We start from the raw sequence: 143218 nt of genomic DNA on the forward strand, positions 1-143218 counted from the left end.
AGAAAAAGTAACCCATAATGGACCTACCGTGAATAGATTATGCAATTTGACAAAAAAAAAATTTGAAAATAGAATTTTACATTTCAAAAATTAATTAATAAAATTACTGATACTCTGCAAATAGTTTTCCAAAATTAAATTTTTATAATTTTAAAAATTGATTTCTAAAAGTATCTTAATGTTAATTTTTGAGTGTAAAATTATAATTTTAAGATTTTATTTTAAAAAATAATTAATTAAATTAAAAATTAAATTTTGAAAGTATAAAAAATTTATTATAAAATATTATTTAAAATATTTTAAATTTTAAATCTTAATTTTTCAAAATTTATTTAATAAGAATGCAAAACTTTTTTAATAACGATGTGAAATAAAAGAGTGACCCAAAATGGATCATGACATGTTTCTAGGGTTCATTTTAAGTGATTTGAACAGGTTATCCAAATTGACCAAAAAAGGTAATTTTTGAAAATAAAATTTTAAGTTTTAAAAATTAATTTATGAAATTAGTTATATTTCTAAAAATAAGTTTTCAAAAATTAAATTTTACACTTTCAAAAATTAATTTCTAAAAGTGTAAAATCTTAATTTAAATTTTTTAAGGGTAAAATCATAATTTTAAAAATATTAGATATATTTTAAAAGTAATTTTGAAAGTATAAAAACTTATTTAAAAAAATTAAGTCGAGAATCTTAATATTTGTAAATTTAAAATAAGAATGCAATCTTTTTAAAAAAATGTTAACAGGAAAAAAAAAAGTAACGCAAAATTGGATCGTGACGTGTTTCTAGGGTGCATTTTAAGTTATTTGAACAAGTTATCCAAATTGACCAAAAGAATTAATTTCTGAAAATAAAATTTTACATTTTTAAAAATTGATTTATGAAATTAATGATACTTTTAAAAATAATTTTCCAAAAATAAAAAATTTACAATTTTAAAAATTAATTTCTAAAAATATAAAATTTTAATTTTCAAGACTTATTTTAAAAGTGTAAAATTCTAATTTTAAAATAATTAATAAATTTAATATTTAACTTTTGAAAGTACAAAAACTTAATTATAGCAACTTATTTGAGAAAAAAGGTTTAAGTTTAGAATCTTAATTTTTGAAAATTTATCTAATAAGAATGCACGTTTTTTTTAATAAGGATGTGAACAGAAAAAGATATAAATGGGCTAAAAAGCATTCGAAAATGGATAATAACGTTTTTCAAGGGTCCATTTTAAGTGATTTGAACAGGTTATCCATATTGAAAAAGGAAAAAAAAAAAACAAGTTATCCAAATTGAAATCGAAGATTTTGAAAAAAAAAAAAAAAAAGGAGTGAACCGCGACGAAAAAATCATTCGAAGACCAGCTAACTAATAACCGCTTTTATTTTTATATTTACTCGAATATATCAAATTTTATTTTTAATTAGTTTTTTAGTTTATTTTGAATTCATTTTAATATTTTTTATATTATTTAATTATTTATTACACATTGTTAAGTTAAGTTAATTTTTTAAAATACTAATTATTGAAAATTAATATTTTTACTAATATAATTAATAAATACTCAATCAGGGACATACCAAATTTTTATGTTAAGATTGAATCAAACAAAATCTTATATACAACGTTAATATTGAATATCATAAAATTAATCTACTTTATATATCAAATTAAAGTTCAGTTTTTTAGAATAGTTAAAATTTTAACTTAGCCCTATCTCAAAGAACGACACGTATTATTCTTGACTTGTTTTTAAATTTTAAATTTGAATTCATTTAAATTAACAACGTTTTTAAACGTTTTACATTTTTCAAATTTTAATCTAGAATTTTGTAATTTAACTTAAATGAATCATAAACATTTTCTATATTTTAAAATATTTTATACTGTAATAGCAAAAAATAAATATTTTATACTGTAATTTATACTTTACATTTTATTTGATTTTAATAATATTTCTATATTGCATGAGATAGATACTCGTTAATAATTGTAAATTAATGGTAAAAATATATTTAACAGGGATTATTATTTTCAAATAATATCTAAATTAGTAAGTATTTTAAATATAAGTATTGAACTAAACTGATTCAAGCAGCTCCAAGAAAATAAAATTTATTTAATATTTGGATTTTGATAAAGTAAAGGTATTATAAGAATTTAATATATATATTTATTAGAATTGCATAAAAATTACACTAGGAGTGTGTTTATAACAAATTTTTATAATTTATTTAAAATTGTTAACTGATGTCTATTGTCATTCTATTTAAACAAAATAACACTCATCCTGTCTTAAGTTTAAAATTTTTTACTTGGTATTTTTCTTTTTCTTAATTTTACACAAATTTCCCTTAATTTGTATAATAATATAATACTAAATACATTTTTCTAATTCATAATTTGTCAAATACGAATTAAGAAAGAAAAAAGTAAAATATTAAATAAAATTTTGTTAAACCGTAAACGGTATAAATGTAATTATTCCTTTTTTATAAAGATCATTCTTACCATAATATTTAATAGTTACTTTTCTTTTCTTTTTTTTTTAATCATTGATATTTCATGCGAGTAAAGTTAAAAAGATTGTTATTTATTTTTATTATTTTTGAAAGCAAGGTGCATAGAAAAATAAATTTATTATGTAGTACAGTTCCAGGATCATGTATGCTCTAATATCTTGACAATGAACTATAGACAATTACACAATTAAATGCTAATGATTTTGTAAATAGTTAGTGTTTGGTGCTAAAGAAAAGGTTTTGGTTTACAATTTGAATTAAATGTTATGGTCATCATACATAGGTACATCATGGAATTCAGAAAAACAATAATCTAGAACAATCAGGGGACAAAGTTCTTGGACTTGCCACGTAATCAACTGGAGTCTGGAAAATTCTGGTATGTGGTAAATGATAAATATACAAATTAAAAAATTATAAATTATGTTTAATGTATTTTTTAAACCTATTATCAATTAAAATATATATGCATTTTTGGCTTTGGATAATACCATGATCTCCTTTTAAAGAAAATCTATCGATCCTAAAAACACAAGTAGTATTTGTTTATGTATATTTATTTTATTAATTTTTTTACTTGAAAAAGAGATAACTTTCATCAGAAATAATCTTATTTAAGTAAAATAAAATGACCACAAGAGTCGTGCAAATCGATACAAACAGTGGTAATATTTTATTAAATTAATATAATTATTTAATTGTTGAATAAAATTTAAATTAATTTAGTATAGATATGAAAAAAATGCACCGAAAGTGTTAAGTATTAGGTGGTTTCTGGGAGGGTCTAGAACAGGAGGAGCTCTGTATTAGTTAGCGTCTGTGTTGTGCATCGGTATCGCGTTTTGTGTTGCTCTATTCGCTTTGCTTCATTTCTATTCTTCTGCTCTCTTCTACATTGTGCTGCGCCTTTCAGGTTTGTCTTCTTTACTTTCATCTCTCTCCCTCTTGTATCATGTGAAGGTAATTACTGTTAATTGATACTCGAGGAATAGAATCGCCACCATGATGCATTCGTACTCACATTCACACTACACGCACAGTTTCACTTTAACGTGTACTTCGTCGTAATTGAGGAATGTATTTAATGAAAATCTGTTCCCTTGATGCTACTTAAGCCCGCTGCAAGACCTATCAATTAGTCGATTTAGGATGGAAAAAATGCAATTGTAGAAATATATTGTTGGTCAGTTCATGTATTAATGGGATTAATCTGCAGCATTGAAATATATGTGTAACAGTGTGATTATTAGTAACTTAGTTTGTCTGATTTGTTGGATGATACTTACGAAGGATAATGCATGGTTAGTTCTGTGATGAGTTTTGCTGCAGTTTGATTTTACTTTAGTGAAGTTATCTTGTAGTGTAGGTGTTTGTAAGAAGACTTGCGTGGAATGTGTTTTTGTGCTTTTTCACACCTGGATTTTGGGTCTATAATTGATGCCAAATATGGTGACTTATTGCTGTGAGATATCCATTGCTCTCTTGAAGGGATTGGAATGCTATCTTTATTTGTTGTCAAACGACATCAGAATGTTTCAAATTCAATTCTATTTTGCGCTGTTGTTTGGGAAGATTGGGAAGATTATGTATATGTATGATTTGTGGTCTGATAGTTACATTTACACTTGCGATGAAAATTTACTATTACCAATGTTATCTACCGGGTTCTAGAGAATAGTTAAGTTTAACAACTGCAGAATGGATGAGAGTCGTGAATGATCAATCATCATTTGATGAAATGATGCTGCTAACAGTATGCCTTTGTGCTTTTTCTTCACTTCTGCAATGATCATGTGGTTTTTGGACTGAAGAGTACTTAACGTTAGCCAAAATGACAATTTAAAACTAAGTGACGATAACTGAACACGCTGTTACTTATCGGAGTTGTGAGTTCAGAGTGTTCTTTTGGACATGTTATAATGTTTTGATGAAAACTCTCTTAACTTTCCTCTGTCTGTTAAACGCAGGATGGTGGAACCTGCATATACTGTGGCATCTGACAGTGAAACCTCTGGAGAAGAAAAGTCATCTACTTTTCCTGAAATAGCGATTGGAATTGACATTGGTACATCACAGTGTAGTGTTGCTCTATGGAATGGTTCCCAAGTGGAGCTTTTGAGGAACACAAGGAATCAAAAGATTATGAAGTCATATGTAACCTTCAAAGACACCATCCCTTCTTGTGGAGTTAGTAGTCAACTCTCCCATGATCAGGAGATGCTGTCTGGAGCCACAGTTTTCAACATGAAACGCTTGATTGGCAGAGTTGATACTGACCCGGTTGTCCATGCAAGTAAAAACCTCCCATTTCTTGTACAGACCTTGGACATTGGCGTTCGCCCATTTGTTGCTGCATTAGTGAACAATATGTGGAGATCTACGACTCCAGAAGAAGTCCTGGCAATATTTCTGGTGGAATTAAGAGCAATGGTCGAAACTCAGTTGAAACGACCAATAAGAAATGTAGTTCTTACAGTTCCAGTTGCATTCAGTCGATTTCAGCTAACCCGGATAGAGCGTGCTTGTGCCATGGCTGGCCTTCATGTTCTCAGATTAATGCCTGAACCAACAGCTGTGGCTTTGTTATATGGACAGCAACAACAGCAGGCTTCTCAAGAAAATTTGGGCAGCGGAAGTGAGAAAATTGGTCTCATTTTCAATATGGGTGCTGGTTATTGCGATGTTGCTGTCACTGCTACTGCTGGAGGAGTATCGCAGATAAAAGCCTTGGCAGGAAGTACCATTGGTGGTGAAGACTTGCTTCAGAATATGATGCTTCATCTGTATCCAGATTCTCAAGATCTGTTTAAGAACCGTGGGGTCAAAGAAATTAAATGGATGGGCCTGCTTCGAGTTGCAACCCAGGATGCCGTTCACCGGCTTTCCTCTCAGACCAGTGTTCAGGTTGATGTGGACTTGGGAGATGGTTTGAAGATAAGCAAGGTTGTTGACCGGGAGGAGTTTGAGGAGGTAAACAGAACGGTGTTTGAGAAATGTGAAAGCCTTATCATCCAGTGTTTGCAAGATGCCAAGGTAGAAGCTGAGGACGTAAATGATGTAATAATTGTAGGTGGATGCTCTTATATCCCAAGGGTGAAGAATCTTGTTACTAACATATGTAAAGGAAAGGAACTTTACAAAGGCATGAATCCTTTGGAAGCTGCTGTTTGCGGTGCAGCAGTGGAAGGAGCTGTTGCTTCTGGCATCAATGATCCCTTTGGGAACTTGGACTTGTTAACTATCCAAGCCACACCTCTTGCCGTTGGGATTCGAGCTGATGGGAACAACTTTGTCCCTGTAATTCCGAGGAATACCACAATGCCAGCGCGGAAGGAGCTAGTTTTCACAACTGTTCATGATAATCAAAACGAGGCATTGATCCTTGTCTATGAAGGTGAGGGTAAAAAGGCAGAAGAAAACCACTTGTTGGGATATTCCAAGATAGTGGGAATACCTGAGGCGCCTAAAGGAGTCCCAGAAATCAACGTGTGCATGGACATAGACGCTGCGAACGTGCTAAGAGTTTTAATTGGTGTCGTGATGCCTGGTTCTCGCCAACCTGCAATTCCTGTTATGGAAGTAAGGATGCCAACGGTAGATGATGGGCATGGTTGGTGCGCTGAGGCGCTAAATAGAACCTATGGTGCTAACCTAGATTTGGTTACCCTCCACAACAAAGCATAAAGTGATACACAACATCTTTGTACTTTTTTTTTTTTTCTAGTGTTGTTTTCTTGTGGTTGTTTCCGCAATACAAGTTGATGTACATGACATGTCAGATGTTTGTAATGTTTATCTCAAATAATGAAAATAGTATATGCCTAAAGACTATAGTTCAAAATGCTGATTTCAATGGAATTTTTAATCCACGGCGGTGAGGATCAACCAGTTGAGAAAACCTTCATTATAAGTTGAGAATTTGATTTTAAAACTGAAGTCATGCAGCAATTACAAACCGTAATCTGGAAATGCTCTGTACGAGTGAAAAACAATTAGTTTAATAAATTAAAATTTGAAAAATTATTAAAAATATTATAAACACATGTTATTATAAATATTTATTAACATTTTGAATTATTACTCTTTAAATATCCTTACAAGAGTCAAATTTATAACAAACACTTGAATTACTGAGTTTTGCCACTGTAAGAGTTCCGTTTCGAACATGCTCCATTCTTCCCATGCAGCAGACATTACAAAACTGTACAGAAATAAAAACAAAAACCATCGCCTGCCGTGGCTGCTAAATACGTCAAGTCGTTTAATTTGGTTCTCTTTCATGATGTGACAAGCGACATCGAGCTCATGGGGACACACTTGAAATTGAGGGAGAACAATGAGTGAATCATCGGCCCATAAGTTAATCCATTCTGTTTCAAAGCCCATTAAAAACATGTAAACGCAAATTTAATACAGAAATTATTACTAGCTTCGAAACACACTCAATTGAAATACACCACACACCACTGCTAGGAGTACTCTATGTACTTTGATCTCATGGGGAAGGAAAAAAGATAGAAAAGAAAAGAAAAGAAAAAGGGGTGTGTTGTGAGATTCAGAAACGTTGAGAAAGTGAAAGGTGGTGTCGTCTAACTGTAACGTGAGATGATACGAGTCCACCCAGTGGGGGCCGCATCTTTGACCTATAGAGCGTTTCATCGTACGGTCTTCTGTAAAACTTGAAAAACGGAATCAACGATTCCCGAGAGGTCTCTCTCTCTGCTCTGCCTCTCCGCAACCACGGCGATTGCAGGAAGGAAGGGCGCGGTGTCCGTTGTGTGGGACCCACCAGGGATGCTGACGTGTCTGAGAGGCTGAGATACCAAGGCTTGAATGAGTGAACGTGGTGGGAGACTGTGAAGGCAAAGCGGGAAGAGGAGCATGACCCAATCTTCGCCTTCTCCTTCGCTTTCATTTCCTCTGATTCCTCCAAATCCACCGATGACACCACTGTCGTCACTCCTGATAGCTCCACCACTGCGCCCACACCCTGCACCCTCAACACACACAATCATCTCCTTTTCATCTTTTTAGTTACTAACATTTTTCTTCTATCAAAGCTATGCAAACCTCTGACTGTTCCAAGAACATGCATGCACAAACACGTTATTGAACCTAACCAAACTTTTCATAATGTCAAAATATTATTGAAAAACATGTGGTACACACCCACATGCATGATGTGATATCAAACAGAAAATAATGTTAAAAAAATTAATATTATATAAATAAAAAGTGGAATGATATAGGAGTTTAACTGGCACTGGTTAAGACTAGATTGCCAAAATTGAGCATTATGAATTTTGATTTTCTCCTCTTTTGTTTTTACCTTCCATAAGTAAACGAACAGCGAGGGAGGGTCTATGATAAACGCTTTATGAAGGCGGCCCGGGTAGTACTCCCCCGTTATTTTCAGTGCTGCCAGCAGTAAGTTCATAAGAGCAGATGCAGACCTGTAAAAGCCTGCAAACAAACACGACCCTCCTAAATCAATTCTCCCAATTATGTAATTTTTATTTATTTATTTAACCTTTGTATAATACATAGCAAGGTCAATTTGTTAGATCACGGTAATTTTAGTGTAAAGAGGGTGATCAAGATTTATAGAATTTTTGGTTCAGTTTAACAAAGCAAAGAGCAGAAAATAATCAGCGGTCTCACAATTTTTTTTTTCTATACTTACTTTTCTTTTTATTTTTTTATCACATCATCTATTTTATTTTTCTTTAGCCTAATTCAATTAATCTCTTTTAAACATTCATTTCTCCATGCAAGTGTTTGAAGGTCTAAGAATAGAATCTTATTAAATTAATAAATATTTTTTATTATTCAACATTAGGTTAACACTTTCCATAAGAATATCATTCATCGAAAATCATTGGTTAATGGCAAAAGGTAAAGGGTAGTATGATAGGTATTTCTGTGCCACTAATTGGAGTGTAGACCGTGACACTTGCTGTGCAGTCTCAGACAATTTCTGAGAGTGCCTCAGATCTGTGGTTGGGATCCGGAACAATGATTCAGTTTACATGGCTTTTTACGCTTTTTATTTTATTTATTTTAATGAGGGTAGTGTTGTTTTGTGAAACGGCATGACGGGAATTGTGGGTGGAAGTACTTACTTGCATCGAAAAGCATGACAAATTGTTGTACGTTCTTTGGCATGGTCGAAACAGCCACCTCCATTGTGAACGCCAACAGACGAGTAAGCCTTTGGAATAAAACAAGAGAAAAACCAACCACACTTTAGCTCTATCTGCACAAATGAAAATTAACAACACAAGGGTGATAATGTTAGGTTTCTAATTCTCTTATGTTTGGGAACTTACTTTTTCTGGGAGTGAAGCTTCTGGTAGTCTTGCTTCATCCGGAAAATCTGTTATGGCGTTACCCCAATTCAGGTCATTAACATAAATATAAAGCTAGTGTTCACACACCCAAATGAAGAACCAACAATAAAATTACCATCACAGGTCTGGATTCATCGTCATGGCCAGCCACATAAGCCAACCCATCAGCCAGTTCAGCTGAGAATTCATCTGCCACCAAATGCTCTGTGTAACAAAATAATAGACAAATTAAAACTAGTAATAATCATATTGAAGAAGATAACAAAAAAGTAAACACTTTCTTGTTTGAGGCTTTAATCATTGGTAAGGAGGCTTTAAGGCTTCATATCAAATAAAGGGAAAAGCAAGACCCTTTGCCTATAGGTTGCACTTTTCACGATATATAATTGTGATAATATAATATATATATATATATATATAGTTATTTACCAGTGCCTATACTCTCTCTCCAAGAAAGGCAGGCCCTGAGTTGCTTCGCAGCTCTTTTTACATTATCCCCTTTCGCTTTCAGAAATCGTTCCACACAAGCGTAGTTGCAAAACTTCTCCTACACAAAAACGTATTATGAACAGAACCACACAAAGCATATATAGGGAGAGCTATGATGTACTTTTTAATTCTAAACAGTGAAGCAGAAGAAGAAGGAACAGAAGAAACAGAAGAAACAAAGTTGAGACTATTTACTCAGCATATTTTTGTTCATATATGTATAATTGCATGATCAAGGAAGAGAATGTGATGTGAAGCAAAGATAATTAATAGAACCTGTTTAACAGTGAGCGGGGTTTGTTTCCTGATGAGCGCAAGAACAGCTTCAACTCTTGCCGTATCTCTCTGCTCCTTCTTAGCCATTTCGAGAAACACGAACTTCAAAAAGCGATGCGAATGATCAAAATCCCCAACAACAAGAGAACACAAAAACAGCTAAGAGATTGCTGAAAAGGATAGAGGGACTTGGTGGCCGTTTATATAGCGAAACGACGGCTCATAACGCCGTTACACAGGAAGCACGCTTGCGCATGCAAAATCAGTAATATGAGAGAAAAAAACGGCAAAAAGTCTTTGAAAACGCAAGGGTGCAGTGTTTTTTTCGTCAATGCCATGAGATGGGTCACCACAGCAATGATGTGTCCGACACTCATTCATAACAGAAAACGACTGCTTAATAAAAGAAACCTTAAAATTTATTAAGAATTATAAAAAATATAAGAAAAAATAATAATATTTATAATTTTCAATAAAAATGTTATTAGAAATTTTTTTACCACAAGCTGTATTGATTTGTTTTATATTCTTGTCTATGTGAAAAGATGCGGATTTAGTATTCATATAATATAAATATAGAATGGTGCGAGAAAAATATTGTTTATGGAAAAGTTTTTTAAAATTTCTATTAATTCTAATAGAGTTATATATAAATCAAATTCTACGTTATGTTGTTAGACATTGTTGAGAGACTAGATTTACAGAACACTACAAAATAAACACAGTGAAATGTGATATCTAACACAATGATAAGTAAGAACTTTGGTTTAATGAAATTTTTAATTAAATAATAATTATTTTTTATGTCAAAATTTGATGTTTTCTAATTCTTTGATTTGGTGTCTTGAAAACTATAATCACTTTTTATTTTAGACTTATTATTATTTTCTAATGGATCTAAACTCATTTTTCACTTATTAAATCTATATTACTTTATATCAGTCGTTTAAAATTTACTTAAATTAAATTGTTTATATTAAATTCATATAAATAAAAGTAACTTATATAAATATAAATAATATGTATCTCATATTATAAATATAACATTTTCAACAAAAGGTGGAACATATATTCCTCACTACTAGCATTGAGTTTTCATGGTGACAGAACAGTTCCATTGTTTGATGTATGAATAAGGAGAATTTGTGCAGATGCAAAAGGTACATGTGACTTGGGTAAAGATTTGCGACGGTAACTAGTCATTACAGGAACAAGTAAAGGGTATTCTGGAAATGAAAGAATGGTGAGTGAGTAATCAAAAGCCAAAACCAAGCCTCGACCATATGAACGGATATGGCGGGATGAGTCGTCCACGTGTTTGTTTATGTCACGAGATCCTTTCACAGTAATATTTTTAATAATAAGAAGAAATTTTTATACATTAATATAACTTTAAAAAATTTTATATTTAATCTAATCTTTTTATTTAATTTATATTTAACAATAAATAAAATAATAAGTTATAATTTAATAAATATAAATTAAATAAAAATTCATCTCAAATATAAAAGGTTTTAAACTTACACTGAAGTAAAGTAAAAAGATTTTATTTTTTTTAATAATGTTATAACTTTTTTAATTTAATTTGCTCAATAATTTTTATTTTCTTCCACGAATAAACGTACATTCAAATTGTTTAAAAAATTACTCAGTTTCATTTTTAATTATATTAAAAATATAAATATTTTTTAATTTTAAAGAGATTAAAAATATTATAACCTACAATATAAAAAAATATAAAGTATCCTTTTAAATTTAGAAATACGATAACAAACACTAAAAAATATTAGTGAGTTTAATATTTAAAAATTTTTGAAAAAAAAGTATAGTTCTAGGTATGTTTTTACTCAAATATGATTAATTTCTGTGGAAGATATATATAGTTTAGAAAAAAAAATAGTTAATATTTATAATTTAAAAAAATAAAATACAATTTTTTAGATAAAAATGTTAAATTTTTTTCATAAATTAATTTAAATGTTTACTTTTAGTTTATATTAAAATAATATAATATTCTTAAAATAGTTAAGAATATAGAGTCTGTTAAAGGACAGATAATGACACGTCATATTTGAATGGAGTGATGGCTTCTAAAAGGAGAGGGTTTTGTTTGTAACATTTGTGTGGAAACTGGTTGGGAGTGGGAAGAACATGCAGCGTGTTTCCCTATCTATTTATTTATCTCACAATCTACGTGCCACTGTCGCTGATGAATTGTGATCTTTGCGTCTGAAAGAACCGAAAATAGTGTTTTTGGGTTAGAAATGGAAAACTGCGAAATCCACTTTTTGGTTTCATATTGTTCTTCTTGCTTAAAATGTTTGAGGGAATGTTCTTTATCATGTTCAGTCCATTTCAAAGGAGATTCTGCGACCCTTTTCTGGAAGCACCTTAAGAATTCTTCATTTTTACCCCATTTTTCTGCATTTTACTCTAATAAATACTTGGGTGAAAACTGATAATTAATTAATACCCAAGTTATTGTTTAATGAATCTAAATTTTTGTTTTCTTCTTATTTGTAATTAATACCCAAGTTATTGTTAGATTTCTTTTTATATTACGTCTGATGCAAACAACAGCAGTCAAAAAGAAAAATATACAAGTGAGGTTAGATTTATATTTAGCTAGATTCTTTCAATTCGTCTACTCTTAAACTACTATGTACATTTGAAACGTGTGTTTGTTTAGATCAATTTACTTTTAATTTAGTATTTTGAGGATTTTTTTTTTTTGGATTTATTAATATTAACCCCCTCCCTCTCATTAAATTACATAAAATTTTGTTATATAAACCTTTATTTACATAACCTAAGAGAAATAATGTTAGATTCGAATGATAGATATTCCATAGCTTAATTATAAGGCAAATTTAGATAAACATGTAGGTAAATATGTGTTTGGAACCTAATAGAATATTAGGAATAAAATTGGAAATGGAAATGAATTAATTGAAGAGCAAGGAAGTGAGCCGAGAACAAAAAACTATGAATATAAAAAGAGAAAATGACTAAAAATAAGAAGCTTCTTTTCTCTCAAGTTTAAGGAACCTCTTCTTTTTTCTCTTACATTTTTGTTACTTCAAAGTAGTAAAAGTAAGGAAGAAAAACAAAGAAACTTCATAGAATACTTACTTTAAAGAGGTCTTTTAACAAGTGTGCTTTCTAACAGAACTTACAAAGACGAGTATTTAGACGAAGTGAACATTTCTTAATATGCTTGAGTAAATGAATAATGTTTAAGAACATTCTGGCAAACAAAAACTTATAAATGATATTTAAAGTGTAGAATTTTCAATCATAATTTTATTCTAGTAAGGGTATTTTTCACCTCGAAAAAGATAGATAGCAATTGTCCTTAAGCATAGCCTACATCTTGAGACATTAAACAACTTCTCACAAAAATGAAACATGTTAAGAGATAGAGTTAAATTCATTTTCTCATAAAAGCATTTGTTTGATTCACTCCTTACAAGTTAAGAATTTATAAACTCATTTATTTTTGTGTACTTCATAGATTTATAAACTTATTCTTGTAACATTTTTGGTCTTATGCAAAAGAAAAAATAAAATAAAAATAAATAATTTTTTATAAATGTAAAATAATTTATCTTTTCAAATTATATAAAAAATAAATAAGAACAAGTTCTAAAAAAAAGTATAAATTTGATTTTAATTTATAAGAATAGTTTGATTGATATTACAACTTAATTTTTTTTTTCTTTTATAAATATTTATTAAAAAGTTTATTTAAACTGAATTTTTGTATTTTTTTTATAAGTTCAAAATAGTTTAGAGATTACGAGATATTTCATTTCTTTCCATTTTTTTTTTCATTTCATGTATTATAACTTATAGCCAAGAATCTGTCATGTTGCATTAGTTTAAGAAAATGAAAACATGTTAAAACATCTATTTATAATGGATAAAAACAAATCCAACTTCAATTTGCTTATAATATTTAAAAAGCTTTTAATTAATATAACATGTAGCATATATAAACTAGAAGAAAGAAACATCATACATCATTTTCTTGATTTCTGATTTTTTAAATGACAAATCAATGCATAAAAGCATCAATAAATTAAAATTAAGATTTAAGATATATATATATATATATATTGACTCATTCACGATATAGGGAAATTTTATGCTATTAATTAACAAGTCAAGACCATATTAATAACAAAAAGTGCTGATCGACGGATTAGTGGCAGTGGCTTATAAGCGTACAGAAGAATAATGATGGGGCAGTGAAAATGGATCTTGGCAGCAGAGTATCAATGGGAAATATATAATTTTGCAGATTCAATTCATCACAATTTTTGGACTTAACTATTTGACCCATATGCTGAATTCTGATCCTTCTTGGCCCATCCATTGATGGGCTTTCAGCCCAATCCATACTCCCTGACACAGTCTCCACAGACACCATTTTGAGTAAATATATATCCACCACATTGAATTTAAACAAAATAATAAAAATAATAATTATATGTCTTTATATTTATCCCAAAGCACATTCGCAAAATCCCTTCTTTTTAATATCAATTATAAGTTAAAACTCATCTTTCATCTTCCGGTCAAGTCGTTATTGAGGACTTCACAATGTGTTTAATTACAACTTTTACTTGTTTAACTTATTTTAATTATAGATTATTCGGTTATAAATTCGGATCTAATTTATTATACAAAAAAAAATTATTGAATAGAAGACTTGATATTAATAGAATGATTTTTAATACTTTCAAACTGAATAAATATATAATTTCATCCCAAAAATCTAGCTTAGTCCATTTAATTCGTCAACATCATGATAAATCTGTCCTTTATTTATCAACTTAGTCATTCAATTTCATAATATTTTAGTCCTTTCATGACAAATATATACCCAAATTTAGTCAACTTCATGTTAGATGAACTGGTTTGTCACGAAATTATCTAATTTAGGGACTACATTATATAAATAGAAACTTTTTGTACTGGGAAAGGAATCAACTCGGTTCCACCATCAGCAAAAAGAAACCGAATACCTACTCGGCATACTAGGCCGGTACCCCTAGTCAGGATTAAAAGATAAATAATCCAAATTAAAGATAATCAAAAATACTATGGGCCTCAAATATAAAAATTGACTCAGGCCCATTAGCCCAAAAGAATGTCTATAAAAAGAAGATAAGAAATACAGGTTAGTGGTTGACTTCAGATCATTAAATAACATTTATTACTCAGAACCGAATCCTGACTTTATCATCGGAGTACCTTTTGCAGGTATTCTCCTTATCATCAAATCAGCAGCAGGACGCCTGATCGGAGATTAGAAGACAGCTAAGGGAGGAACACTTTCAAAGACCAAATCAACACATGTTGTCATTTTTTGGAATGAAATTGTATATTTACTTCTTTCTAAAGTGAAAATAAATTGTTTTAAGATAACTTTGAATTGGCTTTTATAAAAGCTTCGTTTAATAATTCATTAAAAAAAAGGATAAACAGTTAAAAACAAAAGCTATGGATATTTTTAAAAAAATAGAAAAGGGAATGTTAAGGTAAAAAAGGTAGATAATAATATTTAATTTGAAAGATATACAACTCTTAAGCAGAAAAATGTAAAATAGATTAATCTACTCTCAAGCATAAAAATGTTGTAAAAAATTGAACCTTGAAATGTAGAAACAAGTGGCATGATAATCAATAATCCTGAGTTCGTATCATCATTTTAAAAATAAGATTAAACATTTAAACCGATCAGTTTGCATATTGGTTGGACGGTGAATTGACCCATTGGTTCCTCTTAAAAAATTGAGTTGGGATAAAACTGCTGTGTATATTAAGCAAACTATTTTTGAAAAGGAAAGAAAGAGTTGAACAGGATTAACATGGGAAAATATATTAGCTTTTCTATTATTTTACCTTGTTTCAATATATAATATAATATAATATAAAAAATTGCCCTTTTTTATTTTTCTACTGTTCTAGCAGTTCAACTGTGAATTGGTAGGCTTTTAATATATTTTCTCCCAAATTTTTGAACTTTTTTCAATACTAAGATGTTGGGTAATTTGGGAAGTTTGGTACCTACCAACCATTTATCATTCATTCATGTTTGGGTTCAAGACCAAAAGTCTGATGCAAAATAAAAAAAGAAAGAGGGGAGGAAAATAAAGCAACTCTAATGGAATCTGAGGTAAAGTCAAATCATCCATGGGAGTGACGTGTTGAAGCTGAGTCAGCAAGGCAATGGCATTCATCAGTAATATTGTGTTGGGTCTTAACTCTTGTAAGGCACCCTAGTGGTACAGGTGGATTAACATGAAACAAAGGCTTGTTGGAGACTCATAAAAAGGAAGATTGTACTTGCTTGAAATGCAAGAGGAGGGCCTATGTGTCAAAATAGGAAACCTTCCCAATGTGTGCCTTTTAACACCAATAATAATGATGGTGAAAATAAGCAAGTGTATCTTCATGCATAAGCCACGCACTCTTTAGGGAAAGCGAAAATGGATACTCAGAGGCTTCTTTTTTTTCTTTTTTTGGTGGTGGAAGTGTGAGATGCAAAGTTGATTGGTTGAGTGTTTTCTTTTTCTTCTGTAAGGGATAAGAGGCTTGAAAGGGACAATGTACCAACAACAAATGTGAATTTCATGATTGGCCTGTAAGGGAATGTAAAAATGTCCCAAAAACATGAAAAGCGACCGAGCAAAATCTTCACCCTTGTTTAAGCAAACCTTATAGAGGTTGTTTCCTCTTTATGTCTCTTACCCTCTTCTTATTATTTCCCTTCAGTTTGCATGAGCCACACCCACTTCACCAAATGGGGTGGCTGCAATCCCTCTTCTCTCCTCTCAAGAAGATTTGGTTCCGGTTGCATTCTACTCAAAAGAAGAGTACGTTCGGTTCCATCACACTTTCCATAGCTGCATTATCAATGTTTTCTCTTATTCATGCTAGCTAGTTGTCACACAAATGCTTGTGTCCTTTCCTCTTCTTCACACTGTTTTTACTACAAAGTCTAATACAAAGCTTCTTCTATTCTTCGAACACTCTCAACTTCTCCCTCTCTTGCTAGGTGTGGGCATCTTTTATTATCTTCTTTCTTCACACTCATATAAATGTTTTTCACAATTTTGCCTAAACATTTCAGGAAGAGGGATATACATTCTGTATGAAGATGTCAAATCTTGCCCCTATGAAGACGTGCACGTCCTGTGGTCAATACTAGTGGAATCACATTCACCTTCTTTGCCATCCAAAAGATGAGGGTTATGCACAAAACAGAATCCATAAGAGGCCCGTAATGTACATAAAATATTTATGATGTTCATACACAGGGTGGTTTTTTTTTTTTTCTTTTTAATTTTCCTTTTATTTTTTCCTTTAAACTTTTGTAGCATCGACACATAGAATGATTCTCATCCTTTGATTTTTTGGTGTCTTATAAAACATCCATTAAGAGCTTCTTATTAAATATCCATCGTTTATTTTGGTCCTTAAATGCTTTTAATATGTACATGCTTTCAAAACCAGTAGGGGGAAGGAACCAGCGTAGTATAAGAGTAATTATCCTTAAAAAGCAAATTAAAGAAGTCCTCAATAAGGGTTTTAATCGGTAAGGTGTCTATTTTGAGCAGTTGAGATGGTAGTTTGTTCCCTTATCTTCCTTATTGATGTTGACGCGTGAAAGCTATTTGGAATGGATAGCACAACTTACATATCATGTATAATGCAAGAGAATCGAGTTCGAGTGTGTGATACGCTTGCACAACTACTGTTTTGTCAATACACTCTCATTTGTCTTTTTCTTTTAGAAAAAGTATATAAACATAAATTTTAAATTTGTTGAAATACATGTATAGCTTGTTAAAATACACTTAAAAATCAAGTGAGAATATATTATTAGCATTTGTGGATAATAATATACTCTCATATTTTAAATACATGTAAGGAGTAATGGAGTACATTATTATATATATTAGAATTAGAATGTGACAAAGTTAGTTTCTTTAAAAACTTGTTTACTAAATTAGTGTTCCAATATCAAAATCATTATATTAATCCTTGCAAGATTTTTGTTCACTACATTAGCCTTTCATGCATATGAAATCACCTCTAAATCTGTCCTTTTGTATCATCGTCCCAGTCTTTCTAAATGGTAATAATATCATATCCGTCAACATTGATTTGGTGAAAAATCTCTTAAATAAAAATAACGTTATGATATTTTAATTTTTGTTCTGATGAGAACTTATTTTCTGTACAAGGAGACCTACAATGATAGGACCAAACTCCCCTAGTAGATTGCCATGATGTATGAACAAAAGCAGCAGCCAATTTAATTCACAATGTAGTCAAATTTCATTTCATTTTTAAAATTTGTTTAAAAATTAGCCTATTGGGAAACTGATATACTTGATACACCTATGAGGCTGAAACTCGTTTAACATTCTAAGCAAGAATACTTTCTAATGTTTGGATTTCCGAAGCCAGTGCAGAAGAATGTAAGGTTATCAGCGAAGCTAATCTTCAGGTAAACAATTTTTTTTTTTAAAAATTCTTATAATTGTTACAGGATTTGCAAATTTAGTTCCCCAAATACTATATCAGGCTTAGGGGCAATAAGTACAACGTATTCAAACCCTTTCCCGATGCTTTACCCCTGGATTCTCTCCTCGTTGCAAAGTGCAGCGGGGAGAGAATTCGCATCCCATGCTTCACGGATTTCAAACATGTAGATATTAGAAAACTGTGAATAGTTCAGCCATGAAAGGCCGTCATCTAAAATTTCAAGTACAAAATAGAATTTGCCACTACTTTTCATCCAACTTTATGATAACTACAAGTGGTCCTTATCAGCGATGTCTTTTAAATTAAGCTACAAGAAAATATTGGAAAAAAGAGGCACCTTTTAAAACCAGTGACAAGGATCCATGGGAAACACATTAGGGTAGTAAATTTCATTGAAGAAATATTCATCATGAGTTAAATCTACAGCGATCATAGGCAACAAATAAAATTATCTTCATTGGTCAGGGTGCTTAGCAACTCCATGTCGTCGGAAAACATGAACAATACATCTATGTAAATAAAAAAGGCAATATGAATTTCATCAGATTGATATAGAGTAATTTTTTATTTAGTCAAGCAATAACTTGAGCAGCTCGTGTGGATGAAAATGAAAAGAGAAGAATCGATACCATATCAATCGAAAAATGAGTGATGTGTTATTTATTAGCTCCCAGAAAATAATCTTTCTCATTCAATTATATAACAAACTGTGCTGAAATGTCTTCATTGCCCTAAGAAAATAACGGAGCAATGACATGCATAGCGGAGCAAACAAATGCTCAGGATCTAAATAATTGATTTAGCAGCAGGTTGAGTTGACATCACTTCCAGTGAACCAGAGTAACTGCAAAGAAAAGGTTTCACAAGTCACGACCCCTGAAAAAAGGTAGGTGATGTGATGTTATAATTGATCGCATGACAAATGATGCTAAACTGGGAGTCACGAAAGCCAACTAATATGAGCTACACAGGGTACAAAATTTGACTTTTGCATTGAAACTGATATGTACGGGCAGAATGTACACGTCTAAATGCTTGATAATGCAAGCGCAATAATAATTTGGATTTGACTCATTTAAAGTGTACTCTTTTTTTAGGAAAAGCTAGGGTTAAGTAATCGTAGATAAGAAAACCATTGGTTGATATTGCGTACACATACATAGCAAATCATGGATTTATATAAATCTTAGTACAGTTGAGATTCCTTATTTTTCTCTTTGAAGTGAAATAACTTTAGAAGAGCCAAATTCTAAGAATTTGAACATTGTCCCTCCTTATTTAAAGGCCAAAAGTATTCACCATAACATTTGAAGCCACCCCCACAAAATGTTCAACGGGTGATGACGTATCAATACGCTGCTATTCGATAATTTTTGTACTTAGATAAAAGAAAACTGACATATTCTTGTCCTGCTTCTGATCACATTTTTTATTACTTGCATATCCGTTCTGCCAAGAATATTATCATTATTTTTATCCACATGAAGAAAAGTAGCAATGCCTTATATTATGCATATCGTCACAAATTGGGTTCCTGCACAATGGCTGCATCAAGACTAAGATTGTAATATTGGCACACAAGGAATCACATTCACAAGAGGAAGTATGCACGTTCCTCTCTTGAGGTTGTATCTTAATAGACAAGTGTTCAACTTATACATTGACTTGCTTGATTATACTCCCGAGTTTGCCTGTTGACAAGAAAAGTTGCCATTGATGATGCAAATTTAGGGTCAATGCCCTTAATAAAGTTGCATGAAAAAACCCATTCAAATATTTTCACTCCTAGGGATATCAAACGGACTCTTGGTAGTAATTGAATTGACATGGAATGACATAAAAGCCATGAATCAATAACTGTCACTCAAGTACCTATAATATATGACTGTCCCTCAAGTACATAGGCATTGCATGCATCTCAGATGAATAATCATTCTTAACTAGCAAGTGCGCCAAAAATGTAAATGCAGCTATTGCTAGCAATATATAGCAATCAAAGCTGTTATATAAAATACAGATACATGATTGGTCTTACAACATTATAAAGCTGATGAAGAGGGGAGTTCAGGGACAGTTTGTAGCCAATTCTTAAAATAGGCCTGACAATCTACATCCGCGTTAGAGAGAGCTGCTAGAGGAGTGACAGTAATCTAGAAAAAATGACATCGCTTAGTATGTGTCTATTCAATTAGTTTAAATTTTTTTCCATATCCCTAAATACTCACATATCCTTCCTGCAAAGATCTGTGGTCCGTATCATCATGATCAAGCACAGAACTTCTTACCTGAAAAAGTTAAAAGATCACTATATCAATTTCCTCAGGGAACAGAGGAGGGAAGGATTAGGGAATGTCCATCCATCCAAGTAAGATTGTGCAGTGTTCCATATATTTTTACAAATCTACTTAAAAAGTCGACAAAACTGAATGTTTACCATCTCCACTCTGTTGTTTAGAATCAGGCTAATAAGAGCATATTTCAAGACAAGACTAAGATGAATAGGATTTAGAACAATGGGAGTATTTTGAGCAAATAAAAAAATAGAATCAAGGAAATTAATCCACCTCTCTCACAAATAAAAGATGTTCTGGCGATTCAGATGATGAGTCCAAATTTTTTGGTGTTTCTGTATCTGTATTATTGGTCATATCAGATGACATTTTCCGTCCTTCTATCTCAGAGGTGACTTGCCTCCATCCCATCTTGACGATGCTTTTACCCTGCTTGGTCAGCTTGTAACCCTTTTTTAGAGGCACATAAGACAACCAATAAACGGTTATAATTGGTTGCATGACAAAGCAATATATTCTTACAGTAAGGTTAGTGAGGGAAGCAATTCTTTGAATTTATTCAATTTTTAACTTATACTAGGATGGAAATTTTTGAAATCTTGGTTTTTGACCAAAACCTAATGGCGTCGTATATAACTATGAGAGGTTTTTGGTATCATTCTAGCAATAGTAGCAAATAAACAAAATTTTAATACACAAACTCTAGAGCTACCTAAAAACAAGGAAAATACTAGGAACAATATTTAAAACAACAACTAAGACTTTTCCCAAGCATGTCCAGCTACATGAATTATTCAGCACTATAATATTTTATAGTAAATTATGTCTGCACAAAACTTTTGACCTCTAAATCTACTTGGAACAATATTAATGGGAAAAAAAATATGTTCCTCACTTTAAACTATGCTAGCAAGAAAGCAATCTTTTTTGACTTGTCTAATCCAAACTGCATCCAAATAAAACTCCAATTCTACAATTATTATTGCAAAACTACTGAAAATTAAAATAAAAAATTTTAAAATAATTCCTGAGAAATTAAAACAAAGTAATAAAAACAACATATCATTTTCATGTACCCCCTTTATCCTAAATCATATTCATTTCATCTTAGCATAAATTTGATGATTAATCTACAAAACAAGTCTATTTGGCTATATCATATTAATCATTTAACCCAAGGTAAGCATACAGATTGCAAAAATAATTACAAAATACCTTATGGCTAGCAACATTGTTTGGCACATCTATATTCAAAAAACATCTGTTAGGGTAGCTTTGATTCTTTATCTCAACAAGTACAGCACTTATGATAGGTATGCATACTTGTGCAGCAAGGGTGAAGTCATGTATGTCACTCTTTCCTTTAACCCTGGACAGAAAGTAACCTCCAAATGGTCAAACAGGTAAATGGAAAGCTGTTGCTATAGTAGGATAAAAATGAAAGCTTGTTGGAACAAAAAAGCCACATTATTCAAGGCGTTCATTCAGTTATCAGTCACAATTATTAGCTAACAAAATGGTTTAAAAATTCATTAAGAACAAATATCCAAGACAAATCCAGCAATATACCATACCAGAAGCACATTGCGAATATACCATACCAGTCATATGAAATGGAGATAGAAGGTATATCATTGAAGAAGGCCTCTCGAGCTCCAGCTACAGTGCCTGAGTATACACTGCAAGGGAACCTACTCAGTACATGGAGTAATAAATACTGAAGCTAATATAGTGGAAGAAATATCATGTCAACCATAATTGAGTGCATCTCAAATTTCAAGGAACAGGAATCATCACTATCTTTTCAAAGCTTAGAACGATAATGCCAACAGCCATTTGGAGTCAATGGAACAGGAATCATCGATAGTTAGAAAAATATGCTACATACATGTGATAACCGCAGTTGCTACCCTTGTTTATGCCACTGACTACCTGTGAAAATGGGTCTAACGCGCATCAGCAACCAGTTGGATTTTATTTATTTATTTAGCATAGCTCAATCAAATAGATAATATATGCAGATGACTTTCTCTATAGAAATGAATAAATAAAAGCTTCCAAAATCCGATAACTTAGAATCCAAAACTAAAATGGAAAAGGAGGTACCAGATCAGGCACCGTAGGAAAGAGTGCTTTGGAAATTCCGAGAGAAGTGCAATCGGCGGGAGTGCCTGCAAAGAAAACGTAACAGTGATTTGTAAAGTGAAACAGTGTTTTTGTGAAAAGCATGAAATGGAACATAAACTTACCAGAAACGGCAAAGGCGATTGTGCCTTCGATGTTTACTTGCTTGGCAGCGATTGGATGGAGCCAGGTGATGCTGTGACTAACTGCTGACTTCTCACTGCGAATGCTCCAAACACAAGCAATTGAATTGAATTGAATGGAAATGGAAAGGTTGCGATCGAAGGATATCATTACCTAATACCTACCTATCGGGAGCGCAAACTAGAACGTTGAAGAGATTAGTGTTCACCAGCGAATGAACCAAAGCTCTTAAGCCAGGGGCATCGATTCCGTCGTCGTTGGTTATCAGAATCGCCCCTCGTTTCCCTCCTTCCATCTCGTCAATTTTTCTTCACGCATGTATCAACCCTGTCATGTCCGTTCCTCCTACTGTTATATATATTTCTTTAAAATTTATTCAACAAATTATTCTCTCCCATAACAAGTCTCGGACATAACTTTTTAAAATTATCTCAATAATCTCCTAAATTGCAGTCCTACCAATTAGGTACTCAAATGTTAATAAACTTATCGAAGAGACCTATAAAAATTAAATACACATTCGCAGCGGACATGAGAGAGAAAGGATCTGCTACAAAATCAAATTTTATAACTCGATTGATTATTTTTTAATATTATGAGACCTTAATCATATTCCTCTTATGTATAAGTAGAAATACAATAAAATAAAATATAGTAAACTTACGAAGAATGCTTTCAACCGCTGATACATTTTTTAATATTTAACTATTTGTTAATATTCGATAGCAACTCTAAATAATTTATAACATTAGCATTAATTTATGTGCAGCGTAAGATTTTGTATGGTTGACTTTTATTTTTATTTTTTCTAATAAATATCTATTACTTAATATAAAAGTTTTATTTTAAGGTAGAAAATATACTAGGCATTAGGAATGAAAATAAATTAGGTTGAGGTAAGCTGGATGGACCTGACTTATTACATAAAATTAGAGCTTAAATCTAAGTCTATAACTTGATATAAGCCAAATTTTTAGGCTTGACTTAAACTTTTTTATAATCCTGACATTCAATAGCTTATTTAATAATAAGGCTTTAGAATAACACTAATAATTTAAATTTAATGGGTTAATAGGTTAATAAACTAATAACTAACGGACTAGCAAACCAAAAAGCTTATTATTAATAAAATAGAAAACATATTATAAATAATTATATTTAAATATTATGTTTAGCAACAAAAAAAAAATACATAAATGACTTGAAAAATGCATATATGACGACATCACCACAGACAATCATAAGTTACAATAAAGATAAAGGGAAGGAAAGTGACACACAAAACTTTTGTTTTTAATTTATATAGTCATGACTTTTAAGAATTATATTAGAGTTAAGAAGTTGAAAAATATTGAAATTAAAAAGACTAGAATAATAATTAGGAAAGAATAAATTTTAATAATAAATTGAGATATTTTAGAAATCAGACAAAGATTTAATTAATAGGTTTTTTTAACAATAAATTTTAATTTTGGCACTCTAATTGTATAATTATAATAATTATATTATTATAGATTACATACTAAATTATGTTATGTATATTAATATGTATAAAATTCTAATTAATATTTTTTTGTACGGTACATCACATATATATATATAATATCATTTTTTAGACAATTATATTTATATTAAATTGTTATAAATAAATATAAATTATAAAATAGTATAATTATTTAATTGGGCCTGCCTAATAGGCTTAAAAGGATTTTTTTAAAGCTTAAGCCTGACTTCTTTATTTAAATAGGCTTTTTTGAAAATCTAAGTCTGAACCTTTTAATAAATGAGCCGAGCCGGATTAAGCCTTAAATAGGCTAGGCCATAGGCCCCCGATAGACAGTCTAGTCCATTCTCATCCCTACTGGGCGCCTACTTACTATAATTTGATCTAATATTTTATTACATTATCTCTCCTAAATCAAGCTAGTATCCTTCTAAACACTTTCTTTGGCTTAAAAATTAATTTAGCTTTAAATAGTTTTGTAAAAATATCTGCAATTTGATTTGTAGTGAGATAATACTTAATCACTACTTTTTTCTCAACTACTAGTTCTCAAATAATTTTGTGAAATTGAATGTTTATGTGCTTGGACCGCCCATAAAAAATTGAATTTTTGTAAACGAAAATTGCAAACTTGTTATCACAAAATATCGTTGTGAGAGTGTCTTACATATAATGCATCACTTCCAGCATTCTTCTCATTTGTATTGCTTGTGTAACATAACTTGTTATAGCCATATATTCTACTTGGGTTATTGAGAGTGCAATTATTGATTATTTCTTTAAGGACCATGATACTACTACCATGTCAAGATGAAATGTGTGTATTAACATGTTTTTCCATGTCTCAATATCTCCTGCTTAGTCATTGTTAGTGTATCCAACAAGTTTCACATCATTATTATTGGCATAAAAATTTCTTCTCATTCAAAGTACCTTTGATATATTTTAGAATTTTCTTTCCTCCTTGCAAGTGAGAAACTTGTGGCTCTTCCATGAATTGTTGAGTATTCCAACTCCAAATACAATGTTTGGTCTAGTGGCAATCAAATATTTAAGGCTTTCAATTAATTCTTGTAGTATGTTGAATCAACCCTTCTTCATCACCATCTCTTTTCAGCTTCAATTTTTCTTTAATAGGTGTTAAAATTGTCTTTGAATTGATTTGAATTTCTTTCAAATGTCTATAGCATACTTCCTTTGAGATATGAAAATTCCATTAATCTATTGAATAATCTCAATGCCAAGAAAATATGATATTAGGCCCAAATCTGTCTCAAAACATTTAATTATGGCTTCCTAAATTCTACAATCATCTTTGGATTGTTGCTAATAAAGATTAAATCATCGACATAAAGGTACAAAATAAGAATATCATGAAGTTCAAAAACTTTGATATATATAGTATGCTCAAACGGACATCTTTGAAAATCATTATGTATAAAGTATAAATCAATCTTCTTGTACCACTCCTTGGGTGCCTTTTTTAAGCTATACAATAGTTTTTTCAACTTGTAGACTTTATTTTCTTTGCCTTCAATCTCATGTTTTGTAGGTTGTTCAACATACATTTCTTCTTCCAAAGTACCATTTTGAAAAGTAGACTTAACATCCATTTAATAATTTTTTTAATTATTTTGAGTTGATATAAAGATAAGTATATGAATTGTATCTAATACTACTATAGGGATAAATACCTCAAAATAATCAATATATAACTTTTCTTTATAATCAATATATAGGTTTTGTTTGTACCCTTTCTCTACCAACCTTGCTTTGAAGTAATCAATTTCTTTACTAAGTTTGTACTTAGTTTTGCACACTCATTTTACTTTAATTGACTTTTTATTTGCTAGTAAGTCTATTAGCTCCCACTTTTGATTCTTCTCAATGACATGAATTCTTCATCAATTGTTTTTCTCCAATATTGATTATTTGAAGTTTCTTCAAATGTTACATGCTTACAATCTACAAACAAAGAAAAATTAATAAATTTTTCATAAGATTGGTCACTGTTATTAGCCACAACATAATCCTCTAATTTGGTTGGTAGTTTCCATTGCCTCTGTGGTATGCTTGATCTTTCTAGCTCATTCGGTGTTGGATCTATATGATCATTCTCCTCTTCATAGTTTTCTAGAATTATCACATGCTCCTTTTGGACTTTAGAAGACCAATCCACATTTCTTCATCATCAAATGTCACATCTTTGTTGATAATTATCTTCTTTTTTATTAGGTTGTAAAGCTTGTACGCCTTTGAGTTGGTATTATAACCAATGAAGATGCACTTCTCTCCTTTGTCATCAATGTTCTTTTTGAGTTGATCTGATACACAGGCATACGCTATACACAAAAAAACTTTGAGGTGGCCTACAGAGGGTCTTCTTCCATTGCAAGCTTCTTCTGATGTGTTATCATAAACACTCTTTATTGGACACTTGTTCAAAATATACAATAGTAGTAGTAATTACTTCTCCTCAAAAGTCTTTGGACGGTTGTTTTGTCTTCAACATGCATCTCACTGTGTCTATAATTGTTTGATTCTTCCTTTCTGTTACTCTATTTTGTTGAGGAGTATATATGGTTGTTAGTTACTACTGAATTCCATTCTAGTCAAAGAAATCTATACAAGCAAGGTATTCTTGGCCTCTATCTGTCTTGAATGCTTTAATTTTACAACCACTTTATTTTTCTACAAATGCCTTACATGATTTAAAGGCACCACAAGCTTATGATTTCTGTTTCAAAAAATATACTCAAGCTTTTTTGCTAAAGTCATCAATAAAAGTAAAGAAATACTTGCTACCGCTATATGTTAGTATATCGACAATGCTTAAATCTAAATAGACAATCTCTAAATTTTTTGTGCTTCATTCTAGTTTTGCAAGTCTCACATACACCATAAGGAACATTTATAAAATCAAACCAAATACATATCATTTTCTAGATAAATAATTTAATCCAAAAAAGTGATAATGCCCAAAATGCATGTGCCACAACTTATTCTAGATAAATTTTATCATGTTGAACTTTCAAAGGAAATAGATGATTATGAGTCATTTTTACCTTGACATTGAATCTTCCAATTTTATCATTTAACGTACAATAGCCATCACAAATCTCTGTCCCATGCTCAACCGGTTGTGATGTAGACCAAAAGCATAAAAAACATCAAGATGAAATTATGATAACCATCTTTTAGTTTGATAGCAATCCTGTCTTTTCTTAAAATATGAATATTTGCATTATTTTTGAATTTTACGATAGATTTTGATGCTTCATCTAGTGATGAAAATAACTCATTTTTCCTACACGTGTGTTTGCTACAGCATTATCTAAGTACCAAATATTTCCATCATTTTTAAAATTATTTGCTGCTAGAAGTAAAGTTTATGGGTTATCAGAACTCTCACTAGTATGCTGATAATGATTCTCTATTATATTTGCCTATTGTTTGAATTTACAATTTGCAACTCTATGTCTAAATTTTTCACATTATTAGCAGTTGAAATTTGTCCTTTCTTGATATTTATTGTCTCTTCTTCTTCCATGGTTGATAGATCTAAAATTGTATCTACTTCTTCCTTTATTAGGGTGACCTAAAATTGTGATCTTTCCCTTCTTTTTTTTATTGAAATTGCAACAACTTCTTCCTTTGAAGTTGTATGTCCTTAACAATTAAAATTTATATTCCACCTTCTTGACCTCTACCGTCTTCACCCCGAATAGATTATGCTATATTGGTAAAATTTACTTAACTCTTCAAAGCTTTTTTATTTACTTTTTCACTCTTTTATAAAATTCTGATTACATGGCTTTCAATGTTTCCTTGCAACTCCACAATCGCTATGATGTTTATGTCATGAGACTTTTTTTATTGTGGTTACAACATAGTCAAACTTCATTGGCATGGTGCATAGAATTTTCTCCACCACCTTGCTTTCAATGATATCTTCTTTATACACCCTTATCTTATTAACAAGGTTTGTAATATGAGAAAAATATATTTTCACACTTTCTGAGCTTGACATCTCATATCTTTTACATTCTTTACATAATGAATGCAATTTGGATTTCTAAGATTTCTCTAATACTGTATATGATAGCTTCAAAATATCTTATGCTTCTTTGGTTGTTTTGGCATTTGCTATTTTGTCAAAATTTGAATAATCAAATTCATAGTGAATTTGTGATAGCTTCAACTAGTCCCTCCTTTGAGTAGCATCTTCAGTACCTTATTGTAAGCTTGGTTCGATAAAGCTTCAAATATTATGAGCTTTCAAATGGGTGGACATAAATAATGTCCAATAATTATAATCAAGTTTCTCATCTAATTAGGGACCAGACCAAATAATATTGAAGTTTATGGCTATCTCTCTCTCTCTCAAATAAACTTAAAAAAAAATGGTAAAATAAGAACTTCAATATATTTTTTTTTTCTAAATTTTTTAACACTAACTCTCTTACAAACTCACAAAATCTATGTTGAATCTAACTAGCTTTAATACCAATTTGATATTAGTGGAACATATAAAAATTAAATTCACACACACTCATGACGAACATGGGAGAAAAAAAGCTTGTTACAAAATCAAATTTTACAACTTAATTGATTTTTTTATATTATAAGACCGTATCATGTTCACTATTTATGAAGTAGAAATACAATAAAATATAATAAGCTTAACTATGAAGAATGCTTTGAATCAGTGGCACATTTCTTAATGCTTAACTACTTACTAATATATGATATTAACTCTAAATAATCTATGGCCTTAGCATAATTCAAGTGCAACACATGGTTTTGTATGGTTACCTTTTATTTTGTCCAACAAGAATCTATTGCTTAGTACAAATATTTTACTTTGAAGCAAAAAATATAGTCGATACTTACCATTTTTGCTCTAACTACAAATCAATTTAATATTTTCCTGACAAAACTTGTAAGAAATGTTATTTTTTGTTGACATGTGATATTAACATGGTCTTAAAATAACATGTTTCCACCTTTAACACTAAGGACCATCCTTAATTCTAATGCAAAGACTTAACGTTGCTACTGAATGTGATATACAATTTACTTGCCTACCAATAATACTCTTAGATAACACCAAAACTCCATATAATAGAAAATATTTGAGGTAGTAGTTGGGCTAATTTAGGCCTATAAGGTGGTTGGAGAAGGTTGAATAGGAGAAGTGAAGGTTCATGTTGAGAGGTTCATTTATGTTTTGAGTTTTTCAAACTAGTTGTAAGACCTATTTGGAGCTATGTTGGCATCAAATGTCATTTACGTGACCTGTACAAAAAAATTAATACTTCTCACACATCTATCAATGTTAGAGACTTAATGAACTACAATATAAAAAACTAACAATAATTTTAAAAAGTAAGAGACTAGTAAAAAAAGTCATAAATAAATGTAAAGATTGAAATTGTAAAAGAAATGACTATAAATAAAAGTAAAGGTAAAGATAAGTTGTAGTAAATTTGATTGATTGATTGATTGAGTTCCTTGTAATATGTACAACTGCAACTTATATAATATGTATAAAGCATTTATTTGGTCTAAAAAACTTATACTTGTATTCTTAACTCACTACCCTACACACGTAAAGTACTGAGTTAATTAGTCAGCAACTTTTTGGTGCCAAATAATTATATTTACCTAACTTTCCTTATTAAGGATTGAAATTGCTTTGAGTATGTTAGCTGAGTATGTGAAGTAAATGTCTATTATGTTAAAAGATATTATTCTAACAAATATAACTAGAAATTCACACTAGTCATTAACAGATTCAACATTTAAGATTCCAAGTTATATCCATATTAACTTCCCATATTTTTACCGTGTTTAAGCTTTTGGAGTGTGAAAAACATGTATGGAAACTTAAAACAAGTCCAAGCTTGTAAAAAGCTCAAAAACTTTTTTTTCTTTCTAAAAATAAGAGACGATTGTCATCTTATACTTCACGAGTTTGATTTATGTGTCCAACTCTAATAGATGGTTAACAACTACATTTTTACTTCTCAACTCATAACCTATCATGATCAAAATGATATTTTTAATTTCAAAAGTGTTATTAACCATTAATCTTAATTGATTTTCTTCTCTCATTTAACGTTCTCAGCTAATAGTCGAATTAATTATTTTGTCTAAACTAGCACTTAATTTAGCTACTTTGCCATAAACTATTATTAATCAAACTTATTCAATTAATAATTTCTGACTTACAACTAAATTTTAATACTAACAAAACTAATAATCTTTAAATTGTTGATCAATTAAAAAAATAATTTACAAAATTGTAAATTAATATTATGCATTTTAAAAATAACTTATAAGAACATCTTTATTGTAATTATAATTAACTGGACAATTATTAATCTCATAATTATCTATTACTTTCATACATAATTATTTATTACTTTAACACAGAAATGTGAACATATTCCACAAAGTAAAATAATAATAATAATAATAATAAACAAACATAAATGACAATTAGTTGGTAGTTTGAGTTATTAATACTCATAATTTTTAAAAATATTAACATCTATTTTATGGTTAATTTTAAATATTTTAAAATAATATTTTTAAAACATATGCTCATTATATTTATAATATAATAAATAGATTTCGATAAAAAAACATTTTTATATATTTAAAATTTTAGACTGATGTTAATAGAATGGTTTAAAATATACTAACAGTGATAACGGTGTCAAGAGTTGGTACCTATGCATTTGGACAGGGTCGACCGCGTTGATAGGTTTATCTTTCTGAATTCTTAACCCAGGTCCCAGGGCCAGCACAAAGTCATACGCAGAGGAAAAAACTGTATAAACAGCCGTTGAAGCCGTTCTGATTTGGCCACGTCAATGATACATGAGGTGGCAGCATCAGAAGCGTCGGATTCAACAAAAGAGAAAATTTGGAGGGAAAATAAAATAAACAAAACATAAAAAGGGGAAGGGCATTGAGAATTTCAGAAACTGTTTTCTGTTGGCGTTTTTAACTTTTTTATTTATTATTGATATTGGTTTAGGCGCTGAATCTGCAATCCCAACCCAAAAATCTCTCTTTCGGTTTTTTTATTTTCGTTGAATTATTCTCTGACTCGCGTCGATCTCCTATCACTTTTCGGTTCTTGGGCGGGGAATTGCGTCACGTTGCGAGTGACGGAAGACGTGAATTTTCCGGCGTGGTAAGATTCCGTTGAAATATTTGTTTGGTCTGAGAGGGAGGGGGAAAACTTTTTGGCATTCCAGTCGTTCTTGCTTCAGATCTGGGATTTAGGGTTTGGTTTTGGTGGCGGTTGATGGTATTTTTGGGGGAGGGGCTTTGGTAGATGGAATCGGGGGTGAGATCAGGTGGTTCTGGGGTTGTGGTGAAGAGTAGGAACTCCTCAGGTTGTTTAATTGTTCGAAAGAAAGGGGATGGGTTGGGTGCTACGGCTTCCCCCTCTCGGAAGCTGTACGAATCTAAGAAAAGGGCCAAAGTCAACATGTCCTTGAGTGATTCTGGATCGAGCGATGAATTGCTGATGCCTACTGGTAGAAGGCTTGGCCCCGAGACCGTTCGAGTTTGTAATGGTTTAAGTGGCTTTGAGCGGGGTGCCACAAGTAGGGGCGGGAGTGAAATTAGAAGGAAGAGGGATAGACTGGAACGAATTAGGGGTAATGGGGAAAGTATAGCTGCGGATAATGGTTTGGACCAGAGGGAAAGGAAACGCAAGAAGTTGAATGTGTATGATTTTGAGGAATACGATGGAATGGGTGTGGATAAGATGAGGAGGAGGCATTTTGATAATGATGGAGTTGGTTATGGAGGAGGAAAGTTTGTGGGATCAATGCATGCTGCTAGAAGTGGCATTGATAGGGAGTTTGAAACAGGGTCGAGTGCACGTATGCTTGATAAAAGAAAGAACTCTTATTATGAGAGGCCAAGTGGGCTGTATCCAGAAGATAATGTTGATCACAGTAGGTTTAAGATGAACAGAGATGGAGCTCGGCTACCTCTATCCTTGCCAAGGGAGAAGTTTAATGCAGACGAGTCCATTAGGGTTCAGGGCAAAAATGGTGTTTTGAAGGTAATGGTTAATAAGAAGAAGGTGGGTGGGCCGTCAGAACACTATGATCATCACAAACCCGTGGAAAGCAGGCAAAGGTTGAAGATTGAAGGGACTACCAAGAGAAATGTTCTGATTCATCCTTCGCCATACTTGGAAACAAAGCCTGTCGAGAAACCAGGATTACTGGTTAAGTCAGAGAAGAAACAGATGGCATCAAGAAAATCATTGTCAAGCAAGGACAGTAAGGGCGATGAGGGGGATTCAGACAACAGTGACATGTCATTGAATCTGGTCATAAGAAATACTGAAGCTCGCAAGCCTACAAAGAAGAAGGTGTCTGAGGATGAGCAGACTCCTGTGCATGAAAAGCTGCCAAATACAAGAACGAAAGAAGGAAAAATCAAGCGTGGTAGTGGTACAGAAAAACAGAAACTGCGAGAACGAATAAGGGAGATGCTGCTGAGTGCAGGTTGGACCATAGACTATCGTCCTCGAAGGAATAGAGACTATCTAGATGCAGTTTACATTAATCCAGCAGGTACTGCCTATTGGTCTATCATCAAGGCCTATGATGCACTACGAAAGCAATTGAATGATGATGCTAATGAGGCCAAGCCCAAGGGGGATAGTTCTTCTTTTTCTCCTATTGCGGATGAGGTTCTCAGTCAGCTGACAAGGAAAACTAGGAAGAAAATGGAGAAAGAAATGAAAAAGAAGAAGAAAATATATGATAGTGAAAGTGATAGTGGAAAAGAGACTCAAATAAGGAGACCTGCCAGCAACAAGCATGATATGAATAGCACAGACAGTGATAGCAACGAGGAGAAACTAAGCTCCTTTATAAAGCAGGGAAGTAAGTCAATGAAAAATAAAATGTTTGAAAATACCGTTTTCAGTGCTTGCTCTAAAAACCAGAATGCTACCCAACACTCAAGTGATGCAATAGAAAAATCGTTCTCTGGAAGTGAACCTCATGCTCATGGACGGAAGAGTAGAAAACATGGAAGATGTACTTTGTTGGTTCGTGGTGCCAACAAAGGATTAAATTCAGAATCTGATGGCTTTGTCCCATATACAGGCAAACGGACAATTCTTTCCTGGTTGATTGACTCTGGAACAGTAGAGTTAAGCCAAAAGGTTCAGTACCGGAGGCGGAAAAAAGTACTGCTGGAGGGATGGATCACAAGAGATGGAATTCATTGTGGCTGCTGTAGTAAGATTCTTACAGTTGCAAAGTTTGAGCTTCATGCAGGAAGCAAATTGCCGCAGCCATATCAAAATATATATTTGGAATCTGGAATTTCTCTTCTACAGTGCCAGATAGATGCATGGAATAGACAAGAGCATTCTGAAAAAATTGGTTTCCATTCAGTGGATATTGATGGTGATGATCCAAATGATGATACTTGTGGTATATGTGGAGATGGAGGGGATTTAATCTGCTGTGATGGTTGTCCATCAACATTTCATCAGAGCTGCTTGAATATTAAGGTGTGTCTGCATATTTTACCATCCATATGGCATGTTATGTTCTCACCTCTCAGCATATTGTTGGTACATATTATTATTCTCTGAATTAGTTTTGCATTTTCTCTTGTTGAATTGAACAATAGCGTACAAGATTTATGTTTCCCTTTCAGATGCTGTTTGGTTTGTCTAATTTTGTTTATGGTTGGGGAACACAGACAGTGACATCTCATTTTTGGGAACTTTGTCTTTATGAAGTCAAGGAGACTGAAAAATATCATACTTGTTATTATGCTTGCTAGGGGAACGCAGAAAAATGGTGTCCTTAGACAGAACTTGTGTCTACTGATGTTGTAGGGTATGTCCATTATTGAGAAAAGTGCAGGGAAAGAATTGCATATCTAAAATATAATAGTTTTATGCCTAATACTTGTGCCTTCTGGCAATAATTTAACTTGTGACTCACAAACTTCTTTGATATCTACAGGGTATGTTGAATGGGTTTTCTCATAGAACTTAGATGTAGCATCCGGTGTTCCTGTACACCAAAACTAGAATAATTTATTATTGACGCTTTGACAATGATGCTCTTCACTTGTTGTAATTGCATGCTGTGCCTTATTTTAGTGACATAATTGATTAATTATTTTAGGAGGATGACTTTCTTTATAAGGAGCTCATTTATGTTGTTGCAGATGCTTCCTCTTGGTGAATGGAATTGTCCAAATTGCACCTGTAAAATTTGTGGCACAGCTAGTGGATCTTTTACAAAAGAAGATGCAACTGTGTATGTCCTACGTACTTGCAACTTATGTGAGAAAAAATGTATTCACTTTCTCCTGTTTATATTTGATGTTTCTTCAATATGTTTATATTGTTTTGGCCATTACTTCCCTTCTTTTTTTTCTTTGACTTTGTTTGATAAATACTTTGTCTTTTCATAGACCATGACTCTTGCACCAAGGAGATGGATACCCTTCCTAATAACTTCAATATGCCAGGCCTTTCTTTTTGTGGTAAAGAGTGCAAAGAGGTACCTCTTACAGTTACTTGTGGTTGTCAGCATTCGAAATATAACTTGACAATTGTATATGTATTTCTTTAACCATTTCCTACCTTTGTTACAATTCATGCATGAGTACTGCTTATGCTTGTGCACTAGTCTATAGAATTTGTGTATTTTAATGTTTGTTAAAATTAACATTTCACAAAGGAGAATGTAGAAATAAACTTTTGTAGTGCTTTTGTGCTGCTCAGATTCTGAATTATTGTTGTTGTTATGATTATTATTATTTATATATTCTTTTTTTAACAGCTTTTTGAGCACTTGAAGAAGTACCTTGGTACCAAGCATGAATTAGAAGCAGGTTTTACGTGGTCTATTATTCATAGAACAGATGAAGACTCTGAGGCAGCTAGTAGGGGAACTTCCCAGAGGGTAGAATGCAATTCCAAGCTGGCTATTGCACTGACTGTGATGGATGAATGCTTTTTACCAGTTGTTGATCGGAGGAGTGGGATCAATTTAATCCGTAATGTTTTATATAATAGTGGGTAAGCGCTCATAAACACATCATGAATGAACTACCAAGGCCATAAGTTTGATTCATGAAACCTCCTTATCTTTAATAATGACGGATGCATGCTAATGCTTGATTCTGTATGTTATAGTTTTTGGCATTTGTAGAACTTCAAATTGATAAATGTCTTCCTTTTTATTGTTTCATCTTTCAATGTTATCTAACTTGGTACATGATGTTGACTGTTTGCCATTTAAGTAGGTAGAAAAGGAAATTATTAGTATATAAACATCAATTTATTGATTGTGGTTTGGGTTACTTCACAATTTATTGGCAGTCTGCTTATATATATATGTCACTCTATTGATCATAGATAGCAACAAATACACAGGCATAAAGATGAAAGTAAAGATAATTAAATACAAAACATCCATAATAACAAATGATAAGAGACGAGAAAACCTTGGTGACTAATCTGCTCTTTCTGTGATGAGAAGGAGAGAGGAGTTTAGGATGAAAGATTTAAAGTTTTAGTGTGTAGAGAGAGAGAGATATAGGTCAAGTGTGTCCCATGAAAGGGGGAGAAATGCCCTTTAAATAGTTGAAAATTCACAAGATATAATTTGACCTCTAAAAATTCTAATTTTCTACTGTCTAACATTGCAAGTTTGAGCACAGGGCATGCTCTTAATTGAGCACACCCTGAACCATGGCATCATAAGTCCAGCACAGGATGTGTTAGATTTATTCTTTTACTAATTTCACCCATTTTTTGCAAATTTTCTCCATAATTTGACTTGTTTTGTCATCATTTTCTACAATAAAATTAAGAGAAATTTCGTCAATTTTAAAGGACAAATAATAATTTTAATGATAAAAGGCTAAAATTCCATGAATAAAATGACAGTTTATCGGCCACTAAGTACTTCAGCATTTTGCTCGAACTACGTTAAATTTAAAATTCAAATTATACTCTTTCTGGATATTGTGGTTTTTTGAGTGTTGCATGATTTCTAGCCTTGAAAGTTTATGTTTTTTTGGCTTTCTCTTCCTTTTCAGATCTAACTTTAGTCGGTTAAGTTATAGTGGCTTTTACACTGCTATTTTGGAGAGAGGAGATGAAATCATTTCTGCAGCATCAATCAGGTACTAAGCCTCAGACTTTACCTTACTAAGTCTTTTACTGGATCTCTGACCGTTTCTTTTGAAGAGAGAAAAATGCAAAAAGTCAAAGTTGTGAGAGTAAAAGGTTTTTCTGTTGCAGTTGGATATAAAGTTCATGCACTTACCAGGGATGTATCTTGGAGAAGTTAGGGGAATTAAGGAAAAAAAATTGAAAAGAATAGTAGACATTTGACCAGAAAAATAAAAATTAATTAATGTTTTAGGTATTGAGAGAATTTGTTTTAATCATGTGAAGGCAATGAAATTCTTAATTATGTAATATTTTCATCAGCCATGCTTCAATTGCTTTAGAGAGAGCTTCTTCTTTCCATATGACAAGTCTGCTCAATATGTTATCCGCTTGTGTTGTGGAAAATCGTGAGTGCAATTGGGTAGCAACTTACTCTGGTTCCCAATAAATTTGACTGATTTATAGCTTAAAAAGATAGTAAAGGGCCATGATTGTTTTTGTGCTTCCTTAATATCTATGCCACTGTGTTTTTCTTGTTTTTATGAATAATGGTAGGATACATTAAGTATTTACTCTCCTGTCGTAGGTTCCATGGAACTAAGATAGCAGAGATGCCATTCATCGGAACTCGCCATATATATAGGCGTCAAGGGATGTGCCGCAGGCTTTTTTCTGTCATTGAATCGGTATACCTTGAAGCTATGGTTCTTTGTGATTTCATTGCATCTGATATCTATCTAAAATTTTGGTTGGAGCCCTTCTGTATGTATCTTTTCTTGTCATTGACATGTTCTAATCTTTTTGGTTTGTTCTCTATTGGAAGGTGCTTTGCTCTCTGAAGGTTGAGAAACTGGTTATTCCTGCAATTGCTGAACTCATCCATACGTGGACAACAGTTTTTGGCTTCACACATGTTGACAAATCACTCAGGCAAGAAATGACGTCATTGAATATGATGGCCTTCCCTGGTATAGATATGTTACAGAAGCTGTTAGTAGAACAAGGAAAACATGAGGGTACAACTGCAGGTGTTGATGCTGTTTTGATTTTTTTAAATTTCAGCAAGTTGCTTTTGCCTGTATACAAGTTTTATCTTTTTTTCCCTGACAGGTTCTGAGAAAATGGGAAGTGGAGACACTGGTTTTATCAAGACCAAAAAGGGAAATAGGTCAGATATGGGTTCTTCAACTCCACTAGATTCTCATGGAAGTGATGATGCTAGTTCAAATCCTGCTAATGAGATGAATGATGAACACAGTGATGCTTCTCAAGAACTAAATGATCAAGTTTTGGTTGATGGGACTGTGTATTCCAAATATCATTCTGAGGAAATGTCTGATTCAGCTTCAGATAAATATGTTTCTCCTTCCAGTACTAGTCATGATGCACTAGAAATGAAAAATAAAATAGTGATAGCTCCTCCTATTGATAAATTAAATCAATCTTCCAAATGTCAATCCATTTCTCTGAATGACACTTCTGTGAGTAGTCACCCATTAGATGTTCCAAAATTTCAAGATTTGGCTCAGGAAACTGCAAGTTCTGATCCATGTTCTCCAGAAAACCTTGACAAGAAATGTCACTCATTCACTACTATGAATTATAATTCATTGGAGCTTGACATTAATCCAGTTTTGGATTCCCAAATTGCAGACATTACTCCACCTTCTAAAGAAGTTTGTATGAATGATGCTCTCGAGGTTCTTAAAGCTGTTCCTTCGGGGAATATATCTGAAGAGAATATTACCAAGGAGAATAATCAAAATGTAGATGTCTCTGGTTCTGCTCTCAATCATGCTGACGACAGTTTGTTGCAAGTAAGATCTGATTCCAATGGTGAAATTGGATGTGAGAATGAGAAGGATTTACATTTGAACTCAGGAGTGGCTTCGAATGAAATGGATTTTGATGAAAGTGGGCTAAATGCTTCTGGTGATAGTTCCGAAACTGTTCCAGTCTAACGGAATGACCGAGTCGTGTACTGCTGATTTGTTTAGTGCTTTACTGTCCGCAATACTCTTTTAAGTTGTCTTTTCAAGCTTCATTGCTTTGTGTGCAAATCAATTTTCAAGGTTTTGAAGCTTCAATGTCGTGCTTTGATCTGGGTATTGTGAACAAGTTCTGTTGATTTCGAGGGTTTGGTCCCTTGAGTCGTTGATGAGTATGAATTTAAGGTTCAAAGTATCTAACTTCATTTTGTGTGAATGTTTCTTCTGCCAAAAAATTTCGACTGCATCTGGCACCAGACCTATTGCCATATGATCATGTAGCCGAATGATGAAGTTATTGCAAAGTAATACAGCAGTCCTCCTTCAACCGAAGCAAATCCTTTGAGTTACATTATATGGTTGTGCGGTTCCTATTGTATATATCTGAAGGTACAGTGGGTCTGAGTTTCTGCTCAGTCCCTTTGTGCCACTCAATTGTCCACAGTAATTCATCATATGACATAAGCAGTACTTGGAGCAATTTTTTACGTAGATTGGCAACATATGTTTCATTTGGCTTGTCTATATTTATTGAGCTTGTGATGGAAGCAAGAATTAATTTTCTTTCATTCCACACTGAGCTTCTTGTACCTAGCTTGTGATCCATTTCTGCCAAAGCTCTTTAAACAGAAATTTGGTCATAATGTTTTTAGTTTTGGGGGGGCCCTCTTACTTTCTCCTATCAAGGTTGAAGCCATTTGGATATGATTTTATTGTAGAACCGTAACCTTAGTTTGGTGTCTCGGTGCACTGCTGTAAATGACAATCTTGTTTCTGGTGAGGTTTTTATTTTGAACTGTTTTATTTATGTAATTAAGTTAATGTTTAAGGTTATGACCGCAATTGAAGCGTCTTCAATAATATCCTTGTACCCTTGTTTGAGTCCACACTTTTCATCTATTTCAAGCATAATTTGAATAACCGGACTGGACTCTGCTGATTCACAGACTAGTTAGGCAACCGGTCTGGATAAATTATAAAAATTAAAACCAGTCTAAAACCTATAGAACTGGGGAAAAGTTGGCTATCCAATTTGAGGCGATTTTTTAAATGCCGAAAGAAATACGTCACTTTTACTTTAGGTGTAAAAATTCCAAATTTAGAGTTTTGAACTTCGGAGATTATTATGGACAAGGGAAAAACGATTTTTCCTTGCAAATAAATTAGGAATCAATTTGAGTAAACATCTTAATAAATATTTACAAGTAAAAAATATAAATAGATTAATAAATATAATGAATCAAACTTATTACATAAGTAAAAATTAATTTATGGCGTTCAATTATTCAGAAAGCTATTTCGTTTAATTTCTTCTTGAGTATTTATAAAGAGTTTAACATTGTCGTTTCAGAAAAATTTTAATAGGATAATTTTATAATTTAAAAGTTTTTAAATGTTAGTAGTTAATCCAATTTGAACTTTGGAGGTAATCAAATAAGAACATTGTTAGATAAATTCACTTTTAGGAACCCCATGTATATACTTAAAGTAACATAATACATGTTTCTTTTTCCTAAATTTACAATAAATTTTAGTGTTTTATGAATAAATGTATAACTTTGCTTGTATTTCCTATTTTTGCTTTTTGTTTTTAATAAAGAATCTTAAAGTTGTGCTTAAATGGTAAAAGGGTGCCAGATTTTAAACTAAAAATAATAATAAAAGGTCATTTTTATTAAAGTTTATAAAATTTTAAATAAAAACAGCTGACATAATACTTTTTCAGATTTAAAAAATACTTAATTATAAGTATGTCACTCTTGTAAAAAATATTCAAAAAGTATTCTCTATTTTATATTACATAAGTCACACTATTTATATACGATTTATGTGTATAATTTAAATTTTAAATTACACATAAGTCATACCAAATTTAAGGTTAAATGAGTTTGATCCACTATACAAAATTAGAGCTTAATCTTAAGCCTATAACTTGATATAGGCTAAATTTTTATCTTTAACCTGACTTTTTTAGGAGTTTGACTTTAATATTAAGACCTTCAAATAACGTTGTCAATTTAGATTTAATAGGCTAATGAACTAGCTAGTTGAAAGACTTATGTTTAGTAAAATAGAAAACATGATAAGTAACTACTATAAGTTTTAATTTTGATACTGTAACAATATAATTATAATTATTTTATTATTATAGTATAAATACTAAATTATGTTATAATATTAATATGTATAAAGTTTTAATTGATAATTTTTTTTACGTTAAGTTTTAAAAGGTACTCTAATAGTATAATTATAATTATTATAGTATAAATATTAAACTGTTATACATTATATATATATATATATATATATATATATATATAATATCATATATCATATGTGTGTGTGAGAGTGAGAGAGATTGATTTTTTTGGACAATTATATTTATATAAAATTGTTAAAAATAAATAAATAAATAAATTATAAAATAATATAATTATTTAATTGGAGTGGCCTAGCATGCTTAATTTTTTTTTAAAATTTAAGTCTGACCTTTTTATTTAAATTAGTCTTTTCAAAAATTTAAACCTAACTTTTTTAATAAATGAGCTGAGCTGAGTCAAGTCTTAAATAGGTCAGCTCATAGGCCCCCTATGGATGACCTGCCCCATTCTAATCCCTAATCAAACATATAATATGTTGACCATGAGTACGATTTTGCTCATGTATAATTCACACAAAAATTGGTACTTGTGTGCTAATGCAAAAGTTGTGTCGCTTAAGCATGACTTACTATCAAATATGATTGTGCTTAGTATGAACATGTCTCATGCTCAACCGAAAGTTGCACATAAATTGCTATAAAATAGAGCAATTTAATTGAGTACGGTCGTGTAGGTTGTGAATATAGTGGTGCTCAAGTGTATATAAAAGTTGAATATTGGTTCAACTGTTATTTATTAAAAGTTTAGAAAAATTACTACAATTAAAATAAAAGATACAAAAAAACTTATAGAACCGAGAAAATCTTATTTGTGAGATTGAAAAATTGGTAAAATTATAATATTTTATGTTTAATTGAAATTTATTTTATATTATAAATTATGTTTGCTCAATAAAATTATTGTTTTGCATTTTAATTTGATTAAAAATATAAAAATTGTTGTAGTAGTTTAATATAAATTATTTAATTTAATATAGCCTCATCAAGTCCTTCGTACCAAGCATAAATCAACAACAACTAACTCACCAAATGCATGGCTGCAACCTTACCTTAAAATTGCTGGTTTTCAAACTTATCACAAAATAGATGCTATAACTATGATAGAACATTTATTAGTGTCCTTGTTAAGCGATGGTGACTAGAAACACTTTTTGTTTTCCATATGGGAGTGTATAATTACACTTGTATTCTAGTTAAGATTATGTGTGGATGATTTAGCTGTTAATGGATGCACAAATAATTAGACGAGATTTCATGTTCGCGATATCTTAGTATTATGCGAGAATTCTTTGTCTCTGTGTCAAATCCTTAATCACTTTCATTTGGTATAAGGCCATCAAATTACTCTTCTTCATATTCTCCTGTGCTCAATCAAATTATCAAAATTAGCAATAGATTGACCATTGAACTATTCAGAAAATTGTGTAAAGCTTAAACTAGTCACAATATCATTAACATTTTCTCTTCACTTTCTAAAATTATTTATGCCAACTTGACAAATGGGAAGCACAATGCCTAACAACTAAATCCTGTGTATTAGAACTTTCTAAACTAAATTGATGGTTAGATGAACAATTGTGCGACTACTAAAAGTAGCTCCTTTTGTGGTATTTGTAGTTTCACAGTTATAGTGAACTAATATATAATAACTTTTAGTGATATTTCTACTTAAATTATAACTATTATACAAAAGTGAATATTATGTAATAGTAAAATTTCTCTATTGGCTTCTTTATATAATAAATGCCTGACCTGATTCACTTTATTTTTCTAGACTTATGTACAATTTAGTGTCAAGTAGGTGTGGTCATACTGTGCCAAAATAACACAACTTCTACATTAGTTCATATTTTTTATATGACTTATACATGAACACAACTATATTCACTGTAACGCCCTGAATTTTGTAATATTGTTTGATTATTAATATAAATGTGTGAATTGATATTTGAACGTGCATTTGATTATATAATGATTTGGATGTAAATATGGTTGTGAAGATATATGTATATGTGGTTGAAATGTGATGTGGACTTGTGTTTGAGCATGATTGTTGATAGTTGACTTGTGATTGGGTTGAGACCGTTTGAAATGTAGGCTAAGTGTGTGCTGTAGAGAACTTCTCGTTGTACGAGAGTGTCCTGGGCGAAAGGTGTGATTTTGTTGCGTTCTCACTGTAGCGAGAAGGCGACAGAGAGGGATGCAGTCTCGTTGTAGCGAGATTTTGCAAAAACCAGAATGCAGTTTCTTTTGAGATTTTCGTTATAGCGAGATATGGCTCATTGTAGTGAGAGTGTCGCGATCAAAGGGAGCACGGGAGGACCACACATAGTGAGAGAGTGCCCACAACCACGAACCAACTATAGTAACTGTAGGAAGTTGGGGCGCATAGCTAATGTGTGTTGGGTTGCTAAGAGGAGTGACAGTTCAAGTACAACTCAGAGCCCTGAGTCAAAAGGGAGCACGGGGCCAAAGCCGAGTATTCCTGGAGAGTCTTTGGCATGAGTGGGGCAGAGACTTCACAATCTGAGGAGCTAATTCGAGGTAAATGTGTCATTAAGGGCAGACTACTTGATGTATTGTTTGATTCGAGTGCTACGCACTCTTTTGTATCTGTGAACTGTGTGAAGAGTCTGGGTTTGTATGTGACTGAATTTCCGTGTAACGTTGTGGTGACTACCCCTACGGATAAGCCGGTTATGACGTTGGGAGCGTGTCTAGAGTGTTCGATAATAGTGCATGGTAGGGAGTTTGAGGTGGACTTGATCTGTTTGCCTCTTTCTCAATCGGATGTAATTTTAGGAATGGATTGGGTAGCTGCCAACCATGTGCTACTAGATTTCAGAGAGAAGACATTGATCTTTGGTGCGTCAATGACAGAAATTCTGAGACTTTGGGTCATGGTGCATGGGAGAACACGGTGAACGTTAAGGCCTTTATAGTCCCGTTCTCAATGGAGGCTGAAAGTGTAGTGGAGCCGGAGTACATCCCGGTGTTGAGAGACTTCTTGGAAGTCTTTTTTGAAGACATTTATGAATTGCCACCTGAAAGAAAGACCAATTTCGCTATTGACCTCATTCCAGGAGCAAGTCTGATTTTTGTGGCACCATATAGGATGTCACTAGTGGAGTTGACAGAGGTCAAGAAGCAAGTAGAAGACTTGTTATATAAACAGTTTGTTAGACCAAGTGTGTCGTCATAGGGAGCTTTAGTGCTCTTAGTGAAGAAGAAGAATGAGAGTATAAGGATGTATGTAGATTACCGACAACTAAATAAGGTTACTATCAAGAACAAGTATCCACTTCTAAGGATTGATGATTTGATGGACCAATTGAGGGGAGCTCAATATTTTTGAAGATTGACTTGAGATCAAGGTACCATCAGATCAGGGTGAAAGATGAGGATGTACCCAAGACGGCATTCAGGACACGGTATGATCACTATGAGTATTTGGTAATGCCATTTGGAGTGACCAACGTGCCTACGGTGTTCATGGACTACATGAACCGAATCTTCCATGAGTTTCTGAATAAGTTTGTGATAGTGTTCATTAACGACATCCTGATTTATTCAAAGACTCAAGAAGAATATGCTGAGCACTTAAGAATTGTTTTGCAGATTTTGAGAGAGAGACAATTGTATGCAAAGTTCTCCAAGTGCGAGTTCTGGTTGCCTCAGATTCAATTCTGGAGCATGTAGTGTCGAAAGATAGAATTATGATAGACCCTGCAAAAGTGGAAGCAGTAGCTAGATGGTTGAGGCCGAAGAATGTGATGGAGATCCACAGTTTCCTAGGACTAGCAGGCTATTATAGAAATTTCATTGAAGAATTTTCTAAGATAGCTTTACCTCTGACGAAGCTGACCCGCAAGGGTAAGGAGTTTAAATGGACCAAAGAATGTGAAGCTAGTTTCCTAAAGCTAAAGGTGAAGTTGACCTTAGCACCTGTGTTGGTTTTGCCTGACCCAGAGTGGAAGTTTGATATGTATTGTAATGCATCTGGGCATGGACTTGGGTGTGTTTTAATGCAAGATGGAAGAGTAGTTGCCTATGTCTCAAGGCAATTGCGCTCGTATGAAGTCAATTGTTTGACACATGATTTGGAGTTAGCTGCGATGGTTTTTGCCCTTAAGGTGTGGAGATATTATCTCTATGGGGCAAGGTTTAAAGTGTTCAGTGACCACAAAAAGTTTGAAATACTTGTTTGATCAGAAGGAGCTGCACATGCAGCAGAGGAGGTGGATAAATTCCTTAAAGACTACGGCTTCACATTGTCTTACCATCCTGACAAGGCAAATGTGGTGGTAGACGCTTTAAACCAGAAATCATTGAATATGGCAATAATGATGGTGAATGATTTTGGAGCTGATTGAGGAGTTTTGGAACATGAATCTGACTATGGAGGTAAGGCTAGGAAGCTTATACTTTGGAGTGATGACGATTCATAATGATTTCTTGGTATATGTTTGAGAGGCTCAGCAGGGAGATATTTTCCTCTAAGATATGATGAGGCAGAAGAATGAGGGGAAGGACTTAGAGTTTTACTGTGATGAGAACGAGGTGATCAAGTTTCAGAACCGAGTGTGCATTCTCCAAGTGAATGAATTGAAACAAATGATACTTGAGGAGGCGCATAAGAGCAGGATGAGATTTCACCCTAGTGCAACCAAGATGTATCAGAATATCCGAAAGAACTTCTGGTGGAATGGAATAAAGAAGGATGTGGTTGAATACGTGTCGAGATGTTTGACTTGTCAGAAGGCAAAAGTAGAGCATCGGCGTCTACCTAGTTTGATGCAACCATTGGAGATCCCTAAGTGGAAGAGGGACAACATTTCCATGGATTTTGTTTCTGATTTGCCGAGGACCATAAACAACCATGATGCCATCTATATGATTGTGGATCAGTTGACTAAGGCTACACACTTTCTCCCGATCAATATGAATTATAAGTTGGAGAGGTTGGCAGACATATATGCGAGGGAGATAGTCAGGCTGTATGGAATGTCGACTAATGTGGCATCCGATAGAGATCCGAGGTTTACCTCAAGGTTTTAGGAGAGCCTATAGAGGGCGTTGGGTACTAGACTGCAGCTTAGTTTGGCTTATCACCTACAGACTGACGGTCAGATAGAGAGGACCATCCAGTCCCTAGAGAACTTGTTAAGAGCTTGTGTGCTCGAGTAGCAAGGAACTTGGAAAGAATACTTGCTGTTGGTGGAGTTCACGTATAACAACAACTTTCATGCTAGTATTGAGATGACACCATTTGAGGCTTTGTATCAGTGGAGGTGCAGACCTCCATTGTGTTGGTACGAAACTGGAGAGGCGACTCTATGTGCACCAGATATAATCCAGAAACAGAATGAGCAAATCAAGATGATTAGAGAGAAAATGAAAGTCTCACAGGATAGGCAGAAAAGCTACTATGATAATAGGAGAAAGCCGTTGGAGTTCCATGTGGGTGACCATGTGTTTTTGAAGGTCTTACCTGTGACCGGAGTTGAAAGAGTTCTAAATTCTTGAAAGCTATCTCCTAAGTTCATTGGGTCATTCAAAGTGCTGAGTAGAATCGGTCTTACAGCGTACCAGATAGTGTTACCTCCAAATCTCTCGAACCTACATCTAGTGTTCCATGTGTCACAACTTAGGAAATATGTGTCAGAACCCTCTTATGTAATTGAACTTGACCCGGTTTAAGTGAGAGATGACTTGTCCTATGATGTGTACTCAGTAAGGATTGTGGACCACCATGTTAAGCAGTTGAGGGGCAAGGAAATCCTGTTGGTGAAAGTAATTTGGAGCTCAAGCGATGAGGGAGATGCCACGTGAGAAACAAAGAGTAGAATGAGAGAGTTGTATCCAGGATTGTTTATGTAGTTGGTTGAATTTTAGGGATGAAATTCCCTAAAGGAGGAGAGAGTTATAACGCCCCGAATTTTGTAATATTGTTTAATTATTAATATAAATGTGTGAATTGATGGTTGAACGTGCATTTGATTGTGTAATGATTTGGATATAAATATGGTTGTGAAGGTATATGTATATGTGGTTGAAATGTGATGTGGACTTGTGCTTAAGCATGATTGTTGATGGTTGACTTGTGATTGGCTGGGACCGTTTGAAATGTAGGCTAAGTGTGTATTGCAGAGACATTCTTGTTGTAGCGAGAGTATCCTGGGTGAAGGGTGTGATTTTGTTGCATTTTTGTTGTAGTAAGAAGGCGACAAAGAGGGATGCATTTCTGGGTACAGTCTCGCTGTAGCGAGAGGGTTTCACTATAATAAGATTCTGCAGAAACCAGAATGCAGTTTTCTTTGAGATTTTTGCTGAAGCGAAAGGGGGTGTCGTTGCAGCGAAAGTGTCGCGATCAGAAGGGTATTTGAGGGGTTTAGAGTTTGGAATATTCATTTCTCATTCCTCCCTTCGAAATCCCTTTGATTCTTTCGACCCAAAACTCATTCTTACTGATTAAACTACCTCCAAAGCCATTCGTGAGTTGGATTGAAGGTTGAGATTATGTTTGGGACGTTTGGAGGTAAGTTTTAAGAGTTAGGGTTCCGATTTTCCATTCTTCTCCCTTGTTCTCTCGATTTCTCATCGGATTTTTCATGTATTTAGGACGAAATTCATGTAGGGAGCGCATTCTTTATTGAATTCATTTTTGAGTCTTCGATTTGAGGTAAGGGAGGAACTCTACCTCTCTTTGTGTCTTGAATCCGTTTATATTGATAAATAATGCAATGTGGTGGAGATAGGACGTAGGAAGATATGTATCTAATGAGAGTGGCTTGATTATAAATGTATTGTGATAGAAATTTCGTGTGAAGCTAGTGTGATTGATGTTTGAGTATTATGTGGTGGAATATGGGTGTTTGTGCCTTTGATTGAGAATGAATAATGAGATAAATGAAATATGTATGCTGAAGACATGATGAATCGTGAATGTGATTGTGTTTGAATATGTTGAAAGTTATGAATGGTTTATTGATACACTAGGGGTGGTGGAAGATGGGGCAGTAGAAATACCTTGCGGAAGAGAGGGTGGTGGTGACACCAACAGTGAGCGTGAGTGCACTACAGGCTACACGCTTTCTTCTTGACTCAACCTCTAACTAACACTTTTGCTAAAGGGTTCGTGACTGCATCCATTGTATTCGTGAGGCGAGAGTTATCTGGCAACTATCCATGGTGTGCCACTGCTATATGACTTAAGATATTATTTTGAAACTGAATTGTATTAATTAAGTCCTGCAGCGATTATTTAATTTAAATTGTAATTTATCTTTATCTTAAAATACTTTATTGAACCAAACATTGAGAATTATTTTAATGAAAACTTTTTATTACTCTCATTTTATAAAATTTATTTATAATTAGAAATAAAATTAATGTGTGACATTCACCTTTAATACACCATGTGCTCTTACTAAGTCACACTAATTTAGTACTACTTATTTATAACTTAAAATTGTTTTATAGTGATACAAATTATGTAATATAGAAAAAAAATGATATTTTTGAGTTTTTTACAAAAGAGAATATATCCGTAATTAAGTATTTATTTTATTTTAAAAAAAATCCCAGCTTTTTAAAATCATATACTATACTATAATCCAAGATAAATTCTCGTCGAAATTAATATAATTCATTTGAGAAAGAAGATACGTATTTTTGCACCAAGAAATGGGGAAGGAGAAATCGCAGGTACCCAACCCCTTCCTATTTCTGGCCAACGTTGTTTGTGTTTGTCTTCCAGATTTAAACTTCAACCAAATAGATATCAAGTTGCTTTAAATCAATCGTTCAATTTTTTAATTTTTTTTTGGGTATTATTGGGTATTCAACCAAAGAGTCGGGTCTCCTATTATGAAGGACGTCACAGTCTCTCAAGTTCAGTCAGCTACTTTGCTAGTGAGTGCACGCCAACTGTTTGGTGTTTTGCTTCTGTGAGCATTCTCTTTTCGAAACTCTGATCATGGTGTCCATGCTCGCAAGGAAGGGTGCTTCCTTATACAGGCAACATTTTCTCTCCAGGACATTCAATCTCTGCTTCAAGTTCCTCACCACCATTCCCAACAAGGACGTTGAGGAAGCTGTGAGTTCTGTATCCGTGCCACCTTCTGAACATTCTAACAGCCTTCATCTTTCCCCTCTTTTCTCTGACTTCAATCACCCCTATACTGGATTTGACATCGAGCTTGTGGATCATGATGTTTGGGGGGTCTCATCTGGGGTGGCACAAGCCTGGCGTGGACCAGATTCGGTTGCATCGAGAGCTAGTTCCTTTGTTCCGCAAGAAATTGATGAATCCCTTGATCGTGTTGAGGGTGAACTGGATTTTGAGGACATAGACAATATGAGAATTCGTGGCAGTCTGTTCTATAAGCTTGAGCGCAGCTCTAAGGAGTTTGAAGAGTATAATTTAGAATTTCACCGCAAGAAATCTTCCAAGAAGAAACAAGAGGCAAACAAAGCTAAAATAACTCAAAATGTGACTACCCAAGATCACGAGCTTCCCAAAGTTAAGAACTTGACAAGAAGTAAAAGTGTTATGCCCCGGCTAGATGAAATCAATGATGTATCTCCTGTGAACAAGAGGCAGAGGACTCCCACTTTTAATCAGCTTACAGGTCCTTATCATAAACCATTTTGCTTGGACATCTACATATCAAAAGCCTCTGTTCGTGCTTGCGTTGTTCATAGGGTAACTAGCAAGGTTGTTGCTGTGGCACATTCCATTTCCAAGGATATCAAGTTCGATCTTGCTTCTACCAAGAGCAAAGCCACTTGTGCTGCCGTTGGGGCGATTCTGGCTCAGAGAGCCTTGGCTGATGATATTCATGACATGATTTACACTCCAAGGAAAGGAGAAAGGGTGGAAGGGAAGCTTCAGATTGTTCTTCAGTCCATCATTGATAATGGCATCAATGTAAATGTGAAGATTAAGCAAAGACCCAAGAAGTCATCCAACCGTATTTGACCTTGTTCAGTTGGCATTGTCTATTGTCCGATGGTTATAACTTGCATATCACTGATGAGCTTTTTACACATGAAAACGAATTTGGATCCTGTTATGTAAAGCTAGCCTGGGTAGGATTTTCGTCATTTGGCTACTGTGAAGTTCTACCATTTTGGATTTTGGAAATTCCACCCTTGTAATATGTGAATAGGGTTCTGTTTTGTATTTAAATAAAATTGCATGATGATAACTATGGATCCTCATTTAGTTCATTAAAGTAGATAAATCCATTACATCAACATTTGTTGGGCAGTTGTTACGTGTTCTAATTTGAGTCAAATGTTCTATTTTATGCATCAATAAATCAATAAAAGCTACACAATTGAAGTATATATTTAAATATTTAAAACCAGGGCGACATCAGCAATTACTAGAAACAAGCAAAGACTCCCTCAATTCTGTTGACCAAAACCAGCATCGCATGGAATTACATTCAAAACTGAAAAATAAACTAGTCATTGGCCGTAGCTAACTGCAAAGATAGTAACTCATCCTCCGGGATAGTCCTAATATGACAATCAGATCGAGGGTAAGCGGAACACAAGAGTGCATAACCACTTTCCACCACATCATCGCTCAGCATTCCATCACTCTGATCCACAGAGCCACCAATAAGACGAGCTGGGCAAGTCATGCAAACTCCAAGCTTGCAGTCATGAGGCACAGACAAGCCAGCGTCCAATGCCTTTGATAGAATGCTCTCATCAGGTTCAACTTCGAGTTGAGTGGCCTTCCCCTCATGCTCAATTACCACTTTATAAGACCTCACAATGAGTGGACGCGAACGAATGTTGAGCTGAGAATCAGTGGAGAACTTGGTTGTTGTGGTGTTGGGGTGCTTTTGTCTGAAAAAAGTGAAGGATGTTAGCTGAAGGGTTGCCATGCTTTGTGCTTTGGGGCTCCAAAGCAAGATGGGAAGCAGCGTGTGGTGGATGAAAGGATAAGACTTGTGCTGCCAGGTTATGGCCGTTTTCACACCCCTTCCCCCAATACGCACATCATTCAAGGGGTTTTTTTGTTAGAAAATGAGTCACATTAAATAGAGAAAATAATCATATGTAAGATAGATTATTAGTCATGAAAATTATGTTGGCCGAATCAGTTTTTCATTATGAAAATTATCACATAAAGTTTGAAAATGTGTATGTTATGATTATTTTATTAATTTATTTGATTAATTCTTATACTAATAAGGTTAAGAGTCAATTTAATTATTAAAATAAATATTTAAAAAAATTATGCTATGATTTTTTACTTTGAAAGATTAACATAACTTTTTTTTTCTAAAATAAAAATTTATATAAAGTAAATTTTTATAAAAAAATTATAATATTTAATAATACCAATACACTAAATTATATTGAATTTCATAATTTTTAATAACAAATTATCATATATAACTTATGCTATGTTTCTGGACTATATTGACTTCACTTTAATGCCAAGGATTCGAATTAAATGCCTCCTTCGGATTTTTGTAAGCTTTAGTAATAGACCGATTCAAATTACTTCGTTTGTGTTTCTATTTATTTCGCCATTAAAATTTTCGGTTGTTGTTTGGCTAATTTCTATTTTTTTTTAGTGAATTGTCCAAAAAATAGATAAAAGTTTTCAACATTTTTTTTATTATATATATTAGTAATCAGTAATTATTTTGTATAATGAAATGGTAATTTTATATATATGTTAAATATAAAGAAATTATTCAAAATAATTAATCAATTAAAACTGTTTTATTAATAAGGAAAATTAAATTAAATTATAAAATATGTATGAGCGAATGAGCGATTGTACATCATTTTCTTTCACTTATGACTCAGACGTGAGTGTTGTTGGCCTCGCCGTTCGTACTTCATAGATCGTTGTAATCAGCTGCGCTTGTCTCAGGGTGTCACACACTATCGCCATTCCTGCTACTCAAGGTTCTTCTTTTTCTTTTGTATTTTGTATTTCTCCAATTCGTTAATTAAAATAGGATTTGGATCATCGTGTTATTAAGTAACATACATAATCTTGTTAAACGCGCACACACATTTTATCAAATTTAAGCAATTGATTAGATGGTCCTTATTTTATATATTTTGTATTTTTTTTCTCTTTAACGTTACCATGTTATGTTAGTTAATAACAGGATCCAAATTCATTTTCGATTGTTTGTTAAATATGCATCTGAATTAGGATTTCTTTATTTTGGTGTTTTGATAAGCTGCGAATTTTCGAATCTTTTTTTTTCCATTTGCCAAGTTAAAGCATCAGATTCCATTGATAGTACAGAACTGAAGTGATGAACTGGTAGCTTTGTGGTTGCGGATATGTAGTTTGTTTGTTTTATGCTAATAGTTTGTCTGCTTTGTAGTGAGTCGATATCATGGCTGTTGAAAGGTCTGGAATCGCCAGAGATGTTACAGAAGTGAGTTTGTGGAACTTGATGTCCATTTCTGTATAATTTTTCATGCTGGCTTTTGTCCGTATTGATAGTGTTTTTTGCTAGATTACGTTTACATACTGTTGTCCGATTTTTATTTTATGTAGTTGATTGGGAAAACCCCATTAGTATATCTAAATAAACTTGCCGATGGTTGTGTTGCCCGCGTTGCTGCCAAACTGGAGTTGATGGAACCATGCTCTAGTGTAAAAGACAGGTTACTATTTTTCCTTTGTCATGAGCTTGATTTTAAATTAATACTCTTGGCATTATGTTTGGCATGGATTTTTCGTGCTTGTACTCTTGTTCTTATGATATAGGTTTGACACACAGGATTGGCTATAGTATGATTGCTGATGCAGAAGAAAAGGGGCTTATTACACCTGGAAAGGTTGGTATACCTTGATAGTTAAAAAGATGTCAAGCTTGTAATAAATTAGTAAAGGTGTTATCAGAATGGTATGGTTTGGTAGAAAAGTGATACTACTTGGTTTTTTACTGCCTGAACTTCTAATATGATGTAAATAGTTATCATGATTAACTCTGTGTGTGTGTGTGTGTGTGAACCCTGATGTTCCTAACCTTCAAGTATGAAGGAGTGAAACGATAGTGGTGAATTGCCATATGCCACATAATAGATAGGTACGTTAATTACGTGTGCAATATGCCTTAAAGAAAATATTGTCTAGATCATCCTCTTTGATGAGGGTTATCATATGCGCATGAGGAACATCCTATTAGAGAATGAAATGTGTTACTCTCATGGCAGTTATTTCAGATCTAATGAATACACTGTTAATTGATTTTTGTTACCACTGATTTGTATAATACTTGAAGTCGTAGGTGAAAGATGAAGATTCTGAGTATTTAGTGTATCTGAGTTGACCAGTTAATGTACAATGCTGATACGTGGGTTTCTTATTTTACTAAAGAGTGTCCTTATTGAACCAACAAGTGGTAATACTGGCATTGGATTAGCATTCATGGCAGCAGCCAAGGGTTACAAGCTCAAAATTACAATGCCTGCTTCTATGAGTCTTGAACGAAGAACCATTCTTTTAGCTTTTGGAGCTGAGTTGGTTCTGACAGACCCTGCAAAGGGAATGAAAGGAGCTGTTCAGAAGGCTGAGGAGATATTGGCTAACACACCCAATGCCTACATGCTTCAGCAATTTGAAAACCCTGCCAATCCCAAGGTATATAAGTACATTTGTTCGATAACATTATAACTGACTGGTGCAATGGATTCTTGACACTTTGGGCAATATATATTTGTCATTGCAGATTCATTATGAAACCACTGGTCCAGAGATATGGAAAGGCTCGGATGGGAAAGTTGATGCACTCGTTTCTGGGATAGGCACTGGTGGTACTATAACTGGTGCTGGGAAATATCTTAAAGAGCAAAATTCCAATATAAAGGTTAACTTTTTGTTTTTTCCTTAATATATTTTAGGTACCTCTAGGGATACTTGGACAACATTTTTCCTGAAAATGGAGAAAAAAGCTAATCTCCTCTCTATCTGTGTCATTCTTGTTCGATCTACTCAACCTCTCTTACCTTTATGCAGCTGTTTGGTGTGGAACCAGTTGAAAGTTCAGTGCTTTCTGGTGGAAAGCCTGGTGAGTTTTATCCTCTACTGTAATAATGTAGTTTTTTGGATACTTTTCCTGTGAACTATAAAAATTCTTGCATTACAAGTTGATATTTGCTTGACCAGATTGATCATTAGACTAATCACTTGTTAAGCAGTAAGCATATAAAGTTGATGTTACTGTGATTAACTGTCTTTTCTTTAGCTTAAAAATTATCCCAATAGAGTATCAGTTCATATTTTCTCTTCTTGTTTGTTTTGTTCTCCAGTGGCTGTAATTACCATAGTCTTCACAATTTTTATTTAGAATAAATCCTTATGGTTGAGGTAAAGAATTTCTTTTTCTAGTTGTGATTATTTTACAAATTGCCATTGTGAATGCTCAGGTCCACACAAGATTCAAGGGATTGGTGCTGGTTTTATCCCTGGTGTCTTGGATGTCAATCTTGTTGATGAAGTAATTCAAGTAAGCTTTGGCAACTTATGGATAATCATTACATTATTCAAGCAATCGTGCATCATACTTAAAAAATACTGCAGTTTATGAAAATATTTATTTTAAGTATGAACACAGTTGTAGAAAATGGGATAATTCATCTGTTTATAGTTATTAGATGTGATCGTTGATAATTGCTTGCATTCTTACACCTTCAATTTTTAGATACGGCAGTTTCCGGTTTTATTAGTTTTGATAATATTGATACAGTGTTCACTGAATTAATCGGAGCAGATCTTTGCTACTCATTGATCATTTCTAGTTTGGGAATCTTTTCAACTAATTTCTTGATATAAATTTGTCCTATAGCACTGTGGTTCTCTTCGCCTGGCAAGTTTCAAGCAAGTGCAAAGTTCCAAATTGAGACTAAACCAACCACAAACTGGCAATAAAATTTTTTATCATTAAGCACTAGTTTACATCTAATCTGGAAGTTGAACTAAATGGAGAATGGGAATCCGGATAGCTTTCAAGATTAGGTGCTGATTATGATTTGAAATATAAATATTTTGTAATATACAACTTAATTTCTAATGTCATAATTGATTTTTTTAGATGCAGTTTTGAATTATTCTGTAAAAAATCTAAATTCTGAAAAATAAAATTGTGACTGATGATTTTTATTAAAATTATATCAAACACTTCATCATCTTGCAAAAATTGTTTTGAAAGTTGCAACAGTTAAAATTTCATTAAACCCGATATATGTGAGATTGGCAGATATCAAGTGACGAAGCAATAGAAACTGCGAAGCTTCTTGCACTTAAAGAAGGCCTATTTGTAAGTTCTAAACCTATAGAAACAGCAAACAGTGGGCAATGAGCTTGATATTTAACCTTTGGAGATTGTTGTAGGTGGGAATATCTTCTGGAGCTGCAGCTGCTGCCGCCTTTAAGATAGCAAAAAGACCAGAAAATGCAGGGAAGCTTATTGTTGTAAGTTGATTCATCCCTAAAATATTTTGTATCTGTCAATTGATATTTCCCTGGAGTAACCACCGAGACAATGGGACCGATACATTTTGATACACTGCAGGTTGTTTTTCCAAGCTTTGGAGAGAGGTACCTGTCGTCTGTCCTATTCGAGTCAATCAGACGGGAAGCTGAAAGCATGACTGTAACGCCCTGAATGGGTTAAGGCTTTTTAAGTTATTTCTTCGCCTTCTAATTTGTCCTTTTTAATTTTAACAGCCTTAGCTATTGATTCGCAGAATACCATTTGTGATTATTGAGATTTGAGAATATGTTAATGCAAACTTGGACCTGAATCTATTTATAAATGCTAAAAAAACCTGTCTTAAATCTACTGAGAGTACATGATGAAATATGGTATTGTACAAAACATAGTGTAATAATGGAGTAACAGCACAAAACAGAGGGCAAACGGGAAAAAATAATTTCTTGGAATGCATAAAATGTAGAAACTTGGCTTAGTGAAATGTTAGTGGGTGAAAGAAATGATTGTTAGGTGAAGAAATCCTGAATCCCTTTGCCAGCGAAAACGCGGTCAGAAAGTTCGGCCAAAACGGCATTGACGGTGAGCAAAACGACGCTAGAGCCAAGGATGACGCCAAGGACGACACCCGTTGTACCCAAAACCTTGCCAAACGCAGGCCATTCAATCTCCCCAATCTCTTGGGCCACTCCGCTCCACAAGTTCTCTCCTTCTTTCTCCTTCCTCTCCTGCATCGCCTTCTTCAATTCCGATCCCAACTCCGACTTCGATTCGGGTTCGGGTTCGGGTTTGGGTTCGGGTTCGGAACTCTCTTGGCTTTCCTCTACGACGCCGGCCACCAGCATCCGGCGTCTCCCCATTCTGATGGGAGTGAGAGGCTGTGAGTTGAAGAGTAGGGAAGCATTGAGTCTGAGTCTGAGTCTGCGGGGAGAAGAAGATGGAAAGTGTGACTGTGACGTGAGCGGTGACTGCCAGTGAAGGAAAGTGTGCACAGCCATCGATCTGATGAATTATTTCTGTTGTGGATAACACACTCCGTATCTTTATTCCTTTTCTATTCGCCTCAACCCGACTCCAATAAATCAAAATATACCAAGATAAAGTGAAAACTATCCGCACAATTGCATTTATAATTTACAATCTTAATTTTGCTATAATTTAAACTTGATTTCATTTTACTATATGCAAAATCTAAAATTTTAAATAATATAATCACACAAAATTCATTTTATATTTAATAAATAAATATTCTAAACATGATATCACCATCATCATTATAAGAATAATTTAATATTGTTTGTATTTTAATTTCACATAACACTAGTAAATATCTATATTTTCATAATTAGGATATATTTATATTTTTTATTAGTTAATTTAATTTAAAAAATTTAAAATAATTATAATTTAAATATAAAAAATAATTATTTATCAAATAACTATTTTGATATAAAAAGATTAAAAAAGTAAAACTTATATCTCGAAAAGGGAATGGGGCCTCTGGATTGAGCCACTGCATACTTAACAAAGTGTACACCTGATTAGTTAAGCATTGATTCGTAAAATTATTTATACTGTGGTAAAACTACCACATTAAATATTTATTTTGACTGGAACAAGTCGTAAGGGCTGAGCCTTTTGTAAGGTGATACCAAATTTGTCATCCATGTCCACATCCTCTATATTCATACCATCTTCCACCTTCCAATCAAACGAATTGATCAATGAACCCAACATTGAGGACAATATCCTGATGGCGAGCACCATGCCAGGACATATGCGCTTCCCAGCACCAAAGGGTGCAAGCTCATAATTCCTCCCTTTAACATCAATGTCTGACACTAGAAACCTCTCCGGACGAAACCAATTCGGATTCTCCCAAATGCTTGGATCCCTGCCAATAGTCCACACATTAACAAGCACTTTTGCATCCTTTGGGATGGTGTACCCACTTATCTCCACGTCTCTCTCAGCTTTTCTGGGCAACAAAAACGGAACTGGTGGGTGCAAGCGGAATGTCTCTTTTATCACAGCTTGCAAGTAAGGAAGTCTACCAATATCTGATTCCTCAACTGGTTTACCTCTGCCAATGCTTAGCTCCAATTCTTTTATTGCTTTTGACATAACCTCTTGATTGCGTACTAACTCGCTCATTGCCCATTCTAGTGTAGACGTTGTCGTATCCGTTCCCGCAACAAATAGATCCTAGTGAATCATAATTATTTATTTTCAAAGCAAGTCAAGATACAACAAAAACAATAATTGTTGCTAAAATCTATGATCTTAATATCATATTAGTGTATTAAAAGAGCATGTGAGAGGAGAATATCTTACGTGCGACAAATGCGCAATCATTGTTTTGTCCATCATCTCATTCTCCTGAGAAATGTTGAGAAGCGCGCCCAACATGTCCTTGTGACCATCTTCTCTACGTTGCTTCAAACGCTGGTTAACTAAGTGGTTGAAAATGTCCAAAACCTTCTCTACGTTCTTAGCTTGACGTCTTTTGATGCCCAATGGATCAACTATTTTCAAGATAGGAAAATAATCCGCAAGGTTTGGTGTTCCAACCAGTTTTGTAATATTGGTGATCAAGTCCTTGAACTCTCCGGCTTTACCAGCAGATTGAACCAAATCCACGGAGAAAATAGTGTTTGATAACAAGTTTATGGTAGTCTTGAAGACTAATGTTCCAATATCCACTGCTTCACCGATTTGGCAACTTCGATGGATTTCGATTTCAGTGAGGAGTTGTTGCACTTTCTTCCGTCTGACATGCTGGCTGGCATCGAGAGTCTTGTGTGCAAACAACTCAGCATTGCATATTTTTCTCAAGGTTCGCCAAAGAGGGGAAACGGGAATGAAGGCAAGGCTATAGTTCTCATGGTTGAGAACTGACACGGATTGCGGGATGGTTCGGTTTGACAAGAAGTGATCGTGGGTTAAGAGCACCTCTTTGGCCATTTCAGCAGAAGACACCACTATGGTGGTTATTTGCCCTAGCTTTAGGCTCATTAGAGGGCCATGAATCTTAGCAAGCTTGGCCAAGGATTGGTGGGGCTTGTTTCCCAGTTCAAGGAGGTTTCCTATGACGGGAAATGAGGAGGGTCCTGGTGGAAGTTTGTTGTTTGCTTTCTTTCTTCTTGCAAGGAATGAGCGGAGAACATGGATGGTGGTCCAAGTCAAAAGAAGGAGCATTGCACTTGCACATTTACAACTTGCAAAGTCCATCTCTGGGAGCGATAGTTGAAGCAAGTTATGTTGATGCATCTCAGTTACTTGGGCACTCATTATATACAAATACAAGGCTCCTTCAACAAGATAAGTTAAAATAATCCAAAATTGAAGTAAAAAATCCAACGCAATGTTGTCCTGTTGGGTAGACATAGTGTGTTTTGGAATAAAGAAGCTATAACTAGTGGTGTTGAAGTAAACACAGATCCAAAGCTAGTAAACGTGCACTAAGAACTGAGGAGCAAATACAAAACCCGAACTGTGTTGTTATTAGTTGTCCCATATCTAAGGTTGGATGTGGAGCCTCTCATTTCATGTTAAGGCTCCTCAAAACAGGTTGAATATGGAAAAACGCGTCTCTTTGATCCTATTCCTATTCATCTCAGTGGAATGGTAGTGCGCCTCAAGTTAGATGAGTTTTTCGAAAGTCTTTTTGGTACAGTTAAGATAGGTTTAGTTGAAATGAATAATGTTGTTCCAATTTAATTGAGCTTATCAAGATCAATAGTAAATTGTCACACCTCCGAAAAAATTGCATGACCGGGCATTGTCAAATTACTTAGAAATACTACTTAATCTCACAAGTTATTTAGAAATTAGCACACAAGATAACAAATCTCTTCAATCAAGTAATATAACGAATTTGTCAAAATATTGGCAGAAATCCTTCTATATTATTATTATTCTAAAATATAATAATCTATCAAGATTGATTTATAACTTAATCAAAACTAATCAAATTTTAACTTAGCTATAATATTATACATATTAAAAATAAAAAATTTAACTATTAAATAAATATAGAATGTTCAAGACGTAACTTTATATATATATATATATATATATATATTTCTTGGGGTGGACTGATATTCTCAGGAACATGCAATGTCGTTACTTGATAATCTCTAATTATTAAATAAATTGGTGGGTCACACAAACTCAATGAGGGCATAATAACCATAATAAATAGGAAAGAGAAACAAATATCGCATAAGTAGTTCACAATTATAAGACTCACTTCACCACTAAAAAACGTGCAAATATAGATGGATTTACAGATAGATTTTTTTATTATTACTGACAAATTTTAACATTACAGACGGATTTTTAAATCTATCTATAATTTACAGACAGAAAAATCTGTCTGTAATTCATTTACAAAATTTCAAAAAAATTGTTTTATTTTTTTATAAACATAATTATTCCTTACTGTTCCTAATTATCACAATTTATAAACATAATAAAAAGTACAAAATTATATATTTAAATAAAAAATTATTTATAAAATGTAAAATTAAAATGTCATTACAAATGAAGAAGTAAACATCTAAAAAAATAATATCAAAAATAAAATAACATTGTATATCACTAATAATTAGTGTGATCATCTTCCGAAAATGTATCGCCATTAGTAGAGGAGGAATGACGCATGGAGCTGAAGATTGGTGGTGTTGGAGCTGGTGGAGGAGGAGGAAGAAGAGGTGTAGAGGTGCTTGCTCTCATGACCTCAAAGTATGCATACATCTGCTGCATTTGCATATACTGCTGCTGCATCTATTTCTGCACCTCCCTCTGCATCCTCGATGCCACCTTCTTCTCTATCTTCTTCTCCATTTTCTTCGCCCACTTCTTCTTCCATGCACTTTCCTTGGTCTTCCACATCTCCTCATTTTGCTTCTGCAGTTCTTCATTGAGGGCATGAACCTGAGTGCGGATCATGTCCTCCACTTCCTCAGGTACGAGAGAAGGGGCATCTCCGGTGACAGATGTAAGGGACATGGAGTCTGCAAAGCGGCTCCCTATGTCATAAATGCGGCCTTTATAAAGGTCACCCACCGTCTCTGACCATATAGTATTCTCATCAACTGACTCTGGATCTTGAGAAGATGTATCCTCAAGCCTTTGAACATAATCATCCTATAGTTCAATGCAGAATATATTAGTCTCGAAAACTATTTGATAAATCATTAATAATAACATATAGTGTCGATAAGAATGACTTACATATGTAGCCTGAGATCGTGTATCAACCCACAAGGTTTTGTCTCCCTTGCAAGTATGTGTCTCCTTGAACACCTCTCCATGTGTAGGTAGTCTCTTCAGTGACTTTTCCTGCAATTTTAATTAAATTACCATCTCAAATATCAATTATAGATTGAATAAAATAATTAAAAGAAAATTAAAAATCACATACCAAGTTTGCTTTAGTGCCAGCCAAAATCATAGAACTACCAGTATACAATGATCCTTCTTTTAAGGATGCCCTGTGTGTCTTGTTCTTTACGGAAAGATTTTTAAACTCATCTGTACCCCAATACTCCTGCAAGACATGAAGGAAGTTGGGTGCTATCCAATCAGCAGATGATGGATCTTGAAAGGCCTCAGTGTACATCTGTCTTAGTCGCTTTGCAGTGCGACTCTTTCATGCCTTGAAAATTATCTTTTCATCCTGGGGGAGAATGGAGAAGTTGCTCTACATAAATACAATTTCATTAGAAGAATTACAAGAAACAATATCTAATTACACTTAGCTAAAATTAATTAACTGTTATTACTTTCCAATATTTGAACCGTTCCATCTTTGTATCCTTAGGCACCTTTGCAAAACTTGGGTAAGGCGCATCAAACATCTTAATGGTATTTGTCACCTGGTGGAGACCCTTCTGCGGTGGAATCCAACTTAACACACAATAAAATAATACAATTATTATAACATTCACATCAAATAGAGTTATTATTCATATTTTAAATTTAACTTACCAAGTAGACTCATCCCATCTTAAAGTTGGAAGCGATCTCGATGATGCCTGGGTCTGTGATAATTGCTGCCCACTTACAGCTGGGACAGCGGTGGATCCCTCACCTATGCCCTGTGTAGAAGGAGGTTGTGTGGTATATGTAGTCGGCAATGAAGAGGGAGGAGCAACATATTCAGGGTTAGGCACCATGATAAACTGCTCATGTCCCCTATCTTGCGAGGTCTGCATAGTACACTACAAAAAAATTGCTTATTTATGGCGGTTAAATTTTATGATTAGCGGCGATTTTAACCGCCTCTAAATATTTTTCCGGCGGTTATGAAACCGACGTTAAAATTGGCGACGTAAAGCCAAATTTGTGGCGGTTTTCAACCGCTGCTAAATTTTAAAATTTGCGGCAGTTATTTAACTGCCGCTAAAATTTGAAATTCAAATTTTAGACTGTGCACGACAATGTTCTGTTTTTGGCGAGACAATGTTTTATTTTTGGCTAGCAGTACTCCATTTTTTGCTTTCACACTTTTTTTTGTTTTTATCTTCTACTCAGTTCTTTCTTTTGCTATTTGTGTTCACATTCCATTTATTTTTTAACATCACAACATATATATTATATAATTTATAGTGTAGAATCGTTGGAGAAGAGTCATTTTTGGAAGAAGTAAAAATGATAGTAGAAGATTATTAAGGTTGTCTCCGTTGGAGAAGATATTTTGGCGGTGGCAGCAGTGTGGCAGTGATGGCAGGGGTAGCGGTGGCGGCAGAGGCAGAGGCAGAGGCAGAGAGAACGGTGGAACTCATGAGGCTAAGGTTACGCAAAACTGCCACTAAATCCCACCTTTTTTGCGGTAGTTTTACAAAACTGCCTCTAAATACCGCGCCTATTTTGCGACAGTTATGCAAAATCGTCACTAAATCCCATATTTTTTGCGGCAGTTACTAAAACCAACGTTAAATGTTATTTTCAAAATAATTTACTGGCGATTATTATTAACCGCCACTAAATGGCACATTTCTTGTAGTGGTAGTTGATGTGGAGGTTAAAGTGGGAGCAGTGGGTGAAGGAGTATTGCCACGATTAGAACACTGAGCAACACTTTTTTTACCTTTAGCTACCATATTTGAATCAAATATAATACATGTTTAGAGACCAAATACACAATATTGTATCAACATTTTATTTTATATTATACAAATTTCTAATGTAAATTTTGGCAGAATCTTCCCTAATATATGAATATTTCTTTATATTTGTTTACACTTAATACAACAAATTTCTAATGTAAATTTTGACAGAATCTTCCCTAGTAAATGAATATTTCCTTATATTTGTTTATACTTAATACAACAAATTTCTAATATAAATTTCGGCAGAATTTCCTCTAATATATGAATATTTCCTAATATCTGTTTACACTTAATACAACAAATTTCTAATGTAAATTTTGGTAGAATATCTCTTAATATATGAATATTTCCTTACATTTGTTTACACATATATAATATAAAAATCTAAATTTTCTTTACACATAATCTATATATTATGTAACAATCTATTAATTAATGCATAAAAAACATACACATTATAATCCTAAATCATTCTAGAGCACATCCTCTTATAACTCCACAACATGCATATTTTATAAACTCCGCAAACACAAACAATCCCACAAGACACAATAATCAGGTTCAAAGAAGGATCTCTACGCTCTTCCCTCCAGTCATACAATCTCCAATCCTACAATTCTATATTAGAAATTTTAAGTATCTAAAATACATCAAAAAATAAAATAAAAAATCGATTAAAAGTTACAGTTTGGTACCAAGAACACAATTATGCAAATTATCTTTCAAATAGATGCTTCAATCACTCGCAAAGGCCAAAAAACTGAAACTCCTAGAGAGAGGCGTGAAAGAGAGAAAATTTTGCAAAATGAGGAAGAAGAAGAAGGAGGTGTAGATTTGTGTTTCGCACATTACAAACGAAAAAAATCATCTATAAATAATTTAATGAAATAGTGCGTTTTAAAAGTTTGATTACAGACGAATTTATCTATCTATAAATTCGTCAAATACAATTACAGACGAAAAACTCGTCTGTAGATTGCCAGTTGAAAAGTTAGTCAAAAATGACAATATTTACAGACGGATTTTTTTGTCTATAACTCCCGCTCCAAATTTCTCTCCCATTTTCAAATTACAGACAAATTTTTTCATCTGTAATTCATGTCTATAATACTTCACGCTAAATGGCGGGCCAACTACAGACGACCATTACAGACATATTTTTATCCGTTTGTAATGACCATTTGTAAACATCACTTTTCTAGTAGTGCTTAAGGCATATCATCTTAAAAAAAAATTCATTCTAGTTATTATATCAAAAGTCTCAATGCAAAAATTTACAATTTATATCGAGTACTATAATAAAGTACACATATACCAAAATTAAATAATATTAGTTTTATAAATATATCATCAAGGTATATATCAATATAACTCTATAAGGATCACTCATGAAAGGACCAAAGTTTAAGACAGTTCTACCTCATTGATAATTTTTTCCTCTCCAAGGCATCCTACCTCTTAGAGGTAGCTCCATTTAACAAGTAGCTCTTTCTTGGCATACATTACTTTGTAATTAATCTTGATGGGACAGTTTCAACTCGTTAATTCATTCTCAGTGCATTGGCAACTCCATCTAACGGGCAGCCCTCTCCTCCCGAAGTATAATTAGGTTCTAGTTCACTATTTTTTTTAACAGTTATGGGGTTCTAACATAGTTCCTCTAAAAAATATTTATATAATGAAAAGTTGTTCTTGTCTACAAATCAAATTTGTTTTTCAATAATAAAAGTCTCAACACATATGTCTCACAATTAAATACCATCAAATAAAATTAAAATAGTCACTTCTCTCACATTTTTCTAAATAAATTCAGATAATTAAACGAAGTACATATCTCAATAAACTTTTACAAGATCAAGAAATAATTAGAATAATAATTAAAAATAATGATTATTATCCACTCATAAACAATGAAGACCAATTAACTCGTTTCACAATACTACTTTGAAATCGTGAGCAGAGAGCAAGCCTACAATTTCGAATATCAATAATATTTAAAAAGAATTTAGAATTAACTTTAATAATAAAATCTTTAGATGTATACTCAAAGCTCTTAAATAGACATTCCCTGAGAATCAGAATTTGTTAAGACTAAACATTCTTATATATTCAAGTTGTGAGTATATCTTAGAAATCTGAATAGGAATTTTCTCTCCAATGGATAACACTTTTTTATCTTAACAGTATTATCTCTAACTCCAATAATTACTCAAAGCTAGAAAAACTCCAAAAGGATAAGTTAAAGCAAAAGAATGAGTAATCATATGAAAGAATGAGAAAACTTACCAATAACCAAATTGAGGATGATAAGAAATTGGCAATGCACGTTGTGAAATAAAAAGAAGGGAATCAATTTGAAGGCACCCAGTGCAACAACTAGGAAAAGATTGCAATGGGTAATTACCTCCCCCTTTTAATGCACGAAATATACTCCTCTCTTTTTCTTTTTCTTTTCTTACAATTAATGAAATGGTGCATTTTATGAGCATATAAATTCAAGAACAATCATAGATTAAATTTTATATTCTCTTTATAAGTTTTTTAAATGTGTTTTTAATGTTCTTCCAATTAAATATCATATAAGAAGCCAAAATAAAATAAAGAGTAAAAGAAGAATTGCAAAATAACAATAAAAATTTAAAGAGAACAACTAGAATTTAATTGAATTACAAAAGGTAAGCATACAACTTTAATAATCAATGCACGATCGTTAATCTCTTGGTTTTTGGGTCTAACTCAGGTGTAAAACTTTGACTTACAAAGATTTTGAAGGAGTGTTTACATAAAAGTTGTAACCTCTAAACTCTGAAACAAAATACTATTTATAGATGCTGAGAAAAAATAACTACCTAAAACAAGTAAAATTTAAATGCAAACTACCTGAAAGCACCTTCTTCAGAACTACTCTTACATGTCCTCCACGTCTTTTGCCACATGTGTTGATCTCCAACTCATGGTAATCGCTCTAAACATATTTGATATTTTTGACATATTTTCATAATCTTTTGGATTACATTTTTCACTTTAAAACTTAGATTCTTTTTTGCACTTGAAATCCTTCAATCTTGTTTATAAAGTAACTTTCACCAAACTTTCGACAAATAGTTTGGAAAGTATGATGATACACTTTTTTTTTTACTAATTTTGACACTTTTGGGTCTTATTTCATAAAACTTGTCAAATCTACTCGAAATGTTAATTATTTAATTCAAAGTTAAGCTCTTTGACCATTCTCAAAAAATCATCTCATTTCGACTAAAACTAGTATTTTTGGTTCTCTTTATTTCACCAAGACATGCCAAAAAGTGAAAAAAAAAATTTAAACATCCAAATTTTAGTTGAAACATGTGCTTTCAACAACAATTTTTGGAGAAGTATCAAAACTTTTTCGTTATGGGTAAAATATACTTTAACCATATAACTTAAGAAAATTTTATTTTCTCAAACAAATGTCCCAAAGAATATTAATTTCTCATAAATGAGATTTAATATTTTAAAATTGTTTAAATAATGGTGGGAAAAATTTAACTTCATAATTCAAATGTCAAACTTTCCTCCAATTCTATGGTGCCTAGTCAGTTAATTACCATCATTTGGTAACTGACAAACACGTTGCTCAATGACAGTGCATTTAATGCAAATTGCGCATGTCAGTTATATGAAAATGACTCATTTTGCTTTATATGTTGTCTTTGTAGTGATTGAGGCACTTTTTAGTCAAAAAGACTCTCTTGATTACCAATTATCTCTATTAACATTTCACATCCCCATTAAGTGTTGGATCTAGCTCTTAATGAGTGAATTCTAATATCCTCCCTTCTTTTGTAATAAGTATGTTGGTTTGAAAGTAGAACTTTCGCATAAGTGATTCATATTTGAATTTGAGTCGTTGATAGAAGCAGTTTAAAAATAAATGGTTAAGATTAAAGGTTAAAAAGGTTAATAAATACGGAGAAAAGTTATGAGTAAGGCAGATGAAAAGGGGTAATAATGTAAAACTAACATTTTGGATTATGTATAAACCAATCTTCATAACCTAAAACATGCGTAAAATTTTTAAATTTTCTGCGTAAACTAATCTGCAGATATCAACACATGAGTGTATAAAGCTCAAAACACAGAATTCTAATATCAATGCATTGTATAATTTTGAAATTGTATGTAATTAAGTCTAATTTATCATCCTTAAATTTAAATATACAAACATATGTTTATGAAAATATAATTGCATAGAGATGAAAATGTGGTCCTTCCTTGTTAGAACTCAATATGTGGTCTTCCCTCGTTCTCCTATGTGGCTTCCTCTGCTATTTCCTCTGAATCACATGCACTGCCCTATCAATCAAAACTTAGTTTCAATTTGTATGACAAAAAATACGTTGAGATATGGCCAAAAAAATCTCACCAAAAAGGGAAAAACCTCTGACAAAGCCAAGAAAAAGATGAAACGTGGTTGGAAAAAATAAAAAATGGAGAAGATGTAGAAAGTTTTTTTTTTTTTTTTGAAAAAAAATCACAGCTTTCTATATTGGTTCTCTGGAAAGAACTGATGCAAAAAGTTGTGTTTTTTTTTTACATAACTACTTTTACATTGGTTCTCTCATAAAAATGATACAAAAAGTATTTAAAATTTTTTTTACATTAGTTGATGTAAAAAGTTATTTTTTTACATAGTAGTTACTTCTACATCAGTTCTGTTATCCAACTGGTATAAAAGACCTCAACCTCGTTCCCAACGTAAACTTGGATAAGTTGTACATCAGTTTAATTTTATAACCAATGTGAAAACCTTTATGTACAATTTTAAAAGAATGCAATATACAACACTGGATTTGTCCTATAGGCACTGTTAAATGATGAAAGCGTGGAGTTGCATGCATTACCATTTTTGACAACTTAGTTCATATCATATTTTATTGCATTTGTACACCATAAATGGCTCTATCTTTGTAGAAGAAAGGTAGAAGTACAGAAACTATTCTACCATCGATGAACGTTGTCTTTTTTTTTTTGTAATATTTTTTTATTTGCAAACTGTTGTACCTACATTGCCCAAATCTGTTACTCTGCTCACCTGGTAAGTCCATGGAACTTTTGAAAATGCAGTGCACCCAGGTAAATCAGAAACAAGATGAGAACTGAAGTTAAATGAGCATCTCACACCCAAAAGATGCCCCACATAGGTTTTTCCCGAAACCTCCTAACGACTAAGGTAAACAACGTAAGAAAAAAAGGATGTTATGTTGATAGGAATAAGAAAGTGTTTATAGTCGTAGCAATATGAATAAGAATACTTACCTATGTCGTAGGAATATGTACATAGAGAATATGAGAATTTTCACCTTACTGAAGATAGGAAGTTTCACAATGACCACAATATTGAAAGGGAATTAACATCGTATTACCATGAATTTGATGTAGATATGTTTATGAGTTAAGTTATAAATGAAGCATGTTTTATGACATTAGTTCTACACACAACTGATACAAATATAGTGCAACAGTAAATTGTAAAAGGTGCATATTTTATGACATCAGTTCACCACACAACTGATGCAAATATGTTTATGACTTAACTATTAAAGGTCCTTATTTTTTTGCATCAGTTGAGCAAACAACTGATGCAAATGTCTATGACACATTTGTTAAACTCTGTCCACAATTTAACATCTTTTAACTGTCAAATCGTTGCAAAAATTATCCAATTTTCATTGTTTTTTTCACGTTTGTGACCTGCACAACCAATTTTATTGTAGTCATTTAGTCACCCTCTTATTGATGGAGGTTGAGAATGCAACCCATTACATTTTGTACTACTGCACATTATACAACCGTTTTAAATATGAAACCCAAATATATATTTTTAATATATACTACATTAATATTGATAAACCCATTGCAACAAACCCAAATATATATTTTTAATATACACTACATTAATATTAATAAACCCATTGCAACTCATTGAAAATGTTTTTCTTCCAAAACATTAATTTCTACAATGGATTTTGAATCTACGCGATGTCCATAGCGATTAACCCATCAAGATATCTCTACTTTTTACATTGAATCTCCACAACCTAATGTTGTTTTTATTTTAAACTTAACTTTATACATAGTTAATATTTGAAATTCCATGTTTTTAACGTTGTAAACTCTCTACACCTGTTGTTTTGTTATGCAGTTGTCGTGGTAGTCTTTATTTGATATTTTTCATAACTAAATTTTCGGTTGAGTAATATGAAAAATTATTTGTAATTTCGTATAATATGCCAGATACGTTGTTATTTTTCTAATTGATATACTTACATAAGGACGATAAATAGGGTGCATGCAATACTTTTTGTTCACCTACCTTTATGTGTATATATTAGTTGCAAAACATGCCTTTATTTTGTACTATAACAGAATGGTTATAAATGGATAGTGGCATATGTTAACTATCAAAATCGGTCCATACATCCACCACATGTAGAATTGATGTTTTTTTAAATATAGCTGGCCACTTTTTGCATTGGCTTTGTATGTAACCATTGTTCAAACTTATTTCTTCCAATACGTCACTTTCAACATCTGATTTTCAATAAACCCGATGTACATATATATGACCCATATATATTAAAATAATATAAGTTGAATATTCACAACTTGATGTTATTGTTCTCTTTAACCTTACTTTATTTCACGAGTTATACCATAAAGTTGTATAAATAGACTTTCATCTTTCAACTTAGGATAAAGAGTTCTGCAATTTGCTAATCCTTTATGACCTTACATTGAATGATAAAAAGAATCAATGTAAACAGCAACATAACATAACGCTGAAGATGAACAGAACAAGATGACGAACACCAACAAGAAGAAAAGGAAGAAAACACGAAGAAAAAATGGAAATATGAAATTATCAATGTATCCTATCATAAATCTAACTTGAATAACTGGTATCATGTAATTCATTCTTAACTATTCGATTAAAATCAACGGTCTATAGTACATGATAGCTTTTGCAAAAGTTTTCATTCCCTTACATTTTACAAAAGAAGGGAGGATATTAGAATTACCCTCCTTAATGGACTTTATGTAACTTGTATGTAAAGAAGCTACACTTTTATTTTTACTGCCTATCACTTACTACCTCTTCCAAAGTTCTACTTCAAGTCCCTTCCTCTTTTGTGTCAAAAAATTCATCGTTCTACTTATATCTCTTATTTTTTTTCTCAAAATGGCTTTCAAAATGAAAGTTCCTTCAACCTCATCGCTAACCTTATGCCCGACCATTTAAGCTATGTTCTTAACCCACCTCTCAAGGAAAATAATTTGGCCATTTGGAAATCCTATGCTTTTCTAGGCCCTTACATTGCTAAAGAGAGTTCTTTTGATTTTCCTTTTTTTTTTCAAAAGCATTCTGGCTTTTTCGTCGAACTATAAACTAGATCCTCTACTGAATTTACAAAAAAAATTTTGAACTATGCCTCCAATTGCCAAAGGTTTGTATATTCCATTGCTAAATAAGGTCAAGAAAGAGAAATAAAACAACTAGGAAAAAAATTAGGATTTTTTTTAAAACCCATTCAACTTTTTAGGTATAATCTCTCTTTTAATTTTCCCATGCCCTTAAGTTCCGTTTTCTTTTGGAACTAATCAACCAATTCTTGTCATGTTCCTTATAGTATGATTACTTCTACCTTTTTCAAAGTCGCTACCATCACAGGACTTTAGCCAATTAGTCCATCTTTTCAACCAGATTCAACACCTAAAAACCAAAATATCCTTTTAGATTTCAAAAAACCTTCTTATCAACTTTTCATCTCTTTAAACATAAACAAAGAAGGCCTAGTTTCAGACAAATAACATGAATCCTTTTTAATGTTATGGCTCAATTGGCTCCTTTTTCTTTTCAAACTAATGAATCAGATTGGTTTAGTTTATTCATTTGGAAACAACTACTTAGTTGTCAAACACTTTTTAGCAATTTTACCTTAAGACCTATTCAAATAGTCTGTTATTCGCCAAACTAGTGGCTCGACAATTTGGCCTAAGTCAATTTAAGCCCTGTTCCATGTTTTAGGGAAAAATCAAAATATGATAAACTGAATAAGGCTTTAACTTTTTTCAAAAAAAAAAATAGGCATGAAATTTCTTCTATTGAATTTGAGCATTCCTTTTAATGTACTAAAAAATTCCAAGATTGGTGGTCATGTTACTTCAAACAATATGAAGTTTTGGTCGAAGAATGCACTTTGAAGATGACATATGCTTTCTCTATATTGCAGAAAAGAGATGCACATGCCAAATTGAGAGGTATGCATGATGAATCCATATTTTGTTAATATTTTAATTATCTTTTTAATAGATTTTTAACATAAAAATGCCAATTCTGTTATTAATTTCAATTTTCTTAATTTAGTTCAATTTACATAAGTTTTACAATTATCTTTTGTAATTTTGTGAATTAGAATAATTGTGCAAAAATTTTCGGGCAATTAATCCATGGGATTTGAGCTTTTAAGAGAAAATTGGATGGAAGTAATCACTTCCAGTACCCAAAGAAACTACTCCAGCAAGCATCCTTCAAAGGCCAAATGGAAGTAATCACTTCCAGCATTGATAGTGAACACTCTAGAGTCATTTCAAAGAGAGGCGAGGTTGTGCATAATTACTATCATTACTTATAGTAATTACACGTAAGCCTATTTTGCTGATGAAGTTGCGCTTAGTTACTCCCAGCACTTATAGTAATCACTCCAGTCAAAATAGCACTGCAAATTTTCTGCGTAATTAATTTCACCATTCAAAGTGATTACTACGGGAGGGCATTAACTTTACTATAAATAGATTGTGCATAAAACTGATTTAAAAAGATAAAGTTCAACTGATTGGAAACTCAAGGCACAGTCTATATAAAGAGGTCTTATGCTTCACACTTGACATTGTCACTTCTCTACACACCTTCTTCCCCTTCTTAGTTCCACCCAAACTCATCTTTGAGAGTCATTGGAGACCATTAGCAAGGATGACAAGCTTTCCCTTGGAGTCTAAGCAAGTGATTGAGCACCCCTGCAGAGAACGAAAACTTTCTTTATCTTCTACCTTTCTGGGTTTCTTTTGTTTGAATTTTTCTTTGTGGTTATGGGTTTATTTATCACATTCTTCGTAGTTTACTTTGTTATGAGTAACCAAACCCATAGCCAAGACTATGACAGATCCTACTACAAACTTTATGTGATTTTTACTTTAATATTGGTATTGATTTTCCTTTAATGTTTGGTTTTATTCCATCGGATTATATTGTGTATGTTAAGATTTAATTACCCTTAGCATCTCATAGTTAGTTGCATTGTAGGCAATCATACCATGTGTAATTAATGAAACTATAGGATAAAACAAGATAAGAGACTCGGTTAATCACACTTAATTCCTTTCTTTCAGCCGTTATAGAATTAACAAACTTATAAGATCTTCATGCTTTCTCGACCAATTACCTTGCATGATCATTGGAGGTGTTTGTTCAAGGAAAATAATATTGACATTGCATAATCATTGGATGTTAATAGAACTAATTATAAGTAGTTGGCAAATATTTGAATACCAATATTAAGATTAAATTAATTAAAACATAAAGAAGTGTAATAGGTTAACCCATAAGTCCTAGGCTCATCTCATTTGATCTCTCTCATACATTCTATTACTGTTCTTTTAATTTATGGTTAAAATTAAGCTCTGTTTTTGATTTGTTACAATCTCGTTACATTTAAACAATCAAATTAAGTTATTCTTGGTACTTAAAAATAAACTCTGTGGGATGATAACTTGAGAACTCTTAATTCGAAAACTCTTTATTACTTTTGATAGGTACATTTGCCTACAAACAATTAATTCCTAGTATGGTTCAAAATGGTTCTTGAAATTTAGGTTTGATAGTTAATACGAATTTCCTCTTGCACATACTTTATTTTTCCTAATCTCTTGAAATCTAAGTTAGGATTTAAACAAGAGTTATTTGCTTAATCCGAGTTCTTTTCTTAACAAGGTATTTGTAATTCAGTTTGCTTAATTCTGAATTGGATTTTAGCTTTGCTTAATTCCAAGGACCAGAGATTGGAGTTCATATAATTTGCATAAGAATTCAAGAATTAATTGACGCTTGTTCCAATTAATTCAAGTCTGTGAGGGAATTAGTATTTAATTATTGGTTAACTAATGATTGAACCAACTGTGGATGAACTAGGGATTAATCTAATTTATTGATTGATTTTCTTAATTTTGTATTTCTATTTTGAATGATTAAGAATTTTAAACCACAACCAAACACCACATGTTTTCTTGGTACAATGCATATCACATGTTCGATATTTATTCACTCACCGAATGATTCACAAGAGAACGACCTAGGTTAGTTTAGTCTAGTATTACATTAATTTTACTTGTGTTTTGATAGAAGTAGCGACAATTCTTTCATCAACGCATACTCGAGAATCCAAACTTTTGAAAAGTTCTATAAAGTTATTTATTTACCTCAAAGAATTTCAACTATTATAGCTGAGACTGCTAAAACTTTAAAAGCAAAAATAATCAAAAGAGTGGACAAATATCAAATTACTTTTCATCATAAAAAGATCTTGAAAAACTTACTTGGAAAAATATTATCCAAACTCTCCCCATTTACCAAATTGTAAATTTGCCTTAGCCTTACCAATAGTCTCTCCTAAATGGGCAGACATTTCTCCCTCAAACATCTTCTTCAATAATTTGGCACCTTCTGGAAATTAAGTGACATCTTCAAGATATTATTTGAATAATCACTTTAGTTATCTTCATCTCAAAATTCAAAATATTACAAAATTCCCTACTAGTAAAGCTTTAAAACTTGAAGTTAAATTTCATAAATTTGCAAGGATTTTTAACTTTTGACCTGTTTCACTTTTCCAGCTCAAACATCAGAACCTTTTGTCCATCGAGTAGATAGGGAAAATTAGGAAGAAAGTGAACTGCAAAAAAAAAAAAAAAGGAAAAAATCTATTGAAAGAGTTCTTACATAATCCCTCTTTAACCATCGATTGAAAACCCTAACATAAGTTAGTACAAAACTCCATATCATCTTGAATATATTTAAATATATTCATTTATTTTCATCATCATTTCATTTTTATTATTCATACCAAGGCAAAAGAAAAAATAAAAGTAACTATAGAAGTGATCAACTAATCACCCAAAAGACAAATTTGTCTTTCTGCTAAGGTGTGATTTCTATTTTTCGATGGCATATTACCTTAAAGTAAAAACAAAAAAAGTTGAATTTTACATTTCTTAACCTCCAGTGTTAATTGACTTCCAAAGAAATCTTAACCTCAACCACAAAATACACAAAACTAGTTCGAGACAAGAACATCTTATGCAATCTTCTAGCTCAAAAGATTCATAAAGTAGGATGTAATGTGCTCAGAAAGTGAGTTCTAAAGGTTCAAGCACTTCTTAACATCAGCCTTCGATAATGAATAAAATTTCTTAAGTTATTACCTTTTTAATATGTTCATATCCCAATTTTCTTTGATTTCTGTTAACTTTGTATTATTTTCACTTGAAATCTCATAACCCGAAGCAATATGGGTCAATTCATTGGCTTCAAAATTATCATTTCGAGGAATATGCTCAAGATCAATCTCATTGAATTTTGTCAATAAATTATTTACTCAAAGATAATATTTAACAAGATTTCTACTTATAAGGTCTATTAGCATTCCTAGCTAAATTTTCGTATTCTATCAAATATTTCACTATGTATTTGACAATGGATTCTCCAGTAAATTTGGAGAATTTAGGGACTTTCCATTCCTGAGGTAATTTAGCTTGTAAGATCATTTCAAAATATACAGAAACTAAATAAGGTTTATTAGCATACCCTACATCGAAGTTGTGTTGATTCAGCACTTGCTTGACAACATTAGCAATATTTTGAAGGTTATGATTATGATAATTAAGATTATGATTAAGGTGTACCCCTACATTATTTTGTTGAATTCGCTCTAACACTTGGTCAAGCAATAACTAAAATTTGTTCAAATTGGAGGTTATCTTTAACTTGTCTTAGACCATTTTCATCTAACATTCGACCATTTTGGTCAAGATTTTAATTTTAGGAAAAAAATATATTTTATTTCCTATTAATATTTTTTTATTTACAATATAAAAATTAACATTTAATAATAGACAGGTGAAACATGTCAGTCCTCAAAAAATAAAAATCATTTATAATAACACAGAGAAGTTATATTATCTGTTTATTGTCAGTTCTCAGAAAATGAAAATCATTTACAATAACACAGAGAATCATATTCTCTATTTATTGTCAGAGCTTTCTAATTAGACAACAAATTTAACTACACGAATTTAATTTATAATTAATTTTGATTTGATTTGATTTTAAAATATATAATATATATTAAATTAGTTTTTTTTGTTTTATTACATTTTTTAATTATTATAATGTTTTAAATTCTCTTTTCAAAAGCTGTAATTTCTTTATATATCAAAATTTACATTGTGCATATCATATAATCTATTGATTAATTTGACTTTTACACAATATCAATTAACACATTTTTTTCTACCCTTTATTATTAATATTTTTTTTTATTAACCTAATTTATAAAATTTAGATTTAAATTTTAAAATAATATTTTTTAAAGTATAATTATTATATTAAATATATAAAAACATGATAAATCTTATTAAATTAATTATTATTTTTTATATTTGAATTTACTTTTAAATTTTTAAAATATTATATCATAATATTTTTATTAATATTTAATTAGATTTTAATTTAAACTTTTATTATAAACTCTATTTATTAAAAATAAGTTAAAAATAATAATAAATATTTTATAAAAGCTTACTATTTTTTAATAATGCACTAATTTATTATTTGAAAATGAATTGGTAAGGACTGAGTCCTTGCTCAAAGTTCCTAAAGTGCTTAATTGGGTTCCATACGTTCTGCTATTCAAATTCATTCCTAGTGGAACGACTTGATTTATAAGTGACACGATTGTTATTATCGGATTAGAATAAGTCATTTGATGAATTCATAGAACAAATCAGACAAACCCAAGAGGCAAACCGTAAGGTGGGTCTTACCTAGGTCTTTGGTTGAAACCTATATTGAGCAAAGTAATCATCAATTGACTAACTACTAGTGATGAGAGTGGTGATAGTCTCACGATTGACACTAAATCTTCAGTAGTATTAACATCCCCATTATTATTTTATGGGTTAATACTATTACCCTCGTTTACCAATATTATTATTTTTACTTTTGTTATTATTATTAGCTATGACACATTGTCTACTACACAAAAGGTATTAAAAACACCAATAACATACATCACATAACCACACACTAATTACATCCCACTAAGCTAATTTGTTTAAGCTGAATTTTAACAGTAAAAAAAAAATTCAAAACAAATCTAAGATTGAATTTTATATCCTCTTTACGGTTCTTTAAGTATAATTTTAATATTTTTTAAATTAAACATCGTACGAGAAGACAAAGTAAAACAAGGAGTAGACGAAAAATTGCAAAGAAAGAATAAAGAAAAAGCAATATAGATTAAAAAGAACAACTGAAATTTAATTGAATTAAAAATATAAATGTACAACTTTTACGATCAACACATGTTGTTAAGTTTAACTCGTGTGTTCGGAGGACAAGTGTACCCATCAAGAAGTAATAAAAGGTTCTTAAATTAAGTTCCCAAAATATCGTTTCACAAGGATTGATTTTCAATTATTAAGAATTTCCTAATTTAATTGTTTAAGCTTCAAAGATATGAGATCAATTAAAACAAGAATTTATAAAATTAACTATAAAACTAAGAGCAAGAAATACAATGCACGTTTTTGTTAAACTTATTAGAGAGGAACCTAGGGCGTATGGGTTTTCTCATTCAATCCTTTATGTTTTTTTTTTCTGTTTAACTCTAAATCCGATTTCCTTATGATTACCAATCATTCATATGAATACTATTAATACCCAATAGTCATGCAATATTAATATTCTTTTCTCTAAATTAACATCTTCAATGGTCATGCAAGACATCAATTTAAGAAAGCTTAAAGAACCTATGAACTTGTTAATTTAATAACGATTAGAAGAGAAAGATTGGTTTGGTCCACCTAATCCTTTGTCTCGTTTTACCCTATAGATATATTAATTAACTGAGGTATGATCGTCTGATAATATAATTAATTATGATTAAGAGAGAAGCGCAATAGGATAAAATTTTATCACGAAACGAAAATCAAATATAGATTCAAACGTCAAAACCTCATAAATTCATGAACAATAATTCCCATAGCCCTAGCTATGGACTTAGTTACTCATGCTAAAAAAAAGAACTAAAATAATCATAACCAAAGCCATAATTAAAAGAAATAGTAAACTAGACTGTGAGATATGTTTCCGGTCTTCAAGTATGATCACTCAAAACTCCAAGTCCCGCCAAAAGTGTGTCAAAGATCCCGTGCAAGAGAGACGAGATGAGATGTATCCTAGAGAAAAAACCAAGATAAAAATGGTGTCACACGCGAGGCCTGAGGTCCCCTTTTAATAGGGTTTGAAAACTTTAAAGACTCTTCATAATTAGATTTTTCGCAGACGAGCACGATTGTGCAAGGCCTTAAGCACGACCGTGCATAAGTTTGAAACACCTTATGCTTGAAAGGGTCTGGGCGTGCTGCCTACTGTGAAACTTTAATCTTCCATCAATTTGAGCTCAAAACTCACCTAAAGTCTACTTGCGGAATCTTTACACTAAACTGCATAATTAATATATAAATTAGTGTAAACTTCAAATAAAGTATAGGTCAAATATAAATATATGAGCTGTAAAATAGGACCTAATTACAAACTTATCATCATGCGTAAAACTTTAGTTTGCAAAGATTTTGAGAAAATGTTTACATTAAAGTTGTAACCTCTATACTCTGAAAAAATATTTATAAATGCTTAGAAATTTTTTTGCCTAAAACATGTAAAATTTAAATGCAACTATCTGAAGCATTTTATTTATAACTACTCTTGTGTATCCTCCGCGTCTTTTGCCACATGCATTGATCTTTAACTCATAAATATATTTGACGTTTTCAACATATTTTCATCATCTTTCGGAGCACGTTTGCCACTTTAAATGTGGATGCTTTTTTGCACTTGAAATCCTTCAATATTGTTTTTAAAATAATTTTTGTCAAACTTTCAACAAATTTTTAGAAAAGCATGTCAAGATACTTCTTTATGACTAATTTTAAATGTTTTTCTTACTTCATAAAACTTATCAAATCTCCTCAAAATGTTAACTATTTAACTTAAAGCCAGACTCTGACATTTTTTAAAAAATTTCAAAAATTTATTTCCATTTTGACTAATACTAGTGTTTTCTATTCTCCTCATTTCACCAAAAATATGTCAAAAAGTATAATTTCTATAAATATCTAAATTTTAATTGAAACATTTACTTCTAACTACAGTTTAGTCTTATGAGTAAAACATGTTTTAATCATATAACTCAAGGAAATTTATTTTTTTTCCACACGATATATGACTTGGTGAATGTCATCTTGGTGACGTCTGTTATGTTTCCCAGGTTTTGTTATTCGGTCAATACTCAACACGATTCAATGTCACAAACTATTCTTACCATTATTGTACAACAGGAACAAAGGTAATATTATTTTAAAATTTAATTTAATTAAAATTTTTAAATTCACTAAAATAATAATTGAAAAATATAAAATACTCATTGAAGCTGATTCAATATCATATTATTTTTATGTGCATAAATACTGTTTTTATATAATAATTGTCTTAAATTAGAGCATGTCTTTGTCTTTGGTTATGTTGATGAGTCACTAAAATCAAAGTGAAGTTGAATGGCAGTGCCCCAGAAGAAGCCACGTTGATTTTTCGAAGCATTCCTCGATATGGAATTCTGCCTGAATTTGTCGTGTATTGGATAGTGGTGAAAGTTGTTTATTGACCTATTTTAATATTCGGAAGGTTAATAATACGTTTTTTTTTTCTATTTTTTAATATTAATTAAAATTTATTAAAAACTTAAAAAATACATAAGTTTCACTTTTTAGTATTTTATTTTCGAATATGATATATTAACAAGATAAGAAAAATAAAATGAACGAGCATAATTAGAAACAAAGAAGGACGCGTTAGTGAGTTCATTCATCGCATTGTAAATAATCTCTATGGAGAGGGTGTCAATTCCCATATGTATAATGCAAAAACTATACACATGACCATTGTGGAGGAAATGGACTACGAATCATTGGAAGGATAGCTTTGGATGACATTAGTAGATAGGGTTTGAAATTTCCTACACTTGTTATTCGAGATTGGCCACATTAATACTAAGTGGTTATCAATTTTTCACCTTTTGTTAGTCATCGTGTCCATTGAGACAATTACAAAATAGCATGTTTTACTCAACAAGTCTTATGATTCATTCCCCTGTCGACTCAACTTTAAACAATGGATTGCTTTAGTTTGTTCCCTTTGTTAGACTCTAATCCACTGAGCAAACAAATGTGGTATGAACATTTTTATGCACTCATCAAGGAAAATCAATATTTACCTAAACATTTTAAAGCAAAAAAAAAACTGAGGAGGTTTTTTCTTTTCTTTTCAATAATGTCATTATTATTATACAATTGTTGGTCAATATATTTTTTTTTAGAAAAAAGGGCTCAAGGCCCAAAAATGCTGAATTAGGCCCATATGGAGAGAGAGAGAGAGAGAGAATTAGGATTAATTTTGGAGTTGCAGGGAGTGGTAGAAGGTGAGGATGGCGATGAAGAGCTTCCAGAGGTTGTGTGTCATGGCGAGGCGTTTCACGCAGCCACCGACGCGCACACTCTCTCTTCTAATCCGATGATTCTTCCTACCTCTCCTCTCTCTCTCTCTCTCTCCACATATATATATATATATACACACTCTTTCCCTCTCTTCTCATTCTTCATCATCATCATCGGGGTCCTCAATAAGCTTCCATTTCTTCTTCTTCCGGTGAGGCAGGCAGTGATGATGTTTTTTTATGCAATTGAATCAGAGAGAGTGAATAAAGAAGAACAGACGTGTGATGGCGAGGTGATTCTGTCTAACGCAGCCATCGCACCGCACTCTTCATCCACTCTTCTCTGACAAAACCTCCATCTGAGCCTCCTTCTTCGCTCCATTAACCCATTTGCCCTATGCATTTCTATTCATTCCAATGCTTATTTCTTCATTTTTTCTTTTCACACTCTTCCCTTCTTTCTCTTCTCCACTTTCCACCGTTTTCCCCAAAATCTCTTCTTGGGTTTTTCACCTAAATAACTTACAATTTTACCTGTAATTGCATGTTTATGGTTTCATTCATTCTCCAATTCCATATTTTTGTGCTTTTTTTTTTAATGTTTTTCGGTTTCTTTGCGAATCGGGAGTGAGAGGCTGAGATTGATTGTGGTAATTTTAGGAATGAATGATATTGTCTCTATCTTCTACCTCGATCACCAACTACAGATTGTTTTCTTTAATTATTTTGTTGAATTGTGGATTACTTTCGTTTTCCTTCTCTAGTGTTTAAGCTGGAACAAGCAAAGCTAAACAACTCCAAGATGATTGAGACAACTGGGTGGATTTCTTGTATGTATCATGCCTAGTTTATTACCTCTCTCATCTCATGGACGAGACCACAAATCAATTGCCTTCCACATTCATGAATTCAGAACAATTACTGAGCCGCGTAATCAGAACTGGTCCCCCTGTCAAATATGTGATTCTTCCATTCCTTTCGCATATAATATGATACAGTGACCATGTCTCTCTGTGGATGTCACTCTTGGGATATGGAACAATTATCATAGAGCGAAAAACTCGCTCCTTTGTCAAATGGTTGACTTCTGAATTGTCGCTTCAATATACACAACTTGGGCAGAATGAGTGTGTAAAATCTCTTGTTAGGTGAACATCATCATGGCATTAAGACTGTAGTGAAGATATGTGATTACACCATCCCAAACCCAAAGGGTGCTCAAGGGCTCCTATGTTAGTCAATATATGGACTATAGGCAGGATCCAAGCATTTGGTACAATCCAAACTTGTTTCATCCAAAGTGGTTCCAAGGATCAGAAATTGTTGTGAAACACCAGAACTATGCCCCGCCCAGGCATGCCTTTGGCTTAATGATGATGCTCTTCATGTTAGCTTCATTGATCAACTTCTTTAATTGGAAATTTAAAGATGGCATGGCACTAAAAGAGACGGGCGTGGATGATAATTTGTTTATCACCTCACAGAAGGCTCAACCCATCGAGCTGTTCCAGATAATATATTTTGTGATGTTATGTTTTGTCTCGTGGAAACTTCATTTCTTTTTTCAATTCATTCTATTAAAGTGGAAATAATTGTAATCGTGCTAATACATCGGTGTCACCGTTCAAGTAAAACAAAAGGAATTGATTATATACATATAATAATGTGTATGAAATATAAGGCGACATAGTGATGATACAAGTTTTCTAATGGTACGACACATTTTCTAAACCTGGCCATTGTGTTCCAGAAGAGATTATTAATTCCGAAGATTGAACGTGAGATCAATAAAGCAATGGACATTGCCTAAGGGAGATTTACTTGAACTGTCAGTGCTCAGGAAGCTAGGCCTGAAGACACGAATCAAGTGCAAATAGAAAGCAGGTGCTTGACAAAGCATTAGACACGCTTACCTAGATATTGGCATTGCTGCTTAAAATTTTATGTTGATTAAAACAACAAACCATTAATGATTAACGAGTCAAAGAAAACAAGACTAATTAAGGAACAAACAAGACGGAACTTGTACATGGATTAATAATACAAAACATAACTGCGCTAGGGGAAATATTTTTGTATGGTGTTCTTAAATGATAAAAGTACATTATTATTAATACCAACTTATGCAAAGCAACCTACGAGTCTTCCCTGCTAGCTATCTCCAAACCATTACCTGCAAATAAAATGCAATATTCGGGCATAAAGACAGTAAGCACCAATTCAACCCATCAGATTTTAAAGGTCGAAATTAAAAGACAAAATACTTACCTTCAGGGTCGAAAAAGAAAACTTGTTTGATCTTGCCATCAGGCAGGGACCTCTGAAAAGTCTCGATACCCTTGTCCTGCATAAACAAGCTCATGCATCCACTCAATTTACACTGTTGCAGCTACTATGATTTGATTATCATCTAATTGGGGCAACATAAAAAGGGTACCTTGAGTGTTTGGAGAACAGATTCGAAATTCGAGACGGAGAAGCAAAGATGGTGGCCTCTGGGAAGAAAGGAAGGGTCAATGATGGGTGAGGTGGCACTCCATGGACCTTCAGGGAGGTTGTTGGTTGGATTGCGTTCGATGAGGTGAAGATAGAGAGAAGAAGAGGGAAGGCGCAACCAAACAACTTTGAAATCTCCGAAGTCGGGGGTTTCGACTTGTTCGAACCCAAAAATCTGTATTTTATGTTATAATTCAGTGGTAATTGTGATTAGAGAAACAAAACCAATAAGATAGTGAGAGCAACAGTGATGACCTCTTGATAGAATTGAGCAAGGCGTTGTATGTCAGTGGACTCTCGAGATATGTGGTTCAAGCTCACTCCTTCAGCTGCCATTCTTTTTTCTTCTTCAGCTTACTTCTTTTCTCATCTGTTCTCTTGTTTATCATTATCTTTATAAAACCAATTTAATGATTTAATTTTAGAAATAAAATATCTTTTATTTTTTATTAGTATTTTTTTATTATTTTATATCTTTTTAATTAAAATAATTCAATTAAAAATTAACATTTCATAATAATTAGTAAATAATATCAGTCTTAAAAAATAAAAATCATTTATAATAAATTTATTTTTAAAATTTTTTAGTTTGACAATAAATTCAACTATACAAAGTTAATTCATAATTAATTTTGATTTAATTTTAAAAAATGTGATGTATATTAAATTAATTTTTTATTTTATTCTTTATTAGTATTTTTTTTATTATTTTAAATCTTTTTAATTAAAGTAATTCAATAAAAAAAAAGTTGACATTTTATATTAGATAGATGAATTATATCAGTCCTCAAAAAATAAAAATCATTTATAATAATATAGATAAGTCATATTCTCTATTTATTGTCAGAGTTTATATCAGTCCTTGAAAAATAAAAATCATTTATCATAATACAGATAAGTCATTAAGAGCTCATATCAGTTTTCGAAAAAATAAAACCATTTATAACAATACAGATAAGTCATATTCTCTGTTTATTGTCAGAGCTCATATCAGTCCTCGAAAATAAAAATCATTTATAATAATACAGATAAGTCATATTCTTTGTTTATTGTCAGAGCTCATATCAGTCCTCAAAAAAATGAAAATCATTTATAATAATACAGATAAGTCATATTCTCTGTTTATTGTCAGAGCTCATATCAGTCTTTGAAAAAATGAAGAGCTTTCTAGTTGGACAATAAATTCAACTATACAAATTTAATTTATGACTAATTTTGATTTGATTTTAAAAAATGTAATGTATATTAAACTATCTTTAGTTTATTATAATTTTTTAATTATGCTAATGTTTTAAATTCTCTTTTCAAAGTTATAATTTTTTTATTTATCAAAATTTGCATTGCGCATATACTATCTAGTGATTAATAAGACTTTTGCACGATATCAATTAACAAATTTCTTTATTATTGCTCTTTACTACTAATATGTTTTTTATTAGCCCAATTTATATAATTTAGATTAAAAAATTAAAATAATATTTTTAAAGTATAATTATTGTATTAAATATAGAAATATATGATAAATATTATTAAATTAATCATTACTTTTATATTTAAATTTACTTTTTAATTTTTAAAATATTATATCATAATATTTTTATTATTTAATTTTATAAATTTTAATTTAAACTTTTATTATCAACTCTATTTATTACAATTAAGTTAAAAATAATAATAAATATTTTATAAAAGCTTTTATAAATTATAATATAATTAATAAAAATTACTATTTTTAATAATACACTAATTTAATATAATAAAGCAGAACATTCAATTAGTTTTACATTAAAATTTAAATTTAGTATTGTATTGAAAATTATTTTTACTTTAAAATTTATATATAAAATCAATATGTGGTTCAAGCTCGCTGCTTCTACTGCCATTTGTTTTTCTTTTTTTTTAACTTCCTTCTCTTCTTTATTAGTATTCTTTTTCTCAATTAAGATAAAATCAATCTAAAGTTTTAATTTTAAGAATAAAATATATTTTATTTTTTACTAATATTTTTTAATGTTTTAAATCTTTTTAATTAAAGCAATTCAATTAAAAATTGACATTTGATAATAGGTAGGCAAAACATTTACAATAACAATCTTTTATAATAACACAAAGAAGTTATATTCTCTATTTATTGACATAGTTCTATATAATAAATTCAATTATACGAATTTAATTTATAATTAATTTTAAAAGTTTAAATGTATGTTAAACTATTTTTTTTAATTTCTTATATTTTTTTATTGTATTAGTGTTTTAAATTCTATTTTTCAAATTAAAATTTTTTAATTTATCAAAATTTACTATGTGCATAATAACACAATATCTTGATTAATTTGATTTTTGCGCCAAATTAGTTAACAAATTTTTTCATGATTATGCTTTATTACTAATATATTTCTTTTATTAGCCTGATTTTTATAATTTAGATTAAAAATTAAAATAATATTTTTAAAATATAGTTACTTTAATAAATGTTATTAAATTAATTATTACTATTTATATTTAAATTTACTTTTTAATTTTTAAAATACTATATCATAATATTTTTATTAATATTTAATTTTATATATTTTAATTTAAACTTTTATTATCAACTCTATTTATTAAAATTAAGTTCAAAATAATAATAAATATTTTATAAAAGCTTCTATAAATTATAATATAATTAATAAAAATTACTATTTTTAATAATACACTAGTTTAATATGATAAAACAGTACAATAAATGACTTTTACTTTAAAATTTAAATTTATTATTATATTGAAAATTATTTTTACTTATATATATATATATATATATATATATATATATATAATTGATCTGTATTTTAAACTTGCTTCTTTTGCTGCCATTTGTTTTTCTTCTTCTTTAACTTTCTTCTCTTCTTTTATATTCTCTTACTTATCAATACCTTTTTTCAATTAAGATAAAATCAATCTAAAGGTTTAATTTTAAGAATAAAATAAATTTTTTAAATGTTTTTAATTAAAATAATTCAATTAAAAATTGATATTTAAAAGTAGGTAGGTAAAATATTTATAATAACAATCATTTAAAATAATATAAAAAAGTTATATTCCCTATTTATTGATAGAGTTCCGTAAAATAAATTCAATTATACGAATTCAATTCATAACTAATTTTAAAATAATTTAAAAATTTTAAATACATGTTAAACTAATTTTTTAATTTTTTATAATTTTTTTCATTGTATTAGTGTTTTAAATTCTCTTTTTCAAATTAAAATTTTTTAATTTATTAGAATTTACATTGTGCATAATAACACAATCTCTTGATTAATTTGATTTTTGTGCTAAATCACTTGACAAATTTTTTCATGATTACACAATAAATTCAACTATACAAAGTTAATTCATAATTAATTTTGATTTAATTTTAAAAAATGTGATGTATATTAAATTAATTTTTTATTTTATTCTTTATTAGTATTTTTTATTATTATTTTAAATCTTTTTAATTAAAGTAATTCAATAAAAAAGTTGACATTTTATATTAGATAGATGAATTATATCAGTCCTCAAAAAATAAAAATTATTTATAATAATACAGATAAGTCATATTCTCTGTTTATTGTCAGAGTTTATATCAGTCCTCGAAAAATAAAAAGTATTTATAATAATACAGATAAGTCATTATTTGTTTATTGTAAGAGCTCATATCAGTTCTCGAAAAATTAAAACCATTTATAACAATACAGATAAGTCATATTCTCTGTTTATTGTCAGAGTTCATATCAGTCCTCAAAAAATAAAAATTATTTATAATAATACAGATAAATCATATTCTCTGTTTATTGTCAGAGCTCATATCAGTTCTTAAAAAAATGAAAATCATTTATAATAATACAGATAAGTCATATTCTTTGTTTATTGTCAGAATTCATATCAGTCCTTGAAAAATGAAAATCATTTATAATAATACAGAGCTTTCTAGTTGGACAATAAATTCAACTATACAAATTTAATTTATGACTAATTTTGATTTGATTTTAAAAAATGTAATGTATATTAAACTATCTTTAGTTTATTATAATTTTTTAATTGTGCTAATGTTTTAAATTCTCTTTTCAAAGTTATGATTTTTTTTATTTATCAAAATTCGCATTGCGCATATCATACTATCTAGTAATTAATAAGATTTTTGCATGATATCAATTAACAAATTTCTTTATTATTGCTCTTTACTACTAATATGTTTTTTATTAGCCCAATTTATATAATTTAGATTAAAAAATTAAAATAATATTTTTAAAATATAATTATTGTATTAAATATATAAATATATGATAAATATTATTAAATTAATCATTACTTTTATATTTAAATTTACTTTTTAATTTTTAAAATATTATATCATAATATTTTTATTATTTAATTTTATAAATTTTAATTTAAACTTTTATTATCAACTCTATTTATTACAATTAAGTTAAAAATAATAATAAATATTTTATAAAAGCTTTTATAAATTATAATATAATTAATAAAAATTACTATTTTTAATAATACACTAATTTAATATAATAAAGCAGTACATTCAATTAGTTTTACATTAAAATTTAAATTAAGTATTGTATTGAAAACTATTTTTACTTTAAAATTTATATATAAAATCAATATGTGGTTCAAACTTGCTGCTTCTATTGCCATTTGTTTTTCTTCTTTTTTAACTTCCTTCTCTTCTTTTTATCAGTATTCTTTTTCTCAATTAAGATAAAATCAATCTAAAGTTTTAATTTTAAGAATAAAATATATTTTATTTTTTACTAATATTTTTTTAATGTTTTAAATCTTTTTAATTAAAGCAATTCAATTAAAAATTGACATTTGATAATAGGTAGGCAAAACATTTATAATAATAATCATTTATAATAATACAAAGAAGTCATATTCTCTATTTATTGACAGAGCTCTATACAATAAATTTAATTATACGAATTTAATTTATAATTAATTTTAAAAATTTAAATGTATGTTAAACTATTTTTTTAATTTCTTATATTTTTTTATTGTATTAGTGTTTTAAATTCTATTTTTCAAATTAAAATTTTTTAATTTATCAAAATTTACTATGTGCATAATAACACAATATCTTGATTAATTTGATTTTTGCGCCAAATTAGTTAACAAATTTTTTCATGATTATGCTTTATTACTAATATTTTTTTTTATTAGCCTGATTTTTATAATTTAGATTAAAAATTAAAATAATATTTTTAAAATATAGTTACTTTAATAAATGTTATTAAATTAATTATTACTATTTATATTTAAATTTACTTTTTAATTTTTAAAATACTATATCATAATATTTTTATTAATATTTAATTTTATAGATTTTAATTTAAACTTTTATTATCAACTCTATTTATTAAAATTAAGTTGAAAATAATAATAAATATTTTATAAAAGCTTCTATAAATTATAATATAATTAATAAAAATTACTATTTTTAATAATACACTAATTTAATATGATAAAACAATACAATAAATTACTTTTACTTTAAAATTTAAATTTATTATTATATTGAAAATCATTTTTACTTATATATATATAATTGATCTGTATTTTAAACTTGCTTCTTCTGCTGCCATTTGTTTTTCTTCTTCTTTAACTTTCTTATCTTCTTTTATATTCTCTTACTTATCAATACCTTTTTTCAATTAAGATAAAATCAATCTAAAGGTTTAATTTTAAGAATAAAATAAATTTTTTAAATGTTTTTAATTAAAATAATTCAATTAAAAATTGATATTTAAAAGTAGGTAGGTAAAATATTTATAATAACAATCATTTAAAATAATATAAAAAAGTTATATTCTCTATTTATTGATAGAGTTCCGTAAAATAAATTCAATTATATGAATTCAATTCATAACTAATTTTAAAATAATTTAAAAATTTTAAATACATTTTAAACTAATTTTTTAATTTATTAAAATTTACATTGTGCATAATAACACAATCTCTTGATTAATTTGATTTTTGTGCTACATTACTTGACAAATTTTTTCATGATTACACTTTATTACTAATATGTTTTTTATTAGCCTAATTTTTATAATTTAGATTAAAGAATTAAAATAATATTTTTAAAATATAATTATTTTAATAGATATATAAAAATATGATAAATGTTATTAAATTAATTATTACTTTTATATTTAAATTTACTTTTTAATTTTTAAAATATTATATCATAATATTTTTATTAATATTTAATTTTATAGATTTTAATTTAAACTTTTATTATCAACTCTTTTTATTAAAATTAAGTTGAAAGTAATAATAAATATTTTATAAAAGCTTCTATAAATTATAATATAATTAATAAAAATTACTATTTTTAATAATACACTAATTTAATATAATAAAACAGTACAATAAATTTAGATTTACCTTAAAATTTAAATTTATTATTATATTGAAAATTATTTTTACTTTAAAAATTATATATAAAATTGACATGTAGTTTAGGCTCGCTCTCTCTACTGCTTCCATTTATTTTTCTTCTTTGTTAACTTCCTTCTCTTCTTTAATATTCTTTTCTCTATCAATACTCTTTTCTTAACTAAGATAAAATCAATGTAAAGGTTTAATTTTAAGAATAAAATATATTTTATTTTTAAATATTTTTAATCGAAGCAATTCAATTAAAAATTGACATTTGATAATAGGTTGGTAAAATATTTATAATGACAATCATTTATAATAACATAAAGAAGTTATAGTCTCTCTTTATTGATAGAACTCCGTGCAATAAATTCAATTATACAAATTTAATTCATAACTAATTTTAAATTAATTTTAAAATTTTAAATGCATGTTGAACTAATTTTTTAATTTCTTATATTTTTTAATTGTATAGGTGTTTTAAATTCTCTTTTTCAAATTAATTTTTTTTATTTATCAAAATTTACATTGTGCATAATAACACAATCTCTTAGTTAATTTTATTTTTGTGCCAAATTAGTTAACAAATTTTTTTCATGATTACGCTTTATTACTAATATCTTTTTTTGTCAGCCTAATTTTTATAATTTAGATTAAAAAATTAAAATAATATTTTAAAAATATAATTATTATATTAAATATATAAAAATATGATAAATGTTATTAAATTAATTATTAATTTTTATATTTAAATTTACTTTTTAATTTTTAAATATTATATCATAATATTTTTATTAATATTTAATTTTATAAATTTTAAATTTAAATTTTTATCATCAACTCTATTTATTAAAATTAAGTTAAAAATAATAAAAATTTTATAAAAATTTCTATAAAGAATAATATAAATAATAAATATTACTATTTTTAATAATATACTAATTTAATGCAATAGAGCAGCACCAAAAAATTAGTTTTGCTTTAAAAATTAAATTTATAATTATTTTAAAAATCAATTTTGTCTTAAAAATTGTATTTAAAATTGAATTTAAAACCAATTTAATGTAAAAACTAGATTTAAAACTAATTTCAATTAAAACTAATTTAAAATTGATTTAAACCAAATTCAAATTTTAAAATAATTTTAAAAAATAAAATAAATTAGTTTAAAATTCAATCTTGTACAACTCTATTTATTGTGCCACATTATTCTATCTTCTAATTCACTTTTACATTCTTTTGTCCCAACTTCTTAAACTTAAAAAAATTCATTCCTCTACATGGGTGGACTATTTTTTATTCTCTTAAATAGAGTTTCTCTTATGCTTCTATGTGAACATTCATTTTTTTACTTTTTTTTTAAATTTTAAAAAAATATTGGTATGATCTATTTCTTTTTCTTTTTCATATAAATATTTTTGAGTGAATTTTTAGTATTAGGGCTAGTACTCTAAGGAGAAAGGGGTATTACTTATTGCAAAGAAAATTTTTATATGGATTTTTAAAGTATGCTCACAACTCAAGTATACGAGAATATTTCTTCTTTATTGATTTACTTTTAGAGAATATACATTTTAGATCTTTGAGTATAAATGTAGAAATTTTATTATTGAAGTTAATTTAAATTTTTATTAAATATTATTTGTATTAATTAGTTGGCTATCACTTTTCTTAAAGACTTGGAGTAGTTAATTGGTTTTTCATTATTATAGTAAATAATGATCATAATAACATTTTTATAATTATTATTCATATTATTTATCATGTATTATTGCAAAAAAAATTATTTTCTTGGAGAAACAAGTCTCAATTATTTCTTGATCATATGAAAACTTACTGTGATATGGATTTTGTTAAATTACATTAACTTTATTTAAAAAGTGTAAAGAGGTAATTATTTTAACTTTACTTGATGATATTGATATGAGACATATGTGTTAAAACTCTTATGATTTGAAAATAAATTTGATTTGTGTACAAAAATGATTTTTATGATGTAAATTTTTTTAGAAAAATTATGTTAAAATTCCATAACCTTTAACAGAAATAACGATTTATGTGCACCTAGTTATACTCTCAGAGGGTATAGAGAAGACTATCAACTAAGTGGAACTATCTCTATTAAGATGAATTATGACATTACATAAGCAAAAAGAGATAGCTACTTATTAGATGAAGCTACTCCTAAGGGAGAGGTCACTATTGGAAGGAAAGGGTCATCAATTACGCAAAACTGCCTTAGACTTTTGTTCTTTCATAAATAATCCTTATAATATTATATTGACATTTAATTTTATGATATTTTAGAAAAATATTATGATTTCATTTTGTATATATGTATTTTATTATAGTACTTGCGATGGAAATTATTTTTATTTACCTGTGTAAATTTATGAACTTTAGATCATGACCAAACTTTTAAAAGAATAGTTTGAATTAATTTCTTTTAAAATTGTATGTTATAAGTGAGTTCTATGATTGCAAACTACTCATGTGTTATTTGTTGTTGTTTTTTATTTACTATGATTATTATGCTCTCACTGAGTTTGTGTGACTCACTCTCCTAATATATTTATTATTTATAGATCATCAAATAGTGGAGTTACAAGATATTAGAAATATCAATTTATCCAAGTAATATTAGTAGGCTCCTATTATTTTGATAATCTTATTTCTTTTATTTTTGTTATGTTTTGAACATTTTTCAGTTGTTAAGAAGTTAGATTTTTATTTTAGTTATGTAAAAGCTGTTTAGTTTTGATATTATAAGTATATAGAATCCAATTGGTTGTGGTTAACTTATACATCGATTATGACAAGTTATTATATTTCAACTTATAGAAAAAAAATTGTCAAAATTTTGGAAAAGTTTATTATTTTATATATTATTTTTTTAAATAGATTTGACAGGTTAAGCAGTGTTTCTAAGTAGCTTAACCCATGCATTGGTCATGGATCCAATTTTGGGTCAAGACATAGTTGGTACTAAAGCTTAGGTTGTATGTCTTAATAACTGAAAACATAGTGATAATATAATTTTGTTAGTAAATTATGTACTCAGGCACAATGTACTAACAAAGTATATGACAAAAAGATTAAGTAGAGATCTGTCATATTTGTAAAGGTTTAAACTTTGTCACTTAGAATTGAATAGAGACAAAAGGAGAGAGGACGTACATTAGATTTTTGTAAGAAGCCATGAGTAGAGAAACAATGTAGTAGTCACTTGAACTAGAGTAGTGAGGTCATTCCAAGTTGTCATGGATAGAAAAGGGAAAAAAACACAAAATGGTAGCTTTGGCACACAATCTTTTGGTATTGAAAATAGTCATATATCAGATAAGGAAGATCATCACAAACAAGTCATTCGCTAAGGAATTTTAATATTATTTTCATCCTTGTTCCACTTGTGGTAGATTTCATTTTGGAACTTGCTTCGGTGATACTGGAGCTTATTATCAGTGTGGATGACAGATCATTTGAAGAAAGATTGCTTATTTATAGTGATGCAACCATCATTTAGTCAAGCACCAGCGCTTGCAACATTAATAAATACTTTAGATCCTACATTTCCTATTAGACAATTATGAAGTTCTTTGATAGACAATCTAAAGCATCTTAGCAAAGAGGTATAGGATCTATTCGTAGATATCAATATTAATATAAGCCTGAAGCAGCATGAAAGAAGTGACATAAATTTTGGAAATGTGTTTACTTTATTAATCACAGGCCTAATTTATAAGCAATACAACAACATACAGAATAGGATAAGCACTAATATACTTAATAATAATCAATTCCATTAAAATAGAAACACATTCAAGGCATGACTTTACCACTCACTGTAACACCTACTAAATCCATTGAAATTAGGAAAAAAAAAATAATTCTAAGACTTAGTCAAATAATACTAGACACAGTCTATTTAACAAAACCTCTTTTAAATTGATAAATTATAGCAGTTTAAAATAGTCCCTCAAGCTATTATCTAACTTACAAACACTGATTAATTTTCTAAGCTTATGAAATAAAGGCCATTTGAGGGGCTTAGTAAATATATCAACAATTTAATCTTCAATTTTGATAGTTGATAAGTCTATATTTTAGCATGTCTTTGGAGCTTATTTTTATATATTTTTTTCCTATTTGAATAAGTTTTACATTAATTATGTTGTTAACTCGCAGTTTAGCATGCTAAGGGCTTTGATAAATTATTAAGGTGTTCTAGGCATTAGTTGATAAAAAATCACTAAGTACGCTCTTACTTCTCAATAAGCATGATCATGCTTTGATAGTTTGCATGGCCGTGCATATTGACAAGAACAGTCGTGCTCACCTTCTATTGCAACCAAATTAGAGGTTTCTTTTGAGATTCGTAAAGAATTTGAAAATTTTGGACAAATCAAATCTTCTTTTAGGGAGATTTACCCTATCAATATATCTTTTGGAGGCAACAACCATAATCTTTGGTAAACCTAGAATCCTATTTATAGAACACTAAGGGCCACGACTTAGGCACTCTAGTTTGGCACACCTTTGGTGACATTTGGAGTCATAGAGAGCAAGGATACTAACAAAGACTAAGGAAACTTCTTCGGAGTTCAAGCAAGTGATCATGAGCATGTTTGAAGAATGAAAACTTTTTTCCTCTGCCTTTCCTTGGGCAGACCTTTTCTAGTTTGCATTCTTCCTTCATATCTATGGGATTGTTTACAGTTGTTTTGATTGTTTATCATATGATGAGTAACTAAATTATAGTTAATGCTATGATGAATCCCTTGCATGACTTTATGTGATGTTTACATTTAATAATAATTTCAATTTATGTTTATGATTTGTTTTTATTCTAGTGCATACAAATGTGTGTTAGGAATTGACCACTTCTAATATATCACAATTAATTATATAGTAAGCAATCATACCACATGTAGTTATTGGACTCAGAATAAAACAAGACAAAGAATTAGGTTAACTAAGTTTAATTCTTCTCTTCCAATCATTATTTAATTAACAAATTCATAGGTATTTCATGCTTTCCTAAATCTTTACCTTGCATGATCATTGAGGGTAATAGTTTAGAGAAAAGACTAATTATTGCATGATTATTGGATGTTAATAAAAATTATATGAGTGATTAATAATCCTAAAGTAACCAGAACTAAATTTAGATTAAAAAGAAGCATAAAGGTGTGTGAGAGTGAAACCATACCTCATAAACTTTCTAATCAGTAATCAAAAGTGTGTTTCCTTATAGTTTTTATTTACAAAATAATTAGGTTTATTTTTAGTATGCATTCCTTAATTTTAAACAATTAAATCAAGAATTTTCTTGGTACTTAGAATACAATCCTTGAGGGACGATATTTTAGATACAAACAAGTTTTTGGCACCGTTATCGATAATTGTCTTTTTTTAATATTAAGAAAATTTCATATTTAGTTTATTTGAACAATTCTTTCTTTATTTTTTTTCAATTTATTCTAATTATGTATTTTGAACTATTCTCTTTTAGTATATGCTCATTTGATCTAAGTCTTCTGTAACTTGCTTATTTGATCTGGAAATTGAAAGAACTATGTGACAATAAAGGAAGGAGTTGATAGGAAGAAGAGTCAATCAGAATTATATGACACCCACCATGGGAGGTGTCCCTAGAAGTATTGCGGCCCTTGACATAGAAGCTAACAACTTTGAGTTGAAGTTGGCGCTGATTACCATGATTCAAAATTATATACAATTTGGAGGAATGCATAATGAAGACCTTAACCTCCATCTGACGAAATTCCTCTGACTTACTAACACTATCAAATTCAACAGAATCACTAACGAGCTATTCAACATCACCTTTTCTCCTTCTCAGTCTTTAAAAAGGTGAATGTTGTAACACCTTATGTTTAATTTCAATAAATCATAATTTCGCAAATTTGGAATAAAATAAATTTCATTTCAAATAAAGTTCTCAACCCTTGGTTTCATCAAATATTTTAAAATAAGGAAAGGGGTTACAATTTCTATCAAGTCACTACTACATGACCCATTCAAATACATTAGTTTCAAATTAAAATCCTAGTTCTATAGCAGTTTCATCTGCCCCTTTCACTGAGTCAAGTGCTGATCTTCTTGATTACCTGAAAAGAAATGTAAGAGTGAGTACTCTACACTACCAAAACATACAATTAAGCATAGAGTCTCATCTCCAGCACATTTTCAATACATTAAACAAATACAAGCACAGACAGCATTATCACATCCATAAGCACAATTCATGAACCCATGCATACTCACGCCAGCCACACTCACATTGACATTGTGATCACAGATTTATACTATGAATGGTCGCTGGTTACCCCCGCCTCACGAATACCACGTGGGCAGTCACGGGTTGCTCAGCAAAGGTAATGGTTAGAGGTCTAGTTAGGAAGAAAGTGTGTGGCCCGTGGTACACCCGTTCCACAGTCGGTGTCACCACCACTCCCTCTTCCCCAAGGTATTTCTACTATCCTCATCTCCCACGCCTCTAGTGTATCACTAAACCATTCACAACACATTACAACGGCGTTACACGCCCCAATCACACACATTTCAGTATACAACACATGGCCCACATTTAACAGTACACGGCACTAGGCCCATATTTGTTCAACTTTACAGCACTAGGTCCACATTTTATTTTCACAGCACACACAGCACATAACCCACAATTCATTCAAGACACATGGCCCCTAGCCTATTTTCATTCATATTACATGGCCCTAGGGCCCACATACAATATTCATTCAAATATACACACATGTATAAGCGGTACAAGTGCCCACATCACATATCTCAGCAATTTCCTACCCTCTACTTAGCCACATCACAATATCACACAAAATATCAGCAAATCACACATAAAGGAGTAAGGTAGAGTCCCCCCTTACCTTGGATTGAAGACTCACGCCCGAACTCAACCACGGAAATGCTCCCCACACGACTTTCAGCCTAAACACATGGAAGACTTCCATGAGAACCCCGAAAATTACCAAGAACAGAGAAAGGGAAGGAAAAACAAAAATCCTAACTGTTTAAAACTCACCTCCAAGCATTTTCCACACAAATCTGAGTTCCAATCTTGCTCTCAAACGGCTTTGGAGGCAATTAATTGGTAGAATAGGGTTTGGGAGTGAGAGAATCGAAGGGATTTCGAAGGGAGAAGGAGAAATTACTCTCCCCGAACCATAACTCCCTTTAAATCTTTTTCTGGTCGCAACACTCTCGCTACAGCAAAGTATTCTCACTACATCGACACGCCCTCTCGCTACAGCTAAAAAATAAGAGAAAACTGCACTATGGTTTCTGCAGAATCTCGCTGTAGCGAGACCCTCTCGCTACAGCGAGACTGCACCCAGAAATGCACCTCAAACTTTCGCTTTGTCGTTATAGTGAGACGTCTCTCGCTACAGCGAGAAGGCGATAGTTCTGGTCCTTCCTCCCAGGGCCTTCTCGCTACAGCGAGAGCAGTCCAGTATCTCGCCCTGTACTTAGGCACTTAGCCCATTTCAACCCAACCAATCATACATACACATATTAATGTAATTAATACACATAAAACATCATTTTCAAATAAATCAACACACATATGAATATATATATATATATATATATATATATATATATATATAAGAATAATAATAATAATAATTAATATTACCAAAATTTAGGGCGTTACAAATGTATGGTTTGCCTCACTACCGACTAATTTCATTACAACATGGGAGGGTCTCACTTAGCAATTTTTGAGAAAGTATTTTCCCCATTAAGATCTTCTAAGCTTGTGAATAAAATATCCAACTACTAGCAATATGAGTCAAAATTGTTATTCAAAGCATGGAAGCGATTTAGAGAACTTTTAAGGAGGTGCTATCGCCATAGTTTTTCAGTGTGGAGACAAATGCAAATCTTATATAATGGTCTATTACTCTCCAATAGGGCCATAATTGATGAAGCAACATGAGGAATTCTCATGTAAAAAGTATGCTAGCTTTTACTGACATAAAAAAGAAAGAGATCAATCCAATCTACCAAGCACAAAGTAGCAATCCACTAACAAACCAAATGATGGCTCTTAGAAAGTAGTTGGAACCCCTAATGAGAGTACAAGATCAACCTACGAGATCTCTTGCAGTTCTAGAATTCGAGTAAGATGAAGAAAATCTTTTTGGACAATGACTATAACTTGGGATAACAAAATAACAACACAACCTCTTGAAAAAATTGCCAAGGAAGTCAAAATACAAACCTCTATTGCACTCCCCATATGTAGACTAAGGAGAGAAATCTAAAAGGAAAGAGGCTCCCAAATTTCAGTCTAACTTTCAAGAGCAAATACTACAATATGTGCATAGTTCCAATAAAGGGATGTCCAAACTTGAAGTCCAGTTGGAACAAAAAATTGAAAAGGAGGATAAAAGGTTTGCAAAAATCAAATATGAAATGAGATCTCAGTCTTCAAAGATTAAATCACAATTCGAACATATTACTAATCTTCTAAATCAAAGAGCATTGGAAACATTGTCAACTTGGCCTAAACCAAATCCTAAAGAGTAAGCCAAAGTCATCACCCTTAGGAGTGGGAAGAACCTTGAAGAAATGCAAAACAAAAAGGTGAGCACACTTGTGCTTATTGATAAACACGCCCTTGCATCTGGAGAAGCATGACTGTACTTAGATGTGCATGCCCAAGATAATGTAATAAGCACAATCATGCATACAGACAAGAAAGGTCGTACTTCATACGCAAAATCAGAAAATGGAGAGGAACATAAACCAACTATGTTGACAAGGCCTGTTACACCAAGGAATCCTTTTCCGTAGAGATTGAAGGGCACCTAGAAAAATCCACAGTTTGGCAAATTCATAGATATCCTCAGGAAACTCTACATAAGGAGTAATAAATTTAGTATGAGGAATTGACAGTCATAAGGAAATCATAATTATAGTTAAACTAAAAGTAAACATAGGAAAGTGCAAAAGTGAAATGTACGCTTGAGGTTTTTCTCGATTAGTTTATTATTAGAGGTTAGGCTATTTTAATTCTTTTTAATTACTCTCATATTTGAATATTAATTTTATTTTATTATGCATCTTTTAAGTTCAAATAATTAAATTAAGATATTCTTGGTACTTGAAAATAATCATTGTAGGATGATATTTCGAAAACTTATTTTAGAACTTTTTTATTACTTTTGACGGGTACATTTGTCCACAGTGTGTAACTCTACCACTTACTGTTATACCTAATAAATCCCTGAAAATTAGGAATAAATAAAAAAAAATCTAAGACTAGGTTAGATGGTAACATATAATTTATTTAAGGTTAATCTTGTGTTAACTAGTTAGAATGCTCAAGCTAATTCAGTTTTCCAACTCCCTGTTTCTAATTTCATGGATGAAAAAAATTGAAAAACTCCTCTTGCTACATAATTAAGATAGAGCTACCCTTAAAGGAGAGAGTTATCAATGAAGTCAAACTATCTTAGGCTTTAATTCTCTTATATGGGATCCTTATAGTATTATATTAATATTTATTTTTATAATTTTTTTAAAAAACTATTATGATTTAAGTTTTGTATATAACCTTATTATAGTACTTGTGATTGAAATTATATTTTTATTTAAATGTTAAAAATTTGTGATGTTTGATAATAATCAAACTTTTAAATGAGCAGTTAAAATAATTTTTTTATATATATGTTATATTAAGTTCTATAATTATAAATTACTCATGTGTTATTTATTTATCTTTTTATTTTATTGTAGTTATTATGTCTTTATTGAATTTATGTAACTCACTCCCTATTTATTATTATTTACAAATTATCAGATAGTATAGTTATATACTACTAAGAACATTGATCCATCTCAGTAAGATCTCAATTGAAAGACTTTGATTGTCATTACAGTGACTTTATTTCTTTTAATTTTGTTGTTTTAAACTTTTGCAGTTGTTAAGAAGTTAAATTTTTATTTTAGTTATGTGATTAATGTTTTAGTTTTGATTTATAAATTTTTAAAATTCAATTGATTGTGATTGACCTATAAATTAATTTTGAAAATTTATTATATTTTAGAATGAAAAAATTACAATAAAAAAATATAAAAAATATAATAAATTTTTCATATTGTTCATTTAAAAAATTTTATTTTTTTATGTGCTAGTTTCTAAACAAGCTTAATTAGGTTAAGTGATGTTTTTAAACCAAATTTCTAAGTTATAAACTTGAAGTATCAAATAAGTAAGAGGGACTAAAAACAAAATTTATAACAAAAAAATAAGGACTAAAGCAAAAAAAATGATGAGACTAAAATAAAAAATTTGTTAAAAATGTGATTACTAAAACTATATTAAAAACATAAAAATAATACTAAGTGTTAATAACATATAGAAATGTACATAACTTATAAAAAATTAAAAATAATGTTTGATTATAAAATTTAAATTGAAAATTAATAGTATATAACAACTTTTTTTGTTATAGTAAAATATAATTTCACCGGTATAAGAATTTCACTATTTATAATATTATGTATAATAGTTTTTTTTTAAAAAAAATACAGCGTCACAACCATCAAAAGAAAAATTAAGTATTGTGTTTACATTTAATTATTTTGAGGATGAGGATTGTTATTTATATATTCTTTAACATTTTTAAAATATATTTTAATTATTATTTAAAATTTATTAGAAACTACAAAAGTATTAAAAAAACATTAAATTAGAAATATAAAAGAGTGAAACCTATATAATTTTAAATAAATTTTAGTCAATAACTAAGAATATATTAAAAATTTGTATTAAAAAATGTATTATTAACTTTCTTTTCTTGAGAATAACAAATTGATAAACCTGATTAGAGTTCAAATTTTAATAAAAGTTTGAGAATGCAAATAGAAATTTATGTTTGTTATTTTTAATTTATATTATTTCACTGACACGTATTTTTAAAATATTGAATTGTTCTATACCAATTTTAGAAAGACCAATATAAAAGATATAATTTTTTTTACGTCAGTTCTAATAACAATTAACTTAGAAATACTATCTTTTATGCGATTCTAAAAATAACTAATATAAAAGATTATTCAATTTTTTATTATTATCGTCATAAACTTTAAAATTAAATAACTTTTAACATAAAATTTTAATTTATGTAAATTATATATTTATTTCATATAATTTTTTAAAATTTATCCCATCCACGTGGGATTTAGACAACTGATGTTAAAAAGTTTTTATTATTTTAAAAATATCACATTACATTTTATTAAATCAATTACTTATTCTTATTATAAAAATCTATTACAAAAATCAAATTTTTGTACTAGTACATGTTTAATAGCAAGTTTTTAAATTAATTAGAAAAATAAAAATTATTCTTAGTAAATAACACTTTAATAATAACATACATGGTTATTTATTTTTCCGTTTAAGGACTCCCCAACTCATTTATCTCATCATTCCTAACATTTCGCGCAACCTTGTATATCATCCAATACACTATTCATATATAAACACAATTTCTCTCATCTATCCTCACTTTGTGTGTTGTATGGATATGTTTTTGATCCCACACACATAAGGACTCTTCTAATGGATTCCATTAATGGGAACCAATTTAGGAGAATAGAAACAAACCCTAAGATTTTCTTGCAAGAGAATATCATTTTGCTTCTTTCTCGTTGGTATGCCCTTCAAATGGCCGTCCAAAATCAGTGGGGTGGTTGTGACTCCCTCCAGAAATCCCATCAACTTTCAGCTGATTTATTCTCGTGGTTCTCCAGATCCAATGGTTTTTAGATTAATGTTTTATTTACATTTTTTTTCCTTTCTATTTCATTATTGATTTTTTTACTTGCCCACATTTTATGTCCTAAATTTCCATTTTTACTTACCCTTCACCTATTATTCTCTTTTTATGTGTTTTTGCTTTGTTATCTGAATTTCAGCACCAATTCCTATTGAAGATTTAGAAAATCTACTTCATGAATTCATGTTGCTTATATTCAATACAGAGATAGAAGATGGCAGCATTGAACAGGTATTACGTATATATTATTTGGCTCTTACATTGTATTATACGTTAGTGTTAATTTTTAACTTTACCAAATGTTGCACTTACATGTTTATCAATATTTTTTATCTATTTAATTTTGTGGTAAATAATAAATATTACATATGTTTCCATTTGTTTTAAGAAGTGGATGATAGAATTGCATATACGAATGCATTATTTCTCGTTATAAGGCATTAACATGAGCAAGAATCACACAACATGCCATTTATACATACGGAATTTGCTTAGAGTATGCAATATGTGTTTAAACATATCTTATTGAGAATGTTAAATGAAATACTGAAAAAATAATTTCTTTTACATATTTTCTTTTATGGGAAATAAACCTCCGTTCTTCAAAGTTTAGTACTTCTTGACTACATCTCATGTGCTAATTTTATGCAGCAATTTTGTGCGTTTTCTCTACTGTTACAAAAGCATAATTGAGATTATGCTAATGTTTCCCAGCAATGTATAATTAGGTAGCAGAACAGTTGATGGTTATCCATGAAGAATACTTGTCTCGCCAATCATCTTAATCTTTGAAAGAAGCACACTCTCAAATAGAATGTTGCTTTTAATAGCAAATGCATAGTTTTGGTAAACCTCATTGATTTTTATATTATTTTTTTTTAAATTTTTATTTGTCACATTCTTTTTTTTAATTTTCTATTTTTCTCTAAATTTAATTTATTATTATTTTTTTTAGTTAAATGAAAATTCACTATTCACTTGATTGGGTTACTTTCACGGTGAAAATGATAAGTACACTGGATACTTGATTTACTTTCACAGTATACATGATCTTTATTGGGCCACTTTTACGGTAAAAATGACATATACAGAGTTGAGTGCCAATTGTAGAATAGAAGATGTTAAATATGCAAGTCTTCTTGCATATTTTGTTGATGACTGTGGACTATTTTATTTAATATTAAGTATAATTAATTTAAATTAATATTAACTTGTTAAGTATCATTAAAATAATGTTGATATTAATTTTAATTATAAATTTTAAGTTAAATATGCATCCCAATGGAAGGATTGATTCTAAGAATTTACCAAATGAAAACTTCATGGTAGTGGAAGGAAGGCTCAAACTTGAGTTGTGTTCTTGCTTACTTTGGGTTGTATAGATTAGTGTGCTTAACAATAGTGATAATATTTTACTTTATATTTAAATTAATTAAAAATTAATACTAAATTATTTTAAAAGATAATAATAAATTGTTAAAATTATGAATATATCAAAGTTGAGATTTAATCACATCATTTTTTAAAAAAAATTAATAATGTATGGACCAAAGAATCTATTATAACGATAATAATTTAGGAATTAATTAAGATAATTAAAAATTATTTAAAATGATAATTTATAAATTAGAAATAATGGAATTGTATTTATGTTTTAAGAAATTATTTTTTATTTATTTAAATAGTTGTGTTTCATATGTAGTTTTAAAAGATAAACCAATGATTAAACTTTGATTAGATTGATCCAAATAACTTACAAAAATAGTAAAATAAAAAAGTCAAGAGTTGGCTAAAATTGATTTTAAAAAAATTATGATTGAAGCACTTCTATTTTTAACTGGTTTGAGCCAGTTTTTTTTTTTTTCAATTTTTTTAAATATATTTCTAAAATAAATAAAAGGTTATATATGAAAGTGGAGGAAAACTTCTTAATGATGATGGAATCAGGATGAAATAGCATAAACGGCAGTTCAAATTAATTTTCCCATTATGTCTACACGCTTATCAACAATTTTAACAGCTGTTCTCTTAAACCTCCTCCTCTACCATCTCATTTTCACCCATTTTATTAAAATTAGTAGATTATATATATTTGAATAATAAAAATATTTTTAAAATGCTCTATAATTTTAATTAAATTATTTTGTTATTAAATAAAAATAATTTTAAATCATATATCTTTTTTTACAAAAATTTTAAAATTTTCTATTATGCTTAATTTTTTAATTATTATTCATAATTTCTTTTAAAGTATTCTTTTACTTAAATCATCTTTAATTATTAATTTATATTCTTTAAAAAATTTAATTTTTTTATTCAAATACAACTTAAATTTTTTTTCCAACATTGCTATCATAATTCAGCAAATCTTCTTTCCTCATTATTTTTTTTATGTATTAAATTATGTTATTTTATTTTTAGTATCCTTGAAAATAATTGTTCTCATTTTTTTTAAAATAAACGTCCAAAGATATTTTTTTTTTATAATCACTACAGTTAATATTATAATTTTAAAAAAATAAAAATAAATATTAAATAATATTCATTTTTAGTTAAAAATTAAAAGTAAAATAATAATTAGCATAATGTAATCTTTAATAATATCTTTAAACAAATTCTTTAACGATTATAGAAAAAAATCTTAAGTGATTATCTATTAGAAATAAAATAAATAATCAATGAAAATATTTTATTTTTCAAAAATTAACTAAAATATGAATAATCCTTAAGAAACCTTCATTATTGACAAAAAAAAATTGAAAACATATAAAAAAAAAATTTAATATTAAAATTTTTGTAAAAAATTATAAGTTTCAATGTAATAAATTAGTATTATTAAATGATATATTTTTTTATAAAATTATATATATATATATATAATTTATTATCATGTGCAATATTGCACATGTTAAAAAACTTAATTAAAAATTATATTTTTAAATTTAAATTACAATAAGTATATTTAACATAATTTTATGGTTTTTAAAATTTAATTTAATATAAGAATAATGTTTTGTTATATACAAAAGTATGAAAAATATATATTTATAATCTTTGATAAAAAGATACTTCAAAGTACATATTTTAAGTTAAGCGACTACACATAATTTTTGTCCTATTACCGTGTTCGGATGATTCGGCTTCCAACCGGGTCATTTTTTGTCCTATTACAGTATTCGGATGATTCGGCTTCCAATCGGGTCAAGTCGGCTCCCTCTATATATATACATATGCGCGTCAGTGATGTGTGCATATTTGCTGAGTTGTGAGTATTACTCTCTTCTGTGAGACATTGATATACCATGCCTCTCCCAAACACTCCTACCAGGTAATGCTCTTCATTCTTCAATTTCGATCCTAGGGTAATGTTTTTGATATTTCGAATGAGAAAAATTTTATCCACTCTCTCCTCGGTTTTTGAATAAGCTTTAAACTCGGATTATAAAACCCATTCCATACCCCCTTTAACTATTTTGCATCTTCTCATCAATTTTATTTTTTAGTCAATCTCTCTTCTACTCATCGGATTAACTTATTTTAAAGAATCATTTTTAAAAAAAACTTTGAGAAATTTTTGTTTTTCATTTTAAAAAATAATCATTTTTCAAACTTTGGTATTAGCCTTTGCATGTCGGCTTTTCTCTTTAGATCTCACTCCATTATGCTGCTTAACATAAGCAATATGTGTTAATCAAGAAATTACCGAAAACATTTTTCAAACATTGGTATATAGCCTTTGCATGTGGGCTCTACTCTTTAAATCTCACTGGATTATGTTGCTTAACTTGAGCAATACAATGTTTTAATCAAGAAATTACTCAAAACATTTTCCAAACTTTGGTATATAGCCTTTGCATGTGGCTCTACTCAAATCTCACTGCATTATGTTGCTTAACTTGAGCAATATAATGTGTTAATCAAGAAATTACTCAAAACATTTCCCAAACTTTGGTATATAGCCTTTGCATGTGGCTCTACTCTTTAAATCTCACTGGATTATGTTGCTTAACTTAAGCAATATAATGTGTTAATCAAGAAATTACTGAAAACATTTTCCAAACTTTGGTATATAGCCTTTGCATGTCGGCTCTACTCTTTAAATCTCACTGGATTATGTTGCTTAACTTAAGCAATATAATGTGTTAATCAAGAAATTACTGAAAACATTTTCCAAACTTTGGTATATAGCCTTTGCATGTCGGCTCTACTCTTTAAATCTCACTGCATTATGCTGCTTAACTTAAGCAATATAATGTGTTAATAAAGAAATTGCTGAAAATATTTTCCAAACTTTGGTATATAGCCTTTGCATGTTGGCTCTACTCTTTAAATTGGTAATCAAGAAATTACTGAAAACATATTTCAAACTTCGTTATATAGACTTTGCATGTCGGATCTACTCTTTAGATCTCACTGCATTATGCTGCTCAACGTAAGCATATAATGAGTTAATAAAAAAATTACTGAAAACATTTTTCAAACTTTGTTATGTAGACTTTGCATGTCGGATCTACTCTTCAGACCTCACTGCATTATGCTGCTTAACATAAGCATATAATGTGTTAATCAAGATATTACTGAAAACATTTTTCAAACTTTGTTATGTAGACTTTGCATGTCGGATCTACTCTTTAGATCTCACTGCATTATGCTGCATAACTTAAGCATATAATGTGTTAATCAAGAAATTACTGAAAACATTTTTCAAACTTTGTTATATAGACTTTGCATGTCAGCTCTACTCTTTAGATCTCACTGCATTATGCTGCTCAACTTAAGCATATAATGTGTTAATCAAGAAATTACTGAACATTTTTCAAACTTTGTTATATAGACTTTGCATGTCGGCTTTACTCTTTAGATCTCGCCGCATTCCGCCGATCAACTTAAGCATATAATGTGTTAATAAAGAAATTACTGATAACATTTTTCAAACTTTGTTACATAGACTTTGCATGTTGGCTCTACTCTTTAAATCTCACTGCATTGTGCTGCCTAACTTAACCAATGTAATGTGTTAATCAAGAAATTACTGAAAACTCATGATATTTCTTCCATGGATCATCTTTCACATTGTGATCTTTCAACATTTTATTTTGCCTTATTAAAGTGTGAAAAACAATTCTTTTACATTTTGCTTCTGTTGTTTAACGCATTAATAACAAAAACTTTTAACCTAGGTGGAGTTATTACATGGTTGTGATATTCAAGATATTTAGCCCAATTTCTAAGTAAGATATGAATGAAATTGGCAAAATTTTACCTGTGTACAGAGTATTTTGTGATCATCTTCATATCAGTTGGCTGACATTTGCACAATGCCAGTGACTTCAGTAGTAGGATTAAAAATTTTTTTAGAGAATTCCATTGATATTCTCAAATTAATTCTATATTTTACCTGTGTCCTAAAACACAGGAAGGTGCAAGCAATTATGCACTTGTATGGACTTTTCAGCAGTTGACAGTCTTCTGTTGTTGCAGGGGTCAGCGTGCAAAGGAATCCCCAGAGAATGATGCTCCAATTGAAACCAGTGCTGGTAAGAATGTGGCCATGACGGAGAAAACCTCTATTCTTCCACCAGTATCACCTTTTTCTACTGGTGAAGGTTTGCCATATGCACCTGAAGGGTGGCCTAATCCTGATGATGTATGGACCTGGAAAGTGGGCAGAAGGACGACCAAGTCTGGCCATTTTCATGATAGATACCTGTATCTTCCTAAATCTCTTTTGACACCTGCTCGCAAGGCAGCATGCTTCCAAAGCAAGCTAGAAGTGATGCGGTATCTTGAATCAAATTTTCCCAACATGGAATTGGAAGCATTCTTTGCATTATTTAGCTGGCAGATTCCGTCAACTGAGCTGTCCCCCACAAAAGGTTAGCCCAAAACAGTCTCTCAAATTTCTTTTCAATCCAGTGGTGCTGTTTTCTCATTCATTTTATCTATCTTTTTTAATTGTTGCATTTTGGTATGATCTGTGTTGATGCCTTTTTTCCATCCTTGTTGTGAACTCCTAAATGGTTTGAGACCTTTATTATTTGTTGTGGTCTCTCTTCCTTTATACTTATCCTTGTATGAAGGTCAATGGGATGCAAGTGATCAAATACATAGATTTGTATATTTTCTCTATTTTTTGTTGTAGTGGGTTTGGAAAATGAAGGTGAATATTTTATTCCTAGAAAGGGAAAATCTAGAATAATCTTGGTCTGAAGTTTGTGAAATACGTTGGGATCATCTTATCTGCTAAGGAGGAAGTTGACTTCTAGGTTATATCCTTGTAGCTTTTGTGGTCCCTTCTTCATTTATATGTTTCTTATTATCTGATGCATATGAACCTTCTAGCTGTACCACCATCATCCATTACCCGTCCAGTGAAGTCACTGGAAACCAGAGAAGATACCAAAGAAGAGATTGGAACCCAGAGAAAGCTAAAACGGAAGGCACAATACTGTATTCAACCAACTCGGAAATCTTTCAGATTAGGTAATGTTTGTCCTCGTTTACCACATGTTGTTCAAGATGCAATTGAAATCATTGACTTGTGCTATCTGGATGAAGAGTCAGAAATTGAGTCAGCTGAGGATTTGAAAAACAACTCAGATTCTGAGTTGTATCAAACTTCACACAATAGTAATGGTCAACCTGAAAATAGTTTTGTTGCTGTCTGTAATGTGGGTGATTCTAAAGAAGGATCTGGTATGCAGACAGCATCAGAGAAACATCCCAATGTAACTAGTTTAGAAAATTTTGACGACTATCTTGATACCTTGGAGGACTTGCTTGTTGTGCCTCCTACTGAGACTTCACAGTCTGATCCCGTGATTCATGCTACCACTCTTGACAATGAAATGATGGAATGCTGCAAGGAAAAGCTTTCTTCCTTTCTAGCTATGGACTTCCCTTCTTTGGCCTCTTGTAATAATGTTGTAGAAGTTGCCACGCTTGCATCACAAATTCGTAAAGATCCTAGCCTTAGTGTTGATCAACTGGCGAAGTTAAAGTTGGTGGAACAAATTCCGTTAGTCAGTGAGGCTTTCCTGGAAGCCAAAGGGAACATTGAAGAGGCAGACAAATTCTTTGCTGACCTTGAGGCAAAGACACTTGAAGTTCCTATTCTCAAAAACAAGTACAACGATTTGAAGGACCAAGTAGCCCATACAGAGGCAGAGATAGACAAAATCTCTATAGCCATCCAAGAAATTGATGATCAAATTTCGCAACTTCATTCAAAACGGAACGAGATATCTAGTGCCTTTGAAACCAAGCAGAAGAGAAAAGCTGAGCTGACTTCTAGGCAAACAATGGTTGCCTCCTCAATTCCAACCATTGTTCATGAGATTCAGCTTGGATTATCCGAAAAATCAAAATGGGAGCTGAAGAAAGCCAACTCTGCCCAGCGTGTAGCAGAGATACATGAGAAGTTCATCACTTTAAGAGACACAACATTTTAATCAAACACTTCTAGAGGTTCTCGTTTTGATAAAAAGCACTTCTGGATAGTTAAGGCAGTGCTAGATATATCTAATTATCTACTAATGAGTCTGCATCTATGTTAGTCATGCAATATAATGACTTTAGACTTGGTAACAATGCATGTAGTTCTGTTAAAATTTCAAACTTTACCTGTTTTGCAGTCCTCAAATTACAACCTTTTCTTCCTTTTTATTAAAAGGAAAAAAGAAAAACTCTTGGAACTCTTTCATTGGGAGTCCATAATCTCTCGGATCAAGGACTGTTTTCTGGTGCTTGCATGAGTTTTCTGGCACGTTTCCAGAGGCGGTATTACGCGAACCAAAGTCTCTGTTGTGCAACCATAATTATAAAGACTCTTTAATTAGTTTTAGCATAGAAATGCGTAACTGCGCAGCATATAGCGACTGCGACCAATAGAAACGAAACCGCGATTATGACATTTCTTGCTACCCTTTCTGCTTTAACAACGCTACAATTCCAATCGATCCAACCACAGACCCTAGTGAGTAGCGTTTGGAATGGAGAAAGGTGATAGCAAGAGTAACAGTTTGTTGAATCTGCCGCCGATGGCAGCAGAAGTGTCCGGCGAAGGATTGCCATTTGCGCCAGAAAATTGGCCGGAAGACGGCGACGTTTGGGGATGGAGAACCGGGCGTAGAGTTACGTCGAACGGGTACTTTCAGGATCGGTACCTTTATCTGCCGAAGCGACTGAGCCTCGCGGGGAAGCAGAACCCTAACCCAGGGACAGGGTCCAGCCGCAAGACACACATCTTTGCAAGCAAGCTTGCTGCTGAACGCTACGTGAAGGCAACTTTTCCTGACGCCGATGTTAAAGCTTTTTTCTCTTCCTTTAGCTGGAGGATTCCCGCTTTACTCTCCCCTTCACCTAACGGTCTCCTTCTCTTCTCGGCTTTTTATTTTTTATGTATTTGATTTAAATGCACATGCATCTAATTCGAATTTATATTACGTGATGACGAGAGCACACAGATAGTAGATTGTTTGATCAAGAGGAGAAATCGATTATAACACGCTTAAGCACAAAGATAAAGCTCTTGACATGATAATGAATTGGTATATGAGTTTTATGAAGGTGATAAATAGCCTTCAAATGGACATGCATGCGCTTGGCATTGTGTGATAAGCTGATTTGTGAGACTTAAAACAAGATTATAAGCAATATTAGTTCGTTATGAAAGCTTTTCTTTTTATTTTTCACTTACTCCCGGCGGTCAGCATCATGTTATTTCAAGATGGTAAATAACTGTCTGTTGTTTGGCATCACAGGCAATGCACCGCCCATAGCTGCTGTGCCTCTTCAACAGGTAGCACAAGCAGAAGAGCCAGACTCTGATTGTGAGACTGATGTTGTTAGGTGTAAAGCAAAGAATAAGAACTGCGATAGCCTGGTGTTGGAAAAAGTAGAAAAATATTCGCCGGCCATGCCTTGTGATATCTGCTGTACTGAAGCTGGTTTTTGCCGTGATTGTAGCTGCATTCTTTGTTGCAGAACTGTTAGTTCTGCTAATGGTGGCTATAGTTATATCAAGTGCCAAGTAAAGGTTGGTGGGGGAATATGTGGCCACGTTGCTCATATGGAATGCGCACTTCGGGCTCTCATGGCTGGCAAGGTTGGAGGATTTGTGGGATTAGACGCTGAGTACTATTGCCGACGCTGTGATGGGAGGACTGATATGATTTCCCATGTTAATAATCTTCTGCAAACATGTATAGCTACTGATTGTGATGATGAGATTCGGAAGAAGATTTTGAATTTTGGCATTTGTCTCTTGCGTGGTTCAGAGAAACCCATGGCAAAGGAGCTGCTGAGTCGTATTGAATTGGACATCTCGAAGGTAAATTCAAATGATTTTTAGGTGATGGAAATAAAAATTATCATGCTTTTCCTAGCTTATTTATGGTAAAGGCATAACCAATATGGTAGTTTACATCAGCTGAGATGTGGGACTAATCTTGAAGATATCTGGAAGGTGGATGGCAGTCATACTGCTCGTTCTGCTGGTAAATATCCTCTCCTATTATAAAAGCTTTCTAATTTTACTTCTTTCCACCACTAAGAACACCGAAGCAGTGGTTGCATGCTTATAGAGGTGCAGAACTGCAGATGTCTGTTTTTGGGCCCTCCCTTGTAAAAGACCTTAGAAACAGAGTGACCATCTATCATCTATGATTTCTGTTATCAATACTGATCTTGTACATTCAGTTACCTCAGTCAGTGCCTTTGTCTCATGATTGAATATTTTGTGTTTATAATCAGGCTCAAATCATGGCAATGCCTTTGTCTCATGATTGAATATTTTGTGTTTATAATCAGGCTCAAATCATGGCAACGATGTGAAGGTCGATGAAAACAGGATCTGGGTGGAATCTTATGATTATCTACCTCGTGCATTAAAACTTGACGTTGAGGTTGATCAGGTTCTCCAGGCTCTTAGGAAGTCACAGGAGTTTGAATATTCGGTGGCAGAAGAAACACTTCAAGTACACAAGAAATATTTACAGAATTTACATCAGCAACTCGACAGTGAGAAGTCTGAATTGGCTTGTCAAAACTCATCTGGTTCAAATAGCTTGTTTGGTGCTGTAAGAGCAAGAAAGGAACAAATAAAACGGGAGGAGAAGAAATTTGAAGATATGAAGAAGGTGGCCAACGGTTTTGGCAGGACATCGAAAGAGATTTTAAAGGAACACTTTGGCTTGGAAATGGCAGATTAAATTGATCAATCTTACGAGGTTGTGACGATTTGAATCTTTCCAAGCAGTTTTCCTAGTCTTTAGCTCTAACTTTATCCATTGAGATAACAACCTGGATTTTTACCTTAGGAAAATAAAGTGGCACTTGCATGAAGCGAGGTCTGTTACACAATACGTAGTAAGTTCAGTGGTGTTGAAGTGAACTACCGAGCACCATGCTGATCTTTGCTGCGGAGCAGTAAAACAACCTTGCGACATTGGCATCGTTCCCAGTAGTAGTAGTTAAATTTCCTGTTTGCTGTTGCATTGAGAATAAAATCTTCTAAAATACCCTCCTCGAGTTATTCTCAGTGAGGGGTAAGAAGTGTTGCAGTTCAATTTGTTAGTTTTGTTTTTCCAGGATTGTTGAAAATGGAACAGTTCAGAATTTGAATTGAATAATAGGAAATCTCAGTTGAGATTCTCCTCTTCCTTTAAATTAACTTCCAACAAATCTTCGCATTTTCTCTGTTTTAGAATCTTGCGTGGCTGCAAAGATAATATTTTTGTGATGGATAGAATGAGTAACGATTAGCCGCCTGATGCCTACCATGATCCTTTCTTCCAAAATCACTAAAATATATTAATGAGAAAATAAGGTCTCCTTTCGATGAAGATATTGAGTTCAGTCCAACATTAATTCAAAATCATAAAATTTTGTAAAAATAAATCTAAGAAATTAAAAATAATATCATTAAGTGTTAAATTCTGGATGGGGAACAAAAGACATTCTACAAGAAACAAGAAAGATTAAGTTATATCAACGATCAGTTTTCATTGAAACAGTTTCCCTGCAAATTTTAATTTAGTCCCATGTACAATTTGGTATTAGGGTTATTTTCGCCATCGCAAGTAGTTATTACATAATTATCATGTAGGGAACCAAAAGTATAATATTTCCATAACCTTTTAGTTTAACTCCTCAGCTTCGTTGTATTTATAACTTTGTAAGATGAAATCACATTACCAACATAAAACTAAACAGACAAAATTGAAATCGGTACAACGTAAATGAATAAAAAATACATTTCATCATCGAACAAGAAAATACTCTTGGCCAAGAGAAGCTTTTGTACGATGCTTAATGATTTCCTCATTCCTTCACAAAATGCCTCCAATGTAATGCAAAGAATACGCTCAAAGCTTTTTAAGAAAATGTCCTATCTATTTCTTGATATGATGTCTTGAATAACACTGCTATGAGTCTGGAAATTTTAGATCTACCTCACTTTTAAAAGTTAGTTCACAAAAATAAAATTTCTATTTCGGACTAAAAATAAAATAAAAATTGTTCTAAGTCTTATATTTTGACTATATGTTCTTGATCAATATGCAAAAAAAGATAGTTCAAACAAAGCTCAATAGTTTCACTTCCTAGAGATTCAGCCAAGGCCCAGCACTCAAAAAGGACAAAAATCTACATCGGCAAAGAAATCACAGCCTGAAATTCAAATTTGGGTCTAGTCAACCATCGATGAAAAATGCTAGATTCGGATTAGGACGACCTAAATCAATATTATTCCCCACCCTCCTCTAGTTTTTGCCGAAAATGCTTTCATCCCAATTCACATTATGGTTTTCTTGTTCACCTCTCAATCTCAAATATAAAAATCCACAAAAACTATATTACGAAATGCATAAGGTTAATTAAAATTACGTGATTGCATAAAGTTTCAAATTTTACCATCATATAAAATTAGCGATGAATTGCGACAATCTCTAGAACCTTAAAAACGCAACCAGCACAATCATAGTCACTAAAGTAGAGAATCATTGTCACTTAGACCGTTGCTATTTGTTATTCGTTAGTTAGCATGTGAAAAGAAAACAAGGTTATTTGATGGAAGTGCAACAAGCGCATCGAATCCAACAACCTTAAAACTAACAACATAACTTGGAAACTAAAAAGAAGGAACCACCTTAAATCACTGTACAAGCACAAGTGTGGCATGCCCCCACATATCCCCCTTCGGCACCGTCACCACCAGCTCCCCGGAGACGACGACGGCGGTGGCAAGCTCCGGCCGCGTCGATTCCGGCAACCGGTACCTCCAAACATCAAGGTCGAGGTCCTTGAAGGAGAATCCCAAGGAGCCGATTTCCCTTACCACAGTCTTAGTTATCCCAGGATGGATTTCGACGGTGTGGGCCTCCACATCGGCGACGGCGTTGGTCTCCGCCACGAATCGGATGCACTGGGGAGCTTCCTCGACGATGACGTCAGCATCGGCGCGGAAGGGAAGCTCAAGAACCCTGGTGAAGACATGGGGAAGCCTCTTTAGCTTCTTGGTGGTGAAACCCAACATGGCTTTGGCGTCGGAGAAAGGGTTTGTGTTGTATTTGACGGTGATGTTGCGTTTTCTTCCCATTGTCTCAGTCTCAACCTTCTTCATATTCCTTTCTCAACATTCACTCTTTTGCCGATGAAATCTTTCTCACGGCAACGGCAAAAGGGTGCGTTCATGAAACGTCTGAGTCACAGCGCACATAAACACTGCGCCCTTCCCACTTTGCCCCTCTGCTTCTTCCTTTCGTCTAAGCCACAGATACTTTTCTTTTAGTTTATCACTCTCAATTACTACTAATATTGTTTAATTAATATAACCTTAAAATGACAAGTGTTAACAATTGCTTTTACAACATTTATTATAATGAAAACATGGATGACATGTCAATCATACCCACCTTTACCTTTCCAAATGAAAACGGAAAGGAAGAGACTAGAGACTACAGAGTTGGCAAATTCTACCGTACCTCTTGATTTTTCTTTTAATTAATTATAATACTTAAAACAGAATAATTATAGTTATAGAAAAATTATAGTAATTTTGAATATTAAAATATTAAATTATAATATTAATTCATTGTGATTAAATATAATATACATATTAAAATTTTATTAATTGATTAAAAAAACAATTCAAAGCCCTTTAAAATGCAAATTTCTCGAAGCCAACACGTGGAGAATAGAAGAGCATGCCAAACAACTCCAAGTTTGGGGAAATGTTTATGGGGGTGTTTAATTAAATTATCAATATAACTAACTGAAAGTTAACAAATGAATTTCAGTCTGTTAACAAATACGAAACTAATTATTTTTTTTTTTTCTAAAATATTTAGAACAAACAAAAAGTATACAAACATTTCATATGTAAAGACAGAGAAGGAAGGTTCTGTGATCCTTCCCTGAAAACTAAAACAAAATAAAAGGCAGCAGAGAAAAGCAGTATTTCACAGTGAAAATTAGATATAAATAGATAAATGTGAAGAAGACAGTTAACAAATGAATTTCATTCTTCATTGGTATTTTTATGATCTTGCGTGTGGGTAGGTCACAAAATTATGTTTATTTAAATAAATTTTATTATTTTAAATATTTTTTTATATTAACTACACATGGTTTTATAGTTTAACAGAAAAGTATTTGTATAGTTTCACTTTTGACTAAAAGTTTAGTAATATTTGAAATTAAATTTGAAAATTCTTCCTTAAAGAGCGATTATTATTCTATTATAATTTTTATTGAGTTTAGAGATCTATCATGATTGTAAAACAAAACATAAAATAGTTGCTTCTTAATATAATGTTTTCGAATGAATTGGCTTTTTTATTTTTTTAATGCTTTTTTAAAAAATAATTTCTTAAAATAATATTTTTTTATAAAAATTTTAATTAAGTTTCATCTTCAACAAAGACGAAATTACACAATTGTACCACGTATTATAAGTTTAGTCTGCTACATAGACAAAATTCACAAAATTGTGTTATGTGTCATGTTGATTTAATTTTCAAAACGAGGGAGAATAACTGTATTTATAATTATGTTTTTTTATCCAAAAAAAAATGGTGTGTGCTATAGTACTCTAAAAAAATTTTATGAACTGTACCTAAAAAATTTATATCAATGTAAAAGAAACATGTGACAAGTTATAAAAATATATATTATTATATATAATTTATTTAAAATTATATTAGGGACAAGATCTTCTTACACTAGTGTAAGTCTAAAAACACTTACATCCAATCTGAGCATTTCATTTAACTTAAATCTAACAGGTTATAATTTATTACTTTACTAACTGTTAAATTTAAGTTAAATAAAAGACTCAGATTAGATGTAAAAGTTTTTAAACTTACACTGGTGTAATAAGATCATTCCCTACTATATTATTTATATTATTTGCTACATAGTCTTATTATTATTTATATATATTATCTACACATATTTGTAATATATATATATATTGTATATTGAATTTTTTATTTTATTTTTTTATATTTTTTTAATAAATTTTTAGTTTTGAATAAAATATAATTTATATTTAAGTAATTTCTATTTATTATAAATAAAAATAATTATAACATAATATATTGATATAATAATTAAAATAATTAAATATTAATAATAATAGAGTTAAAAATATATTAATATAATATTATTATTTTAGTCCGTTTAATTTTGTTTGCGTATTTTTTTATTTAAAGACTCAATTGTTCTTCACTTGTTCAAACTTAGTGAATATAATAATTTATTATTAAATAAATTTATTATTTAAACATTTGTCTAAAATTATTGGTTAAAATTTTTTCCTTAAAATTTTTTAAAAGTACCACAAAGTTTACCACTAATAGCTTTTATTTTCATCATTATTGCTCCTCTTATAACTTGTATGATTAGATTTAATTTGACTTTTTAAACTTGAAAATACGAGAAACAAAGTGCATATGAAAAATGGGTAAAAAAAATTAATTATTTTTGAATGAATAAATTACTTTAATAATATTAAACGTGGAAACGACTATTATTAATTAACAATAATTATGTTTCAGATGGACTTATTTTCTCTCCTCTAAATTAAGTTTTTATGTTGAATCAGCATAACATATGGCACAATCCTGACAAAATTGCATAATTTTGTCTTTGCTGATGACAAAATTTAATTAAAAAAATTAATTTTATTTATACGGTAGGTAGATAAAATAGGTATTAACTTGACAAAAAAGACTCCAGACAGGAAATATATTTTTAAAAAAAATATTATTTTAAGAAATTATTTTTTAAAAAAATTAAAAAAATATAAAAGGCTATAAATTGCAGTAGGATTTACCCATGCAACATGTATAGTTAATTTTCAGGGAAGATTTTGATGTAAAAAGATGTATAAAAATTCACATGGAAGAAATTTTTTATTTAAGATTATATCCACAATATTACGAGTAAATAATCAAATTAGTCTCTGAAAATTAACATTCGAAATCACGTTTAAGATTTCTCAATGTGTATTTGATTATTTTGTTCTTATATTACAAATCCTATCAACCAATTTGACCGATAAAATGCATAATTAAGGAACTGCTAAATACATACTTCAGGTTGAAGATCACAATTGTAATTTTCACTATTTAAAGACTAATAAGCCCGATGTTGAACCTTTTTAGACCAATTTGATCGTTTCTCTAATCTCTATGCTTATTGTTGTGCATAAATGACTCCATCCAAATGCAATAAGGGTGGAAACAAATCTAATTTAGCTGCTTAAACTCAATTATCATCCTCGAGTAAACTCAATGATGAAACATCAACATCTTGATGAACATAGCTTTTAAAATCAATCTTGTACTCGTGATGGTCAATTATCAAGAATAAGGTATGCATGCCCAAATGGCCTCATTGCTGGCCTCATCACTAACCTGTGAGAGGCAATTCCTCCATTCTAGAGGTAAGGCAAATCTTATACCTTTGTGAAGTTCCCAAAAGATATATATTTTAAAAATGATTGTCGCTGCTTGTTTCTATCTTTAATCAAACCCGGTGTGTGTATGTTATGAGATATAAGTTCACTCCAAGATACACACGTTCATATAAGAATGCTATTAACTTTTTATTGTTGACATTTTTTATTACTTCACAAGACACAAGATAAATAATTTTTCCTAATATAAAATTTCATCTGGTTTCTTGTAATTTTATGTTAATTTTATTCCTTCATATGTTATACGAAGAAAAACTTATGTCTTTTAAATCATTATTCAATCTGCGAATCGTAAAACAATATCTATACCAGTTCAATCTCCATTCCAATCTAGTTTAGTCCAAAACAAATCGAGTAAAAGAGATGAAGAATAATTTTCTAGCTAAAGCACCTTCAAATTTGTCCTTGGGAGAAAAACTAATTTGAAATATTAACAAAAACTTGTCAGGTTAAAATGGCAAGACTAAAGTTTGATAGCAATGATAATTCATCTACAATCATTTGTACCACTCATATTGTCATTTGATGAGGCTTGCTATCAATATTATCCTCCTTATCCTTGTTACCATCATTATCAGAACTGTGCACAACTAACATGCCGTCTACACCATGAACTCTGAGGCCTATACAGTATACACAAGTCAGAGGTTCCTAGCTTTGTAGCAACAACGCACAAGGAAAAGTATAACGAACCAAAAGAAAGTCAGATTCACAACAATCTGTGCTATAGCTTTCAATGCAATAATAATACTGTATAGTAAAGGATATCTAACATACCAGGAAAACTCTTCCTTCCTGCAATATTGTTTTAAGAAAGGGAACAGATCTGAATGTTGCTAAAAATAGAAGCACACAATATGCGTAGTCCTAAGATATCAACTCCTGCAGATGTAAGATGACAGTCAAAGAGCTGCTGCATGCTCAGAGTTTGACAGGTCCTCGTGATTACGCATCCTACGCTTGCGGTGAATTCTTCTATGGCTCCGATTATGTTTTCCTGATGGTTTATCTGGAGAATCAGAATGTTGAATTCCCTCCACCGGGGCTGGATAACCAAAAAGACAATCAAGAGGGTCTAGATCCGTCACAACATCAGGACCTGCTTTTATCTGCAATGAAATGTATCAGAAAAAAAATTATATGCTAAAAGAATCCCCTCCTAATTCGATCATCTTAATGATATTTTTGCATACGACATGTACCGACAGCAGCTTTTTATATTAGGCACATTAATTTGTTATAGACAAATCAAGTTAGAGAAACTACCATGCGCTGAAAATCTTATCACAGATATGTCTATTGATCATGTTACTACTGCAAAATGAAGTCTGTTTGCATTTTATTAGTCTAGGACCACAGGGGTCATCCATAAAAGGTATTCATAATCAAGACCGAAACATTCACAACATGATAAAATTAATTCTCTCAAATTTTTGAAGCATCAAGTTGAACTGAAATCAGAAATAAATTTTTCCAGTAGATTTCTAACTAATCTTGATGGATATGCTGCAAGTGTATTGAGAATGACCACCAGTGAGACTGCTAGTGTGGCTACAGTAGCATTTATCATCCTCTCCTAAGGCTTTTGTGATGGCTGCAGCCACTAGTGAGACAACTATTTTTTCCTAAAGAAAGTAATTGACAAAGAATGCATAGAAGTTTTGCAACCCATTAACATAATAAAATTGGGCATAAATCAAGTTTTTTCTCCTTGAATACTGGAAGTAACTTTCTCAATTCTTAGTATGCACAATTGAATTTCAATTATCAGTCCCTTCCCCAGGACATTTAAGGTGACCAAGGCAAAATAATTGAAGAACAAGAACAGGTGAGTCTAATAATACTTACAAAAGTATGGTTGGTCTCAAGATTTGTTTTTTTGCTGTCAGTGACATTTTCAGACCCGCCCTGGGAATTATAAGTGGAATCATTATGAGAGTCACCTTGGGATTTATTATCATAAGATTCATTATCATGTGTCCTATGACCATGGACTGCATTATCGCTAAAGAAATTACGATATCGCCATCTCAATTTTGGATTATTTGAGGTTGAATCATCAAAAATCCTCTCTGAATAGAAATGCTTAGACATAAGCCGCATTAGATAAGGATCATTCTGGTACTTCGTCACCAATCTGTCATGGAGCAACAAAAAAAAAATCACAAGAATATTTAATGAAAGAAAATTATATGTACAAAAATAAGCATGCAATAGGATAGTCCACAGGAATGAATTTCTTTTCTCTACCCTCATCTCCCCTCTTTTCTTTCCAGATTAGAAATGTAGTCCATGATAAAAGCAATCTGGAGCTACTTAATGTTAAAGGCCCTGGACATTTCCAACTGCAAAGATTATAATCTTACTTGGAACTTGGAAGCAAAGTAACCATTTAGTGAGAGGTATAAATTTTTAACTGGTTACAACAACAGATATGCTAAAACAGGTCCCATGTTTTATAATTAACTCAAAAAAAATTCAGGATTACTTGTATGTATTTATCCAGTTAAAAGTGCTAGTATGGGTCCTGGTGTTTTCTTTTGCAGCCATTCTTGTCCTGTTCTCTGTATAGGTTTAGTTAATACAAGTTACACTTTGTACTGCCAATTCACAGCAAGTATTGCCCTTGTGACTACAATATATATGCTAGTAAACTGAAAACAAATTATTTTTAAAATAAAAAATTATATCATCCCATCAGGCTGTCCCTGAGGTAACATCTAAAATGACATTACCCATCTAGCAGTAGATGATAAGGTTCCCTAGTTTAATATGTTTATTTACACTGAAATGGGGAAATACGTAGTAATAGAATCATAATTTATTCTTTGATCAAGTAATGCCAGAGCTATGTTTGTCAAATGCAAGAAAGCAAGAAACTAAAAGAAGAAATGAGTGGCATAGGTCTTCAACAACTACAATGTAAAAGAAAAGCGGAAAACTTAAACGTGCAAAACTCTTTCTATTATATTATCTGGAATAACTTCAATTATGATAAACTCTTATATATAAAAGATTGACGACTATAACACTACAATATAACATATTGGCTAAATCACTAATAACAGTTGCAGCTTCAACTAATATGTGGATGGAAGGAAATTTTGCAGTTAGAATGAATATAACAATCACCACATTTTCAATTTACCTTAAAATTTACTCCTCTACTAAACAGGAATAACTTTTTCCTTCCTTCTATAATTCTTAATTATCATTCCTATCAAGTGCATCCTAAATTTTCTTTGATCTTGCCACAGGTTGGCAGTCATTTGATAAGCTACTTTCTACTTCTATTCATATTTCAGAAAGAAAAAGTGACACCTAACATTGATCTAGTCAAAACCAAACTTTAGTAGTTTTGATTTTTCAGCTATCTATTGTACATAGCACAGTGAACCAAAGTTAAACTGACTTGCCCTGCATAACTTATGACAGTGAGAAAACCTACATATTCGCTAACTCCTTCTGTAATATACTACCATCCATTGTAAGAATCTGCTCTGCACAAGAATCCAAGGTTCTATGAAACATCCACAGTCCAAAGAAACCACCAGCTGCTGCAAAAGGATAAGACAACAAACAAGGGAAAGGAAAGAAGGCCTTAGTAGAACTGTAGAAGTAAAGATACAACAAATGATTTTAGGCGTCCAAAAGGAAGACAGATGATTTCTCTTACCTGCTGAAAGGTTGATTCGAAATGGTTTACGAAGTTTCCAAGTGGCTGTAATATAGGAATAATGATTATCATTTTACAAACCCAGGAGTGACAAGAATGATAAACTTCCACAACTATGGTAGAATAAATAAAATGTACATAAATCTTTCTGGTAGAGCCCGTCAGGTTGTTAAGGAAGAAAAGAAATAAGAGAAAGAAAAGAAGCATTTTCTTTTATAGCTTAGTTAACCTCACTATCACAACCAGTGCTTAGACTAGTCACCAGTTAGATTACTTTTATCACTTTAAAGATTCAATGTTCCAAGAGCAAGAAATTTCACGTATAGAATAAATACTCATTGAATCAATGTAAATGAACAGCGGAATATTTCAAGATACTGAAATCACAAACCTGCCCATACAGAAATACCCCCAGCAAGTGAACTAGCAGTGAAATCCCTCACAGCTTTAGATTTGAATGATAGAAGAACATTTGACTCCTTAGGTGTCAATTTTTGCTAGAAAACATGAAAAGAAGCATATTTGGTGACAAAGTAGATAGCACCAGCGTCAAGTCCAGTTTCAATGAGCTTTCACAAACCGTACAGAATAGCCTTTTCAAACAATTTTGAAAGCACAAAATCATGTGGTTCAGTGATTATCGCCAAATAAAGGGAGCTAATTTTAACTCAAAACTGCCAAAATGTGAAAGCATTTATATCCAAATTGCAAACACCAATTGAAATAGAAGCAAGAAACAATCAATCTCAGAAGGATGAATCAAGAAATGACAGTAAAAATAGAAAAGAGTGTAACAGTAGAACTCAAAATAAGCATGATCAGGTGTACCCATTGACACTAATTTCTTAAAAATGAATACATAGAGAAAAGATTTTCATATTGGAATCAACATTGAGGGAAAAGAAAAGCCCTAGCCATATCCAATGGTAGAAAAGGGTACATTTTTGGAGATGAGAACTTTTTCAAGATCAACCAAGGCTTCGCCCATTGCTCCCCTCCCTCTTTGCGTGTTTCTCGCTTTCTTTCAGAGAAAGATCAAATTGAATTCAAATAATCTCTTTTTCAGTTACTCAATCTTTGTCCCCTGTAATACATGCAATTTATTTTCTTTCTATAATCACTCTTTCTTAATGCCAGTTTCTTCTTATCCTCTTTTTTACTTTTTTTTTTTTTTGGTTTAACGAAGAAAAGAAAAGAAAGAAACAAGAAATAAAGAAGTAAAAATAAATAATTTTTAAATTTATTATGTTTAAGAAAAGTAAAGCAAAGAATATGAAAAAGTAATATTTCTTTTAGAAAGATGTTTATATTCCGAAACTTATTATGTTTAAGTAACAAAAATAGAGGTGTGTTTGAAAAAATATATAAAAATAATTTATAATTCTTATAAATATTATTTTATTTTATTTTTATTATTTTCCATTGAAACTTCATTTTATGATGAATTTTTTTCCTTTTAATTACATGCACTATATAGTGCGTGTTTAGTTAATATCAATCAGAAATTTTGATTTTAGTTAGAACTCTCATTAGATGAATTTTAACTCAAATAATAACTTATAACTAATTTTTTAATTCAAGTTAGTTAATTTGATCTCTATATACTATAAAATTTTAATATAATAAAAGTGTATTAAATAGTACTTGATTAAGTTATTATTTAAAAGTATCCTAAATAATATATGCTAAGAGTAATTTTTTAATAAAAACAAAATCTCTTTTCTCATCAATTTTATGACAACAAGGAGAAAGTTTTCTGGTGAACTTACATAATTCTTTTTCACTTATTTCTATGTCTTTGTTAACCTCATTTTAAGTATAAAAATTATTAATTTTTATTTAAAAATATATCATTTATTATATTCTTGCATTTTTATATAATATTTTTTTATAAAAATTGTTACCTTTATTAAATTTAAAATTTGAAATTAACGTTTTCAATATTTCTATGTCATACCAAACTAGAAAGGTACATTTTTGTCTTTCCAAACCGTTTTTCACATACTAAAATAAGTGTTAGAATTAGTTTTTATATATCCAAAACAATATTTTTATTGTTTAATGAGAAGTATTTATATTAATTATTTATAAATAATATATAACAAACCGTTTTTCAAATTTTATTACTTTGTCTAATTAAAAACTCATTTAATAAGCATGAAATTGGGATTCTTTGACGACCTCACCCATCACAATCATCAACATTTCAGTTCCCAAACCATAGCAATGGTCTCTTCTTTATCCATTCATGAGAATTTAGCGTCCTAAGAAATATCTAAAACTGACACAATTCAACAAACATTTGTCTGAAGCCATGACCAGCATCATCCACACCACCTTAATTCCTGCTAACAACCCAAAGGTGAATCCATTGTTAACAGCACTCACATCATGCAAAACACTTATCCAAGTGAAGCAAGTGCATGCTCAAATCCTACGCTCCAACCTCAATTACTCAAACTCGTTCCTTTTCAAACTAGTCCTTTCCTCTTCTGCCTTCCCTTCCTCTTCAGCCTTCGATTACGCCCTCTCCCTTATCTCCCAGATTCCAAACTCGGACACCCATTTCTGCAATCAACTTCTTCGTCAATTCTCTCGTGGTCCCTCGCCGGAAAAGACCCTCTTCCTTTATCGGAAGTTGAGGAGAAATGGGTCCCTTCTCAACAGGTTCAGCTTTCCTCCATTGTTGAAGGCCGTCTCTAAAGTTTGTGCCTTGAATGAAGGGTTGGAGATTCATGGCTACGCCTCCAAGTTGGGCTTCCACGCTGACCCTTTCATTCAAACTGGGTTGATTGCCATGTATGCAGCATGTGGGCGCATTATGGATGCGCGTTTGCTGTTTGACAAAATGTCTCATCGGGATGTCGTTACCTGGAATATGATGATTGATGGGTATGCCATATATGTGCTCTTTGTAACATAAATTATGACCTTTCTGGCTGCTGCTACTTTGCTGTGTAAGATTTTCACCTCTCAAATTTTGGAACAGGTACTGCCAGAGTGGTCTTTATGACCATGTTTTGAAGCTTTATGAAGAAATGAAGAGCTCTGGTATGGAGCCGGATGGTATTATCCTTTGTTCCGTGCTTTCTGCCTGTGGTCATGCTGGAAATTTAAGCTATGGCAAAGCAATCCATGAGTTCATTGTAGATAATGATCTTTATGTTGACTCTCATTTACAGACTGCTCTTGTTAACATGTATGCAAATTGTGGTACCATGGATTTGGCTAGGGAAGTCTATGATAAACTTTCATCAAAACATTTGGTTGTTTCGACTGCAATGCTTTCGGGGTATGGGAAACTTGGAATGGTTAATGATGCTCGCTTCATATTTGACCAAATGGTTGAAAGGGACTTGGTGTGTTGGAGTGCCATGATATCTGGGTATGCTGAAAGTGATCAGCCTCAAGAGGCTCTTAACTTGTTCAATGAAATGCAGCGGCGAGGAATAGAGCCTGATAGGATAACAATGCTGAGTGTCATTTCTGCTTGTGGTCATATTGGTGCACTTGTTCAAGCAAAATGGATTCATACATATGCAGACAAAAATGGGTTTGGAAGAGCTCTATCTATCAACAATGCCCTGATTGATATGTATGCCAAATGTGGGAACTTGGTCAGAGCAAGAGAGGTTTTTGAGAATATGTCTAGAAAAAATGTAATATCTTGGTCCAGTATGATCAATGCATATGCCATGCATGGGGATGCTGATAGTGCCATAGATCTTTTCCATAGAATGAAAGAACAAGATATTGAGCCCAATGGGGTTACATTTATAGGTCTCCTTTATGCTTGCAGTCATGCAGGTTTGGTTGAGGAGGGCCAGAAATTCTTTTCCTCTATGATCAACGAACATGGCATTCCTCCCCAACGTGAGCACTATGGCTGCATGGTTGACCTGTATTGCAGAGCCAATAACTTGAGAAAAGCCGTGGAGATTATTGAGACGATGCCTTTCCCGCCAAACGTTATCATTTGGGGGTCCCTTATGTCAGCTTGTCAAAATCATGGTGAGGTTGAGTTAGGAGAATTTGCTGCCAAGCGGCTTCTTGAGTTAGAACCTGATCATGATGGAGCCCTTGTGGTCTTGTCAAACATTTATGCCAAAGAAAGAAGGTGGGATGATGTTGGACTGATCAGGAAATTAATGAAACATAAAGGTATCTCAAAGGAGAAGGCATGTAGTAGGATTGAAGTGAATAACAAGGTGCATGTTTTCTTGATGGCAGATAGATATCACGAACAATCAGATAAAATATATGAGAAGTTAGATGCAGTAGTTGGTCAATTGAAGTTGGCTGGCTACACCCCCAGTACTTCAGGCATTTTGATTGATTTAGAAGAGGAAGAGAAAAAAGAAGTAGTTCTCTGGCACAGTGAAAAATTAGCACTGTGCTATGGGCTAATTAGTGGGAGGAAAGAATCATGCATTCGCATAGTTAAAAATCTTAGAATATGTGAGGATTGTCATACCTTCATGAAATTGGTCTCGAGGGTATATCCAATAGAGATTGTTGTGAGAGATAGGACTAGGTTTCACCATTTCAATGGTGGTATTTGTTCTTGTAGAGACTATTGGTAATTATTTCTTTTTGTTTAGTTGAAATACACTGTGGCATATCTTAATTTTTGGGCCTGTCATATAGGTGTTACGGCATATACTTGAGCTTTGTGAAGGTTCCCTACTATAATTTGATCATTATTTCTAGTTTTGATAAAAAAAAATTACTATAAATTCATTTGGCAGTTGATAGTCTCATGGAGAGAAAAAATGTTTTGGTAGTGCCAAACTTTGTCGCAGAAAAGATAAGCGTGGGAGGTATCCATTTCTCTCCATTGCCAAAAAAAAAAAAAAAAAAAAAAAAAAAAAAAAACACTGGACACAGCCCAGTGAGTGATAAAATATCACCCTTTATATTTTCAAACCTCAATTTTAAAATAAAATATATTATACTCATAACATATATTGAATGGATAGAATCTTATGTGATGATAATATCATTGTAGAGAATTCATTCTGTTGTAAGCTATACTAAAAATTACTCCTCAACTCAATTATATTTACAACACCAATTAAACTTTTACACTAGTTAGAGTTGACTACATGAGGTGCCACCATAATTCTCTCATTTTAAAAGTTCTTTACGGAATAGTTGAATAAATCTATTGTTATCAAAATTTCATAAAAATCACGTGCTAAAAAATATAATATTCCCTTTTTTTTTCAGTTAAATTTAACTAATAGTTAGCCCAACTTATATTGAACTTTTTCTTTTACTTAAAAGTGGAAGCTTGATCAAATAATAGTTTGAGCAAAGAAACTTTCAAAAAATGTAATTTATTTGATAAACAAAAATTTTATAAAGATTTATTTTTCAAAAAAAAAAAAAGGTTTTAAGTTTTGACTTTTATTTTAAAAAATTATTTTTCACAATAATTAAGTGTTCATTCTTTTTATTTTGGCTAGATTAATTTTCTTTTTAAAATATTTTTCACTTTTTAATTATCAAATTATTTATGTGCTTAACTTATAAATTATATTATATTCATAATTCTTTCTTATATTTAAAAAATAAAATTAATTTTTTTATTCATGTTATTTTAAACTTAAATGTTTTTATTATATTAATAAAGGATCGTTTTATGCAGTAATTACACTAGACAAAATTGAACATCAACAAAGTTGTCATCAAACGCTGCCAGCTACCAAAGTTATTTCTGCATTCCGCCCATTTCACTGCAAGTATTCATATGGTTATAAAGTTTTAAGTTCCACGATGAAAAATTAATAAATATGGATCCAATATAAATGTTATAACTAATAGCGTTGAAATAACATAAATCAGTAATTAATTAAATGGGAAATCAAGATTAGCGTGTGCAGATATTATATTTGATTTGACTGAACAAAGAGTCATGGATAATATGAATAAAATAGTCAACTGAGGTTGGCTAAATTAATATTTCAAAGTTCAAACTGTGTGGATAAAAGGGTGTCTGCCAATTGCATAAAAAAGAAGATAAAATAGCATTTCAAACTTATCTATGTTTTAGCCTCACAGAACCTTACCTACCTATAGGCCATAGCCAAGTAATAAGAATAAGGTGAGAAGAGTTTACTCACAAAATATCTATTAGAATGAGATTTTTAAACCTTCCTTACTCGTCCTTCATTATCATAAAAGGACAGGTCTTAGTTACCATATATAGTTTATAACGTGTATTGTTTTTGATGAGTCACTAACTTATCTAGAAAATTAAAGGTTTTTAGGTATATTTCATTAAATTTAAATTATAAGTCAATATAATTAATTAAAAAATTTAATGGAATGTTGTATTTGCTGGAAAATTCATGAATCACTCATATTTTAATGGCTGACAATTTTATTTTGAAAGAATTAAAAAGAAATTCTACAATTGGACTTAAAGAGCAAAAGAGGAGTGTTGCAGGTCTGATTTGTGGGAATACGATGCTGACTGATGCATATAAAAGTGAAATTTTTTTGAAAAGGCGGCATCTTTTATCTTTCCTTTTTAGAACATTCTGGAGCACGGTTTTCTAGGTTTTCATACAGTTTTACGTAGGATAGGATAACTAGGGCTTTTTCTTTACATCTTGGTAGAAGGATTCTCATGGGAACTTGGATTTCCTTTCCATCTTCTATGATTTTTGTAATAAAACAGTAACACTTTCACTCTATCCTTTTGCTGTAAGCTTTTCTATAACTATGAATTTCGTTTCTACAATATATCTCAGTTTTAATTCATTTCCTTTCATAATGTCTAGCTAAATCTCTTTGGGTTGAGTAAAGATGAACTTATACCTTTACCCTTTGCAATGAACTAAGCATTATATGTGACTCAAGATGGAAGCTTTAATCTAACTTTTTAATTCTGAACTTAATGTCTCGCTGTTTTACGTGAATGAGGTTGATAAAAAGGAGTTCATTGCTGGAAAGCTGTGGACTTTCTTGGATTGGGGTTAAAATGCTTATTATGAATTATCTAGGAATACAAATTTATGATAATGTGGTCATATGAGTTTTATTCTTAATGCTGAACGTTTTTGGTTTACCTAAGGGATTAGAAGATTAAAAGTCATTTTAGAACCAATTACCAAAGGATTGGAGTTGGATAATTGAGTCAACCTGACCATTAGATTGGCTATATTTTGAGTTACAAGTATATTTTAAGCAAGAAGAAAGGGATAAGGGATTCTAAACTCAACCCATTTATTAATCTTTACAAAAACTTATTTTCTCTACTTGAGTTATTTACATTCTGCAGTCCTGTTACTTATTTTCTGTATTAAGTTTTACTTTTGTCCATTTATTAATTGTAATTCTAGCATCTTTACTTTTAGTTTTACAATTCTGTTGCGTTTAATTTCGTATTACTATATATACGCTGTTTTTGGTGACTCAATTAGTAATATTCTTGTAGTTTGATACTTAACACTTATCCTTGTGGACGATAATCTTTTGTAACTTCAACGATTTGATGCACTTGCCAAAAAGTTCTATCAAGTTTCTGGCACTGTTACTGGGGATAATGGTTGTTAATATCAACGGTAATGAGAATATGTTAGATTGGGTTAATAACGTTTGCTGTGTTTCAGGTTTATGACAGGAACTTACGTATAGCAGCTGTGACGGTTGATGCAAGGCAAGGAAAAAATCAAAAGTAGTGACTCATCTCCTGACCTTGACCAGCCAATTATTAATTTCAAGAAAAAGAACAAAAAGAAAAGACAAACTTCAGAAAAAGAGAAAGAAGAAGACCCACAAGAACAAAATTCTGCAAAAATGGCAGGAAATCCCAAGGAAGAACGAAGGACTTTGGATGATTATGCACGTGCAAAATTGAGAGGAAACCCCACCTCTATTGTTCGACCTCCCATTCAAGCAAATAACTTTGAGATCAGACCTGACCTTATGAGAGTGGTCCAGCAAGAGCAATTTGTTGGACATCCTTCCGAAGACCCCCACTTGCACATTTAGAATTTTTTGACCATTTGTGGAATGATTAGAATGAATGGTGTGAGTGGTGAGGCTATCCGGTTGTCTCTTTTTCCATTTTCTTTAAGGGATAAGGCAAAGAGGTGGTTGTTATCCCAACCGGAAGGAAGTATCACTACTTGGGATGATTTAGAGAGTAAATTTCTGACGAAGTATTTTCCAGCCTCTAGAACAACCAAGTTGAGGCAAGAAATTCTGCCTTTTTCTCAAAGGGAAGATGAAACACTTCAAGAAGCATGGGACAGACTCAAGGAACTCTTGAGAAGTTTCCCTTATCATGAGCTACTCGAATGGCTTCAATTGAGAACTTTTGATGATGGGCTGAATGTAGCAACAAAGACAATGGTGGATGCAGCAACTGGAGGCTCATTTACTCAAAAGACCTTGGAAGAAGCACGCCAACTCATTGAAGTTATGGCATCTAACATTACAATCATAGGGAAAGGAACTCTTCAAAAAGAGGTGTATTGGAGCTGAATACATTAGATGTACTGCTGGCCCAGAACAAATTAATGTCACAACAGTTAAATTCTCTCAATGCTAAGTTTGAAAACATGAAGTTTGAAGGGAATAAACTAATACACTATGTAGCTCCCATCAGCCAAGAGGAATACAATGAGGGAACAAGTGAAGACAGAGTTGAATACATGCAGCAACAAGGGGTTGAACAGGTGAACTTTATGAATAACATGCCAAGGCAGCAGAATTTTAATTCAAGACCGCAGTGGTAGCAACAAAACTTTCAGCAGAAACCTGCTTATCCACCTTAAAAGCAGCAGTTTAGACCAAATTCCAACTTAAATACTAGGTCACCGAACTAATCATACTCTACTCCACCTGCACAAAGACCAAACCAACAAGGAGGATAGTGGCAGCAGCAAAATTTTTAGAATTCAGGACCAATGCAGCCACTAAACCAACTAGCAAATGATTAGGTATCATCTCTTGAAAAAGCACTTGTGCAATTAACTCAAACCACGAATTTATTTATGCAGGATGCAAGCACAAGGATGGAAAATCAAGAAGCCTCCATGAAGAATTTGGAGAACCAAATGGGGCAAATTATAAAGAAAATAAATGAACCAGCTCAAGGCTCTTTTTCTGGAAATACAGTGGAAAATCCAAAAAAATTCTGCCAAGCAATTATTACTAGAAGTGGAAAGGTGGTAGAGCCACAACCTAAGAAGAACCACTTGAAAAGAACGATGATGTAATTGCTGGACAAGAAGAAGAGGTAGCAGAACAGCAACCAGAACCAAAATTGGAGATTGCAAAAGAGGAAGAAGAGGAGAAAATTCCACCAAAATAGAAATTAGTGGTGGATGAGGCATATTGGAATAGATCTAAGAAACAAATTTTGGAAGATTCATGCAAGCCTCAAATCCCTCCCACCTATGTAAAGCTGCCATATCTACACATTCCCAAGAACAAAGGGAAGGAAGAGCAATTTTCCAAATTCCTGGACATTTTCAGAAAGCTGCACATAAATATACCATTTGCAGAAGCGCTAGAACAAATGCCTTTGTATGCCAAGTTCATGAAAGACTTGCTTTCAAAGAAGAGGAAGTTGAAGGAGGATGCTACAATAACTTTAATCGAAGAATGCAGCGCAATATTGCAGCAAAAGTTGCCTTCTAAGTTGAAAGATCCAGGAAGCTTCACAATCCCCTGCACTATAGGAAATGTGACTATTGGGAAGGCCTTATGCGACTTGGGGGCCAACATCAATTTGATGCCACTCTCTATTTTGAAGAAATTGGGAGTGGGAGAAGTTAAAAGTATAAAAATGGCTCTCCAACTAGTTGACCGATCCATCAAATACTCATATGGTGTAATGGAGGATGTGTTGGTGAAGGTGGACAAATTGATTTTTCCAGCAGACTTCGTTATTTTAGATATGGATGAAGATTCTGAGGTACCTGTGATCTTGGAAAGACCATTTCTAGCCACTGGAAGAGCTTTGATTGATGTACAGCAAGGCCAATTAATGTTAAGGGTGCATGATGAGAAGGTGACTTTTAAATTTTTTGAGGCTATGCAGCATCCGGATGATGAGAAGGACACTTGTTTTAGGATAGAGATGGTAGATTCCTTGATTTCAGCAAAAAGCTTTAGTGCTGAAATTTGTACATACCCATTGAAGAAGGCTTTAGTTAATGCTGTCATGAACAATGATGAAGAAGTTGATGAAGAGTTGTAAGAAATTGTACAACAGCTGGATGCTCAGCCTGAGTTGCAGAAAAATACAAATACTGAAAGTCTGGAAGAGTCAAATTCAGTGGATGCACAGCAGCTGGAACTGAAACCCCTGCCTCTACACTTAAAATATGTATTTTTAGGGGAAAAGAAGACTTGCCCAGTGATAATCAGTAGCAAACTCTCTCAACTGAATGAAGAAAAATTAATGAGAGTTTTGAGGGAGCATAAGGCAGCCATCGGATGGTCTATTGCAGACTTGAAAGGAATCAGTCCCATTTTCTGCATGCACAAGATTAAAATGGAGGAGAAATTTACACCAGTTGTGCAGCCACAAAGGAGACTGAACCCAGCAATGAAAGAGGTTGTAAAAAAAGAAGTACTGAAGCTTCTAGCAGCTGAGATGATTTATCCAATTTCGGACAGCGAGTGGGTAAGCCCAGTGCAAGTAGTGCCTAAGAAGGGAGGCATGACAGTGGTCAAGAATGATAACAATGAACTCATCCCCACTCGGACTGTGACAGGGTGGAGGATGTGTATTGACTATCGAAGGCTGAATCAAGCTACTCGCAAGGACCATTTTCCATTGCCATACATGGACCAGATGCTCGAAAGGCTGGTTGGCCAAGAATTTTATTGCTTTCTAGATGGCTATTATGGGTACAACCAGATTGCGGTCAGCCCAGAAGATCAAGAGAAGACCTCATTCACTTGTCCCTTCGGTGTTTTTGCATATCGAAGAATGCTATTTGGGCTGTGCAATGCTCCCGCCACATTTCAGCGGTGCATGTTTGCCATTTTTGCTGATATGATTGAAAAGTCCATAGAAGTTTTCATGGACGATTTTTCTGTTTTTGGACACTCTTTTGATTTGTGTTTGACTAATTTGTCTTGTGTTTTGCAAAGATGCATAGAGACCAGCCTAGTTCTCAACTGGGAAGAAAATGCTACTTAAGATTCATGAAAACTCATCTAGAAAATTAAAGGTTTTTAGGCATATTTCATTGAATTTAAATTATAAGTCAATACAATTAATGAAGAAATTCAATGGAATGTTGTATTTGCTGGAAAATTCATGAATCACTCATATTTTAATGGCTGACAATTTTATTTTGAAAGGATTAAAAAGAAATTCTACAATTGGACTTAAAGAGCAAAAGAGGAGTACTGCAGGTCTGATTTGTGGGAACACAAACTTTTATTTGTGGGGACACGATGCTGATTGATGCATATAAAAGCGAAAAAATTCTGAAAAGACGGCATCTTTTATCTTTCCTTTTTAGAACATTCTGGAGCACGATTTTCTAGGTTTTCATACAGTTTTATGTAGGATAGGATAACTAGGGTCTTTTTTTTTACATCTTGGTAGAAGGATTCTCATGGGAACTTGGATTTCCTTTCCATCTTCTCTGATTTTTGTAATAGAACAGTAATACTTTCATTCTATCCTTTTGCTGTAAGCTTTTCTATAACTATGAATTTCGTTTCTGCAATATATCTCAGTTTTAATTCATTTCCTTTCATAATGTCTAGCTAAATCTCTTTGGGTTGAGTAAAGATGAACTTATACCTTTACCCTTTGCAATGAACTAAGCATTATATGTGACTCAAGATGGAAGCTTTAATCTAACTTTTTAATTCTGAACTTAATGTCTCGCTGTTCTACGTGAAAGGGGTTGATAAAAAGGAGTTCATTGCTGGAAAGCTGTGGACTTTCTTGAACTGGGGTTAAAATGCTTATTATGAATTATCTAGGAATACAAATTTATGATAATGTGGTCATATGAGTTTTATTCTTAATGCTGAACGTTTTTGGTTTACCTAAGGGATTAGAAGATTAAAAGTCGTTTTAGAACCAATTACCAAGGGATTGGAGTTGGATAATTGAGTCAACCTGACCATTAGATTGGCTATATTTTGAGTTACAAGTATATTTTAAGCAAGAAGAAAGGGATAAGGGATTCTAAACTCAACCCATTTATTAATCTTTACAAAAACCTATTTTCTCTACTTGACTTATTTACATTCTGCAGTCCTGTTACTTATTTTCTGTATTAAGTTTTACTTTTATCCATTTATTAATTGTAATTCCAGCACCTTTACTTTCAGTTTTACAATTCTGCTGTGTTTAATTTTGTATTACTATATATACCCTGTTTTTGGTGAGTCAACTAGTAATATTCTTGTGATTTGATACTTAATACTTATCCCTATGGACGATAATCTTTTGTAACTTCAACGATTTGATGCACTTGCCAAAAAGTTCTATCAGTTTTATAATTCAAACAAAGGTAAATGATAATTAAGTACCTAAATGAGCATAATTCATAAACCATCTTTGATTCAACAAATAGAATTAGTGTCTTCGCCACTTGATTTTTGTTGGTTTAATGGAGCTTTGGAGATTCTATTCCTCAACCTCAAGAAAACTATTCAGCCACATAACGTAGTAAAGCTAAAAAGGAAAAATTACACACTAACATTACTTAAAGCAAGTTGTGATGATGACATTCTCCATTATAGGGCAGTGATAAAATCTCATTTTTTGTGTTTGAAAATTGAGGGTTATTGCACAAACTACCTGTGGGAAGTTGACTATAGGAGTTTCTTTAATAATATATGAATCAAATGGTCAGATATGTTTATGGAATAGAAATGATAGCATCAAACTTTCTTTTTGTACAATTTTTTAATGATATATTTATTATTGAGTGAAATCTCATCTCAAACACCCACTAAAGTGTGGTCCTAGATTATGTAGTGAAAATGAGTGCTCAAAAAGACAAAAACCACACCTTAAACCTAACAACACCAAATGCTGCTTGACTTGCAAAGTACGTTAGCTCCCTTGAGATCTTTTGGGAATAAAACTGAATGCAAGATTTTGTTCTCGTGTGAATCATTTCAAGGTTAGTATTGCATACGGTGCCCTTTCTTTGAAGGAACACAAAGATGGAAACATAAGCACCTTTCAATAAAGAGATTAATAATGTAATCAGAAGCATTAAAATTGAAATATATTTTTTTTATCTTAAGAAAAAAACTGTGTTGGGAGAGAATGGTTCTGCTTATGTGTTTCATGCAGAATAACTAGTCTTCTTTTTTTCTTGAAAATTTTACCTCTTTTGCCAAGAAAGGAAAATAATTAGTCATGGGATGTCGGAAAGAGAAGAAAAATGAGAAGAAAAAGACAGTTCATACATATGAAATAGAACTTCCTAGCCTGTACAAGACAAAGTGGAAAACTTAGCCACAAAAAGTAAACTAAAAATTTTATTTGAACCAAACCAAAACAGAGTGATGGGGTGCTTTGTTGTTCCCGCCTTCCAACCTCCTATGGTTTCATCATTGCAATGGGAAATTGGAGGAATATTCACTCACTTGAGAAGTGGTGGTTGACCTCTTGTTTGATGAAGATAAGTCAGTTGACCTTCTCCTTAGCATCTGCCTCATGCCATCAGCAACCTTAACCGCAGGATTCGATTTGATCTTACGACAAAATGACATGTGAGCTTTCACAGCTTCTTCCATGGCAAATAGCTTTTTCTCTCTGATAACTTCGTCTCTCACTGCTTCTGAGCACAACCCACATAACCATATGCCATCAAATTTGGCCTTCACTTCACGGATATATTCTTGGGTGCAATCCTCTTTCAGGCCACAACACTCGCACTTTGCCGATTCAATTTCCATATTTACCTGTGTGTGAAAGTCTTTCTTATCTTGCTTTATAAGGATGAGAATGTTTTGATGACCAAGTGCTGTGAGCCACGAGTGGTTTCTTTTGGTTGGATTTGAACGCAATGATGACACATCCAATCTTATTATTTCCTTTATGTTGGCATGTTGCTGTGCTTTCTCACCTGGGATTGATGGTGTTGTTGCTTCAAGAACTAGTAAGTGTTTGTTGTTCAACAAGAGCTTTTATGGTGTTTGAGATGAGAGAGAGAGAGAGTGCAAGTAGGGATATTTGCCATAATTTCCTCCACGTTCTAAGGGACATTGGAGATGTGGAAAATAAGATGAGAGTGGTCAGAGGGGCCTTAATTATGGCCCTCCTTTGCATTTAATAATGTCAAACACATCAGCATCTAATTCAACATATTAATAACCAATTACTATATATCTAATATCTATCATATTCCTAGTCCTACTATACTAACTAATCCTCTCCCTTTTTACTAACAAAGCGACAATCTTCAAGGCTCATGAATTGAAACTTAGCAAAGGTCGAAATTAAACACATAAAAGTGTGGCTATGTAGTGGGAGCCTTTGATAGTACGTGTGAATGAATTCTTTTGTAGCATGTTTATTCATGTTGTTTTGTCGTCACTTTTGGTAGTTTGTCCCGTAGTCCTACTGATGTTACACAAATCTCATTTTCACAACTTTATGATTTTCGGTTTAAGTGATTCCTTTTTTCTGTTTTCTTTTTCTATTATTATTGACAAATTGCTTTTCTGTACTGAAACAGAAGCACCTTTCTAATGGTTATAATTATAGATATGAATTGTATGACTCTCGTTATTCTCTTTTTCTGACCTTTGCTTTCGGTTAAAAAGTTTTAGGATTTTGTATCTGGCTTCCCTTTTACTTGTTGAGAAGTAAAAGAGAGAAAACTCTTGAAGCATCTTTATCCGCAAAACAAAAATATTATCTTTCATTGTGAGAGGGTGTAATAAGAAGTAAAAGAAATGAACCTTTTTTCCAAATAAGGAACCTTGACTGTATATACAACTGTACTTACACATAAAAAGGTTTATTTAAAAAATCAAGATATGCAACGACCAATATAATTGTCCTAAGAATGTGAATGCTGACTAATTCTATGAATGTGAGTGCTGACTAATTCTATAAGCGCATGGCAAGATAGGCTACTCTTGTTCTTTTGGTTAGCTTAAAATATATGAATGTGATTGCTGACTAAGTATATGTGATGATTCTTGCGAAATAGCTTTTGCTCTTTTTTTTTTTTTTGGTTACAGCAATAGATTTTGCTTAGTAAGGTAAAAGTAAAACAGTCACAATCACAACTAAGATCATTCGATCGAATGAATATGAATTTAATCATGTTTTTGCAATTTTCGTACCTCAATTTGATTGCACTGATCCTATAACTTGTGCATATTCATGGCTAATGTGGTTGCAGGAGAGAATGTTGTGTATAAATTTTCACTGGCGAGCTATATATAACGAATGGGTCAGTCGATTTAGCTGATATTGAACAAAAATTGTTTAGATGTTGAACAAAAATTAAAAAATATATACAATTTCTAATATAATGTATTAACTTTGTTAGTCTACTTAAGATGAAATCATTTACTTTGTGAAGTAAAAACGTAGACAATCTCAAATCGATATCCATGAGAGATCACAATTTCTTCAAGAAAAAGAATGTATTTAAAATGAAAGCCATAGATAAGATAATTAAAATTAATTACTTTGTAAGTAACTCGCTTCAAAAGTAGTTATGTGTGTCTAAATACAATAGAGCTTGAATTTATTATTCTATTCATAGAATCATAACACTAAAAGCGATTTGGACCTGTAAACATTTTATTTGTATGTCCTTCATTGTTATTTTTAATTAATGCGAGATGTTCTCAATTTTTTAATATATTTTTAAGTACGTCTAACTGACTTGTTCTAGCATAAATTTGTACTTTAACTCTAAGATATCACAAATTTTTATTTATTTTTATAAAAAATTATAAAACTCTCTTAATTTAAAAATAAAAAAATTATCCTCACACTCCTTTTTCTCCAAAATCTCACTTCTAAATATAGCTTAACATAAATCTGTGCATGTCTTACTTTTTCGCAGTACTTCTTTCATTTTCAACCTGCATGTGACTTTATTTTCCAACAATTTCATTTCCTGCAAAGCATTATTGTTGTTCACTAAATCACTATCAAATTTAATTGACAGACGAATGTGACACAACAATGAATTGACGACTGGACTACACAAAGCCGAATTTTCTAGGTGCTGCAAGTTGCAATAATACAACAAATTTTCTTGATATAGTCTCTTTTTCTTTTTTGGCTAAAACAAATATCTCTTTTCCTTTCTTTTCCTGTGCCCAGCGAACAAAATATCTTCATGTGATTCTATTCAAAAACACTTATATGCAATGCCACTTAGCTTGCACATGGCAAATGCAAATGCATGTACCTCTTTGCTCTGTTTGTCTTTTGTCTTGGCAAAAGAAGTTTGCATTGTTACTTGTTACCATGTAAATTTTAATCATGCTAACTTGTTACTGACCTCTCTCTCTCTATATATATATATAGGGACAGAATCTTCTTATACTGAAATAAGTATAAAAATTCTTATACTCAATCTGAGCCTTTTATTTAATTTAAATCTAACGAGTTATAATTTATGACTTCATTGGCAGTTAAATTTAAGTTAAATGAAAGATTCAGATTGGATGTAAGAATTTTTGAATTTACACTGGTATAAGAAAATCATTTCCCATATATTATATATACTTGAATTTATGGTTTAAAATCTTACTTAAATTTAAAATTATTACTCAAAAAACTTGTTACTTAACATGCTTCAGAATAGTTAAAAATAGTCTAAATATAGATTCAATATAAACATTTAAACACTTACGTGCTGAATCACTGGATGCAATTCAACCCCACTTCACAATGTTGCACCTATTCTCTAATTTCTTATTAGCTCACTTTCACGGGTCTCCTTGTAAGTGGCACGACACTGACCGTATCCTAACATCATTTAATGGGAAGTAATCAATTATTAGAGCATTGTTGTGCTAGAATTTACTGGAATGTAAATCTATGTGTGTGGCATAGGGCAGCACGCTATGCTCCCTTCAACGTTGCTTTCACCTACAATGTTGTGTCTGATATTGTTGATTCAATCTCACAAGCAAATAGATATGGGAACTTCTTGAATTCGGAACTGTAATATCATAATTGGTCAGTCATTGCCCACGAACTCAAATCTTGAGTTGTTTTTACGACAAAAGCAAAGCTATTCAAAGTCAGAGTTGGTGTATATTGAAGGAAGATGCACATATGAAAGGAAACATGACACGTGCATGTTTTGTTGAAAGTTTGAAACCACCCAGCTAACCTTTTAAGATTTTGGCAAATTTGGGTTATTGGATTCTCATAAAAATATTTATTCATTATCTGCTCATATTTTCCATAATTTTAGAAGATTGTACGTTGTTCTCAACTCAACCAACGTCTATCAGTGGTTTTCATCGGATCTTGAAGGCCCAAATCATTGTTAAACCATACCAAATCTAAATTAGACATGTTGATGGCATACAAGGAATCATGATTGAGAGGGTTAATTTCACAACGATAGTCCCAAACAATAGGTACTTATTTTAGGACCCTGACAAAAGCCTAACGAAATCGCTTTTAGTTTTGCATTAAATTAATCTTAAGTAGGCATGTGTGTCAAGTTCAGTTGGCAGGGAAAATCTCTTAATCTAAGTTAAAAATATGAACATATAAGGACTCATGAATTTAAATCAGCGTCAAGACAAGATTACAAAATAAATCATCATGTGAAACTTCTGAAAAACCCATATTTATCTCAATTCTATAACAGAACACCGTTGGAATCCTTTGTAAATGTGATTTTTATTATGCCTCAGATCCTTAATTTAGAAATCTGTTATTTGAACAATTATTTTAAATACTTACACTAGATATTTTTTATTTTATTATACTTGCTTATATGTATTTTTCTCTATATATACCACATCAAATATTAAAAGAAAGGGAATACTATATGTTGTGTCCCCTGCGATAGCTCTTAGAAAGATATTTAGACAACATTTTGCTTCAATTTATATATAACTCAGAAGACTAAAGTCTATTTTTTTCTCAGACTAAGAATTTTGCTTCTGTTTGGAAATCACAAAAAGAGTAAATGAAATGGAAAAAGACTAGTAATGTATTAATGTATTTTTATCATAATTACTTTTACATAATGCTCAATTACTGCACTTTTAAGTGCGAAATAAATTAATCTAAATATATGGTAAAACATATCACTTCTAAATTCATTATCAATTTCATTCATCCCATTTCCTTTCCTTAACAAATAATTCTTTTATTACATTTACACATCAAAATACTGTTGTTATTATATCTGAAGATGTTGGTGGCCAAAAGGGTATTGAACCTAATCAATTAAGATGTGTTCGGTTCCAAGCTGAAAATAGACACACAATACGTGGAAAATCCAATAAAAGCAAAACTCTTTGCTTATGCAATTGTGAACTGGGAGAGTTTGGTTTTCTTTGTTCTGGAATATCAAGTTGAAGAAACAAGGCACTGTCCTTACTCAGGAAAAGCCGCTGTATCATTTTCATTCAGTTCAAAGATGGGAGAACTTGTCTGGTAGGTGTGTGGCAATTCCAGTGACCACAAAATGGTGTGTCCGTGTAATGTTTGAAATTCACAAGCTAGTTCAGTTTACAGCTGGTATAAAAAATTTATTATGTAAATGACAGGTCATCAAGTGTATAACATTTCTGACTTTTCCAAATAGATATGGTTTGGGGAATCAGCCTCTCTCCCAAAGTCTATTTTTGATATGGAAGACATTAATATTCGAAGCTTTTGATCAAATTTTTTTGAATAGGTCACTAATCAAAATGGTAAGCTTCAAGTTCAATTCTTGCTTCCAAAAAGACTAGTGTTGTTGGAATTTAACTTTGATATTGCTACCCAAGCAAATATCGATTAATAAATCGTATAGTGATTTATTTGTACGACTTTTAAAAAGATTAATATCGTAAACAAAAGCTGTAGTCATTATAATGTTGTACCTTTCTGTGAAAAATTATTAAAGTTGATTCAAACTTGTTAACATTGCACTGAAGAAAAAGTGTTAAAAAATTTACGTTCTACAAGTTTTTCATCTATATTGTAGGTAGTCTGGAATTATTTATTTTCATGATTATGCTTGCATCCATTTAGCTGCGTATAGACTCTTATAACTGGAAAAGGTATGTAAGTAGCAGTATTACTTCATAAAAATCCAGCAGCTTTTTTGACGTACTTTGTTTGTTTGCTTTATGATAGGAAATGACAATATTTTGTAATTTTGTAGCAAGAGGTCGAGGTAACACACTAGCAATGTATCAAAACGCAAACCCGAGTAAACAACTTAGATGAACAACATGCTTGTACATATGTTTGTATAATTCGGGGCACGTAAATGAAGCTATGTATCCTACGTTTCACTTTTGATCAAGGAAACAACAATGCTTATCTATGCAGTGCGTCAAGAAAGAAGGATATATGGACCAAGCAAGCATGAACTCGGTGCCTTTTTTAAGTAACAATAAATCCTGAGAGATCAGATTAAAAGTTTTGGAAAGGCTCAAATATTCACTCATCAGTCACATACTTGAGCTATTGCTAGCCTTGGACCTCACCGTGAGGGCTCCAAAGGTTTTGAGTATGATCCCATTTGTCAGCTGACCGCAATTTGTGACCAAAGAAACAGTTGACAATGACGAAGCATGAGATTCCCTACCATGTGCATACTGACCGTAACATGCAGCACCTCTCTAGCTTTGTGGATTGGGATTTTCTTGTTAGTATTCATATATCAGGCCTTATTTCTTTCATGGTGTGATTGTTACATGACCGTGTTCGCGCAAACATGACTTGGACTCGAGGACCACACGTCTTCATGCATTCTGCATGTGCTTGGAGTAGTTTTTCAAGATTTACGTCTACAGATTATTAAATTAATTTGATCCCCGAATAATGTTTATTTATAACATTCAAAAGTTTCAGAACAATCGCAGTAGCTTGGGAACCAGGATATTATTATTCAAGAACTTGCCAATTTTTCTAAAACCAAGTGTACAAACTCTTTTCTTTTTTCATCTACAAGACACTTTTTACTTTTTATAGTGTTTACGAGACACTTTTACTTTTCATCTACAAAAAATTTGCAATGATGATGACCTTGGAAAGAATAGACCTTTGCTTGGTGAAGTCGTTAAATATCTGAAGAATCTTTTTGAGCAACATGAAAGTGAGTATACGTGGGTCTTGACAAGAACTGACTAAGCTGCTATGTGGCAAAAGTAATGTTGGGCCTCGTAGTGGTCAAATAGAGTAAATGTCCAATTAAGCGACAGTAAAAAGGCACATCATCATGCAATTTGCCTCCATCTTGGTGCAGTTTCACTGAAGGGTCTAAAAGAATGCAAGCTAGTTTTGAACCAAAGAGACTAGAATCCTTCAAGAGATCACGACAATATTTATATTAACAAACAAATATTCCAAGTTAAGTATGAGAAACTTGGAGACCGAGAAAATATTTTGGCTAACCCAGTCTTTGATCTTAAAAGAATCATTTAAAACTCCATTGATATGGTTAAATTTTGCAAGTGAATGTATGATGTCATCGACATATACTAACAAGGCTATGAAAGTGAAAGAAGTCTTCTTAACAAAGAGTGAACTATCTGAGTGTGCTTGACTGAATCCACAAGATAATAACAAGGTTGTAAGCCTTTCATACCAATGTTTGCTCGCTTGCTTCAACCCATATAAACTTTTGGTGAGCTTGCACACTTGATGTAAAAACCACCCTTTTATAGAAGAAACAACAAGAAATTTTCTCACAGTTGTAATCTTAGCAACAGGATAAAATGTATCTAGATAATCAAGCCCTTCAATTTGTGTATATCCCTTTGCCACTAAGCGTGCTTTGTAATGCTCAATAGTTCCATCATCACGCCTTTTAATTTTGAATACCCACTTATTTCCAATGGGAATTACTCCAACAAGTAAATCAGTTGAGACCCAAGTTTTGTTATCCTTAAGAGCCCGTATTTCTGCTTGCATAGCATCAATCCAGTAAGGGAATTTGGAAGCCTCTTCATAGGTTCTAGGTTTAGTCTTAGAGAGCAAAGAAAAGGTAAAAGAATGATGTGAATGAGATATATGAGAAAGAGAAGTGAATTTAGACAAAGAATGAGGCATACATGAGGAAGATTGATTCGTTGCACAAGTGAGAGTTTCATAAATGTAATCAACCAAGTGTGATGGTGGATGCTTGATCCTAGATGACTTTCTAAGTTCATAGTCTGTTTGGACAACATGTTTATTTGGTCAAATGTTGGTGGTTGGATTTGTGGGTGAATTAAGGAAAGGTTGAGGTTGATGAGGTAGTTGATGAGGTGGTGATAGATCTAAATCAACAGGTTAAGGAATATGGTTATATGTATGTGGTGAAGGTTAGGGTGATCTATTTGGTTTTGTGTATGGTTCTATATAAGCCCATTTTGGTGAGTATTGGAATGTATAAGGAAGTATCAACTCATGAAAAATAACATTTTGAGACAAAAAGATCCTTAGAGTCAAGGTCTATAACAATATAGCCCTTAGTAGTGGACTTATATCCTAAGAACACACATTTACAAGACCTTGGGTCAAATTTACTTCTTTGAACTTGTAAAGTGCTGGCAAAGCACAAACACCCAAAAAATCTCATATTTTCCAAATCTGGTTTGCTTCCAAACTCACAAGGGGAATGGTTTTGTAAAATTTTGCTCAAAATTCTGTTTATAATGTATACAATGTAACACCTTAATTTTAAATTTCTGAATAAATATGTTTTTACAAAATTCAGAGTAATAAAAATTTTCCATTCAGATAATTGTTCAAGCACAATTTCATAAAATGTTTCTAATAAGAAATTAGAGTACAATTTGCATCATTACTTGCTACAGAACTAAAATATACATCAGATTTTCAGAATAAATTTCTAAGTCCTATAGCAGTTTCATACTTCCTTCCTTCAGGGGCCCCGGTGCTGATCATCTTGGTTACCTGAAAAATAAACGTAAGGGTGAGTTCTTTACACTAGTAGAAACACACAGACAAGCATTAGACTCACTTGACTCATTATGCATAAATTCTAATCATATTAGGAGCATACGTCAACGATCATCATACATCCAAATTCTCAATCACAATAGGTGCGCTCACTGCACCAATTACAAATCCACACATTTACACAAACACACGTGCGCTTACTGTACGTAGTCACGCTCACTGTGGCACTGTGATCATAGATTCCTGATGCCCTAGACCTCAGGGACTTACTCAGTTATACTATGGATGGTTGCCCGAATAGCTCCTGCTCCATGGATACAACATGTACGGTATTGAGCCCCCCAAGCAAAGATGTTATTCAGAGGCCGAGTCAGGAGGAGAGTGTGTGGCCTGTGGTGCACCCACGCTCACTGTTGGTGTCACCACCAGCCTCTCTTCCCCAAGGTATTTCTACCGCCCTCGTCTTCCACACCCCTAGTGTATCTCTGAACCATTCATAGTTCCAACACCTAAACACATCATTATTCATTCAACATGCCATCCATACTCATTTCCAACCATTTCATCACAATCGTCACACATCATGCTCAACGTACTCACAATCACATTTCTATCATACACACATAATTTCCTTGCATCCAATGACAACCAACACAAATCACATCACTAAATTTCACACAATGTGCCCAAGGTCGGACACCTTCGGACTCAACCTAATTCGTATAATTCATCAATACACATATTTTCGCCTCCCATTTCTATCTAATTACCATAAACAACCAAATAGACCTATTTCTAACAAAGATAACTAGAGTAAAGTCCTCCCCTTACCTCAAAACGAAGATCCGATCCAAAGTAATGGTAGAAACGGCCCCCCACACAGTTTTTGACCCTAAATCACACAGAAATTTCATGGGAACTCAAAGAGAACTGCAAAAATAAGAGAGAGGGACCAAAAACCAAAACCCTAGCCATGGAAACTTACCTCCAAGAGCTCCAAACGTGTCCCTCACCTTCAATCTAGCTTCCAAACGTCCTTGGAGGGGTTCTAATCGGTAGGAATGAGTTTGGGTAGAGAGAATTGTGAAGGAGAGAGAGGGAAATCGTGAAAAATAACCCTCTCCTCGAACCCTAACCCTTCAAATACCCCTTTGATCGCGACACTCTCGCTGTAGTGAGGCACATCTCGCTGCAGCGATGCCCTCTGTCGCTACAGCGAAAGACTCAGACAAATCTGCACTCTAGTTTCTGCAGAATCTCGCTACAACAAGATTGTACCCAGAAATGCACCCTAAACTATCGCTCTATCGCTACAGCGAGAAGGCAACAGTCGCATGCCTTCCTCCCAGGGACCTCTCGCTACAGTGAGAATGTCCTGCACCAGAACTTAACCTATTTCTTTCAATTCAAATTCCAATCACACACATGTATACATACATTTACATATATCTATATTCACACACACATTCCCATCAAACTAAGGCACATCTGTACATCCATATCACCATCAAGTCAATCATCATACCACAAAATAGTATATATATATATATATATATATATATATATATATATATATATATTCAAACAATATTACATTTTCGGGGTGTTACATACAACATGTGTAACTGCATATCCCTAATATTGCTT

The 143218-nt window shown here is 31.7% G+C and overlaps 18 protein-coding genes, 1 non-coding gene and 1 pseudogene across 27 annotated transcripts; 10 read left to right on the top strand and 10 right to left on the bottom strand.

Moving 5' to 3' along the window:
• Nucleotides 1-3277: 3277 nt before the first annotated feature.
• On the top strand, nt 3278-6341 carry LOC113869869 (heat shock 70 kDa protein 8). Its single transcript, XM_027506371.1, has 2 exons — nt 3278-3432; nt 4487-6341. Exon 2 carries the CDS (start codon nt 4488-4490, stop codon nt 6201-6203), a length of 1716 nt encoding a protein of 571 aa, XP_027362172.1. The 5' UTR covers nt 3278-3432; nt 4487; the 3' UTR covers nt 6204-6341.
• A 733-nt stretch (nt 6342-7074) lies between these two features.
• On the bottom strand, nt 7075-9754 carry LOC113870137 (phosphatidylinositol/phosphatidylcholine transfer protein SFH6-like). Its single transcript, XM_027506737.1, has 7 exons — nt 9635-9754; nt 9299-9416; nt 8985-9073; nt 8849-8895; nt 8642-8730; nt 7849-7982; nt 7075-7509 (listed from the first exon to the last, which is right to left on the bottom strand). The coding sequence occupies exons 1-7, from the start codon at nt 9719-9721 to the stop codon at nt 7075-7077; spliced, it is 999 nt and encodes a 332-aa protein (XP_027362538.1). The 5' UTR covers nt 9722-9754.
• A 9081-nt stretch (nt 9755-18835) lies between these two features.
• LOC113869340 (5'-nucleotidase SurE) lies at nt 18836-23084 on the bottom strand. 5 transcript variants are annotated; one of them, XM_027505624.1, is made up of 10 exons: nt 22920-23084; nt 22737-22831; nt 22594-22658; nt 22376-22419; nt 22089-22166; nt 21703-21856; nt 20761-20937; nt 20422-20481; nt 20232-20346; nt 18836-19040 (listed from the first exon to the last, which is right to left on the bottom strand). In XM_027505624.1, the coding sequence occupies exons 1-9, from the start codon at nt 23048-23050 to the stop codon at nt 20236-20238; spliced, it is 915 nt and encodes a 304-aa protein (XP_027361425.1). In that variant the 5' UTR covers nt 23051-23084; the 3' UTR covers nt 18836-19040; nt 20232-20235. The 5 variants fall into 5 exon arrangements, with proteins under 5 accessions (XP_027361425.1, XP_027361424.1, XP_027361427.1 ...); XM_027505623.1 differs by lacking the exon at nt 18836-19040 and having other exon boundaries at nt 19892-20346; XM_027505626.1 differs by lacking the exon at nt 18836-19040 and having other exon boundaries at nt 20084-20346; nt 20761-20916; nt 22920-23071.
• Nucleotides 23085-31255: 8171 nt separating this feature from the next.
• Nucleotides 31256-39299, top strand: LOC113868762. Of its 2 annotated transcripts, none has more exons than XM_027504633.1 (8): nt 31256-33824; nt 34496-34625; nt 34745-34833; nt 35116-35354; nt 36380-36466; nt 37042-37141; nt 37279-37483; nt 37566-39299. In XM_027504633.1, the coding sequence occupies exons 1-8, from the start codon at nt 31611-31613 to the stop codon at nt 38414-38416; spliced, it is 3915 nt and encodes a 1304-aa protein (XP_027360434.1). In that variant the 5' UTR covers nt 31256-31610; the 3' UTR covers nt 38417-39299. The 2 variants fall into 2 exon arrangements, with proteins under 2 accessions (XP_027360434.1, XP_027360435.1); XM_027504634.1 differs by having other exon boundaries at nt 37279-37471; nt 37566-39133.
• A 3806-nt stretch (nt 39300-43105) lies between these two features.
• LOC113870138 lies at nt 43106-44303 on the top strand. Its single transcript, XM_027506738.1, has 3 exons — nt 43106-43308; nt 43407-43755; nt 43962-44303. Exons 1-3 carry the CDS (start codon nt 43106-43108, stop codon nt 44301-44303), a joined length of 894 nt encoding a protein of 297 aa, XP_027362539.1.
• Nucleotides 44304-48265: 3962 nt separating this feature from the next.
• LOC113869097 (ferredoxin C 1, chloroplastic) lies at nt 48266-50799 on the bottom strand. Its single transcript, XM_027505239.1, has one exon. The coding sequence runs from the start codon at nt 50507-50509 to the stop codon at nt 50078-50080; it is 432 nt and encodes a 143-aa protein (XP_027361040.1). The 5' UTR covers nt 50510-50799; the 3' UTR covers nt 48266-50077.
• Nucleotides 48556-49607, top strand: LOC113869096. The gene has a single exon (XM_027505238.1). The coding sequence runs from the start codon at nt 48583-48585 to the stop codon at nt 49585-49587; it is 1005 nt and encodes a 334-aa protein (XP_027361039.1). The 5' UTR covers nt 48556-48582; the 3' UTR covers nt 49588-49607.
• A 617-nt stretch (nt 50800-51416) lies between the features above and the next one.
• On the top strand, nt 51417-55445 carry LOC113870494 (cysteine synthase-like). Of its 2 annotated transcripts, none has more exons than XM_027507082.1 (11): nt 51417-51548; nt 51983-52036; nt 52159-52268; nt 52385-52442; nt 52984-53247; nt 53336-53473; nt 53623-53674; nt 54033-54112; nt 54863-54922; nt 54997-55077; nt 55178-55445. In XM_027507082.1, exons 2-11 carry the CDS (start codon nt 51995-51997, stop codon nt 55268-55270), a joined length of 978 nt encoding a protein of 325 aa, XP_027362883.1. In that variant the 5' UTR covers nt 51417-51548; nt 51983-51994; the 3' UTR covers nt 55271-55445. The 2 variants fall into 2 exon arrangements, with proteins under 2 accessions (XP_027362883.1, XP_027362882.1); XM_027507081.1 differs by having other exon boundaries at nt 51440-51548; nt 51883-52036; nt 55178-55423.
• On the bottom strand, nt 54819-56117 carry LOC113870495 (preprotein translocase subunit SECE1). Its single transcript, XM_027507083.1, has one exon. The coding sequence runs from the start codon at nt 56092-56094 to the stop codon at nt 55606-55608; it is 489 nt and encodes a 162-aa protein (XP_027362884.1). The 5' UTR covers nt 56095-56117; the 3' UTR covers nt 54819-55605.
• A 572-nt stretch (nt 56118-56689) lies between these two features.
• Nucleotides 56690-65639, bottom strand: LOC113870139 (annotated as a pseudogene).
• Nucleotides 65640-81214: 15575 nt separating this feature from the next.
• Nucleotides 81215-81970, bottom strand: LOC113869848. The gene is made up of 4 exons (XM_027506344.1): nt 81831-81970; nt 81517-81750; nt 81348-81423; nt 81215-81252 (listed from the first exon to the last, which is right to left on the bottom strand). The coding sequence occupies exons 1-4, from the start codon at nt 81909-81911 to the stop codon at nt 81215-81217; spliced, it is 429 nt and encodes a 142-aa protein (XP_027362145.1). The 5' UTR covers nt 81912-81970.
• A 17651-nt stretch (nt 81971-99621) lies between these two features.
• LOC113870140 (pre-rRNA-processing protein TSR2 homolog) lies at nt 99622-100623 on the top strand. Its single transcript, XM_027506739.1, has 3 exons — nt 99622-99820; nt 99978-100069; nt 100567-100623. The coding sequence occupies exons 1-3, from the start codon at nt 99622-99624 to the stop codon at nt 100621-100623; spliced, it is 348 nt and encodes a 115-aa protein (XP_027362540.1).
• A 2517-nt stretch (nt 100624-103140) lies between these two features.
• On the top strand, nt 103141-107289 carry LOC113870141. The gene is made up of 3 exons (XM_027506741.1): nt 103141-103166; nt 105320-105714; nt 106181-107289. Exons 1-3 carry the CDS (start codon nt 103141-103143, stop codon nt 107287-107289), a joined length of 1530 nt encoding a protein of 509 aa, XP_027362542.1.
• Nucleotides 107290-107829: 540 nt separating this feature from the next.
• LOC113870142 lies at nt 107830-110049 on the top strand. The gene is made up of 4 exons (XM_027506742.1): nt 107830-108205; nt 108601-109169; nt 109269-109335; nt 109649-110049. Exons 1-4 carry the CDS (start codon nt 107830-107832, stop codon nt 110047-110049), a joined length of 1413 nt encoding a protein of 470 aa, XP_027362543.1.
• Nucleotides 110050-111068: 1019 nt separating this feature from the next.
• LOC113869748 lies at nt 111069-112556 on the bottom strand. The gene has a single exon (XM_027506206.1). The coding sequence runs from the start codon at nt 112458-112460 to the stop codon at nt 111993-111995; it is 468 nt and encodes a 155-aa protein (XP_027362007.1). The 5' UTR covers nt 112461-112556; the 3' UTR covers nt 111069-111992.
• Nucleotides 112557-116176: 3620 nt separating this feature from the next.
• Nucleotides 116177-120625, bottom strand: LOC113868735. 3 transcript variants are annotated; one of them, XR_003505411.1, is made up of 7 exons: nt 120437-120625; nt 119888-119993; nt 119497-119541; nt 119269-119377; nt 117669-117957; nt 116598-116929; nt 116177-116443 (listed from the first exon to the last, which is right to left on the bottom strand). XR_003505411.1 is itself a non-coding variant. In XM_027504580.1 (6 exons), exons 1-6 carry the CDS (start codon nt 120482-120484, stop codon nt 116723-116725), a joined length of 804 nt encoding a protein of 267 aa, XP_027360381.1. In that variant the 5' UTR covers nt 120485-120596; the 3' UTR covers nt 116274-116722. The 3 variants fall into 3 exon arrangements, 1 of the variants encoding a protein (XP_027360381.1); XR_003505412.1 differs by having other exon boundaries at nt 116274-116475; nt 120437-120596; XM_027504580.1 differs by having other exon boundaries at nt 116274-116929; nt 120437-120596.
• Nucleotides 120626-121696: 1071 nt separating this feature from the next.
• Nucleotides 121697-124204, top strand: LOC113868734 (pentatricopeptide repeat-containing protein At4g14820). The gene is made up of 2 exons (XM_027504579.1): nt 121697-122388; nt 122486-124204. Exons 1-2 carry the CDS (start codon nt 121811-121813, stop codon nt 124077-124079), a joined length of 2172 nt encoding a protein of 723 aa, XP_027360380.1. The 5' UTR covers nt 121697-121810; the 3' UTR covers nt 124080-124204.
• A 3488-nt stretch (nt 124205-127692) lies between these two features.
• On the bottom strand, nt 127693-127799 carry LOC113870540. The gene has a single exon (XR_003505563.1). It is a non-coding gene; the product is annotated as a small nucleolar RNA R71 (small nucleolar RNA).
• A 1232-nt stretch (nt 127800-129031) lies between these two features.
• Nucleotides 129032-129715, top strand: LOC113870143. The gene has a single exon (XM_027506743.1). It carries the CDS (start codon nt 129032-129034, stop codon nt 129713-129715), a length of 684 nt encoding a protein of 227 aa, XP_027362544.1.
• A 3183-nt stretch (nt 129716-132898) lies between these two features.
• On the bottom strand, nt 132899-133692 carry LOC113869819. The gene has a single exon (XM_027506311.1). The coding sequence runs from the start codon at nt 133402-133404 to the stop codon at nt 133057-133059; it is 348 nt and encodes a 115-aa protein (XP_027362112.1). The 5' UTR covers nt 133405-133692; the 3' UTR covers nt 132899-133056.
• Between the last annotated feature and the right edge of the window lie 9526 nt (nt 133693-143218).

The sequence above is a fragment of the Abrus precatorius genome, unplaced genomic scaffold (genome assembly GCF_003935025.1).
Source record: "Abrus precatorius isolate BTA unplaced genomic scaffold, Abrus_2018 Scaffold6, whole genome shotgun sequence".
Taxonomy (NCBI): domain Eukaryota; kingdom Viridiplantae; phylum Streptophyta; class Magnoliopsida; order Fabales; family Fabaceae; genus Abrus; species Abrus precatorius.

Coding starts and splice junctions, on each gene's coding strand:
- LOC113870494 (XM_027507082.1), top strand. CDS start 51,995: ATGGCTGTTGAAAGGTCTGGAATCGCCAGAGATGTTACAGAA. Junction 53,675..54,032: donor GCTTTCTGGTGGAAAGCCTG/GTGAGTTTTATC, acceptor GTGAATGCTCAG/GTCCACACAAGATTCAAGGG. Junction 54,113..54,862: donor TTGTTGATGAAGTAATTCAA/GTAAGCTTTGGC, acceptor TGAGATTGGCAG/ATATCAAGTGACGAAGCAAT.
- LOC113870138 (XM_027506738.1), top strand. CDS start 43,106: ATGAGTGGGGCAGAGACTTCACAATCTGAGGAGCTAATTCGAGGTAAA. Junction 43,309..43,406: donor ACGGATAAGCCGGTTATGAC/GTTGGGAGCGTG, acceptor ATGTAATTTTAG/GAATGGATTGGGTAGCTGCC. Junction 43,756..43,961: donor TGACAGAGGTCAAGAAGCAA/GTAGAAGACTTG, acceptor ATATTTTTGAAG/ATTGACTTGAGATCAAGGTA.
- LOC113869096 (XM_027505238.1), top strand. CDS start 48,583: ATGGTGTCCATGCTCGCAAGGAAGGGTGCTTCCTTATACAGGCAACAT.
- LOC113870143 (XM_027506743.1), top strand. CDS start 129,032: ATGCCTTTGTATGCCAAGTTCATGAAAGACTTGCTTTCAAAGAAGAGG.
- LOC113868762 (XM_027504633.1), top strand. CDS start 31,611: ATGGAATCGGGGGTGAGATCAGGTGGTTCTGGGGTTGTGGTGAAGAGT. Junction 36,467..37,041: donor ATTTCTGCAGCATCAATCAG/GTACTAAGCCTC, acceptor CTCCTGTCGTAG/GTTCCATGGAACTAAGATAG. Junction 37,142..37,278: donor TTTTTTCTGTCATTGAATCG/GTATACCTTGAA, acceptor CTCTATTGGAAG/GTGCTTTGCTCTCTGAAGGT.
- LOC113869340 (XM_027505624.1), bottom strand. CDS start 23,050: ATGGAAGGAGGGAAACGAGGGGCGATTCTGATAACCAACGACGACGGA. Junction 22,420..22,593: donor TTCCTACGGTGCCTGATCTG/GTACCTCCTTTT, acceptor CCATTTTCACAG/GTAGTCAGTGGCATAAACAA. Junction 22,167..22,375: donor AGCAACTGCGGTTATCACAT/GTATGTAGCATA, acceptor GTTCCCTTGCAG/TGTATACTCAGGCACTGTAG.
- LOC113870142 (XM_027506742.1), top strand. CDS start 107,830: ATGGAGAAAGGTGATAGCAAGAGTAACAGTTTGTTGAATCTGCCGCCG. Junction 109,170..109,268: donor TTGAATTGGACATCTCGAAG/GTAAATTCAAAT, acceptor AGTTTACATCAG/CTGAGATGTGGGACTAATCT. Junction 109,336..109,648: donor TCATACTGCTCGTTCTGCTG/GTAAATATCCTC, acceptor GTTTATAATCAG/GCTCAAATCATGGCAACGAT.
- LOC113869819 (XM_027506311.1), bottom strand. CDS start 133,404: ATGGAAATTGAATCGGCAAAGTGCGAGTGTTGTGGCCTGAAAGAGGAT.
- LOC113869848 (XM_027506344.1), bottom strand. CDS start 81,911: ATGGCAGCTGAAGGAGTGAGCTTGAACCACATATCTCGAGAGTCCACT. Junction 81,751..81,830: donor TTGCTCAATTCTATCAAGAG/GTCATCACTGTT, acceptor CATAAAATACAG/ATTTTTGGGTTCGAACAAGT. Junction 81,424..81,516: donor CTGTTCTCCAAACACTCAAG/GTACCCTTTTTA, acceptor TTGTTTATGCAG/GACAAGGGTATCGAGACTTT.
- LOC113869097 (XM_027505239.1), bottom strand. CDS start 50,509: ATGGCAACCCTTCAGCTAACATCCTTCACTTTTTTCAGACAAAAGCAC.
- LOC113870495 (XM_027507083.1), bottom strand. CDS start 56,094: ATGGCTGTGCACACTTTCCTTCACTGGCAGTCACCGCTCACGTCACAG.
- LOC113870140 (XM_027506739.1), top strand. CDS start 99,622: ATGGATTCCATTAATGGGAACCAATTTAGGAGAATAGAAACAAACCCT. Junction 99,821..99,977: donor GTGGTTCTCCAGATCCAATG/GTTTTTAGATTA, acceptor TCTGAATTTCAG/CACCAATTCCTATTGAAGAT. Junction 100,070..100,566: donor AAGATGGCAGCATTGAACAG/GTATTACGTATA, acceptor ATGTATAATTAG/GTAGCAGAACAGTTGATGGT.
- LOC113868734 (XM_027504579.1), top strand. CDS start 121,811: ATGACCAGCATCATCCACACCACCTTAATTCCTGCTAACAACCCAAAG. Junction 122,389..122,485: donor TGGAATATGATGATTGATGG/GTATGCCATATA, acceptor ATTTTGGAACAG/GTACTGCCAGAGTGGTCTTT.
- LOC113869869 (XM_027506371.1), top strand. CDS start 4,488: ATGGTGGAACCTGCATATACTGTGGCATCTGACAGTGAAACCTCTGGA.
- LOC113868735 (XM_027504580.1), bottom strand. CDS start 120,484: ATGGGCGAAGCCTTGGTTGATCTTGAAAAAGTTCTCATCTCCAAAAAT. Junction 119,378..119,496: donor TCGAATCAACCTTTCAGCAG/GTAAGAGAAATC, acceptor ATCCTTTTGCAG/CAGCTGGTGGTTTCTTTGGA. Junction 116,930..117,668: donor TTGAGACCAACCATACTTTT/GTAAGTATTATT, acceptor ATTTCATTGCAG/ATAAAAGCAGGTCCTGATGT.
- LOC113869748 (XM_027506206.1), bottom strand. CDS start 112,460: ATGAAGAAGGTTGAGACTGAGACAATGGGAAGAAAACGCAACATCACC.
- LOC113870141 (XM_027506741.1), top strand. CDS start 103,141: ATGCCTCTCCCAAACACTCCTACCAG. Junction 103,167..105,319: donor CTCCCAAACACTCCTACCAG/GTAATGCTCTTC, acceptor CTGTTGTTGCAG/GGGTCAGCGTGCAAAGGAAT. Junction 105,715..106,180: donor TGAGCTGTCCCCCACAAAAG/GTTAGCCCAAAA, acceptor TGAACCTTCTAG/CTGTACCACCATCATCCATT.
- LOC113870137 (XM_027506737.1), bottom strand. CDS start 9,721: ATGGCTAAGAAGGAGCAGAGAGATACGGCAAGAGTTGAAGCTGTTCTT. Junction 8,731..8,848: donor AAGCTTCACTCCCAGAAAAA/GTAAGTTCCCAA, acceptor TTTATTCCAAAG/GCTTACTCGTCTGTTGGCGT. Junction 7,983..8,641: donor TGTCATGCTTTTCGATGCAA/GTAAGTACTTCC, acceptor GTTTGTTTGCAG/GCTTTTACAGGTCTGCATCT.